This window comes from Labeo rohita, chromosome 12 (assembly GCF_022985175.1).
Source record: "Labeo rohita strain BAU-BD-2019 chromosome 12, IGBB_LRoh.1.0, whole genome shotgun sequence".
Classification (NCBI taxonomy): Eukaryota; Metazoa; Chordata; class Actinopteri; order Cypriniformes; family Cyprinidae; genus Labeo; species Labeo rohita.
In genome coordinates, this window is record NC_066880.1 from 17,385,531 (window position 1) to 17,529,709 (window position 144,179).

At 35.8% G+C, this 144,179-nt stretch overlaps 7 protein-coding genes across 19 annotated transcripts in view; 3 read left to right on the top strand and 4 right to left on the bottom strand.

Moving 5' to 3' along the window:
- Positions 1 to 28,339: 28,339 nt before the first annotated feature.
- On the top strand, positions 28,340 to 32,046 carry nme2a (NME/NM23 nucleoside diphosphate kinase 2a). Of its 2 annotated transcripts, none has more exons than XM_051125051.1 (5): positions 28,340 to 28,439; positions 29,001 to 29,133; positions 30,867 to 30,968; positions 31,116 to 31,228; positions 31,808 to 32,046. In XM_051125051.1, exons 2-5 carry the CDS (start codon positions 29,005 to 29,007, stop codon positions 31,923 to 31,925), a joined length of 462 nt encoding a protein of 153 aa, XP_050981008.1. In that variant the 5' UTR covers positions 28,340 to 28,439; positions 29,001 to 29,004; the 3' UTR covers positions 31,926 to 32,046. The 2 variants fall into 2 exon arrangements, with proteins under 2 accessions (XP_050981008.1, XP_050981007.1); XM_051125050.1 differs by lacking the exon at positions 28,340 to 28,439 and adding an exon at positions 28,507 to 28,921.
- caskin2 (CASK interacting protein 2) lies at positions 31,881 to 102,490 on the bottom strand. Of its 8 annotated transcripts, none has more exons than XM_051125001.1 (22): positions 102,298 to 102,490; positions 101,594 to 101,948; positions 87,972 to 88,023; positions 80,415 to 80,512; positions 78,232 to 78,377; positions 75,828 to 75,923; positions 71,872 to 71,984; positions 65,151 to 65,259; positions 64,756 to 64,864; positions 62,629 to 62,720; positions 58,314 to 58,431; positions 55,855 to 56,025; positions 53,439 to 53,528; positions 51,832 to 51,968; positions 49,813 to 49,891; positions 47,589 to 47,674; positions 45,178 to 45,288; positions 44,897 to 44,998; positions 44,553 to 44,691; positions 40,865 to 42,493; positions 37,235 to 37,475; positions 31,881 to 34,646 (listed from the first exon to the last, which is right to left on the bottom strand). In XM_051125001.1, the coding sequence occupies exons 2-22, from the start codon at positions 101,685 to 101,687 to the stop codon at positions 34,550 to 34,552; spliced, it is 3,909 nt and encodes a 1,302-aa protein (XP_050980958.1). In that variant the 5' UTR covers positions 101,688 to 101,948; positions 102,298 to 102,490; the 3' UTR covers positions 31,881 to 34,549. The 8 variants fall into 8 exon arrangements, with proteins under 8 accessions (XP_050980958.1, XP_050980957.1, XP_050980956.1 ...); XM_051125000.1 differs by having other exon boundaries at positions 51,832 to 51,965; positions 62,629 to 62,723; positions 102,298 to 102,489; XM_051124999.1 differs by having other exon boundaries at positions 62,629 to 62,723; positions 102,298 to 102,489.
- A 2,927-nt stretch (positions 102,491 to 105,417) lies between these two features.
- st6galnac1.2 (ST6 (alpha-N-acetyl-neuraminyl-2,3-beta-galactosyl-1,3)-N-acetylgalactosaminide alpha-2,6-sialyltransferase 1, tandem duplicate 2) lies at positions 105,418 to 111,246 on the bottom strand. 4 transcript variants are annotated; one of them, XM_051125035.1, is made up of 9 exons: positions 111,026 to 111,246; positions 110,707 to 110,895; positions 108,992 to 109,154; positions 108,729 to 108,897; positions 106,910 to 107,048; positions 106,725 to 106,828; positions 106,029 to 106,112; positions 105,822 to 105,921; positions 105,418 to 105,699 (listed from the first exon to the last, which is right to left on the bottom strand). In XM_051125035.1, the coding sequence occupies exons 2-9, from the start codon at positions 110,830 to 110,832 to the stop codon at positions 105,520 to 105,522; spliced, it is 1,065 nt and encodes a 354-aa protein (XP_050980992.1). In that variant the 5' UTR covers positions 110,833 to 110,895; positions 111,026 to 111,246; the 3' UTR covers positions 105,418 to 105,519. The 4 variants fall into 4 exon arrangements, with proteins under 4 accessions (XP_050980992.1, XP_050980991.1, XP_050980994.1 ...); XM_051125034.1 differs by lacking the exon at positions 111,026 to 111,246 and having other exon boundaries at positions 110,707 to 111,000; XM_051125036.1 differs by lacking the exons at positions 105,822 to 105,921; positions 111,026 to 111,246 and having other exon boundaries at positions 105,570 to 105,699; positions 110,707 to 111,000.
- Positions 111,247 to 120,032: 8,786 nt separating this feature from the next.
- On the bottom strand, positions 120,033 to 128,241 carry st6galnac1.1 (ST6 (alpha-N-acetyl-neuraminyl-2,3-beta-galactosyl-1,3)-N-acetylgalactosaminide alpha-2,6-sialyltransferase 1, tandem duplicate 1). 2 transcript variants are annotated; one of them, XR_007828888.1, is made up of 10 exons: positions 128,056 to 128,241; positions 127,695 to 127,893; positions 127,462 to 127,624; positions 123,561 to 123,723; positions 123,304 to 123,442; positions 122,994 to 123,094; positions 122,747 to 122,830; positions 122,558 to 122,657; positions 120,514 to 120,737; positions 120,033 to 120,340 (listed from the first exon to the last, which is right to left on the bottom strand). XR_007828888.1 is itself a non-coding variant. In XM_051125038.1 (9 exons), the coding sequence occupies exons 1-9, from the start codon at positions 128,148 to 128,150 to the stop codon at positions 120,564 to 120,566; spliced, it is 1,218 nt and encodes a 405-aa protein (XP_050980995.1). In that variant the 5' UTR covers positions 128,151 to 128,241; the 3' UTR covers positions 120,033 to 120,563. The 2 variants fall into 2 exon arrangements, 1 of the variants encoding a protein (XP_050980995.1); XM_051125038.1 differs by having other exon boundaries at positions 120,033 to 120,737.
- A 114-nt stretch (positions 128,242 to 128,355) lies between these two features.
- On the bottom strand, positions 128,356 to 136,806 carry LOC127174549 (matrix-remodeling-associated protein 7-like). The gene is made up of 4 exons (XM_051125047.1): positions 136,287 to 136,806; positions 136,050 to 136,179; positions 131,627 to 131,723; positions 128,356 to 129,004 (listed from the first exon to the last, which is right to left on the bottom strand). The coding sequence occupies exons 1-4, from the start codon at positions 136,557 to 136,559 to the stop codon at positions 128,890 to 128,892; spliced, it is 615 nt and encodes a 204-aa protein (XP_050981004.1). The 5' UTR covers positions 136,560 to 136,806; the 3' UTR covers positions 128,356 to 128,889.
- Positions 136,807 to 137,432: 626 nt separating this feature from the next.
- On the top strand, positions 137,433 to 138,344 carry gip (gastric inhibitory polypeptide). Its single transcript, XM_051125053.1, has 5 exons — positions 137,433 to 137,493; positions 137,579 to 137,674; positions 137,762 to 137,899; positions 137,986 to 138,078; positions 138,166 to 138,344. The coding sequence occupies exons 2-5, from the start codon at positions 137,592 to 137,594 to the stop codon at positions 138,173 to 138,175; spliced, it is 324 nt and encodes a 107-aa protein (XP_050981010.1). The 5' UTR covers positions 137,433 to 137,493; positions 137,579 to 137,591; the 3' UTR covers positions 138,176 to 138,344.
- Positions 138,345 to 143,863: 5,519 nt separating this feature from the next.
- Positions 143,864 to 144,179, top strand: part of snf8 (SNF8 subunit of ESCRT-II) — a 4,211-nt gene continuing 3,895 nt past the window's right edge. Inside the window, exon 1 of the mRNA XM_051125043.1 lies at positions 143,864 to 143,985. The gene's annotated coding sequence lies outside the window, so the exon portion shown is untranslated. The remainder of the gene's footprint in view (positions 143,986 to 144,179) is intronic.

Sequence of the window (144,179 nt, forward strand, 5' to 3'; positions counted from 1 at the left end):
AATGAAGTTCTGATATTTTTATTTATAGATTAGGAAATTTACAAAATATCTTCATGAAACATGATCTTTACTTAATATCCTGATTTTCACCCATGCAATGTTGGCTATTGCTACAAATATACCTATGCTACTTAAGACTGGTTTTGTGGTCCAGGGTCATATTTATGCTCTCCAGCTGAAAAATATCCAGCTATCTAGCTATCTATCCATTTATCTATTTATCCATCTATCTATGATTCAATTTAGTTTATTCAAAAATGCATTTGCATCCAGCTCAGAAAGTAGTTTCAGTTAAATGTTGCAGTTTCATTATATCCAAAATGTTTAAAAGAAAATTCTGCACCTGTAATCCATATTCATAATACCTTTGCTAGATTTTGAATAATGCATGTTGACATTTATTGGCCTTCATTTAGAGAGCAGAATATTTAATGCAATAGTAAATTTTGCTTTGCTCACAGCCAATTCATTCTGAAAATGAGGGTCATAGTTTTACAGGCAAAAGACATTTGCAGTTGACGCAACATCACGACGGAGCTGAAAATGGATCCGTATCCCCTGATAATGTTATACAGAGCTTTGAATACACATGAATATGCTATGAATGAATTTCAATCACAGCTCACAACTCCTAAACCATGACTGCGCCTTGTTATCATGCACTGCAAGAACAAAGCATAGTGAGAGAAGGTGATTACAAGAACAAAGCATGCTGGGAGACGTCATAGTGACATCTGAGAGAACGCTCTCAACCCCATGAGGTGCAAAATGGGCAATATCTTCAAACCAACAGATGCAAAACTCAGCGCCATATGAGAGATTGATCATCAATGGAAGAAAAAGTTCCTAACCTACATAAATGTGTGGATTTTTTCCCACTAACTTTACAGAAATTAATTAGCTTGGGAAACTTAAACACAAGTATAGTAAATATCGAGAATCGAGTATCAAGAACTGGGTCCAAATATCCAAGAACTGCAACTTTTTAAACCATAACTGAAAATTATTAAGAATCTAAATTGTTAAGCAGAATCTGAATCTGAAAATTTAAATGATATTTAACCTTCAGTAGTAAAACAAGAAACTCTACAGTTTGGTAAACAGTGTCATTGTTAAAAGTGGTTTCTTGGGACACCCAAATACAACCTAAATAAAAGAGTACTGACTGGTGCTCTGCACACATGCTTGATTCATCTGTCTAATGTGGCTACGACAGTGTTTTTACACCTTAAACTGGTAATGATTCAGTGGCATATTAACACCCCTACCTCTCTCCTTCTTAATTAGCTCACTAAATGATTTCAAGCTTAATTGAATGTCAGATTATTATTGCATGACAGCAGCTGTTTGAGCACAAGAAGACGAACAACCGATGTGATTTGGAGTGATGGTCCTATCTCGGCCCTCTAGGATTAGCCAGGCATGTGCGGAGAGAAGCGTTTCACTGTTGTTTGCTAATGAATAGCTATGAATGCATGGTCATACTGTGAATCTGTGCCGGCAGCTAATTGAAAAGTAATCTCTGTTCTTTATCTTTATACAGCCAGTCATCCAAAAGACGGTGATATTTTTAATATTCACAGCTGGGCTGCAGCCAAAGGCACACTTTAGTCTGAGAAAAAAGAGCTACTGAGATTCAGGCTCACATTCTCAAATTCTTTGGACATAAAATTATATGAATGCTGTCAATTCCAAATTTCTCATCTCAGCAGGTGCTGGCTAATAGATGGCTGCTTTCCAAGGGGTGGGTGGAATGGCAAAATCTTTTATGATGGTATTAAGTATTTTATATCATACAATCTCAGGGGGAAAAAATTCAAATGCTTTGACCACTGTAACTTATTTGCTTCTAAATGGTACATATTTTAAAAGGGACCCCTGTGAAAGATTTTACAGAATTTTTTTCTGAAACTGCACACCAAGTTTTTGATCCTGGATGTATAATTGTTACCTTATCTCATGAGGGAAACATACCTGTGGGAATTTTTTCGCAAGATGCGAAATACGTACCATAGTACATATTACTGCAGTTTCTAACAGAACACTAGATGCATTAAAACAGCGGGCACTTGTAATTGTTTTCGTACACAGTTATGATTACAGCTCCAAATGTTTCGCTTTCCGGCAATGACCCCTGTCAGATTACTACCCTCCTAATATTGGTAGGTTTAGGGTTAGGGATTAGGCAATAATGTAGCAATTTCAACGAGAGTGGGGTAAATAATAGGCGAAAGTGGACACCATATCAGATACAGCAATGGAATTGCTTATGATACCGGCATGGAATTGGACTTATGATCACACATTTATTAATAAACCATATAATTGGCAATAATGAGCCTTTAATTGCCTACATAGCCTAATAAGCGCTCAAGCGTACACATAAAGCTTACCACAGTGCACCAGCAGATATAATAATTATGAATGTGTTACGGAAAAACAGCAAGGAGACTGAGTTAACGTTTTAATAGTTTATTGATAAACTAGCGCTTTCTATGTTTTCAGCTTAAGAGATGAAGTCGGCGACACTGACTCATCTCTGCGGTAGTGATGCGCCTGTATACTGTATATCTGAGAATATTTGTTTTCCCAATTGAAAGTAGACATTTCACTTTGTATGGATATACTTTTCATGTCTGTAAAGCAAGTATACACAGAGTTTCGAAGTTTTACGCTCAAGTTCACAGAGACCAAGATGCAAGAAAGCACATCCTGTTTGCTTTATTTTTAAAAAGTGCAATCAGTATTTCTTTTATCTGTATGACCAAAAACTACAGCATTTTAAGAGCAAGTGACCACACTGGTACCTCCATCTGTCATGGAGGGACAGCGCTGCGGTCAACACTCTGCACAGACATTTCAATAGCGAATAATTTTTCTAGGTTAACTTTGAATTGAGCACCCATGTAAAGTTGCTACTGCATACATCGTTCAGATGAAAAGCCATATTTAAAGGGGTCATTGGGTGCAAAGTTCACTTTTACATAACATCCCCTTTTTCAAATCGAGCCAATCTCAGATGCCTGTCGGTGTGGCGGCAGAGGACGCTCCCATGATAGTTGATTGACATGCGCACCTTACCTCAGACCCGCCCCTCATCAGCTGTAACAGTCCGACCTGCATTGTTTCGATGCCGGAGCAGGGATGTAAGTTACACAAGAATATCTTAGATTGAGTGATTGAGGTGTTGTGTTGGTGGATGTAATAATGAACATAATGGTTGTCATTTACTCCCAACATCTGAGCCGCTGAAGATGCAGTGGATTTCATTTGTTTGTGAATGGAATGCGCCTCCCGATCTACATATATCCATCTATGTTCGCGCAAATCATTCATGATCCAGCTTCACTTACAGCAGAAGTGAGTATAAGGGGTTTTTTTATGAATCTTTGCGATCGCCTTTCCTAAAAATGTGCTAGTTAGCAAGTTTAGTGGCTAAACGCAAAATTTTGGTCGACCAAGCCTCGGTTAGGGTTAGGGTTAGCCGACTACTAGGGGGCAGTCCTAGGTCATACTTTCGGGTAGGCTAAATGCAGTTAAAGTAAACAGTCTCTCAGAGCACAGCTCGTCACCACTCAGAAGAGAGGGGCAGGGTGAGCAGAGCTCATTTGCATTTAAAACAACATGCAACATCCCCTTTTTCAAATCGAGGCAATCTCAGATGCCTGTCGTGTGGCGGCAGAGGCCGCTCCCATGCTAGTTGATTGACATGAGCACCTTACCTCAGACCCGCCCCTCATCAGCTGTAACAGTCCGACCTCCATTGTTTTGATGCTGGAGCAGTTTGATGCTGGACTCCCATGCTAGTTGATCTGCATTTAGCCAGGGTGAGCAGAGCTCATTTGCATTTAAAACAACATGCAACAAAATGGATTAATGTCTGCAGAGCTGATTTTGACAAGGTTAAAAGGGTGTTTTACACTACAATTGAGAAATTTTATGTTACAGACTTTTCATTAAGACCCTAAGGAATCATATCAACTTGTGGAAAATGAGATTAGATAACAGCATTAGATAACAGTAATTAATAAAACTGCTAAATCTTAAAATAAATATAAATTTTTGATACTGTACATTAAAATGTTGTAATGCCTAAATGTACTAAAATTTTAAACCACTGATTTTAGCTTTTAGAGTTTTATTTTTTATTTATTTAGACAAAATATTACAGCATTGTAAAACCTGCTATTCATGGGTTACTGGCCATAACATTAAAAAAAAAAAAAAATCAGCTTATTGATTGGCCAGAATTTTAATATCGGTGCTTCTCTACTGAATATTCAAAGAATATATTATAGATTATGGTTTATACATTAAACAGCCTTTATTCATGCATGGTTTTGGACAATCTGAAAAATGAAAAAACTTAAATGTTCTATTTTGTTTGCTTTACTCAAACTTAATAGACACAAAACAAACAATTTTTATTATTATTGATAAAAAATTAATGATAAGTATGGTATTACTGTAAACACAGCTGCACACTATGTAGCACTTGAATTAGATATACATCCATTGTTAATTGCATATTATTTTAATGCACTTATGCAGCAGGATTTAGTCTTGCTTGGGAACCATAAACAACTAAACTGAACAGTATCAACTGTACACAATCACACTGCCCAGATCTTCTGCTCTCTAACATTTTTCACCGCCTTTTATTGTAAAGCAACTATATCACTGTCCCCAGATGCTAAAAATCCATTTTGGGTCAGTTACTTCTACACTTAGACCTCTATCAACGGGGTGTATCTCTCTGTGGATCCTCATCCTAGTTTTTAGCTTTCCCCTGATTCGGTCCCAATCTCAGCCATGTATACTAGCAGGCATGTTTGCCTGCAACCCCACACCTCGAAAGTGAAAAAAAAAAAAAACCCATAGCAGGCAGTGGGGGCCCGACCTGATTTACTGTTAATGCATTTTAATACAGGCAAGTCCCCGGTCTCCTGCAGAGTAGTCTCTGGGAGAGGAAAAAAAGGATTCTGCTGCTGTGTATTATCATTTCATCATTTATTCATGCTGGTCTATAAACAGAGGGAGAGAGGCAGGCTGAAGCGGTTTGGCAGCTGAAACCTGAAAAAGACACCCATTAATGTGGGAGACATGAGAAGAGTCAGGTGATGTCAGACATTTTACCTTGACATCAAATTGATGATAAGGATTTATTTCAAAGGTGGACTTAAACTGTGTTCAAGACAGTTTCATTTCAGGCAGAACAGAGGGCCGCTCTAGGCCATGCTCTGGCAGAGCTAAAGAGCACTGCGGCCATATTTCTGCCCCAACGTGAATAACTACCGACTATAGCGTGAGCCCTGGGAATCATATAGCACGTTCCCAAAAAGCCTTGCTTTGATTTATAAACGTCAACAAGTGGAAAGCATTTCAATTTTACAATGTCATTTTGAGCAGAGGGCTTCAGATGTCATTCATGAAACTCCAGATGATTTCATTTTAACAACGCTTTTGCCTAGGTGTGCAGATGGATTATGAATATTAATCACTCTTTTGCCTTCACTAGCTGACTTTAAGTGGTCCTGTGACATGACAAAGTACAAATATTACAAATATGGGAGTCTATTAGTTAACTCATAAAAACTGCATGCAAAAACTGCTGTTGAAAATACTTTTTTAAACAGATTTTTCGTTTAGTATGTAACACTACAGGCCATGGCAACTTCCCACAAGCATTTTACATTAACTACCCAACTATTTTTCACTGCGTTCATCTTAATAAAAACAATAAAAATGGAACAGGGCTCGCTTATAGCACAAAAACAAAAGAGAGCAGTGTAAGAGCAGTGTTGGACACGAAAAAATCATACAGAGATCTTGCATGCCACAAAATTATAACAAAGCTAAATGTTAAAAATCTGTCTAAATTAGAAGTTGTTCAATGATTGAAAAGGGGTATAAAAATTTGAGGTTTACAATGTTAATAGCAATGGCCTTTAAAGAAAGCTAAATGTCTAATTACCCATTCTGCCCTTAGAAATCACAAAAGTGTTTTGCTTAATAGAAATGTCGCTATTGGTATCAGAAAATTAGGTCAAAAACATACTGTAGAATGACAATTTGCTGAAAATGTACTCACCCACACTAGTTTGTTTCTTCATGGAAACAGATTTGGAGAAATGTAGCATTTCATCACTTGTTCACCAATGGATCCTCTGCTGTGAATGGGTGCCGTCAGAATTAGAGTTCAGCTGATACACTGTGTAAAAAAAAAAAAATTAAATCAATAAAAAAAAGTCAACTTTAAATCTTAAGTTCAGTTCCTGCCTTAAATTTTTTAAGTGTTATCAACTTGGCTGTACAAGTAATTTGAACTTAAATTACATTAAACTTTTAAAAAGCAAGTTGAAATTTTATATACCTTAAAAAAAAAAACTAGAAACTTATCGAAATTAGTTAAAGTAATGTAAAAACATAAGTTGCCATGACTTATACATCATATATCCCATGTAATTGATATGATTTCATTCCATCAATTAAAGGGATCATTCACCCCAAAATTAAAATTCTCATGTCCATGTCCAAAAATAACAACTTTATTCAACTATTTCTTCTCTTCTACCTTCACGAGAGTACTGTGACGCATGTGGACACTTTGCAAAATACAGTTGTTATTTTTATTTTCTTTGCTCACAAAAAGTATTCTCGTAGCTGAACCACTGATGTCACATGGACTATTTTAATGATGTTCTTACAACCTTTCTGGGCCTTGAGCTCATCAGTTAAATTGCTGTCTATGCAGGGTCAGAAAGCTTTTGGATTTCAAAAATATCTTAATTTGTGTTTCGAAGGTCTTGGTTTGGAACGGCATGAGGGTGAGTAAAGGACAGAATTTGTATTTTTGGTTGGACTGTTCCTATAATATTGTGTGAAGTAAACAGCTGAATGTTTGTAATAAACTGGTGAGCAACTTTACTTCCAATTTAGTACATTTTAATTTATATGTCAACTGTTCCTTAAACCAAAGCATGTGTGCTTTAATTGCTATAACATAATCTTAAAATATAATTAGTCTCCATAACTACATTATGTTATATACCAGAGCAGTCTTTATGTATTAGTGATTTATTGCATACAGCATACACTAAATTCAGTAGTAAATCATGTTTATGGGGTAAGGGAATAGCTTACTTTAAGTCTCTGAGACCCAGCAGCCCAGTACTTTGTTGGGCATGTAGGTATTTGAGAAGACAGGACAAACGACCGTCAAGGTTTAATCAAACAAATGGGATATGACTGAAAAGCCCAGTATGTTGTCTTTATTAGAACTTAGTTTTAGGCCAGAAGCTATTCTTCCCCATGAATTCAGATCTTGAGTGCCTTATAGGGGACAAAAATGAATTACAGGGTCTCGAGAGACAGAGACCACAGGAAGCCTTCTGTCACAGTGAATTAACAAAGTGATCAACAGTACTAGCTAGCGGGGTGAATCCGATAATGGATCAGTCTACAAAATGACAACAACACGAAGCGATTCAGGGTAGAAGCAATTCGGCGGATTCCCAGAAAACACCATTTTCTTGATGGAAAATGATTCATGCGTTGAAAAGCAAAAGCTTTATTCACAATGCATTTTAAAATTCTCCATGAAAAGAAAATATCTGCCATTCACTATGGATGCATTTACAGTATAAGAGACTTTTCAAACCAAATTTACTTGCAACATTTTTCTGACTTTTACTTTAGGAAAAATAAAAGCATATCTCAAAACTCAAAAGTCATAAGACATTTCACAACTATAGATTGATTCATTTAAAGCACAAATGAATGTAGAGCAATCAGCAGTCTGCACAGTATTTATTACATTTAATAATATGCAATACCATTCAAAGGTTTGGAGTATAACCTTTGGAGTTCTTTTTGAAAGAAGTCTTGATCAAAGTAAAAACAGTAATACTGTGAAATATTATACCCTGATAGCACACGCACATCACAGAGACGTCTATCTGACGTCTCCAAGACATATTTTTTTTAGAGTGTTTGCTCATCTGGAAAACGTCTGCTGGACGTTTCCTAACAGACATCAAATAGGCGTATATTAGAGGTCTTTAAGATGTTTATGATTTAGAATGTATGCAAAACTGACATTTGAAAGATGTCTGTCAGATGTACACAGCAGATGCTTTCCAGATCAAGAGATCTTAAACAGACATCTTGCAGACGTATATGTGCCTATCTGGGATAACAATTAAAAACATATTTACTTCAGTGTATCCTAAAATGTAATTTTTTAAATGATGGAAAGCTGAATTTTCAGCAGTAATTACTTCTTCAGTGTCACATGATACTTCAGAAATCATTCAAAAATGCTGATTTGGTGCTTAATAAACATCTCTTATAACAATATCAATGTTGAAAACAGTTGTGTAGTTTAAAGGGGTCCTATTATGCTCTTTTCCAAAGTCTTGATTTTGTTTTGGGGGTGTACTACAACATGCTTTCATGCTTGGTGGTTTAAAAAACGCATTACTTTTTAACATAATTTACATTACAATACATTTCTCCCAGCCTGGCACATATGGCTCGATTAGTTCCGGGTTTAATGAAGGGCGCCTTCCGAAAAACTAAATGTGTTGTGATTGGTTAGCTGTCCCACTGCGTTGTGATTGGCAAACAGCTTAGACGATATTTCAGTACTGCCATGGCCCTTGTCAAAGAAGCAAGTTCCGTGTACAACTGTTAGTGCAAGCTAGATTACAGTGATTCTTACATTTTAAATATGTATGTTTTTATTACAAAAAAACGCATTGATTCACTAGAGGAGGCCTTTATTAACCCCCCGGAGCCGTGTGAGGCACTTTTTATTATGGATGGATGCACATTATTGGACTTGTTATGGACTGATGAGGAGAAACACCCGTCTATGCCATTCTAAAGCTTGGGAGTGCCAGAATCAATTTTAATATAACTCCGACTGCATTTGTCTGAAAGAAGGAAGTCATATACGCCTCCATGCATGGAGGGTGAGTAAATAATTCGCTACAGTAGTGTTGGGTCCTGTCATCAGCCTGCGAGATCGCCAATACATGATATTATCCTGCTAATGTATTTATTTACATACTTAGTTTCAGCCCGAATCCAGCTCCAGCATAAAGCTAAAAGCAGCCTAACATTATCAAAGAACATCATCACTGATTAGCCTAGCCTATTCTAGTGCAAATTTATGCATTTTAAAAAACACTTGCGTTATAAGTGAAGTTATCTACACTGTATGATGAATAAATCTCTTACCACACACTGCACACGTCTGCGGCACGTTACAGCTCTGAAGTGGCCACTCCAGTCAATGCTTGTGTTTATACCCGCCGTGCTGCGGCTTGTTGAAGTGGTTCTCCGCGCTGCATCGCTAAAATTAGGCTAATCCCCCATTTCGTCCCTACCCTACCTCCAACAATTTGAATTTCCGTGGGCGGGATTTCATTTAATGATATTCTAATGGACTGCGTTGTGACATCATTGCATGCGGAAAACAAACATTGTAGTCCAAAGGAGCTGTTCATTGAAGTTCTTAAAAGGGATTTTTTAAAAACGAAATATTTGAGATTTGTAACTTTGTAGATCATTTTTATGCTCAAAGATAAACACCCACACACTGACTAAAGTTCAAAAAGTGAAAAAGCATAATGCCACCCCTTTAATATTTTTGTAGAAACCATGAAACTTTTTTCAGGATTCTTTGACGAATAGGTATGAAGAGTAGATGTCACTTTTGATCAATTTACTGTGTCCTTGCATTTCCTGAACCCAAATTTTCCAAACCACTGCAAAAAAACAGTGACATTTTTGATGTAATGCCATTGAATTTAGCATTGGTTTGAAAAATATCTTTTCAGCTCTTAGACTTGTGCTAAACGGATCATGACTGCTTCTGATAATGCCTGTAACATTTTCACAAACCTGAATCAAACCTACAATCAAACAACCGGCACCTGACTCCACTACACACCGGATGAACAGAGCTCTATGCGAAGCAAAGAGAACACTGCCCTCTGCTGTTTCAAACAAGTATCTGTTGAGTATTCACCAAACAACTTGAATATGTTGTAACCCTGGCGCTTTCATTATTTGATAAGGCATCTGAGGACTCTGGACTCACAGCTTCACTTCAAAGACTACAAAAAGACACTAGGCGAACTTATCTCACACATGTGACGCATATTACCGCTTTTGTTCAAATAAACAAGCGAGAAGTGCATTAATGCCAAGCCCTGAGGTCAAAGCAGCACATCACTTGTGCGATATCTCCACCTGAAGGAGATGCAGACTTCATTGTTCCTTTCTGACAGCTGAGTTTTGCTCAGTCAAATCCCTGCACTGTCAAAAAATGTTTGAGAATATAAGCAGCCGGAGAGAAAAGCATTGAAAGATTGTATTGAAGAATATAAGATCCTCAAATAAGATAAAGCAGAGTCCCAGAACCAGAAGGACGAAGGTGCGGAGAATATTAAGCAACGCCGAGGCTTTACGTAACGTGAGCCCGTGCCAGAGCGTCCGCCTCTGACGTTCTCTGCGCCGTTCCACCTACAGCCTCTCTTGTCGTCGTCACCTTATTTGCTTCAATTGGTATAGGAAGAATTTGTCAATAAGCACGCCACTCTCACCAGCCGGATTGCCTCACGTTGCAGGTTACCAGGGGAACAAAGATTCAGCAGTCTGTTTCTATGGAGAGCAAACACAAACCTCAAGGTTACCGACATTAAGGAGTCTTATTCATGTGGAGAGGCTCAGAATATCTGACAGTTCAACTGAGCCTTCTATCTCGAGCCTGTCTGCTGTCTTTTTCATCCCTGTACAATCCATCGCCAGAATGACATGAGAGGTGAACAACAGTGATGGCTGAGTTCCCATTGCTGCTCTGTGATGACAAGGCACAACAAATCCCACACCTGAAAAAAGTAGATCTTCTCCCATGAAACTATCTGCTCGGATACAAAGCTAAAGTACGGCTTCTGAAAATATCTGTATTCGCTGGATTTCTCCGCTTTTCGCCTTTCCAGTAAAACTGTTCTCCATCTTACCCAGCCAAAAAAACGATTTCACAGACGCAAAGTCTTCACAGGGTATTTGATGCTCGGAGTCAGCTAACAGGCGCTGCGAGCTATTCGGAGAACACGCCACGGCATCTAATGAAGACAAAAGCAGAGGTTTGGGGAAGGAAGATGTGGGTGAGGAAAGGTTAATGTTATATTAATGGAGACCTCCACTGTCCTTGACAAACCATGTGGCCCCTGCGACCCCTTCCCAGACTTTAACTTCATGACAAAAAGGCTTATGCTCGCTTTAAGCGATTTATTTTACTCGCACGTAGTACATTTTTTACAAAGCGCTGGTGTCTGCGTGTCAGTTGCTTTGTGAATCACACTGTATAATTCACATATTTAGTTATTCAACAGGGACTTGGTGTTTGCGTTTGGGCTTCACACCGACACTAACGCTGTGTTTGTAGCGAGATCCCAAAACAGCCCAATTTTCAGGATGTTCTGCTGTCAAACCCAAGTCCCAAGACAGATGGGAGCCCGAGATTTTTATTCCTCCCACAGCAGGTTCAAACAAAGTTGAGAATTAGATTTCTATAATTAGTTGACTCTTCGGAAGTCGTGTTGCCAAACTGTAAAAGAAACTGTAATTTTATAATAGAGGTGACATGAACGACTTTAAAGGGATAGTTCATTCAAAAATAAACATTTTGTCTTTAGACAGACGTTTCAAACCTGTATGACTTTGCCTTATGATCAAAATATCTATTTACGGATCACAGAACAGATCTTTTGTGTACAGTGACAGATCTTTGTGTACATGGCTGTGAAGCTTATGTTCAAACATTTGGGGTCGATACGTTTTTGTGTCTGTAACATCTTTTATGCTCAACAAGGCTGCATTTATTTGATAAAAAAAACTGTGAAAAAGTAACATTGTGAAATATTATGATGATTTAGTATATTACATATTATTGTGTTTTAATATATTATATTTTTTTTCTGTGATAGCAAAGCAGAATTTTCAGTCTTTGGTTTCTCATAATCCTTTAGAAATCATTCTAATATGCTGAAGCTTTTATGTTATTGTCAATGTTGAAAAACATTACACTGGAAGCTGATGCATTTTTTCAGGATTATTTGATGAACAGAAAGTTCAAATGCACAGCATTTATTTGAAAGTTTGTTTAAACGTTTTTTTTCCTGCCACTTTTGATCAATTTAAAAGAGAAGTTTACTTCCAGAACAAAAATTTACAGATAATTTACTCACCCCCTTGTCATCCAAGATGTCCATGTCTTTGTTTCTTCAGTCGTAAAGAAATTCTGTTTTTGAGGAAAACATTTCAGGAATGTTCTCCATATAGTGCAGTGGTCCTGAACCACAGTGGCCCCCCAACACTACATGTTTTGCATGTCTCCTTAATCAAACACACCTGATTCAGATCATCAGCTCATTAGTAGAGACTCCAAGCAAAGCCACTAGAGGGCAAGCCTGCGACCATTAGCCGAAAAAGCGTAACAGCTAAAGCTAACGCTTCCGGTCTGGCAGTACGTGGGTAAGGAGACCAGAGGCTGTTTTCTTTGAATAAATGTCAGTGGAAGAGAGGCTTCACTACACTGAATAAACAGCTTTTTAGAGGAAACGGCTTATAATTTAACGAATCAACAGCCTATCTGCTAATCTTCAACATGTTTTACACAAAACAATACTTTTGGATTGAACTATTTTTAGAGTCTACCACGAAAAAAAAATTACGTTTTATGAGAGAAGTCACTGACTTTCTGCGACAGGTGGGATTCAGCTTACTGCACTTCCCATTCATTCCTATGGATTTCCATAAATGGCCAATGAGTGTCACACAACTCTGCCTGAAATTTAATGACGTCAAGGCTGTAATGTGGTTATTAAGGAACACATGATCCAAGTTAGCCGTTACGCTTTCTCCAATAGTAAGTAATACAGACCCTCTCATCTCCCTATAGTAAGAAAATCTGACTCCAAGACCTGAAATGAAAGGAGAGATGCAAAATGTGCAGTGTTGGGGGGCTTCCAGGAACATGGTTGGGAACCACTGATATAGTGGATTACTATGGTGCCCGTGAGTTTGAACTTCCAAAATACAGTTTAAACACAGCTTCAAAGGGCTCTAAACGATCCCAGCCAAGGAAGAAAGGTCTTATCTAGCGAAACGATCGGTTATTTTCTAAAAAAAAAAAATTTTACAATTTATATACTTTTTGGCTTGTCTAGCTTTGTAATGTGCATGCGTACTCCGTGCATTCTGGCTCAAGACAGTTAGGGTAGGTCAAATATAGTAGGTCATTTTCTCCTCCAACTTCAAAATCGGCCTACATCGCTACAGAAGTACTGATCCAGTGTTTACAAAGTAAACGTCCAAAGAAGGTCCAAAAACTTTTACAAAAAAAGGTAAAACAGCGATGTAGGAATGTAACGAAGTTTGCAATGTCTTGAACTGGAGTTCACAGAGTACGCATGCATGTCGCAGAGCTAGACAAGACAAGCATCCGAGGTTAAAAAGTATATCAATTGTATGTTTTAGAAAATAACCAATTGTTTTGGTAGATAAACCCTTCTTCCTTGGTTGGGATCATTTAGAGCTCTTTGAAGCTGTATTTAAACTGCATTTTAAAAGTTCAAACTCAGGGGCACCATAGAAGTCCACTATATGGAGAGAAATCCTGAAATGTTTTCCTCAAAAAACATAATTTCTTTACGACTGAAGAAAGAAAGACATGAACATCTCGGATGACAAGGGGGTGAGTAAATTACCTGTAAATTTTTGTTCTGGAAGTGAACTTCTCCTTTAATGAATCCTTGCTGAATAAAAGTATTAATTTCTTTCCAAAAAATCCTACTGAGCCCAGACTTCTGAACTACATGAGCACTATATTTGAAGTTTTCTGAAGTCAAACAATACCTTGAGATTCACCGATTAATATTTTAGTTAAAATTCACTGATCATCTGGTAACCTTCAGTGAGCTGTTAACTTGCAAACGGACCACTGAGTCTGACAGTTGAACTTTGATTCATGAACAATTCTCTCAGTTTGATCTATGAAGATCAACTGGTACACTGAACCAGATCAAAAGAATGATTCATTCACTGATTCGCTCTCAAGTTCAACTTTCTGTTTCAGCAAACCAGTAACAGCAGTTCTCAAATTAATATTTAATTATCAGCTCTTTATATAAAAATCTTCTTTAGTCACAAAGTCAAATGGACCACATTTATGGTGCTAAAACTATCTGTGGAAAAGAGCAACATGAAGATTCTTCAAAGATTCTTCTGTTTTCCACAGTGAAAAATAGCATTGGAACAAATTAAGGTCAGTAAACTATTAAAAATCATTATTTTTGAATTAATTTTGGGTTTTGCAGCTAGCCTTTAAGACATTTATATTACAGTCCTTCCAAGATGAATCAAAATATTTAAAAATAAAATAAATCTTTGTGTCAAACATTTAATTTACTATTTGGATAGCCACTTAGCTCTATGTAAATCTGACTCTGTGCCACAAATACACTTGATGATCATTATGCAAAATTATATTTACTCCCAAAAATCCCATCCTTAACATCCACGCTCACTTACAATCTCTCTCCATCTCACACGCACAATCCAATTTCTGCAGGACCTAACCATGTTTGATGAAGAGCCCAGGCCAATAAGCTTCATTGATAACTTGCAACTGAAATGACAACTGTGCCACAACGTGATGAAAATATCAAAGCGTTGCTGCTGTGTTGGAGGTTTCTGACAGTGCCGCATCAGTCACCCTCATCTCAGTTGTGTTACTCAAAAATATAATCTCGTTTCCTCGCATCAGTCCGGGCGTAAAGTAGGCTGCCGTGATCGAAATTAAGCTGTTGACATGACTGCTCACCTTCCTTATCCAACTCTCTGACTATTGGGAATACACCAGCAAATACAGACAGACATAGCACAGACGGACTGTCTAAACACCACAGCAGAACTGTCAGTGCATGCTACAATAATAAGCTTCCTTAATGACCCCCTTTTTATATGAAAACACTGTCCACTATCTTTTTCCTGAAGGCCTCTTTTTACATTTAAAAACAGATGAATTTTTAAATATTTTAATAGGTTCCTTGAGCTTTACTTATAATGTTAATAATGCTTTTTGCAAAAAACAACTAAATGTGTTGAAAGATGATTATTTTCAACCCTCTTTCTGACCCTTTGTAAAACTACCTGTTTTAAGAGGTGTGTCCTTTAAGACTTGTCAGTAATTCATCACTGTTATGATTGGCTAATGTCACTGCATAGGAAACAGTATCAACGCCACCTACTGCATGTGAGTGTTTTGACAACATTAATAAAAATAAAACTGTCATTTCCAAAAAAGCATTATAAGACAATTTACTTACAGTTTGTGATGCAGCTGCAGTCAGATCTAGTACTGTTTTATCTTTCAACAAATGCTTCTTTGTGAACTCTCCATGACACTGTGCCTCGTTCACAAAATAAAATGCTCTGAACAAACCTCGGACATGATCTGGGAAGCCATTAAAAATAAACTATCCACTCGTTCCTTACACTGGGATCCTTCTGATATCTATACAAAGGTGTGTACGAGCTGTTTAAACCAAACGTTCTTTCATAATTTTCTTAATTTGTCCTATTGATGACAGACTCAAGTGCATGGACTTTGTACAAAAGTGAACGTGTGTCTGTATACTGTATTCATTGTAGACAAGATAGCGGGAGTGACTAATTTCTATTAGCTTTTGACTCAACACAACATTCACATTTAGCGTGTCAGCCGGTAAGCAACTGACGTCATCTCGCACCTCAGGTCCAAGCGAACTGGTTTTGGAGCTTGATTAAATAAATGCTTTGTTTATAATGAGGAGGAGGTTTTAAGCTATGAAACTTGCAGGATTTTTTAATGGTACAAAGACCTCTTATATGCCAAAAGATCAAGGCAAATTTGATTGCTGGGCTCATGTCATGACCCCTTTAAAGGAGAAATCCACTTCCAGAACAACAATTTACAAATAATTTACTCATCCCCTTGTCATCCAAGATGTTCATGTCTTTCTTTCTTCAGTTGTAAAGAAATGTTTTTTGAGGAAAACATTTCAGCATTTTACTTCATATAATGGACTGATATGGTGCCCCGATTTTGAACTTCCAAAATGCAGTTTAAATGCAGCTTCAAACAATCCCAAATGTGGTTGTAAATGATCCCAGCCGAGGAAAAAGGGTCTTATCTAGCGAAACGATCGATTATTTCCATTTACAAAAATACAATTTATATACTTTTTAATGCCAAATGCTTGTCTTGTCTTACTCTGCTTGGACTGTTTTTGTTTCCGGTTCATGACAGTTAGGGTATGTCGAAAAACTCCCATCTCATGTTCTCCCTCAACTTTGAAATCGTCCTATATTGTTTTACCTTTTTTGTTAAGGCTGTTTGATCTTCTTTGCATGTTCACGTTCCAAAGACTGGGTCAGAACTTCTGCAGTGATGTAGGATGATTTTGAAATGATTTTTGAAGTTGAGGGAGAAAATATGGGAGGGAGAAAGGCAAGATGAGCGTTTAAGATTAAAAGGCATTTAAATTGTATGTTTTAAATAAAAATAACCAATCGTTCCGCTAGATAAGACCCTTTTTCCTCGGCTGGGATCATTTACAACCGCATTTGGGATTGTTTGAAGCCGCATTTAAACTGCTATTTGGAAGTTCAAAATTGGGGCACCATATCAGTCCATTATATGGAGAACAATGCAGAAATGTTTTCCTCAAAAAACAATTTCCTTACGACTGAAAAAAGAAAGACATGAACATCTTGGATGACAAGGGGCTGAGTACATTATGTGTGAATCTTTGTTTTGGAAGTGGACTTCTCCTTTAAGGCGTTTCAATAATCCGACTCACAAATTAGCCCAGTGCAACTATAAACCACAATAAGACAAAAATCCCAACATGTTCACACATTTACAATAGATATACAAAGTGTGCATCCATGAATACATTACAAACCTTACCAGAAATGTTGTATTGTCTTCTTCAGTCCATCACGTCACCAGAAATGGGTGTGCGTATGCTTCATAATATCACTATACTTTAAAACAGCTACAGTGAAAATTCCTGAAAAACACAAATATGCATACAAATATTTCAGAGGTGTTGACCTAAAAACATAGCTATAGATTCACCATGTGTTGATGTTTAATATAAAGCATTATCAGTATGTTTCATTTTCTCACGATGTAGTAATATTTTTATGATGAATTTTAGTTTAAGACAAGAATCTGGGTCTGGGACAAGTGTAAACAACATCTTAAGTAGCAAAAAAAGTAATGATAAAAGCTTTGAAGACAGTTTTAATAAGAAACTCAAAAAGACTTGACAAAATAAACCCTGATGTTGTAATAAAAAAAAAAAAAATCAACAACTGGGACATAGAAGAAATAATAAGAAACAATAACCTGGAAGAAAACAAGCAAAACAATCAATCAATCCTGAAAAGTACAATATACAATGTACAAATAATGTAGAATTATTACAATATTATGTTCCAATATTAACGTAGGATTGTATTGTTATTAGTGTTGTTGTTAATAATATTGTTCATTTGACCTAATATAACTAATAAGACTGAAAATTTGATGACAGTTCCAGTGTAACATTACCGCGCTTGTTTTATTTCCCGCCATTAATGGTTGACGCACTGCAAGATGAACGTGCCACGTGTCTTACAAGATTGTATTTTTAAAAATCTCAGCTCTGTGCTTGTACCCAACTACCCATCGAGACGAGTGGACTAAAACGAGCTACGAGTACAAGTGGAAAGTTAAGTGTGAACGGATGGGAGTTCTCTTTCTATATCAATTTATATGTAAATTACACTAAATTACCAACCATATGCCGGTCCTCATTTACAGTTCTCCCGAATTCATCCATGCAGGAGGGCAGCTGAATGAGAATCTATCATCAGCTGGATTGCTCTGTCGATAACGTGTGTTTGGCAGGCCGAGAATGAGGCGATGAAGCCATCTGGAATGACTGCATTGCCTATACACCGCCCTCATGTGACTATAAGTAGAATCAACGGGAGGTTTGTGTTCATGATTACCTGTAAAACCATACGGAAAATGCAGCTGAAATTTGAGAAATTCACAGGTGATTATTAATTATTTTGTTGCTCAAAGCAATGTATCTTTACTGTTATCAGAAAACGTTAAAGTTAAAATCATACTCATTCTATGCTAAAGTCAGCTCGCTTAACTGTTCTGAACCAAACAAAAAACCTTTTTGATCTATCTGTGAAAACTAACACAAAACAACAAAACTCAAACCAACACATTCTTACCTGTGAAAGGTTATCCAATATCTTCTGGAATTTAAATCTCGGCTGTTTTTACAACCAGAGGGTTCGCAGTGTTGTGATATGTTGACCGTTCCAAGATGGCGGATGCTTTGACGTGTCTGAAGCAGTCAAATGTGGATTTATACAAATCTATGCTTGTTGCTATATAGTGTGGTTGCAGTGTGAAGTTGAAAGGGTGTTGTCAAGAAAAATCGACTACTCATCATTTAAAACAGCAAACCTCTGGGGAATCATGATTGTATAAACAAAGAACGTGTAATTTGCTTGCCCATCTGCTCTGATAAGATGTCCTGTATTTGTGTACACCAGTGGCTCAAACCATATTCATATTCACAAATACGCAAAAAAGCAAAGCTGAAGCACAACCAAAACAACATCGTTCCTCAAGACGCATGCAGTTTTATTTTTTAACTCTAGAGGGCCTTTTTTTTTTAATGATATTCATTCATGTTTATTTCGTGCTGTAACTGTAGAAAAGAGGAAAAGATGATTGATTCACATGCTGCTTGAACTGAGGCGAATACAGTGATCTCACGCCACATTAAAGAGCGGAATAACACATTTATTGTTTGTATTTTGTGATGAAACTGACAGAATTTAAAGGATACGATTTGTGTTATATTAAAAGTAACAAAACACTTAATTGGGTGGCTGACATGCTACAAATAATGAAAATGTAAAATATTATTTCCAAGCATTTATACTGTCAGTAAAACAGCTTGTGAATAGTCATGTAATGTGATTTACCTCAGAAAAGACAACGAGTTGCATTGGAGCCCGGTTTTATGCGAAAGTTTGGGAACCCCTTGCAGAATCTGTGAAAATGTGAATAATTTTAACAAAGAGATCATAATATGCATGTTATTTTTTATTTAATACTGTCCTGAGTAAGATATTTTATATAAAAGATGATTACATACAGTCTACAAGACCAAAAAAAAAAATAGATGAAATTATTAATTATTAATAATTAATGAAAACTTTTGAACAGGGTTTTTTTGTGCAATAAACATTATCATCACATATTTTACCACATTTGTTATTTTTCGAATGCCATTTATCCACCTTTTTCTGAACACGCAAGTCTCGCCCAACTGGAGCGGTGCTTTACATTTCCGGTCTCTGGTGTTTCTAATCAAATTAACATAATGTCTAATTATATATCGTTAAACCTGTGCACATTTTTATATTTAGTTATAATGAAAAAGTTTCAGTCCGTTTTGACATGGATTTCTATGGAGACCGGAACATGAAAGCACCCAAACAGAAGTTAGAATCCTTTATGGTGCCGCTCATTGGTCACTCAGAAAAAAGAAGTTAGAATCCTTTATGGTGCCGCTCATTGGTCACTCAGAAAAAAGGTGGATACAAACTGTAGTATTTACTCTTTATTCTTCAAACTTTCAGTTAACCGTGGAATGCTTAAAAATAAACTGTTTCTGAATTTATTGTTTAAATGAGCTATGTAAATTTTTCACATCTAGCATCAGTGATACCTGCACCGTTTTAATTCTCTTATCTAAAGACTATCAAAAGTAGCCACTGACTTACTTGCTATGCCACCTTATTTACTTTACCTTTACTAAAGCATAAAAATACCATAAAATGTTTGCAGATATTTAGGAAACAAGATAAGTTTGCATATGTGTTTCTCGAAAAAACAGTTCTACAGCCAGTTATTCTACTTTGAAATGTGTGTTCCATGTTAGAATGTCGGTTTTTGTTTTGTTTTATGTGATTTTGCCCAATTTACCAAATATGTGACTCTGGACCACAAAACCAGTCATAAGGGTCAAATTTTTAAATTGAGATTTGTAAGAAACAAGCTTTCCATTGATGTATGATTTGTAAGAATAGGACAATATTTAGTTGAGATGCAACCATTTGGATATCTGAGGGTGCAAAAAAAATCAAAATATTGAGCAAATTGTTTTTTAAGTTGTCCAAATGAAGTTCTTAACAATGCATATTACTAATCAAAAATGAAGTTTTAATGTATTTATGGTAAGGAATTTACAAAATATCTTTATAAAACATCATCTTTACTTAATATCCTAATGATTTTTGGCATAAAAGAAAAATCGATCATTTTGACCCCGACAATGTATAGTTGACTATTGCTACAAATATACCCATGCTACTTATGACTGGTGTGGTCCAGAGTCACATATTATTTCAACACCCCGGGTTGCCAGTTGGCTGGAAACACAGCATAATGCAGCCATGGAAGCCGGCAAACAAACAGGATCAGACAGATTCTACCTGAAAAAAACAGCCTCAGCATCTATCTGAAAAAAAAAATTTAAACATGGATAAATTAACTCGTTGCACGCTCTTTACAGTTATGTTTCTTCTATCTGGCAACCCGCGTGAGCATGAGAAACAACTTTTTTCCAATCATTTTTGAATTTGGACTGCAGTTACAGCCACTAGTTGTCAATATTACATACTGCACCTTTAATGTACTAGTGGGCTCAGACATTTGTAACTTAAAAGTGCGTGGTTTCTATTGTCTTTGGCCTCCAGATATTTTTAGCTGTACAAAACATGCTTCTTGATACTGTAAACAGTTTTTTCTTATCATATTATTTTATGTATTGTAATTTCAAACACACTGGTTTGTAGTGCAAATAGTTTTACAGATTACTGCACTTTCTTGTTCTTCTAATTATTTCGGCCTACAATGACTGGAAGTCTTGCGCTTAAAAAAAAAAAAAAAAATTAAAAATAGCTTACTTCTGCATTGCAAAATTAGTTGGATACACTTATGTATGTGGGAATCCAGTTTGCAAACCTTGTCATACTGAAGTTTCCAGCCAGCAAGAGTGACAACTTTTCACTTTCTGGTTTGCCTTCTAACTTTGAAGCAGATTTCATCTCAGAACTGTAATAATTTAATGAAGTATCTAATGAAAGGAAATTAAACACTGAAAATACCTGCTTATTATTAGTTCTGTGCACTCTGCTTGCAACAATTCAGACAAATAAATGATGCAGAAAATTAGAGCACAAAAAAAAAAAATCACTGTAATTTACAATTACATGAGGTGACCTGAATAAAGCTGCTGGAGTACAAATGTGATTATAACCAAATGGAACACATAGTAGAGAAAGCTGTGTAATTTACAATAGACCTTTTACTTGCTGATATATTTCCCTGCGTTGCATAATGCTTTTGTCCTGATTGACTGACATTCTGCCACATTAATCAGGTAGAACAAATAACAAGGTTTGATACCAAGTACGCAAGATACTTATTTAGAGAAGCGATGTGTAATAAAACTGAAAAAGGGGCTACGTTTCTATTGAAGGGGAAGAACAAGATTTAGAGTGACTTACAGCAAATCAAAGTTACAGTCACTATGAAGGAGACATTACTTCACACTACCACTTGGCAGCTACCTCGTTTAATCCTTACTTTAAGCCCTGGTAAAAATAGAGCATTGGAATACAAACCATCTAGTACTGTTGGAGAGATTAGTAGAGGATTATTTATCCATTTAGTCAGATAAGTGCATATTCAATTAGAAGGCAGGTTGTGGAAATAAGAGCCCTGAGTGTAATGCCCCTTTAGCTGATAGCTAAGATCTACATGATAAACTAGATCACCGTTTCAAAATAGTGAAATAGTTCACCCAAAATAAACATTTGCTGAACATTTGCTCACCCTCAGGCCATCCTAGATGTAGATGGGTTTGTTTCTCCATTAGAACAAATGTAGAGAAATTTAGCATTATTAGCAATTTACAGCTCTTGCTTACTAATGGATCATCTGCAGTGAATGGGTGCCGTCAGAATGAGAGTTCAAACAGCTGATCACAATAATCCACAGATGATCCAGCCTATCATTTAACAACTTGTAAATTGAAAAATTACATATTTGTAGGAAACATAATTGACTTTTAACTTCACACTGTTGCTTTCAGTCCTCTATCCATTTTATTGCTTTTACCAGTGAAAAAATTTGTCTTGTCTGAATCAGGTGATAAATCTGCACAGATAACCACCATTAACAATTGTGCAACTTTTCACTTCACAAGATGTTCAATGATGGACAGGAGTTGTGTGGATTATTTGTGAATTGTGATGTTTTTATCAGCTGCTTGAACTCCCATTCTGACGGCACCCATTCACTGTAAATGTTCACCAAGCTTGCATTTATTTGAATGTCTAATTCTGAAATATTTTACCATATATGATACATTGATCACAGTTTCAAAAATATTGTTAAAGGAATAGTTCACCCAAAATAAACATTTGGTTATTTACTCACTCTCAGACCATCCAAGATGTAGAGGAGTTTGTTTCTTCATCAGAACAAATGTAAAGAAATTTGGTATTGCACTTGCACATCAATAGATCCTCTGTAGTGAATGGGTGCCATCAGAATGAGAGTTTAAATAACTTCTAAAAACACCACAATCAACAGACAATCCAGTCTATCAGTTAACAACTTGTGAAGTGAAAAATTGTGTGTTTGTAGGAGACAAAATTAGATTGAGTCCTCTATCCATTTTATTGCTTTTTCCAGTAAAAAAATTGTGTCGTCTGAATTAGGTGAAAAATCTGCACAGATAGCCACTATTCTGACGGCACCCATTCACTGTAAAGTCTCTGCTGCTCACCAAGCCTGCATTTATTTGATCCAAAGTACTGCAAAAACAGTACAATTTTGAAATATTTTTACTATTTAAATTAATTGTTTTCTATATGATATCTAAAAAATATAATTTATTCCTGTGATCAAAGCTAAATTTTTAGCATCATTATTCCTGTCTTTAGTGTCACATGATCCTTCAAAAATCATTTTAATATGCTGATTTGCTGTTCAAGAAACATTTATTATAATTATTGTCAATATTTAAAACATAGAGATTAATACTTTTATTTAGGAAGGATACTTTAAATTGATCAAAAGTGATGATAAAGACATTTATAATGTTACAAAAGATCTCTATTTCAGATAAATGCTGTTCTTCCGAACTTCCGAATCAAAGAAACCTGAAGAAATTCTACTCAGCTGTTTTCAGCATAATAATAATAAATGTTTATTGAGCAGCAAATCAGAATATTAGAATGATTTCTGAAGGATCGTGTGACTGGAGTAATGACGCTAAAAATTCAGCTTTGAAATCATAGGAATAAATTACATTTTAAAATATATTCAAATACAAAACAGCTGTATTAAAGAATCAAGTCTTTCAAAGTACTGTTTTTGCTGTATTTTGGATCAAATAAATGCAGGCGTGGTGAGTAGAAGAGACTTATACTCATTACATCTTGCATGGCCTGTAGGTGAAAGAACTGTCAAAAATGTTATAGTTACAGTCTTATTTAAAATTTCAAGGGCAAAAGGTAAATTTTTTACTGTCAAGACTGTATCAATGTATGAAACAACTCACTTTCAATGCAGCAAATTCTCTTAACCAACTTGAAAACAAATGCAGAATCTGTGTAGGGAAATATTTCGCCCTCAAGCGATATTCCCAATTGCGCATTGATTCCTATTGAATGAATTACACTCTTGAAAATACACAGAATGTTAAATGTGACTGCATCTTTAGACCACATTATTGTTCCTGTCAGGTTCTGTTGAATTGACACTCACTTATGAAGGCCCAACTTCTGCTACAAAAATTATAGTGAATAATATGACTACCCCAGCCATGGGATAGTCTGAGTGTTTGGGTATTGAGGTTATTTGGGGCACTTGACTTGTTTTGTTTCTTGTCTTCTTTCTCAGGGTCAGCATCATAAATCCTTCTGTTGCCAAAACTGCACTGACTGCAAATAGGAATGATGGGTTGGGAATACAAACATGAATTATTGCTAAAACTGGACAGAGTTTATCAGCACTCATTCTTGTCATGTCAGGGTCATATTTGAAATGGATAACAGGCTGAAAACATTAAAACTTTGGTAGGGTTATGTGTGTATATATATATATATATATATAGTATGGAAAAGTTGCGCAGACTGCAATATTATTAAAGCTACATACAATCCTTTGTGTTTTTACTTATCAGTTCCAACACTATCTGTATCTCTCTCTCTCTCTCTCTATATATATATATACCACAAACCAGGATTATATAAAATATAGACCAATATAAAAAGGCACTTACATAAATGGTACGTTTGTTTCAGTTGTTTGAGCGTACACTTATGAGCCAGGAAGACTCCTTTCCACACTCCTGCTTTTCATTTTATTGTCAGTGCAGTGCAATACTTTATTTAAGAAGACTGAAACTTACAAGCCACCGATTTGTAACATTTAATTGCCAGGAACTGCTGTCATCCGATTGCCAAGGCTTTTTACACAAGGCTGAAATTTAACTGCCTCGCATGCTTTCACTACAAGTTGTCAAAAGACTCTGCTAATGGTCAAATAATAGTGTTACAAGAACGAGAGCCAAAAGTGTCACTACACTGTGTGTGCATTAGATACTGAACTGACAGTTGCATAAAACATTTAATGGGACTGCGGAAAAGAGTATGTGGAAGAGCATATAAGTAACTGACATAACTGCGGTGAAGTGATTCCCTGAGGATTAATTCAGTATATGATGTTGAGGGATTTGCTGCATATTTCTTAACTGTACAGATGGCCTAATGGGTCCCAAATTTCGCACCATCTTTTTTTCACCAGGGAAATATGTTCTAGAGATAATAGCCATGCATGTACGAAATGTAATGCTTGGCTTAACCATAGTTTTGATCAGTCCCTCACTGCGCCAGTGCTGTTAGATTAGTGCCCTGTGGATAAATTGCTTTGAGTGCACTTAACGAATCAGATGTTTTATGATTCTCTAATGTGCTTTGCAATAATGCTATGATTGCATAATGAATTTTGATATGCAATTATATTTTAGCACTGTAACTCATTAGAGCTCAGTTGAAAAAAATGTTGACAAGATACTAAACTTACACTATCCACCTTATTTTTCCCGTAAGAGTGGGTGCAGGCTTTTGTAAATTTAATGGGTCTGGCTTCCGGTGTCATTCGTTTCCAGCTATTTTTAGCTGTACAAAACAGGTAGTTTTTCAGCTTGATATATATTTATAAATAGAGATATATAAAAATAAAATAAAAAATAAAAAGGAAAATATCAATAAATATTACATTTTTGGTAAAACGTAAATAAAAATATAATTTTTAATTAAAATCTAAATTAAAAAAATAAAATGTGAAGTTTTATTATTGTTGTTGTTACTTTTTTATTATTATTATCAATTCACTAGCAAAAAACAGACCAAAAAGCCATTCATTTTCGAATTTCAACATCGTTCGAAATGATTTTAAAAACCACTTTTTGAATCAGTTAACCATTGCGTCACATAATGATTCATGTTTCATATTTTGAAGCACTCAGAATGGATTGTGTATCATTATAAGACTTCAGAGTGGGTTCGCAAATCATTTCATTGTATTGCAAATCATTTTATTTAGATCGGAACTTCGGAGCCGGTTCGTGAATCATTATTCTGATTGGGATTTCGGAGCAATGAGTTGTGAACCAGTTGATTTAAATCAGAACTTCAGAGAGCGTTCGCAAATCATTTGATTCAGATCGGAACTTAAGAGTGGGTTCGCAAATCATTTCGCAGATTGAGTGATTTGAGATATGCACTCCGTGTCTTGATCTGAAACGATGGTTCATGAATCATTAATCATATCGGGACTTCAGAGATTCGCAGATTGCGAATCATTTGATTTAGATCGGAACTTCAAAATGGGTTCACACTCATTCCGCTTATGCGCTTCGAGTCCTGATCTGAAATGATAAGTTGCAAATCATTATTCTGATCGGGACTTAGGAGTTCTCGAATCATTATTCAGATTGGTACTTCAGAACGCGGAGCACGAATCATTTGATGCAGATCAGAACTTTGGAGAGGGTTTGCGAATCATTTGATTTAAATTGGAACTTTGGAGAGGGTTTGTGAATCATTTCATTTAGATTGGAACTTAAGAGCGGGTTCGCAAATCATTTTCCGTCCTGATCTGAAATCATAGTTCTCAAATCATTATTCAGATCGTTACTTCAGAACGCGGAGCACGAATCATTTGATTTAGATCGGAACTTCAAAACTGGTTCAAAACATTTCGCAAATTGAATGATTCACGATATGCGGTCCCCGACCTGAAATTATAAATCGCAAATCATTATTCTAATTAGGACTTCGGAGCGTGGATTGTGAATCATTTGATTTAGATCAGAACTTCAGAGCAGGTTTGCAAATCATTTCACGAATTGAATGATTTGCAATATGTGCTCTGTGTCCTGATCTGAAATGATAGTTCGCGAATCATTATTCAGAACGGTACTTTGGAGTCTGGATTACAAATCATTTGATTTAGATCGGAACTTCGGAGGGCGTTCGTGAATCTTTTGATTCAGATCAGTACTTCATGCTCGGAGCGCAAATCATTGATTTAGATCAGAACTTCGGAGAGTGTTCGTGAATCATTTGATTTAATTCTGGAATTCAGAGCGGGTTTGTGAATTATTTTGCAAATTGAATGATTTGCTATATGCGTTCGGAGCGGGTCCGCCAAACATTTAATTAAGATTGGAACTTCAGAGGGGGTTTGCGAATCATTTTGAGAATTGAATGATTTGCGATATGTGCTCCGTGTCCTGATCTGATTTGTGAATCAATATTCAGATCGGGTCTTCAGAGTGCAGACTGCAAATCATTTGATTTAGATTAAAACTTCAGAGCGGGTTCATGAATCTTTTGATTCAGATCGGTACTTCAGAGTGCGGATCGCAAATCATTTGATTTAGATCAGAACTTCGGAGAGGGTTTGTGAATCATTTGATTTAAATCGGAGCTTCAGAGAGGGTTTGTGAATCATTTTGCGAATTGAATGATTTGCGATATGCGTTCGGAGCAGGTTCGTTGATCTTTTGATTCAGATCGCTACTTAAGAGCTTGGATCGCAAATCATTTGATTTAGATCAGAACTTCAGACCAGGTTCACAAATAATTTTGCAAATTGAATGATTTGCGATATGAACTTCGGAGAGGGTTCGCAAATCAATCAATAAATGATAGTTCACAAATCATTCAGATTGGGACTTCGGAGCGTGGATTGCAAATCATTTGATTTGGATTGGAACTTTGAAATGGGTTTGCATTCATTTCGCAAATTGAATGATTTGAATGATGAGATGTGCTCCGAGTCCCGAGTCTAGTGATTCATGAATCATTTTTTCTGGGCACAAATTGCAAATCATTTGATTTAGATCGGAACTTCGGAGCCGGTTTTTGAATCTTTTGATGGTACTTCGGAGCATGGAGCTCAAATAATTTAATTCAGTTCAGGACTTAAGTGCGAAATCCCTTAAGAAAATTAACTGTGCTTTTACCATTCTAAAAGTGTAGTAACATTTTGTATAGCCACAGTTTTACAAATACCATGGTTAAACTATGGATAGTGTAACAAAACCATGGTTAATTTGTGGTTACCATGTTTTAACTATAACCATGTTTTGTTTTTTGTTTTTTTAAAATAAGGGATGTGTTGCCAGGTTAACAAAAGAAAATGTCACCACCAGTGCCAAAATCAAAACCTAGGTCCTTGCTTTATTGAAAATAAATATGTAAATAAATAAAAATAATGCCCCTGAATGCCTATAAACTTACGATTTTCAAAACAATTCACTGGAATAAAAAGCGGGGCAACAAGCCCCATCTAATTTAGGCTATATTCAAAAAAATGTAAAGGTACAAATGTATTGTTGGAGGCAATAAAAATGATTGATGCACAGACAGAAAATGTAGTGTGTTTAAAGTTAGAAATAATTTATCCCAGTGGAAAAAAACAACCTAATAATTTAGTAAAATCAAGCAAGACTTTTAAAGGTTTTGCAAAAAGTATATGTTTTGCATATCATACTTTTGGATTCCACCGCAACAGATTAAAAATCACCGAATGCCACAGCACTGAAATCAGTCTCCGCCCACCTGCATAAAACACTTACAGCAGATGATCATGGATTAGTAAAAGAACGCGTGTGAGGAATCAACTTCAGACTCGTGGACTGTCATCAGAAAATGTAAGAAAAAATATTTCCACTTCTTTTTATTATCTTATTCCCGATGATGTGACAAAAGTTTGTTTATACAAATGAAAAAAGTCAATGCTCGGGTAATCTTAAGCAGTTGTTTTTTTAAAAGTGTCTGTTTAAATCTGAAAATCGCATTGGAATGAGAATTACATTTTTAGTATGACTTTAGCCTTCACTGTCTAGCTGATAGATAATACTGACAGAGATATATGGCTAGCCTAAATAAGGATTGGTAAAATAAAAACGTGATTAGATAACGTGCTGGGACAGGATGCGTGAGGACAGCGATCAGATCAGATCATCAGTCACGGTTTAAGCCGTCAGTCAAGAGAAAACCGTCAATACAGGTTAAGACAGAGAAGGAAGCATCTCCCACTGTAACTTGACATGAAATTAGTGATGGGGTCAGGGGTTTCAACACCCAAACCCCCCGCCACTCCAACAACCCAGTGTGCCAAATGTGCGACAGCGTAAGTGTGAATGCACTGTCATTGCGGTTGTTTCTCGTGTTGTGTGTTTTACCGGTAACTTATTTGTTTTCATTTCAAGCCCAATGTCTGTAAATGAAGAGCGCACTTTCATTGCCATCAAGCCTGATGGAGTGCAAAGGGGACTTGTTGGAGAAATCATCAAGCGTTTCGAACAGAAAGGCTTCAAGTTAGTTGCAATGAAGTTAATCCAGGTAAATTGAATTAACAGTTTTAGCCTTAATTTAATTGTTTTTTATGAGACTTGCCTTTAATTTGAATGGTAAAACAGTACGCTGAGAATGGCGTTTATAGTTGTTTACAGTTTGTATATGGCGTGAAAGTGACAAGACTTGTTTATTTCTACTTTTTAACGTTTAGAATATTCAAAAATATTCTCAATATGCTCAGCTCTTATTTTTGTCAACGTTCTGTTCAGCATCTTCCAGCCAAATGACGTTCTAATTATCACGTTAAAACTACAAAAAAATACATTTAGCAAGTCTATAATTTGCTATTATTGTAAAAAGCTATTCTTGGTGTGACAGAACTTAAGCTTTCTCTCAGACACACTTGTCTTCTAAGGGTTAAATCAATTACTGACTCTAATTGTAGCTCCTTGTGGTCTGCAAGGTTATTTATATCCCCTGTTACCATCTAGTTATTTACATATATATGTTTAAAAAAAAAAGCCCTCAGACACCAGTGAAAATAAAATCTAGAGCCAACTATTGTATATATATATATATATATATATATATATATATATATATATATTAAAAAAAACACTTTCTAATGAATGTTATAATTGTATTATAACTGCATTTTAAATTTATTTTAATGGTTAAGTTTCTATTACATTACTTAATATATTTTTGGCTTTCCCCTAGTCTCCAATTGTGGAAAGCTTTATTTAGAACTTGTCTGTGAAGGGTTAAACCAATTACTAGCTCTAATTGTAGTTCCTTGTGGTCTGCAATGTTGCACCTGCTATATACAGTGCCTTCCGAAAGTATTCATACCCCTTCATTTTTTTTCCATGTTTTGTGTTGCTGCCTTGTTAAACTGCTTAATGTTACTTTTTCTACACTCCATACACCATAATGGCAAACCAAAAACAGGTTTTTAACATCTTTGCAAATTTAATAAAAATAAAAAACTTAAATGATTTCATTGCATAAGTGTTCATACCTTTATCTGGGACATTTCAAATTTAGCTCAGGAGCATTCATATAGCTTGTAGATGTTACTACCCTTCAGGTGAAGTTAACTTGTGGCAAATTTAACTTAATAATTAAGGCACACACATCTTAAAATCAGAGCAAAAACCAAGCCCTGAGCTTGAAAAACTGCCTGTAGAGCTCAGAAACAGGAGTGATGACACCAAACACACAGCAAGAGTGGCTTATAGACAACTCTGTGAATGTCCTTGAATGGCCCAGCCAGAGCCTGGCTTGAACCCAATCAAATATTTCTAGAGAAACCTGAAAATGTGCGTCTGCCCCCATCTGACCTGACAGAGCTTGAGAGGTGAAGAGTTGAGGCGAAGAATCTGCAGATAATTGCCAAATGCTGATGTGCAAAGCTTATCACATCACACCCAAAAAGTCTTGAGGCTGTAAAGGTGCTTCAGCTAAGTACTGAGTTAAGGGTATGAATACTTATGCAATGTACTTATTTCAGTTTTTTATTTGTAATAAATTTACAAAGTTGTGGCATTTCTGTTTGTGCTTTGTCATTATGGTGTCTGGAGGGTAGATTGATGTGGGAAAAAAGTAATTTAAAGCAGTTTAACATAAGGCAGCAACATAATACAGTGCCTTTCGCAAGGCACTGTATATCCCCAAGTGACCATCTAGTTACAGTAGATATAGTCACAAAAAAGATTGAAGGACTTTTAATTTGTATGCTTTTTTGCTCATGTTTTGTATGCTTGTCTTCAATGCAGGCTGATGAGGATCTTCTGAGACAGCACTACAGTGACCTGAAGGATCGGCCTTTCTTCCCTGGGCTTGTCAGTTATATGTCCTCTGGCCCTGTTGTTGCCATGGTAAATCTATTTATATTATTTTCCCCAGAGTGCAACTCTAGGACACTTTGAATTTAATAATATTTTTCCCCCTTATTGCTAATACATTTTCCTCAAAAATTTCATAAAGGTGAATGTACTGATGTTATTTCGGTGATATATTTTTAGGTGTGGGAGGGTTTTAACGTTATAAAAACCGGCAGAGTAATGCTCGGCGAGACTAATCCCGTCGACTCCAAGCCTGGGACTATCCGAGGCGACTTTTGCATTCAAGTTGTCCGGTAAGATCTCACACTGTATTCTAAAACAATTTCGATGACTGTGTTTCAAACATGTATGTGTATGTAATGCACACCCACTCAGAAAACCAATCAATTATTTTAGACACTGAGCTAGAAAAAGACATACGTATGCAGTTTAAAATTTTAGGGTTGGTATGTTTTTGGAAAAATGTTGAGATAAATTACTTTTATTATATTTTTTTTTAATAAAGACATTAATAATGTTACAGAAGATTTTTATTTCAAATAAATGCAGGTTTTTAAACATTTTTTAACATCCAAACATGAAAATTCTGTCATTAATTACTCACCCTCATGTCGTTCCAAACCTGTAAGACCTTCGTTCTTCTTCGGAACACAAATGAGATATTTCTGATGAAATCTGAGAGCTTTCTGACCCTGCATAGACAGCAACACATCTACTATGTTCAAGGCCTATAAACGTAGCAAGGACATTGTTAAAATAGTCCATGAGACATCAGTAATTTTATGAAGCTACAAGAATCTGAATCTGTTCGTCTGGCACTTTCACATATTTATCTGCACTATTTTTGCTAATATTACATTGCTTCGCTTCAGGAACATCATTCACGGCAGTGATTCTGTCGAAAGTGCCAACACCGAAATCAACCTGTGGTTCAAACCAGAGGAGATCTGTGACTACACCAAATGTCAGGACCGCTGGCTCAATGGCTGAACACTTTCTTCTGATCACTTTTTCTGCACTTGTCACCTCTCTAGTGTTTCTGATTTCATTTTCAGTTTTCCCCCACTGTTTCTGGTGTTTGTCTTTACAATAAAACCAAAAATGATTTTAATACCACAAGTCCAAAAGACAGTTTCAATGACTTGCTACTATATAATAAAACAAATGTTAGAGCCATTTTGACATGAGCAGTCTGAGGATTGACCTCTTGACAATTTTATTAAACATAATACTTCAAGTAGTTCAAATGAACGATTTAGAGGCCTATTTATACTTACAGTATGATACTGGTGGCCCCACTCAGGCAAAGCAAAAACGACCATGTGTCTTTAGTTTTTGACAGCGCAATGCCACACAAAGCACTGCAGTAAGGAATGAACATGGGAAATAAAGTACACAGTGCTCATTTAAATGATACCGTAGCACCAGCAGTGCTGTTTTCATAAAGTCCATTAAAATACCATTATGCCACATAATACAAAACCTATAATTCCAGATTGTTACTTAGAAAAAGAAGCATGCGGAACAAGATTGCCTGGTCTTCTCGCAGTTATTACATATACAATTTGAACAAAGTAATTGACATCAACCAGTTAGAGAAAGGTCTCTTTTAGTCAAATACAATGTACGGTACATGCAGAAATAAAGATACATAGTGCATACACTACATAAAGATGGTAAAAGTGCACAAGAGTCACAGAAGTGCACAGAAACACTTCTTCTTCTGTATTTTCTACTAGATCATAGTTTAGTGATGTTTTGTGTGTTTTAACCACACGGGCCCTAGTTTATTAAAATACAAGTTCCCTTTTGGTCAGCCAAGCCTAAAAATGTAGTGCTTTGCAACAGTTTCTATATTTGCTTGTCAATTTCAGTCAGCGTTACAGAATTCACAAAGAGGGACTGTCCCTTTTTAACCTGAAAACCCAATAAATTAGCATTCTGGTACAAAAATATATAAAAGATGTAATCCATATAATGTTTCTCTTTCCCAAAACAAAATGGTTGTCAAAATATACTATCGACATGCTAAGAAAGTCATTTTCTTAACATGTTAAGCTCTAGTTGAATTCTTGCATACAATGTGCAGTGAAACTAAAAATATACTGTACAACACTGAATCTGTTGGCAGGACATGGACCTTTTCAACTAATCAAGTTACAGTACAGTCAGCTATACTTGGTCCATTAAGTTTGGGTCATTAAAGAAGAAGCTCACTTCTAGAGCAAAAATGTACAGATAATTTATTCACCCCCTTGTCATCCAGGATGTTCATGTCGTTCTTTCTACAGTCGTGAAGATATTATGTTTTTTGAGGAAAACATTTTAGGATTTCTCTCCATATAGAGGACTTCAATGGTGCTCACGGGTTTGAACATCCAAAATGCAGTTTAAACGCAGCTTCAAAGGCCTTAAACGATCCCAGCCAAGGAAGAAGGGTCTTATCTAGCAAAAAAAATTGGTTATTTTCTAAAAAAAAAAATTGATAATTTATATACTTTTTAACCTTGAATGTTCATCTTGTCTAGCTCTGCGTGAACTTTGTGTATTCCAGCTCAAGACAGTTTATGTTGAAAAACTCTCATCTCATTTTCTCCTCCAACTTCAAAATTGTCCTACATAGCTGCAGAAGTACCGACTCAGTGAATGTGCAAAGAAGTTAAAACACCCATTACAAAAAAGGTAAAACAGCAATGTAGGGCGATTTTGAAGTTAGAGAAGAAAATGAGATGGGAAAATGAGATCGAAGACAAGCATTTGAGGTTAAAAGTATAAAACTTGTAATTTTAAAAAAAAAAATAACCAATCATTTTGCTAGATAAGACCCTTATTCCTTGGCTGGGATCATTTAGAACCCTTTGAACCTGCATTTAAACTGCACTTTGGAAGTTCAAACTCAGGGGCACCACTGAAGTCCACTATATAGAGAGAAATCCTGAAATGTTTCCCTCAAAAAACGACTGAAGAAAGAAGACATGAACATCTTGGATGACAAGGGGGTAAATTATCTGTAAATTTTTGTTCTGGAAGTGAACTTCTTTAACAAGCAGTTTTTCTTGGTTATGTTTTTGATCAGCTGTATTATTGCTTACTTTTGAACAGAAAATAAGGATTGTATAGTCTCAAGAACACAAAATTGAAGAGTGATGAATGTCAGAGCACTTGAAACCAGGTTCACATTGTATCTCACTTAGATTTTACACGTATATCCATTTGCTAGAGGCCAACTGTAAGTCTTTAAGCACAACAGGAAATTAAAGTGTCTCTGTTGAAAGAGCTTTAGTACAGTAGATTTGAACAGTAAGTGCTTACATTCTGCAATCTTCACTGCAGATATGTCTGAAGATGCAGAAAGCGACAGTTTGGTGAGGGATATGTTGAAGCTCTCAAGTGGATCTTTTGGAAATTTGAGGCACAACAGATGTTCTGCAGTCCATTAAATCTGGTATTTTAAATTAGCTCATTTAATTCAACCATAAAACTAATACTTGTGAGCAGGACCATCGAAGTGCGTAAACAAAGTGTGAGACGTTAGACATTGCATGTCTGAAACATCCAGAAGCTCCCGTGTGAAGGCCCTACACAAAGGTTATACCTGTAGGAATTACAGTAGGTCAATCCAACATGGCTTCCAGCTGGTCAGCAAGATCATCAAACATGTTCCCTATATCATCAAGAATGTTCCCAGCTGACTTCACTGTGTTAATGCCCCTGAGAGAAAGAAGAGAAAAAACAAGCTTTAATATGGGAGTATTATGAGTGGATGTCTTGTTCGGTTCGATTAAAATGAACTCTGGTGCGATTGCTCTGTTAGTGCGTTCCATTTGAGCAAGTGAGAACACCGCCATCTGAACCCTGGTGCGCACCAAACAATCGGACAGAGACCGCTGAAACGATGGGTCTTGGTCCGCTTTCAAACGAATTCTGGTGTGGTTTGACTGAAATATGAATGCGACATGAATCAAATACTTATAAACAAACTCAAAAAAACAGAAAGTATTGACAAGATGCAACACTACACGACATAATTTTACGAAGGGAACAAACGGTGTATCTAAAACAAAATGAGCAGAGGGTAAACGTGGAGCAACGAGGAGGTAAAGTGCCTTTTATGAGCTCTTTGTGAGTTCGCAGGTGGTGAAAATAAAATCATATGCACGCAACAATGAGTGCGCTTAGTCCAATAGACGGCATTAGGTGTAGCTGACTTAAAGGAGAAGTCCACTTCCAGAACAACAATTTACAAGTAATTTACTCACTCCCTTGTAATCCAAGATGTTCATGTCTTTCTGTCTTCAGAAATTATGTTTTTTGAGGAAAGCATTTCAGGATTTATCATTGGTGCCCCAATTTTGAATTAAAATACAGTTCAAATGCAGCTTCAAAGGGCTCTAAACAATCCCAGCCAAGGAAGAAGGGTCTTATCTAGTGAAACGATCAGTCATTTTTTTTCAAAAAATAAAAATCTGTATACTTTTTAAGCACAAAAGCTCGTGTGGCACAGGCTCTGGGATGCGCATCCATGATGCTACGAATTAGTAATGGGTAGTTCTTTCATTTTGAAAGAATCTTTAATGTGACTCGGGAAGAACGAGTCGTCTCAGGAGTGATTCGTTAAGTCGCGCATGCGTAACATCCTATTAGGTTCTGTATTGGAATTAGTTCACCTGTTTCAAGTCGTTCGTTCATCTTATGGGGCTGTCATGTGATGAACGAACGACTCAAACCCGAAAACTCAGATAAGAGGTGAGCTGAGCTAATCATAGACTAAAGACCCAGGTAAACAATAAATTAATCTTTTCTGTTTCTTATAGCATTATAGTTTTGTCTTGTTTGTAGTGTGATCAATGCGTGTAAGCAGTAGATGTGTTAGGGAAGTAACACATAACATTTTTATTATATTTTGCTAAAATGAACGAAATGACTTGAAAAAAGGTTTGTTCATTTTGCTGAACGAGACTCAAAGGTCCGAGTCGGTAAAATGATCCGAACTTCCCATCAGTACTACGAATCACGTATTAGTTCATCGTCTATGTACTGATCTCCCTCCCTCCATCTTATTTTCTCCTACAACTTAAGAGGAGGACATCATTGTACCTTTTTGTTTGTAAACAGCGTTTACAAACTTACTTGCACTTTTTTAGTCTTTGCACGTTCGCTTTGTAAACACTGGGTCTGTAGTTCCGCGTGACCTTTCGACGTGATTCAATAGTACGTAGCGTCGTGGACGTGCATCCCAGAGCCTGTGCTACATGAGCTTTTGTGCTTAAAAAGTCTAAAAAAATTTATTTTCCGAAAAAATGACAGATCGTTTCGCTAGATAAGACACTTCTTCCTCGGCTGGGATCGTTTAGAGCCCTTTGAAGCTGCATTTAAACTACATTTTGGAAGTTCAAAATCGGGGCACCAATGAAGTCCATTATATGGAGAAAAATCCTGAAATGCTTTCCTCAAAAACCATAATTTCTTCACGACTGAAGACAGAAAGACATGAACATCTTGGATGACAAGGGGGTTAGTAAAGCATTTATTCATAATTAATCAGTTGCTACAGTGGCAAGCGGCAAGTTCAAACTTGATACTTTAAGGATACAGTGCAGTCATACCACTTTTATTACACAGCATTTCACCACATAAGTAATTATGTACAGTACTAGTTTGTTAGTTATATTTGTATACTTATCTGTAATCCATTACAGTGTACAAAACAAAATGGCAGCAACTGCGTTTTTATGACACAATTTCGAAACAGTTTCGAAACATAGTCACCGTCAGGATTAGATTTATAGCATCCATATATTTAGAACTCTATGACAGGGGGGTTTATCTTGGATTAGCATATGCTACGCTATGAGCTAAATCTGTTCAAAATGCAAAATGTGGTTTGACGCAGACAGATTGACCAGCTAGACTGCTGAGAGTGGATTTGTTGTGACAAAATAGGAGGGGAGTCAAATGAAAGTCCAAATTGTAGAGACACCATCTGTCTCCGTCCGTGAAATAAGGACATCAACAATCTGTCTTCATCGCAGCCAAAACGATCAAAGAGTCAAAGCTAAAACAGACACTAGTTTTAGGGAGATCACTTATTGCTAGATTTCCCAGCGGGCTTGTTGTGACAAGCGGTCATTCAGTCATTATAGGACCATCTGCAAGCCTGCCTCGTCGAAATACTGAATACAAAATTTCCTCCACCATGTGAAAAAGTGAATTCAAGCTGTTTAATACTTTTCTGACTTACTATATGAGACAAATGACAGTTAGATGAATACAAACATACAGTAAGTGATTGGTGTTACCTGTCCGCTGGATCTTCCTGAGCCAACTTCTTCTCTACAACTTTAAGTGCTGCCTCGAGAGACGTGCTGGTTTGCTCCAGTCGTTTGTGGACCAGCACGTTTTGGCCTTCCGTCACAGCCTGTGGATTTCCTGGTAGTACAGACTGAGCTTGAGGTGCTTTGTTTGGTGGACAGTGAGCCAGAGGAGTACATGGAGGTGAGACGGCAAAGGTCACGCTCTGTGCGACACTGACTGTCACTCCTGAAGAAAATTGATGACAGCCAAAAGGTGGAGATAGAAGAATAATTTAGTAAGAGAATGTGTTAATAAATAGAACCATGGGTAAATGTTTGTGAGGATCCCAGGGCTAGTTTTTTTATTCAATAGAATCAATCAGTTTCAATCATCTTATTATTAACTGAAACTAAAACTATTATTCATCATTTTTGGCCAATGAAATAAACATGAAATAAAATATAAGTATTAAATAAAAAGATTAGGAAAACTGAAATGTGTTTAAAGGAGAAGTTCACTTCCATAAAATTTTCTTACAGATAGTGTACTCACCCCCTTGTCATCCAAGATGTTCATGTCTTTCTTTCTTCATTCGTAAAGAAATAGTTTTTTTGAGGGAAACATTTTGGGATTTAATGATCCCAGCCAAAGAAGGGTCTTATCTAGTGAAACGATCTGTCATATTCTAAAAAAATGTACGATTTATATACTTTTTAACGTCAAATGCTTGTCTTTTCTAGCTCTACGTGAACTCTGTGTATTCTGGTTCAATACAGTTAGAGTAGATGAAGTTCTATCTCATTTTCTCCTCCAACTTCAAAATCGTCCTACATCACTGTTTTGACTTTTTTGTAAACACTGGGGCAATACTTCAGCGATGTAGGATGATATTGAAGTTGGAATACGGAGAGTTCATGCAGAGCCAGATAAGAGGAGCATTTGAGGTTAAAAAGTATATAAATTGTCAATTTGTTTAGAAAATGACAGATTGTTTTGCTAGATAAGACCTTTTTTCCTCGGCTGGGATCGTTTAGAGCCCTTTGAAGCTGCATTTAAACTACATTTTGGAAGTTCAAACTCACGGGCACTACAGAAGTCTACTATATGGAGAGAAATCCTGAAATGTTTTCCCCAAAGATCATAATTTCTTTATGACTGAAGAAAGAAAGCCATGAACATCTTGAATGACAAGGGATGAGTAAATTATCTGTAAATTTTTGTTCTGGAAGTGAACTTCTCCTTTAAGTTGAAGTACTAAAATGACTAAAACTGAAAGTGAGCTAATAATAAAGCTTAACAGAAATATTTAAAAAACAAAAGCACTTAAAGGGTTAGTTCACCCAAAAATCACCCCATGATGTACTTGCCCTCAAGCCAACTTAGATGTATATAACTTTCCTCTTTCAGACAAAAGTGGAGTTATATTAAAAAATATCCTGGCTCTTTCAAGCTTTATAATGGCAGTGAATGGGTGTTAATATTTTGAAGTACAATAAAGTGCATCCATCCATCATAAAAGTACTACACATGACTCCTGGGGGTTAATAAAGGCATCCTGAAGCAAATCAATGTGTTTGTGTAAGAAAAATATTTAAAACTTCATAAAGATCTCTAGATTTCACCATGAGACGTATGACGTTGCTGTACCGCCAGCTTCAGTGAGAACACACTTGCGAGAAACAAATTTTGTTTACAGCAAACAAAACTTTCAGTACATTCCGCTTCAAACAGATACAGTGTTTCCCCTATCATTATATTAGGGGGGCACCCTGCCCCCCCCCCTTTTAAAGGTCAAGTTAATTTAATTTAATTTTATTTTATTTTCTATATAACGCCATATCACAACAGAAGTTGTCACCTTTCCTATAGAACAGGTCCATACCTTGTTCTTTTAATTTAAAAAAACAACAAAAAAACTATGTAGCATATAATATTAAGAGACTTGCATTGTAGACAGCATATTTCCTGTTTTTGCTCAATTTCGCTCAAAAAATTGCTCAAAAATGGCTGGAAAAGATTAATTTCTATCACTGATATCACTGCAAATTCAGGAGTCAGCTATCCACAGTAGTCCTTAAGATACCAGCACAATAACATTTATCAACATTTATTATTAACAATTATCGTTATAGATAAAATCCCAGAAAATACTGAGATATGATCGATTACCATGTGTGGAGTACTTTTTATGATGGATGGAAGCACTTTTCGCTTCGAAATCTCAACAACCATTCACTGCCATTATAAAGCTTGGAAGAAACAGGAGATTTTTTTAATATAACTCCGATTGTATTCGTCTGAAAGAAGAAAGTCATATAAACCTAGAGTTGCTTGGAGGTGAGCAATAATGGGTATTTTTTATTTTTGGTTGAACTATCCCTTTAAACTAAAATTAAAATCTATACTGAATCAAACTACTGAAAAATACAGTAATATTATATAAAAACACAAAAACCCTAATGGCTATTATTTTTTACATGGTGTTTTGACTCATAAATGCATCATATTACAAAAGTAAAATTTGCTCACACATTGATTTTAACATAAATACAAATAAAGCATCAAGCAGATTCATCCTAAAACACTTTCAAATCTCTGTGTATAAATGTGTTTTATATGATTACAACAGGGGAAGTTATAATATTTACAGCTGTAAATAAAGACAGATTAAGCTGAACATGAACCTCTAATGTGCGATTGGGCCACCTGTGCATTATTTAAATCATATCATGCATATAAAGACCAATTTCAGATCCATGGGTGCTGATGTGATTTATTGGTAATTGGAGGAAATAAATTCTGATGTTTCAAGCCGAGAATGACAAATATGAAGATATCATCCCTAACATGCACTCAAAACATCTTGTTTTCAGGCATTAACACAATTACGCTGTAAATAAACCTATAAGACTTACACATTTATATCTAGACTACTGTTCAAAAGTTTGGGGATGGTAAGAAATTTTAAACGTTTTTTAAAGCTGACCAAGTCTGCACTTATTGATCAATAAATAAATAAATAAACAAATAAAATAAATAAATTATTAAAAATGTTAAATATAGTTTTTAATTATTTTAAATAAATGTTTTATTTTAATGTATTTTAAAATGATTTATTAATGTGCTGGCAAAGATGATTTTCAGCAACCATTACTCTTCAGTGTCACATGATCCTTCAGATTTGGTGATCAAGAAACATTTATTATTATTATTATTATTATTATTATTAAATGTTAAAAACAGTTGTGCTGCTTAATGTTTTTGTGTGAACTGTGATACATTTTTAAGGGTTCTTTAACTGATAAAAAGTTCAAAAGAACAGCATTTATTTAAAATGAAATATTTTGTAACATTACTGTCACTTTTAATCAATTTAATGCATCCTTGCTGAAAGTACTTAATTTAAATAAATAAATAAATAAATAAATATAATATCATACTGACCCCAACCTTTTGAACGTAGTGTATGTTTGTACGTAGTTAAATAAATATAATAAATTAAATAAATTTAAGTAAATAATTTTTAAACAAAAATCCTTTTGTAATACAATCTTCAAACTCACATTTTAAATAAAAAATTATACAAAGTGCATTATTTTCTCACTTTAAATAATAGCCTGAACACATTGCAGTACCTGAGTTTGCTGCGGAAGAATGGCGTGTGGGCTTAGAAGGGGTGGGAGGTTTATGTGGAGATCCTGGATTCAGAGAGAGGCCAGATTTATAAGGATTTTTTGTCAATCCACCATTCTGCATGCACTGCGAGACCATCCCGGTCTCAGCGGCCCTCTCATTTCCTATTTGCGTGCTGGCGCCCTGACCTTTCGTCTGCAGTTCTTTTGGCTTATGCCTCCTTTTGACTGTGTCCGATTCCTTTAAGTTAAACTCAGGCACCTCTAGGGATGATTTGATAGATTGAGCCGACTTCAGAATTTCAACGCCGGCCTCAGACTCTATCTTAGCGGCCGCTATTTTGGTCCTTTGTTTGATGGTAACCTTGCCCTCTTCGGCAAAAGGTATGCTCTCCTGTGAGGACGTTGAACCTTGTTGGTTTCTCAGAGGGCTGATGTTTTCACCAGTCGTATGCTTTGTTTGATACGTTGACGATTCACTAGCGGTCCTCCTACGGTTTTCCATGTTTTTCGGTGATATGACTGGAGACATGGCTTTAAAAACAGGGCTGTTACATGTCTTGTCTGGGCTTCTTGTATTGTTCTCCAGCCTGGCTGCAATGCTTCTGACGCTTCCTGCGCTCTCCGTTTCGACCCCACTTGTGGTTACCCCACTTGGTGCAGAGCTCAGTCGCTTTGGAGGGGGAGGAGGAGGACCTTTCCTCTTGGCACGTATGGCGAAGGAATGACTACGTCCCACTTGGCGCTCACTGGAAGTGTAAGACGGTTGGCTGCGGCCGGGTTTGCGGGTGAGCGTGGCATAAGAAGCCACACTGACGGTTGTCGTCGTAGGGGCTGAGATGTCATCTTCATTCTCTCCATCTGACATAGCGTAGCGTGAAAGACTCTGAGTGCGCTTTTTGGACCGGGAGGTGTCCCCGTTTGGCTGCGGGGCTCTGACTGGACTTGGGCTTCCCATGTTTTGATGCTGCAGGTAGTTGAAGCCCCTCTGAGTAGGTGATCCATGATGGGGCTGAGAGGAAGAAACCACTGGTCTAGTTTTGGTAAGCACGGGTGGATATGCGAAACGTGCTATTTTACTAGTAGTTATGGGTGGCGTCCTTGCTGGACTCCCAGATGAAGGGTGATGATGTTGTAGCGGCAACACTGGCGCCATTTTGACAGGTGATATTTGGCTTCTATCCTGAGATTCCATAATGGCGTATTGTTCCTTGTTGGGACTGTTGTCCATACTGCCCAGGCTCTCTTGTGAGCGGCTGTTGGGGGATACCGACGCCATTGGACGTTCTTGCGACCGTCCTGACCCTCCTGACCGTGTTCCGATGCTTTCTTGACTAAGACGCATGGTTGTTCCACTCATGCTGCCGAGGCCATCTTGGCCTCCTCCGTATCCGCTGCGTGCCATGGCGTTTTGTAGCTCAATGCTCAACTCGCTGTCTTGGAACGTAAGCATCTTTGGTGATAAAGGTGATGAGGGGCATTCAGAATTGTCATGATGCTCTATAGCCACCAATTCGAGGGCGGGAGGAGCTCTCCTGTGCTGGAGCAACGCCTGCCCCTCGGCTTGGCTCTTACGAGCCTTCTGGACGTCACTGAGCTTCTTAACAGCAAGCATCAGCTTCTTCTGATGCCCTGTAAAAAAACAACATCAATCCACAGATGTACACTGCCGTTCAAGAGTAAGATTTTTCTCAGTAAAATTCTTAATGTTTTTAAAGAAGTCTCTTATGCTCATCAAAGTTCCATTTATTTGATAAAAAAGTAACATCAAGAAATATTACTGCAATTTAAAATAACAGTTGTTTATTTTAATATACGTAATCTAAAATATTATTTATTCTTGCGAAGCAAAGCTGAATTTTCAGCATTGTTACCCCAGTCTTCAGTGTCACATGATCCTTCAGAAATCATTTTAATATACTGATTTATAATCAATGTTGAAAACAGTTGTGCTGCTTAATATGCTGTGGAACCTGTGATACTTTTTTCAGGATTCTTTGATGAATAAAAAGTGAAAAAAAAAAAAAAAAAAAACAGCAAATAAAAATATTTTCTCACAATACACAGGGTGAGTAATTAATAACAGAATTTTCATTTTTGGGAGAACTATCCCTTAAACATTTTTGGTCAATTTTCCAGAAAGAGAAACACTGTATTTATTTATTTATTTTTTTTTAACATTTATTTTCTCATGTTTTGGGAGTACATTAGCTTGTAGGTGGCCTCTAAACCATGGCATTGCCGAAGGAAATCTTTTTTTCTTTCTTTTCAAAGATTTTTTAGAATTAATTTTGAAATAATTTCTTTTAGACTCAGTTTTTAAAATTAAGTTTAAAAGAACAGCTTTTATTTGAAATATACATCATTTGTAACATTATAAAGGTCTTTCCTGTCACTTTTGATCAATGTAATGCATCCTTCCTGAAATAAAGTAGTAATGTTTTTGTTTATTTTTTAATTCTCAGTAATAATATAATACATTTGTTGGTCACAAAACTTGTGAATTGTATTGTATGTTGGAACACTTATCAATATTAACATAATATAATATAATATTAACAATAACATATTAACATTAACAATAAACATTATTTATTATTAAGTTTCTGCACCTTTTAGCTATAATGTATCTTTTTTTACACTGTCATTCAAAGATTTGGAATTAGAACGATTTTTAATGTTTTTTAAAGAAGTCTCCTATGCTCATCAAAGTTCCATTTCTCAAAAATACAGAAAAAAATGTAATATTATAAAATATTATCACAATTTAATATAACAGTTTTCTGTTTTAATATACTTTAAAATATAATTTATTTCTGTGATGCAAAGCTGAATTTTCATCAGCCATTACTCCAGTCTTTAGTGTCACATGATCCTTCAGAAATCATTCTAATATGCTGATTTATTATCAATGTTGGAAACAGTTGTGCAGCTTAAATTTTGGGGGGATTTCAGGATTCAAAAAGAACAGCTTTTTCTAACAATATAAGCCTTTACTATCACTTTTTTTTATTTAACACATCCTTGCTGAATACAAGTATTAATTTCTTTCAAAGAAAAATTCACTGACCCCAAACTTTGAACGACAGTGTATATTGTTACATTTTTATTTTAAATAAATGCTGTTCTTTTTAACATTTTATTCATTAAAGAATCCTGAAAAAAGTATAACAGGTTAAAAAAAAAATTAAGCAGCACAACTTTTTTCTGTATTTTTAATCCAATAAAAGCAGCCTTGATGAGCAGAAAAGAATAACAAAATACTTTGGAAACAGAAATGTGGTTTTGGAATCGTGTGTACATAGGCATTATTGAAATTTTATTATCTAGGCCTGAATCCACATCACCATTAAAATGTATTTTTGCAATCTATCTATTTACACTACCATTCAAATGTTTGGTCGGTAAGAAAAAGAGTATTTTATTTATTTATTTATTTATTGAAGATGAAACTAAAGACCAAAGTAATGGAGTAAAAATTCAGCTTTCCAATTATGGGAATAAATTCTATTTTAAAATATATTAAAATTAAAAAAAAAAGTTGTTTTAAACTGTAATAATATTTCACAATATTACTGTATTTTTGATGCAGCCTTGGTAAACAAGAGAGACTTCTTTCCAAACCATTTTTTAAAACAAAATTACTAGAAGAAAAAAACCAGCAGTGTATCTTATCTATCCATCCACTTACCCAGCTTAGTGATGCCAATTTCCTGTAGATCCTCCCATGTGATATCCTGCACAATGCTGATAGAGTCATATCCATTCTCTGCTAGCTTCTTCTGGTATTGCGGCAGCCCAATAGCACTGAGCCACTTCCCAATATCAGACTGAAACAAACAGACAAATACAGTTGTGCTCCTTTTATTTCTTTTGATTAATCTTCAATGCCTCTGTGTGTTAAGCATATAAAGTCAATGTCTGTGATACGAATCTAGCAATTATCTCTTTATTAACTCCTGAAGCTCTCATTGAACTTGTACATCACATGTATATTTGTGTAATTCTTCATATGAAAATATAGCTGTGAATTACTGGAATGTAATCTGGCAACCACTCTGGGATATTCATGTTGCCGATCTCCATAGAGATCTTCTTGCGGTGTCCAGGTTTTGTAACGCCAATAGCAGTGAGATCCTAAAACATAAAAAACACATTGATACACTTTAAAAATGAATGATGACTGTATCTTCAGCTTTTATTCAAATAGAAATCTATTGAATGCAGTAATGAATACCAATGTGTTGTACCAGAAATGCAGCAGAATACAAAGATAAGCCTGTGTGCTTAAATGCTTATACACAAAAAGACCTCACCTCAGGGGTCATTCTGCTGATTGTGGGCACATCATAGCCAGCTGTGAGGAAATTAGATGTGTACTGCTCAAGCTGAAACTCACAGAGCCACTGGTAAATAGCCTCAGCATCCTAACACAAAGAGAAGACTGAACATTATACACAAAACCCCACTGGGTCAGTCACGATAACATCTACAGTTCATTTAGATCTACTTCTCTATTTTGAAAATAGTTCAACATTTCACTTAAAATGAAAAAAGCATACTAGTGCAAACTGAAAAAAGGAAATAAAAGAGGATTTGAAAGCTACTATTCTAAGGGAATAGTAGTTTACTACTTAATAAATAGTAGGGATGTCACAATTCTCAATATAATATCGAACCGTTTGGTACGACATCCACGGTTCAATACACTCTTGTGAATTGCGTTTTTTCGGTTTTGCATTTAAATAACTTCCTTGTTTTATTTCTCTCGGAATTTGCTGTATGTGTGCCCACAATTTCACGTGCTGAAATGAGGAAACACCTCCCCCGTTTATATTTGAAAAAGCAACACATGCAGAGCATCTTCTATTCTAATGACATGCAGTGATAAGCCTTTCTAAACTTGTTGTCCAACAAGAGTTATAAAAACAAAAGTTATAAAAAATATTCACAACAACAGTCGAGTGTTTGAAATAATTTCCTTATGTGATCTGATGTGGATTCTCATCACAGAATGAGGCAGAAAATAAATTCTATACTCATATTCAATGTACGTCGATTATCAACAGCTTAAGAAAATACACAAGATGGCTTGAAGAACACCGATAAACCATATATTATTGCAAACGAGTGTTTATTGTCCTTACATTTCGTCATTCAAAACGTTTAACGTTATATCTTGTTTTTATTCAGTTACAGCAATAGTGATGCTTTTATCCATATTAGAGAAGCTAGAACGGAAGGTCATCAGTGTTATCTCTTTGACGCATATGTGGATTTTCTGCACGAGGGCGCCCTCTGGCGTCCAGTATGAAAGAAACCCATTCTATTTTGCGTAAAAATCGAAAAATAATACCTCTCTCAAAAGAAAAATTAAGCAGACATATACTAAACCACGCTTTTTCTGGTGTACAGAGGTTTTACGGGAGTATTTTGCTAATTTGTTGCAAAAAAAAACTAGCTATCAGAACCGAAAACCAAGATTAAAAACCAAGGTACGTATTGAACCGTGGACTAACAGTATTGTTGCATCCCTAATAAATGGTATGTAGTATATACTCTTTAAACTAGTAAGCGGTGTCAAATTGATTACTTGTGATTATTCGCATCCAAAATAAATGTTTGTTTACACATAATATGTGTGTATATATATACAGTTGAGGTCAAAAGTTTACATACACCTTGCAGAATCTGCAAAATGTGACTTATTTGACCAAAATAAGAGGGATCATACAAAATGTGTTGTTTTTTTTATCTAGTACTGACCTGAATAAGATATTTCACATAAAAGATGTTAACATCCAATCCACAAGAGAAAATAATAGTTTAATTTATAAAAATGACTCAGTTCAAAAGTTTACATACGCTTGATTCTTAATACTGTTTGTTACCTGAATGATTCACTGCTCTTTTTTTATTTTTTTTATTTTTTAGTGACAGTTGTTCATGAGGCCATTGTTTGTCCTGAACAGTTAAACTGCCTGCTGTTCTTCAGAAAAAATCCTTCAGGTTAATTTTAGGCATTTTTGTGCATTTGAACCCTTTTCAACAATGATTGTATGATTTTGAAATTCATCTTTTCACACTGAGAACAACTGAGGGACTCATATTCAGCTATTACAGAAGGTTCAAATGCTCAATGATGCTCCAGAAGGAAAAACGATGCATTAAAAGCCAGGGGTGTAAGTATCAGTAAGATTTTTAATGTTTTTTTGTTTTTTGTTTTTTGTTTTTTAAATACAGAAAAAACAGTAATATTTTGAAATAGGATTGCAATTTAAAATAGTGGTTTTCTATTTTAATATACTTTAAAACAGAATTTATTCCTGTGATGCAAAGCTGAATTTTCTGCATCATTACGCCAGTCTTCAGTGTCACATGATCCTTCAAAAATCATTCTAACATGCTGATTTATTATCAGCATTGGAAACAGTTGTGCTTGCTTTATATATATTTTTTAGAACCTATGATACTTTCAAGATTCTTTGATAAATAAAACATTAAAAAACAGCATTTATTTAAAATAGAAATCTTTTGTAACAATTTCCACTACCATTCAAAAACCATTTTAAAAAGTGATAAAAAGTGAAAATTAAAGACTCGTTAGAAAAAGCTGTTCTTTTTAACTTTTTATTCATCAAAGAATCCTAAAAGAAAAAGAATAACAGGTTCCAGAATATATTAAGCAGCACAACTGTTTTTAACATTAATATTAAATTTGTCTCACCTTGCCATCTAGTATCTGCTGTGAGTGTATGACATGATGTTCTCCAAGTCTGGAGCTGCTCAGTGGAATCCTCCGTCCAAGCGCACCTGAAGCACACACACACATTTCTGTTGGTCAAGGACTCTGCTATTGCCTAAGGCTGTGGGCTGTGAATCAGTGCAGTCTTTCATACATGTTATTGTACCTGCATGTTTATACTTAAGTGTGCTGATGGAGTACATGTTTCAGCAGAAAAAAATGTTCTCTTGTTACCTGAGGCACTGTTTTTTCATCTTCATTAACAATGGATCATACCAGACTAGCACAATCACTGACATTTAGAGAAGAGGATTTAAGACCTAAGGCTGTTTTGATGAGTGGTTATGTAAGTATGTCCTCATGTGAGAGACAAGACATGGATATACATTACTTATTTAATAACAAACGGTACTCCAAGGATGTGTCTGGCAAGAAACGAAAAGTTATTAAACAATAAAAATCCTTATAATGATAACCCATTAACTTTTAACACAGAATAAAGATGAAAAAGCCTCCATTTAACTCACCTCCATAAAATAAGCTGGTTTTAGGAGAGTTTGTTGATCTCATGCTTATTTTTAGATCCTCTTTGAGTCAAAGACACTACAAAAACACTCTCTTGTGTCCGTGTCACTGATAATCTTCTCTCCTTCTCAAATTCTCTGCTTTTCCTTGGTATTTCTGACTTACGCACAACTTTGCTTCCGTCACTGCGTCCTTCCCTTCTAGTGAAATCTGACACTGCACAGTATGTCTTTAAGTAAAAATGAGCAGGTATTTTTAAGCTGCCTTGCTCATGTTTTTATAGCAGTCTTTTTCTCCATTTTAAACTATAGTTGATATATGAAATACATTGTTAATTTTAAGAAAAAAAAATGAATACAGAGGTCTGAGGTGATATTTATATTACTGTACATGTCTGAATGTCTTGTTCAAGGACAAGACACAACAAATGGACATGCTCAAGTATATTGAAAAATTATTAGACTTATCCAGAGGAGTCTTTGAGGGCATTAAACTTTTAAACTTTAATATACAGAGAATTCTGAACGTATTTGGATACTTAAGGCACACTTCAAAATGTATAAATGTTGCTGCATTAGGTAATTAATATATAATATTAAAGGAGAAGTCCACTTTCAAAAAAAAAAAATTCACAGATAATGTACTCACCTCCTTGTCATCCAAGATGTTTGTGTCTTTCTTTCTTCAGTCGTAAAGAAATTATGTTTTTTGAGGAAAACATTTCAGTATTTTTTTTTCATATAATGGACTGATATGGTGCCCCGAGTTTTAAATGAGGCTTCAAACGATCCCAAATGTGGTTGTAAACGATCCCAGGCGAGGAAGAAGGGTCTTATCTAGCAAAACGATCGGTTATTTTCATGAAAAAAATACAATTTAAATACTTTTTAATGTCAAACGCTCATCTTGTCTTGCTCTCCCTGAACTCTGTGTATTCTGGCTCAAGACAGTTAGGGTATGTCGAAAAACTCTTCGTATTTTCTTCTTCAAAACTTTTTCAGAACTTCAAAAATCATTTCAAAATCATCCTACATCGCTGCAGAAGTACCGACCCAGTCTTTGCAAAGTGAACATGCAAAAAAGATCAAACACTCTCAACAAAAAAGGTAAAACAGCGATATAGGTCGATTTTGAAGTTGAGGAAGAACATGAGATGGGAGTTTTTCTACATACCCTAACTGTCATGAACCGGAAAAAAACTGAGTTCAGGCAGAGCAAGACAAGATGAGCGTTTGACCTTAAAAAGTATATAAATTTTATATTTTTATGAAAATAATCAATTGTTTCGCTAGATAAGACCCTTCTTCCTTGGCTCGGATCGTTTACAACCGCATTTGATTGTTTCAAGCCACATTTAAACTGCATTTTGAAAGTTCAAACTCGGAGCACCACTGAAGTCCATTATATGGAGAAAAAGGCTGAAATGTTTTCCTCAAAAAACAATTTCTTTACGACTGAAGAAAGAAAGGCATGAACATCTTGGATGACAAGGGGGTGAGTACATTATCTGTAAAACTTTTGCTCTGGAAATGGACTTCTTCTTTAAGCCAAGTGGCATCTACCGATGTCAGAGCTTTTTTGGATATTATATTAAATCTTTAAAGTGTTAAAATAACTTAAATAAACAGTTCTTTTTCAGAAATTAAAATAAGTGAAATTAATATATAACAGAAGTTCTGACCTGAATAAGGATCCGTCTGTTTTGTGGTGTCAGGAGCCTGACTGCAGTGTTCCACCAGTTCTCCAGCAGAGGGAGGCAGCTGCATGTAAGAAAACCATAGCACTGTGTCACATTTAACTCAACAGCTGTCTGGCAGAAATAGCTTACAGAGACGACTTCACACAGAGAGTCTAATTACTACACACGAATATTAATTATTATTATCGGCAAGAACATAATATCTGTTTAATTTCCAATGTAAGAGTCTCTGTCACAGGCGTCTGCAGACTCAGTCATTGCGAATATTAGGGGTAACTCACAGCAGGAGAGCAACATTAGCTTCTCTATGGTAGTTTGAATAAGTACTGCAGTATGAGTAACCGTACGCTCAGCTGCATATAAAATGCAGAGTCTATTGTGTTGTGTAATTAGGCAATACCAATGAAATGGCGATATGTGCTGTAATTACTGTTCTTGCTGAGCAAAATCCTTATTAAGTTGCCGAGCTCTTTGGCCAAAAAGTTTAGAGTTAGAAAGTCTTTTTTTCCCTTTAAAAAGTGAATACTTTCATTTAGCAAGGATGCATTAAAGTGATAAAAAGTGACATTTTGAAAGAGTTTTATTTAAATGCTGTTCTTTTTAACTTTCTGTTCATCAAAGAATCCTTAAAAAATATATATGTATGTCATGGTTTCCACAGAAATGTTAAGCAGCACAGCTATTTTCAAACTTGATAACAAGAAATCTTTCTTAAGCATCAAATCAGCATATTAGAATGATGCTGTGACACTGAAGACTGCAGCAACGCTGCTGAAAATTGAGCTTTGCCATCACATGAATAAATTGCATTATAAAATATATTTAATTAGAAGACAGTTCTTTTAAATTGTAAAAATATTACTGTTTTTACTGTATTTTTGATCAAATAATTGCACCCCTGGTGAGCATAAGAGAATACTGTTATAGTGTAAACAAAAATATCTAATATACCAATGACCTAATTTATTTATAAACACTACCAGTCAAAAGTTTTTAAACAGCAAGATTTTTAATGTCTCTTCTGCTCACCAAGCCTGCATTTATTTGATCCAAAATACAGCAAAAGTAGTAATATTGTGAAATAGTTTTACTATTTAATATAACTGTTTTCTATTTGAATATATTTTAAAATGTAATTTATTCCTGTGATTTCAAAGCACTTTTCAGCATCAGCAAATTATAGAATTTGATACTTTTATTTAGCAAGGATGCTTTAAATTGATCAAAAGTGATGATAAAGACATTTATAATGTAACAAAATATTTCTATTTCAGATAAATGCTGTTCAAAGAAACCTGAAAAAAATCTGCTCAGTTTTCAACAACAGTTTTTTTTGAGCAGCAAATCAGAATATTAGAACGATTTCTGAAGGATCATGTGACTGGAGTAATGATGCTAAAGATTCAGCTTTAAAACAGAAATAAATTACATTTAAAAAAATTTTAATAGTAAAAAATATTTCAAAATTTTACTGTTTTGCTGTACTTTGGATCAAATAAATGCAGGCTTGGTGAGCAGAAGAGACTCCTTCAAAAACATTAAAAAAAAAAAAAAATTGTTACTCGTTAAAACTTTTGACTGGTAGTGTGTCATATACATAAAATATTTAGGCTAATAATACCAGGATAATAGTTATTTAACATTGGTAAGTTCATTATCATTATTTTCCTGACTCGCTCAAAATAACTTGCTTTGTCAAGATTACAAGAAAAATAAGATTTGGAGAAAACAAGGCAAAAATAATCATACATTGCTTCTGTGGAATTCTATATATAACAGTAATTATTTTTTCCCTTTAGTGCCTCTATGAACCATGAAATCTCTGTACTGTTCAAGGATTGGTTTGCTATCTTGTGAATTAATCAGTGCTCTGCATATTTCTCCGCACAGTTTTCTCACAGCTTCAGTTCCCTAATGAAAATCAATAGACATGCATACAGAATCATGAAATTTCCAGGGGTTTTTTCTGGTTCAGCTTGGATGTGTGAGACAGAAGCCCACCTTGGTGGTGTCCTGGACAGCAGAAGGTGACTGATTGGGTCCATTGTGTGGAAAGTTTCCCTCAGTGCTCTGTCCACTGCCAGCACTGCGACTGCTGCCCATGCTGCCTGCACTGCCCACACTGTTCCTGTCACCTGCTGAAGGAAAGAGGAATAAACAAAGACAGGAGAAAGAAAACCAACAGTTGGTGAGATACTGCCTCTTAAAAATTGCTGCTTTACTACACACTGGTCAACAAACGGGTAAAGATATTAGCAACTACAGTTGGAGTCAAAAGTTTACATTTACCTTGCAGAATCTGCAAAATGTTAATTGTTTTACCAAAATAAGACGGATCATACAAAATTCACGTTATTTTTTATTTAGTACTAACCTGAATGAGATATTTCACCTAAAAGATTGTTACATGTAATCCACAAGAGAAAAATAATAGTTGAATATATAAAAATGACCCTGTTCAAAAGTTTATATACGCTTGGTTCTTAATGCTGTGTTGTTACCTGAATGATCCACAGCTGTTTTTTTTTTTTTTTTTTTTTTTGCTTAAGTGATAGTTGTTCATGAGTTCCCTGTTTGTCCTGAACAGTTAAACTGCCTGCTGTTCTTCAGAAAAATCCTTTAGGTCCCACAAATTGGTTTTTCAGCATTTTTGTGTATTTGAACCCTTTCCAACAATGACTATATAATTTTAAGATCCATCTTTTCAATCTGAGGACAACTGAGGGACTCATATGCAACTATTACAAAATACTACATTCTTTTCAAAAGTTTTCATACCCCAGCTATTAATGCATTGTTTTTCCTTCTGGAGCATCAGTGAGCGTTTGAACCTTCTGTAATAGTTGCATATGAGTCCCTCGGTTGTCCTCAGTGTGAAAAGATGGATCTCAAAATCATACGGTCATTGTTGGAAAGGGTTCAAATACACAAAAATGCTGAAAACCCAAAGAATTTGTGGGACCTGAAAGATTTTTCTGAAGAACAGCAGGCAGTTTAACTGTTCAGGACAAACAAGGGACTATGAACAACTGTCACTAGACAAAAAAAAAAACACACACAACTGTGGATCATTCAGGTAACAACACAGTATTAAGAATCAAGTGTATGTAAACTTTTGAACAGGGTCATTTTTATAATTTACAAATTCAACTATTATTTTCTCTTGTGGACTAAACATCTTTTAATTGAAATATCTTATTCAGGGCAGTACTAAATAAAAAATAACATGCATTTTATATGATCCCTCTTATTTTGGTAAAGTGATTAACATTTTTGCAGGTTCTACAAGGTATGTGTAAACTTTTGACTTAAACTGTATGATCTCTGAACTCTAGCAAGGTCTCTGTAGACAAGCGTGAAGGAGCACAAGGGAACATTGAGGAGGGCTAGTGCGAATTAAGCAATGTGAATGGCAAGCTGATGGTAGGCTGACAAACAAAGGACAAATATAACCTAAGGGAACAGGAACCCTGTGAAACAGCTGGGAAAAACCTCAACTTGAGACGAAAGTCACTGGTTTGCAGGACCAGCAGACGGCCGTAGGGATGAGAAAAGGGCTGGGGAGATGCTAATGACAAACGGGGCCTGGGGAAATGGACAACTCTTACCATTAAGAGAGGTCCTGAGGACCCAAATATCCTCTGGCTCTTTGGGACTAGCTGGCTTACACAGGGCACTGGGACTGTCGGGAAGTGCACCTAGCAAACACAAACACTTTAAAGGGCCATGGGGGGAAACTCTGGGAGTCTTAACGTCCCGGTATACTGCACCTTAAGTGAAATCAAGGAACAAACTGGTGTGACGTAACTTCGAACAGAATCAGATTGAAACAAGTTTGTTTGGAGTTTGATACAACTTGCCAAACCAAACTTTCCGGAAAAGTTTGCTCCGGCTGGCAAAAACATTTTAACTACCAGTGGTCCGTGGAGATTATGTAATAGGTTCATGTCTTCTGTTTAGTCTGTCATAGTCAGACACGTGTAAAAACATAAACATACTGGAGAGTTGCTTAATAGTAAAATGTGAAATTGTAATTCCAATTGAAAAAGAAAGAGGCACTGTCTTATATGTTTAATATGAAGCTGCTTGCTTTAAAGGATCAGTTCCCTCCCAAACTAAAATTTCCTTATAATTTACTCAACCCCATTCCTTATAATTTACTCACCCTCCAGATGTTCATGTCTGTCTTTTTTCAGTTGAAAAGAAATTAAGGTTTTTGAGGGAAACATTCTAAGATTTTTCTCCATATAGTGGACTTCACTGGAGATCAGCAGGTTGAAGTTCCAAATTGCAGTTTCAGTGCAGCTTCAAAGGGCTGTACACAATCCCAACCAAGGAAAAATGGTCATATCTAGCAAAATGATTGGTCATTTTCTGAAAAAAAAATGAACATACTTTTAACCACAAATGCTCATCTTGCACTAGCTCTGCGATGCGTCTACGACTTCATGCATTACGTAATCACGTTGGAAAGGATGCGTGCGGTTAGTTCTTTGTCTGTGTACTTCGGTTCAAAAATGTAAAATAGGGTAAAAAACTCCAAAGTGAACACAAGATTTCATTTTAGTGATTACATAATGCATGAAATCATGGACGCAGCGCTAGTGCAAGATGAGCATTTGTGGTTAAAAAGTATATAGATTTGTATTTTTCTAGAAAATGACATCGTTTTATTAGATAAAACCCTTATGTCTTAGCTGGGGTCACGTAGAGCCCTTTGAAGCTGCATTGAAACTGCATTTTGGACCTTAAACCCATCGGCTTCCTTTAAAGTCCACTATATGTTTGTTACTGAGAGGAAAGCAGGCAGCGCATATTTATATACTCATCTAAATGGTGCTTTTAGTAGTGTAGGTGTCGTTGAGATGTTTGCTAACATTATAGTGCTGCAAAGGTTTTAACTCCAACTTTTAATGCGAAAAAATAAAAAGAAATTCGCTGTGATTATATTGGTGCCATTATGGCCAGTGCTGATCAAAATAAGCTTTCAACCAAGAATTACATGACTTTGGGTTTTGGGGAAACTTGTCTGAATGTGTCTAAGATTAATAAAGTACAGTTTATGTTGCTCACGTGGTCAGGGATATATGTAGGGCTGCCCTCGACTAAATATTTTTCTGGTCGACTAGTAGTCGTTCACATTAAACATTAGTCGACTATTAGTCGCATGTTTATTAATTAACCATAAATCATAATAACGAGCCTTTAATTGCCTACATAGACTAATAAGCGTTCAAGTGCACGCAATAAAAGCTTGCCAAAAAGCACCAGCAGATCTAATAATTATGAATGTGTCTGGGAAAAACAGCAAGGAGACTGTATTAACGTTTTCATAATTTATAGATAAACTACTGCTTTCTTTGTTTTCGGCTTAAGAGATAAAGTCGGCAACACTGACTCGTCATCTCCACGGTAGTGATGCGCCTGTATGCATGTTTCATACAGATATGTAATCTGAGAATATTTGTTTTCTATTTGAACTGGTTTATTTGAAAGTAGACATTTCACTCTCTATAGATATATTTTTAATGTCAGAGTTTCAAAGTTTTGCACTCAAGTTTAAAGAAAGCGCATCCTGTTTGCTTCAATTATTTTACAAAAGCATAACATTTCGTTGTTATTGTGAGTGCACACAAATAAACTTTACAGTCTTTACAGATTCGAAAGAGACAGACACTTGAATAGCGCACATTTTTCTAGGTTAACATTAGATTGAGCGGCCATGTAACGTTGCTACTACATACATCTTTCAGATGAAAAGTCATATTTGAGGTTGATGAATGATGCCCAATGTACTGTATTACCACATAGACCAGCCGTTAGCAATGTGTCCATCACGGACTGTGTGACTTCGCCACTTCCTGTAGTTTTTTTATTTCTGCGATTAATAAGATCTTGGTTGACCAAGCCACTTCTCGTCGACTATTAGGGGGCAGCCCTAGATATATACTTGGATGGGCTCTTGAGGTGAGATTGTAAGTTTGAAGGTGTACATACATAATTCATCCCTAATTCTCACGCTACCTGGGTGCTGATCCAGCCCGTTGTGGTGGGTCAGTACAGGACGGGTGGATGAGTATAAGGTGTAGGAGTCGTCAGTGTGAGAGGTGTGTTGAGAACTGTGTAAGGACAGGGCTCTGGATAGAATGTGATGTCTCTGGATGGGCAGTGAGGCTTGCCGAGAGAGAACGCCCCCTATGGACACAACATGGAAACACAAATGAGGCACCATGGACACAAATGAAACATCATCGTTGAGAAAGATGTTTCAATTAGGGACATGCTGTAAATACTATAAACTAACGAAAGTTGATTTTTTTTTTTTATTCTTGTATGTTGCAAGGAAGTATTAAAAACTGATCAAAAGGGACAGTAAAAGGCATTTATAATGTTACAAAAGAGTTCTATTTCAAATAAATGCTGTTCCTTGGAGCTTTCTATTTATTGAAGAATCTAGAAAAAAATGAATTTCCACAAAAGTATTAAGCAGCACAACTACTTTCAACACTGATCTTAATTAGAAATGTTTCTTGAGCACCAAATCAACATATTAGAATGATTTCTGAAGGATCATGTGACACTGAATATTGGAGTAATGGCTGCTGAAAATTCACCTTTGCCATCACAGGAATAAATTTACATTATAAAATGCATGAAAACAAAACAGTTATTTTAAATTGTAATAATATCTGTAGTACTGTCAAATCGATTAATTGCGATTAATCGCATCTTGAATAAAAGTTTGTGTTTACATAATTTATGCGTGTGTACTGCATATATTTATATTTGACCCTGGACCACAAAACCAGTCATAAGTAGCACAGCTATATTTGCAGCAATAGCCAACAATACATTGTATGAGTCAAAATTATAAATTATCGATGCCAACAATCATTAGGATATTAAGTAAAGATCATGTTCCATGAAGATATTTTGTAAATTTCCTACCGTAAACATATCAAAACCTCATTTTTGATTAGTAATATTCATTGCTAAGAACTTAGATTGATTTTCTCAATTTTTGGACATTTTTGCAACCTCAGATTCCAGACTTTCAAATAGCTGTGTCTCGGCCAAATATTGTCCGATCCTAACAAACCATACTTCAATGGAAAGCTTATTTATTCAGCTTTCAGATGATGTATAAATCTCAATTTAAAAAAACCGAGCCTTACGACTGGTTTTGTGGTCCATGGTCACATATGTATATATAAATACACACATATACATGTATATATCTGAGAAATGTTCACATGTATATATACAATATTCATTGCATATATTTCTTAAATATATACATGTATGTTTGTATATTTATATATACATAGAAATACACACACATATATTGTATAAGCACAAACTTTTATTTCGGATGCAATTAATCACGATTAATCGATTTGGCAGCACTAAATATTTGATACTTTTTCTGTTTTAATGTATTTTTAATAAAATAAAACCAGTTTTTGAACAGCACTGTAAATATGAATTAATTTTATTATTTATTAAATAAATAATAAAATAGTGAAACAAGAACATGACATCTCACAAAGTATCGTTCACCCAGAAATGAAAATTCTGTCATCATTTACTCATTCTCATATTGTTCCTTGTTATTTTATTTCAACTGTTTTTGTCTATACAACAAATGCCAGTGGACCCCTTTGACTTTCATTGTATAAAAAAGTCAACAGACTTTTTTAAAAAATATTTTCAAAGAAAGTAGGTCATACAGGTTTTAGAACAACATGAGGGTAAGTAAATAACGACATTTACATTTTTTTTCATCTTTAACATGACACAGAAAAGCTTTTTTTCCCTTTCCTTACATTCTTTTTAAAAACTAAAATGAACCTGGGGAGGTTTTAATATCCTGATAAGATAATGCGGGTGGGAGAAACACCCCAGCATAATGAGGTAAATGGTTGGGTTTTAATCTGGCTGTTTTGCCTCCATCATGTCTCTTCAGCAGTATTGAGGCAGGAGCTTAGAGAGGAGGCTAATTTCGTGTGAGCAGCAGGATGTTGACGCTGTGACACGACAGAGTGCTGAGTCTGCCGCTGCGCTCGCTCTCACACAGAAAAAAAAAAGACCAGGCTCATTTCAAGCAAAGATTTTCTGCTCAGGACCCAGCAATCTAAGACCGGCTCCCCCTTTCATGGAGGCACAGGGCTCTAAAGCTGATCCGTCTGCCCCCAATATGTTCCTGTTAATCCCATTAGTGTGTGTCTGTGTGTGCCTTTATCAATAGGCGACATATCCACATGTCTACAAGAATTTATGAGAACTACTTTAGTATGCAATATTTTGATATGCATTCCATGGGATACAAACGTCATCTAGCATTCAAATCCTATTTTAAACCTAAAAAGTTTCAGGACATAGGATGAACAAATGTTATTAAAAGTTTTCATCATGAACCATATGTATGCAGTAACTGCTTGTGTAAGTTCAAAAAATAAAACACAGAATTAAATTCAATATACCTGATCTGCGACTAATGACCTCCACAATGGAAGGAGGGAAGAATCCCACACGGTCGGTGCCTCTCTGACTGTCATGGATGTGTCCTTTCCAACGTCCATCCATGTGCTGCTCTAAAACCTAATACAAACCAATAAGAGAACAGGATATTCAGGGCGAACAGCTCTTTGAATGCTTTGACATTTTCTTAAACCCTCAATGAGACTATTACGTGGAATAATTTCAATAATCTATGATTCAATTATAGCCATCTGTGTGCCCTACACTATTCAAAGCTGAATGACCTTTGTGTCATCTAGTTTTAAATAACACCTTCAAACCTTTTTTTCCTAACCTCATGGCCTAGCCTGTGATTGTGTCCTCATTTGGCTGAACACTGTGGTAAATTAAGTCAGCTGACATTCCACACATGGCAGAGAGGACCGGTGTAGCAATGAAATGAATTTGACTGACATGAAATTGTATTACAAGCACGTCTGGGAAAAGACACCAAGAACAAATTTGCCGTTCATGCACAGCGGCTGCCTGAGTTGTTTTAAGAGTCTATTCACTAAAGAAAACATGCAAATTAGAGAATGGTGCAAACACGCACCTTGCGTGATTGCATGCCCAATGTGAAACAGAGTAAATAAATGGACATGAAATATTGATTTGGGTTGAAATGCATCATTCAAGGTTTAGTTTTGTTCATTATATGAATTATATAAACATATAAATTGACTGATCAATCCCACTGGCCAGTGTTATTTTAGTATTATTTATCAGAATCAGAAAACAGTATTCAAACAGATAATAGAATTATTCCATGGTCTGACTGAATACTGTTTTCCGATTGGCTGGCAGGTATGCAGTAAAACCGTTTAATGCACAGGTAGTTCTTTGTCAGTTTAATCACTGTTCTATATTAATGCACTGCTTTAATTAATGCACACTAACCAACACACATCACTCGCACACAAACACACAGAGAGAGAGAGGTCGGAGATCACAGATTGCGATGCAGACACATATAAACTTGTCAACGCTTCCTCATGATTTTTGTTAATAAAACAGCCTAGATACTAGATCGCTACATTATATTCCTTAGCAACGAGGTGGTAAATTGCTGGTTTTAATTGTTTTAGAAAGAATAATCAATTGTTTGTAGAAAGAGACGCACAGACGCAGCATGCAGGTTCACGTCGGGTGGTTCTTTGCCTCCGCATCGTGCATTTAAAATCCTTTAATACATGGTATTTATTAATATTTCAGCTTTTAATTTTTATATTTCAGTTTTTATTTTAATTTCAGGTTGTTTGTTTCCATAATTTTATTAGGTGTTTTGTTTTTTGGTCCTTTTTTATATATATTTTTATTTAGCTCTAATTTATTATTATGTCAGTTCTAGTTTATGAATTAAGTATTTCAGTTAGTTGCCAAGGCAACATTTAATATTTTTGTTTATGTTTAAGGATTTTGTTTAACATTTATATTTTATTTTAGCTTTACTTCAATTTAGGAATATCATTTTTAATAGTTTTAGATTTAGTTAATAATGACAGCACCACAATTGACCAGTCAAAAGTTGATGAATAACTACTGTCACAAACAAAACTTCACATAAACATTTTTTTTTTAAAAAAAACCAAATTTACCACATTTTTGTGGGCAGCAATAGCACAACGCTAGTTACACCAAGCAAATAATGAAGAGTTAAGCTCCTTGCACACTGAGTCCGAAATTCTCGTTCGAAATTTTTGGATGTTAAAAAATAAATACGACCTCACAAGGTGTAATTTACGTTTACACACTGCCGCCAAAACATTTGTCCATCATAACAAAATTCGGATCGGGTTCAATTTTCTGCATTTTTCACATCTATAGCTAGCATTTTGAGAGTTTATTTGATGAATTTTTGAGAAATACGAAAAACGCATAAAATTAAAAAAATAAATAAATGAAAAAAAAAAATCAGATCAGTTTTTCTTTTCTGCATTTTTCGCACCTAAAAAAATACATACAAACATTTCAGATGCAGTGTGCAAGGTCCTTTAAGGACCTCACAGAGTCCAAAATTCTCATCCGAAATTTTCACGTTACAGAAAAACACAACCTCACGTTGTGCCAGTAACTTTTACATACTGCCTCTGAAACGTTTGTCTGTCATTAAAAAAAAAAAAAAAAAAAAAAATCGGATCAGGTTCCATTTTCTGTGGTTTTCGCATCTGGAAAATTTCGGACTCAGTGTGCAAGGTCCTTTAAAGACCTCATACACTGAGTCCAAAATTCTTGTCCAAAATTGTCATGTTAAAGAAAAAAAATATATGAATTACATAGTGTCAATCACTTTTACACACTGCCTCCGAAACTTTCGTCCATTATTAAAAAATTCGGATCGGGTTAAATTTTCTGCATTTTTCACATCCGTAGCTAGCATTTTGAGAGGTGTTTTGACAATTCAGAGCCACTGTGACGTTTTGTGCGTAACGAATTTTGAGAAATAAGGAAAAAATGCATACAAAAATTAAAAAAGTGTAAAATACAACCTCAAAAATTTCTGACTCAGTGTAAAATACAACCTAACGTTGTGTCAATCACTTTTACAAACTGCCTCCGAAACGTTCATTCGTCAAAAGAAACAAAAAACGGATCAGGTTCCATTTTCTGCATTTTTTGCATCCAAAAAAACACATACGAAAATTTCAGACTTAATGTGCAAGGTGCAAAATTCTCATCCAAAATGTTCACATTAAAAAATAAATACGACCTCACGTTGTGTCAATCACTTTTACATACTGTTTCCAAAACTTTCATCCATCATAAAAATTTCAGACTCAGTGTGCAAGGAACTTTACTGTATTTGAACTGAAGGTGCAATTAACCCTTTGCAGGGACTACGATTGGCAGGCGACCTGAACCAATCATAACGCAAAATCTGACATTTTTGTCTGACAAATACCCCAGACAGTAGAGCAGACTAACATTGGTAGACTTGAACTTGAAAACGTCTGTAACAACATCTTTCCGCAGTTGAAACAAAATACCTTCTGATGATCACTCAAGTTTATTTCATGCTATATCTAGCAAAAGAAGAAATCACGTGCTGCTGGAACTGAGGTGCTACAGCGATCTGTCATGACGCATTAAAGAGCCACAAAACTGTATTCATTGTTTGAATTTCTCAAAAAATGACTACATTTGAAAGCTGAGACTTTGTTTCATACCAAAAGTAACCCGCTCTGTCTTGTCTGTCGGTGCAGTTTCAGTTTCCTCTTTGCTCCACGATGTATTTTACACTGTGTGAGAACATGATGTGTGCTGTGAAAGCCGACGGCTTGTCAAACATAGCAGCAGTAACGAAGGGAGGTGGGTCTTTGCGAAGGATCGATTTACTATCATTTAACAATAAATCATTTAGATAGAAAGGAGACATGTTTGCAAGTGTGATTTCAGCATTTTAAGTAACTGGTTAAACTACACTGCTGCTATTAGAGAATAAAACCAAGTTTTTTTGCACTAAAATAAGGCACAATGTTAAGTGCATTCACACCACAGTGCTTAATTTTAATGTTAATTTATCCCTAATTCAACCCCCTAATTTCCCAATATAGCTGGGGAACTGTGAATTTTAAAGGTTGGTGATGTGTGAGTGGAAATATCTTTCACTGCTAGTTTTAAAAACCCTAAAAACTGTGTTATGTCTCACTGTTACAAAAGCACGGCAGTCTTTTATACTAGCAGAAATGGCCGCCTAAAGCTATCTAGACAGACAAGGTGTGAACAATGACATAGCATACGTGCGGCACTGAGCCTCAGGCTGCACTCTACAGTACACACACCGAACACAGGTCTTTTGGTGGGGGTGAAGCATGAAGCTAAACTAGGCAGAACACACGCTACTATAGCACAAACAACAAGCTACAGATGATTTATTTGAGTCAGACATCAAAGCTGATTGGTGGGAACCTGTTGCAGCATGCTAAAGTATTCTCTGTAGGGAACAGCAAATTACGGTCCTCACTTGTTCACGTTACTGCTATGTCTTATGTGCAGGACATAATTATATCAGTTAGAAACACGATATGCAATGTTGTGTTGTCTTCCATATTTAAAGCTGCTTTGAGCTCTACTTTTTTTCCACAAGCCTAAACAACTTTGTTGTTTTGATGCTTCTGTGATTCATCAGAATACGGTTTAGTAATTTGGTAAGAACGCAGATCAAGGCAATGCTCAAGCACACTGCCAATTATATAGGCCTATTATATAATGCACATTATACAGTATTAAATTAGGACACCTCTTGTGAGAAATAGTGGGGTGTTTGCTTGAAAAGCCTACCATGATTATATCTCCTGCACGGATGTTGAGTGCAGTGGGGTCATGGAGATTCCAGTAGTCCTTCAAAGCTCTCACCTGCAATGCTCCACTGGCTTCTGGTGTCACAACCCAGGGCAATGAATGCATGAAAGAATGAGAATGAGAGAGAAAGACAAACAGTTTGCCTTCAATAAGTAACCTCTGAGGTCTGCATATTGACCAAGGTCCATGAAACTGCTACCTGATAACTTAAGAATTCAATACTCAGGTGGGATTTGTTGCAATAAAGAAGTGTAACAAGCAGAATTTAAAGAGGAGTAATGTAGTGTTTAAATACTCTGAAGCACTTAGCACATCTCTTGAAAATTTAATGAGGAGCTGAGTTCAGAACAGGGATGCTAAACACCCCTCATCTTCAAACACAGCTCCTTCAGCCGTTTTAGTCCTCGTATCAAAGCGCACACTTCAAAGACAACAAGCTGCTGGATTACAGGAGGGACAGTAGAAGGGTGCAGCTACTTAACACATCCAGACGTATGCCTAGATGCGTGCACACAAACACGTAAACAAAACTTTTAGCTAAATCGCTAGGCATGGCTGCCATTGCTATGCCCCGGGATAGTAATGTTATGCAACTCGATAGCTTCATAACAAAAGCTATGAAAGCAGGTTCCCAGAAACGAACACACAACAACAAACACACTCTAGACAACTATTGTCTACTTCCAGTCTAAGCTAACAATGAACAAAGACTCATGCTCTGACTTCAAATGGTATATGGTACATCAACAGAAGAAAGAAAGAAAAAAAGAACGAAAGAACGAAAGAAAAAGAAAGAAAGAAAGAAAGAAAGAAAGAAAGAAAGAAAGAAAGAAAGAAAGAAAGAAAGAAAGAAAGAAAAAGATCAGAGAAGGAAAAAGAGGGTGAGGAAAAGGAAGAGGGTAAGAAATGGAAAGGAGGAAAGGAGAAAGGAATGGGAAAAGTAAGCAAGGAAGAAAAAGTAAGAAAGTAGTAAATCAAAAGGTAAATGAAAAAGAGAAAAAGGAAAGGAAAGGAAAAAGGAAAGGAAAGGAAAGGAAAGGAAAGGAAAGGAAAGGAAAGGAAAGGAAAGGAAAAAGAGAAAAGGGAAAAGGGAAAAATCAAAATGGTTAAGGAAAAGGGAAAGGGAAGAGGAAAATCGTAAGGAAAAAGGAAATCAAAAAGGAAAAGGAAAATGGGAAAAAGGAAAGGAAAAGTAAGGAATAGAAAGAGGGAAAGGGAAAAGGAAAATGGTAAGGAAACAGAAAGGAAAGGAAAGCAAACATACGGCAAAGTAAAAAGGGAGGGAAAAGGAAAAATGGTAAGGAAAAGGGAAAGCAAAAAGAAAAATGGTTAAGGGAAAGTGAAATGGGAAAATGGTTAAGGAAAAACAAGCAAAAAGGAAAAGCAGAAAGGAAAGGAAAGGAAAGGAAAGGAAAGGAAAGGAAAGGAAAGGAAAGGAAAGGAAAGGAAAGGAAAGGAAAGGAAAGGAAAGGAAAGGAAAGGAAAGGAAAGGAAAGGAAAGGAAAAAGGAAAAGGAAAAGGAAAAGGAAAAGGAAAAGGAAAAGGGAAAAAGGAAAGGAAATGAAAAAGGGAAAAATCTAAATGGTTAAGAAAAAGGGAAAGGGAAAAGGAAAATGGTAAGGAAAAAGGAAAGCAAAAAGGAAAGGAAAAGAAAAGGGGAAAAGGAAAGGAAAAGTAAGGAATGGGACAGTAAAATGGGAAAAGGACAAATGGAAAAGAAAGGAAAGGAAAGGAAAGGAAAGGAAAGGAAAGGAAAGGAAAGGAAAGAAAAGGAAAGGAAAGGAAAGGAAAGGAAAGGAAAGGAAAGGAAAGGAAAGGAAACATACAGCAAAGTAAAAAGGGAAGGAAAAAAGAAAAAAAAGATTAAGGAAAGGGGAAAGGGAAAATGGTAAGGAAAAGGGCAAGCAAAAGGAAAGGAAAGGAAAGGAAAGGAAAGGAAAGGAAAGGAAAGGAAAGGAAAGGAAAGGAAAGGAAAGGAAAGGAAAGGAAAGGAAAGGAAAAATAAAAATGTAAGGAAAGGTAAAAAAGAAAAAAAGGAAGAAAGCAAAACACATGAAAAGGGAAAAGGAAAAGGAAGACAACAGGATTTTTGGATTTCTGAGTCACCTCTAAGGAGTTGTTTGATTTCTTTGCTGGCATGTGAAGTGGTGAACTGGTTGACAATGTCCAGGGCTGTTTGATTGTAGGTGTTGCGGATGTTCACATCAATCCCAGCCTAAGTGTCAGATGGTGAAGGGTTGGATTGATATGTGAGGGTTAGTTCAGGTAAGAAAAAAAAAAACTCCAGCAGAAATACAAAAAAAATGAAATCTCACTGTGCTCTGATATGACAGACAGACTTGAGCACTTTACTCTGGGGAAGACCCCAAAACTAATACTTTAATTCACAGTATTTTTTTCTTGCTAATAAATCTGACATAAGTACATTAGAAATAAATCATATACCCCTACAGAAAATACAAACATGGTGAATCAACAGTATTTTGTATCTATCTACTTACATCAAGCAATAATTTTACCACTTCCATTTTCCCATAGAGGGCAGCCTCGTGCAGAGCCGTTCCAGATTTAGTGGTCCTGTTGATGTCAATCCCAGCTTTTAGCAGCAGTCTAAAAATGAGCAATAGATGACAGTGACACATGAGCCATGCTGTCCACAAGACACGAACCAAATCACTCATGTCATTAATAAACGGTACAGTCAGCTGCTCATTACCACAACATTAAACCTGACATGCTGATCAGATATCATACAGCGCAAAGACCCTTTATAAAGAGCTACTTACTTAAATTAATTAATTCATAGATTTCAGTTTAAATTATGTGAGAAAAAAAATCAGGCTGTAGAAAGATACAATATGAGAAACAAGAAACTAGCACATTTAGGAATTTTTTCTATAATGCCTTCAGCAATACAACTACAAAACCAAAATCAACATGAGAAATTGCACAGTGAGTGGGCAGCACTGAAATGAAACTATCACATGATGATAGTAAGTTCGAGACCACCAGCAAGGGGTCAAATGTCATGGCCATTCAAAGCCTTTGAGTACCAAAACAGCTCTGCATCAATCTATTTTACATTGTGAGCATCTCTTCAGGATTCAGTATCCTAAGCAGCAGTGCAGGCTCCATTTTCCATTAGCTGTAATTGATTAATTCAGTCAACTGAACGGATTAAAAGCCTGCCTTCCCTCTTTAAACAAGGTCACCCATAGTGTTCACCCAAAAATGAAACTTCTGTCATTATTTACTGGCCTTCATGCTGTTTCAGAGATTTGTTACTAATGTCTACCCTGCTGTTTTCCATATAATTAAAGTGATGAGGGACTGAGGGTCGCACCATAGATGCACCATAAAAATAGTCAACTTGCTGCACTGCATTCAAAAAGTCTTCTGAAGCTATATGAAAGCTTGTTATTTGGCAGAAAATCTCCCCTGCTGAAGCTCTTAAATATAATATGGTGGCTCAGTGATACATGTACTTATTGGTATGTATTTTGCATCTCTTGAAAACGTCCCCACAGGTATGTTTTAATCACGAGATCAGGTTGATTTTTGTAGTCCATATTACTTTTGTAGTCCATTTCAGAACTTTTCAGTGAATAATGACTTTGCAAATTGCGCATATAGTGTATGGACCAATTTTATGATGCCTTTTTTGTACATTTTGGAGGTTTTCAACACACTTTAATTTCTATTATAAAGGTTAAGAGTGATCAATATATTTTTAGAATTTCTCTTTCTCCTGTCCCACTGAAGAAACTAAGTTTGAAACATGAGGGTGAGTAAATGGTGAATCATTAGTCATTAGCGAAGTTGACAATAATAATAATAACTATTCACCTGAGTTTGAACTAAACAATCCCAGCCGAGGAATAAGGGTTTTATCTAGCGAAACAATTGGTTATTTTCTAAAAAAAATTCACAATTTATATACTTTTTAACCTTAAATGCTTATCAGGTTAGTCTGAACTCAAAATAGTCCTAAATCACTGCAGAAGTACTGAACCAGTGTTTACAAAGTGAATATGCAAAGGTCAAATGCCCTTTACAAAAAAAGACAAAACAGCAATGTAGGACGATTTTGAAGTTGGAGGATAAAAATGAGATGGGAGCTTTTCGACATATGCTAACTGTAATGAACCAGAAAAAAACAGAGTTCATGCAGACCTAGAAAAGACGAGCATTTGAGGGTAAAAAGTAAAAAGTAAGGCACCATTTTTAGAAAATAAATGATAATGGAGAAAAACTCTTCTTCCTCGCCTGTTTTCCTCAAAAACCTTTTGAATTTAAACTGCATTTTGAAGTTCAAACTCATTTACATCTTGGATGACACTAGGGGGAGAAAATTTTTGTAAATTTTTGTTCTGGAAAAACATAAACTTACGACTGAAGACAAATCTTACATGAACATCTTGGATAACAAGGGGGTTAATTGATTTCTTGTTAAATTCTACATGAACTCATTGTGTTAACAATGGGGATATTAAAGGGGACATCGGATGCCCATTTTCCACAAGTTGGTATGATTCTTTAGGGTCTTCATGAAATGTCTGCAACATACTTTGGTTAAAATTCCTCAATGGTGGTGTAAAACAAGCGTTTTACCTAATCAAAAACAGCTCTGTTCACAGCGACCCGTTTGGTGCATGTCTCTTTAAATGATAATGAGCTATTGCTAACCCCGCCTCTCTCTTCCATTTCTTGTGTATTCAAGACAAAACTAATTAGCATCAAAAACAAAACTAATCCACTGCGTCCCCAGTGTTTCTGAGGAGAAAATGACTCTTATGTTCACTTTTACATCTAACCACAAAACGCCTGCATTGTTTACGAGACGTTGTTGCTACGGCTGCTTGAGTGCAGAGAAAATGGCAGACAGCGTACATCTGGCTGAGAAATATGCAAATACGGGACAATCTATCAGCGGCCATAAGCGGGGCTTGTGCAGTATGATGTCACTTGCTATTTAAGACAGTTTAGGTTTTTGAAGATTAAAAAAATTGAGTGAATGGATTTTTATCATTGTAAGGTGGTTGTGTTCACACAATGCTATGCAAACACCACTTAAAAGTGAATTTTGCATCCAGTGTCCCCTTTAAGAATTCAAAGCTTTATACTAAGCAGCGTAGAGTAGTCTCCTGTTACTACTGTCCATCTTTCCCATGTTTACAAGTTCCAGCATTCCAGAAAGGCAGTGGAGGGGAGAGCAGCAGCGTGAACTTTCATATATGGTTACTCCTAGAGGAGCATGTTGAGCAGCTGACTGGCTGGTGTAACCCTATTCGGCCTCATTCCTATGCATGTTACCATCACAGCGCAGTCACAGCCCTCTCATTACACTCAGAGGGGAGGGCAGCCCAGGTCAACACATGCGCACAAACCACCAAACACACTACTCACACTACACTCATTCCACAAGTTCTTTTGTTCACCTCACTTGCTCGACAAACATGTCAACAAAGCGCCCAGCCAAAGTCTGTCTGACCGACAGCTTGACACCACGCTACTTTGCAAAAAATACAGACAACGTCCCCTCTGGCATGCTTGCACGGATGTAAACACATATTCTCTCACTCTCATTGCTGCCTATAGAGGTTGCCTGTTAAGGTATAATAGGTTCACTCCTAATACAGATCAAAATGTAGATAACTTATTTACATGCATGTAGCCTTTGGCCAAATATTAAGACGGCACTGTATGTATTTGTCGTGGATAAAGCAATCCTGGTATGCATTGCAAAAAGGTCAGTTATGGCTCACAGTCATTCTGTTTTATTGGCACAGTTTTATTTTAGGAAATCAAATGTGATAATACTACCAAAAATTATATATATATATATATATATATATATATACATATATATATGTGTGTGTGTGTGTGTGTGTGTGTGTGTGTGTGTGTGTGTGCTATATATATATATAAACACATATACGCACACACACACGCATACTCTCTCTCTTATGTATTATTAATATATATTACTAGGAAGTGAAATTTATTATTATAAAAAAACATCTGTATTATTATTGATTATTATTATTACTGCTAGAAAAAATACACACATATTATTCTAACTATATATAACTATATACATATATATATATATATATATATATATACACAGGTTATTATTTTATTATACTAGAAGGTGATATTTATTATATATATATATATATACACCTTTATTTTTATTAAAAACATTGTTATTGTTATTTTTATAATTTTTTATTTTTTTTTTCTATTTATTTCTTATACAATAAACAAAAAACAAAAAAGGCCTCTAACACCATCTTGCTTTTTCTTTTATATATATATGTGTGTGTGTGTGTGTGTGTGTGTGTATATATATATATATATACACACACACACACACAATAAACAAAAACAAAAAAAGCCTTTAACACCATCTTGCTTTTTCTTTTATATATATGTGTGTGTGTGTGTGTGTGTGTGTGTGTGTGTGTGTGTGTGTGTGTATATATATATATATATATATATATGTATATACACACACATATGCACACACACACGCACACTCTCTCTCTTATGTATTATTAATATATATTACTAGGAAGTGAAATTTATTATTATAAAAAAACATCTGTATTATTAATGATTATTATTATTACTGTTAGAAAAAATACACACTTATATTATTCTAATATATATATACACACACACACACACACACACACACACACATTATTATTTTATTATACTAGAAGGTGATATTTATTATCATTATATATATGCATCTTTATTTTTATTAAAAACATTGTTATTGTTATTTTTATAATTAATTTTTGTTTATTTTTTTCTATTTATTTATTATACAATAAACAAAAAAAAAAAAAAGCCTCTAACATCATCTTGCTTTTTCTTTTATATTCTGTATGTTTTCTTTTTATTTATATATATATATATATATATATATATATATATATACACACATGCATACATACACACATACACATTATTATTATTTTATTATACTAGAAAGGCGATATTTATTGTCATTTTATATATACATATTTAAATTAAAATTATTTATTATTATTTATTATTTGTATTACTAGAAAGTGATATTTATTATCATTCTTATTAAAAAAAATTGGTATTATTAATATTATTCTTATAAATACACACACACACACACACACACATAATTATTATATTACATTACATTACTAGAAAGTGATATTTATTAAATTGTTTAACTTATAGTTAGTATTAATAAAAACATTGTTATTCTTCTAATTCATTTTTTAAATGTATAGATACACAGACACTTATTAATGTATGGTACTAGAATTATATTATATATATATATTTCAATTCTTTATAAAAAATCCCTTTTAGACTTATACTCTATTCATTTACTTACTGCTTGTTTTCTTAACAAACACTAGCTTCTCTGTTCTTTTTATATTCTACCTATTTTTTCTATTTATTTATTGTACAATTAACACAAAAAAGCTGGTAACACTAGCTTGCTTTTTCTTTTATATTCCATCTGTTTTCTATTTATTTATTATATATAATTATAAAATTTAAAAAAAAACTTGCTATGTGTACTGCGTTAGGCTAACTGAGACTTGTAATATCACTTGTGAGCATGTTATTGCTCTTTTGTTGATTTTGATTGCTTCCATTGTTCTGTTTTGTAAGTCGCTTTGGATAAAAGCGTCTGCTAAATGTCTAAATGTAAATGTAATGTATGTGTGTGTGTATATATATATATATATATATATATATATATATATGTGTGTGTGTGTGTGTGTGTGTGTGTGTGTGTACTTGTTTTTTGTTTTGGACCAAATGTCCCCACAAGGATAGTAAAACCTGACATTTTTGACATTGAGAATGTTAAAAAATGATTAAAAACAGTAAATGGTGTTTATCTGAAAGTGTAACGATGCAAACATGTTTTCTGTGAGGGCTAGGTTTAGGGTTAGGGTTGGGTTAGGGGATAGACAATATCGTTTAGTCAGTATAAAATCTATAGAAGTCTATGGAAAGTCCCCACAATTCACAAAAACAAACATGTGTGTGTGTGTGTGTGTGTTTTTATTACATTTTTTAAATATATTTTATTAAATATATATTTATTATTTTTTATTAAATAATATTTGATTCATATTTTATTTATTAAAATATTTTATTTTATAATATTACAAATATTTTCTTAAAAATGTGTATATTACATAATATAATTAATTCTTAATTAAAACATATTATTATTATATATTATTAGAAAGTGAAATTGATTTATTTATTTTATTTATTATTAAATAACACTGTTATTGTTATAAATATACAATAATTTTTAAAATCTATATATAGCATAGATACACACACTTATATTATTAACATTACTAGAAAGTGAAATTTATTATTACTAAAACACATTGTTATTATTGTTACAAATGTACACACATTGTTATAACTATACATATATATAGACATATTCATATACTTAATAATATAATATAATATAATATAATATAATATAATATAATATAATAATAATATAATATAATAAAATATATAATATAATATAATATAATATAATATAAATAATATAAAACACCTATCAAAATTAACTACATTAAATTACATTTCACGAGTTCGCCTGCCCATCCAGTCCTAATGGGCAATGGTAAACAAACTTGGCTTGCTGTCCCTAATGGAGGCCCGAAACCCGAGGCTCGAACCCCCCCAATGCGATATTACCTAGAGGGAGAATAACAGAAACAGAGGAGGAGAAGGGGAGGTGGAGGGATGCCGGAAGAACGGAGGCTGGGACGGTGCAATAAGAGCTGCTTATATAGGCTTGTAATGATGATTGACAGGACTGAATGATTAGGCTCCTCCCGAACCTACGTTTGGAACTTCATTTTATAATTTACAATATATTAAATTAAAATGGAATAAAACTGGTGCAATCAACAACTGGGTATTTTACCCAATGTTTATGTGCACAATGTATTTTTATATCTAACATCAAGCGCTACTGTTGTGGCTGGTGCGGACCAGGGACTTGCTGCCTACGTAACCGCTCCAAACTATTCATTTATGAGGTTACATGATGGTTTCTAAAAACTCCTACCTCTGAAATGATTTCTACATCAGTTTGAAAATCAAATATTTAGACTAAAAGGAAGATGTAGGAAACCACAACAGGACATAAAAGTAAGGGGTTAGTGAAAAGCAGACCTGATGATGTCCTTATGGCCGTTGCGGGCAGCGAGATGCAGGGGAGTGTTATCCCTGCCGTTCCCCTCTAAGAGAGCTACCACCATATTGCTGCTCAACAACAGCTGGGTCACCTGGAGGAAAGAATTAAGATACAATAAGAAAGCGATCCAAAACGGGAACACTTTCAGCCAGAAAGTGCTCCAGTTTTGCCTTCTAATGTCTAAACAAGATGTCACTGCCAATTTAAAACACAGCAACGCAACCAGCCTGAGTTGTCATCCCAAGCATATGACTTTGTACTCCCTGGCATTGAGAATCTGTCAAATGGAATTCGGTTTCCAGCTGGGGCAGAATCCTCCTGCAGCCCAGCAACTGACTCGCTGGTGTGCTGCTAAATTAGACTCATTCCATCAGCCTGAATCTCTGCAGCATTTGCATTCTATAATTCCAAACGACTTGCGAAAGATTAAATAGAAATATTTCACCCTGGCAAATCTAGTTTAAGGTGAATTAACAAAACTGTCATCAGGAAAAGCCATCTCTTAAAGCCTTTCATCTCCATCCGCCCAGTTTGTGGCTTGTGCAGGCAGTTTGTATGAGCTTACTGATATCCTTTTCCGCTGTATGCTGTGTCATACAGTCTTCGCCAAAATAAACAAGACTTCGCTCAAGCTCTGTTATGTCATGAACTCCTGCTTATAATTATAATAGAGATCGCAGTGTGGAAACAGATTCAGCACCATAAGCTCGCATTGAGACTGGGATAACTCAGAAAGATGTTACAAAGGACACAGCTATTTTAAATCAGATGAGCCCTAACTAAATTGAGGCAGAAATACCAATAGCTGAACAATACCACTGCAAAATACAGTTTTACCCTCTGGGTGTATTTTACTTTTGTACCCACATATTGTTAAATTAAATATCAATATTAAACAAATATTGAAAAACTAGCTGATAATTAATATTAATTAATGTACTGTGAATTAACATGAACAAACAAATGAACAACTGTATTTTTATTAACTAACACCAACAAAGATAAATAAATATTTTAATAAATGTACTGTTCATTCTTCGTTCATGTAAGTTAATGCATTAATGTTAAAGTGTTACCAGAAATTCTATACTGTTTTGTCAAATATTAAAAATAAAACAATAAAAACGTTTTAAAAGAATTTAGGCATCACTAAATTTTAATGTACAGTATGTAAAATGGACATTCATTTTCAGATTTGCCAAAGATTACATTTAAAAATATCATAATTTTTTAAAATTATTATCTTTAAATGAATCTTTTTGATGATGGCAAAAGATTTATTCAAAAAATATATTTTTTCTGAAGTTACAACAGATGAATAAAACTTAAATTATAGATTATTTTAAAGATTATTGGAGTTTAAGAAAATACTGCCTCAGTATTTCCATTTCAAATTTTCATATTTAATTCAACGTGTTACTCACCATTTATTTGCAATTATTTGTGAAATGTTACCATTTCTGAGTGAAATATACATAAATACAAATAAATCAAAATAAAATAATTTTTACTAGAGACAATTTCAGGGTTCAGGTTCCAGGGGTTCAAGCGCTTTAAGGCATTTAAGCACATATGAAAAAAGCAAGGTTATTTAAGAAGACTGTATTCACCTAAATCAATTATTTAAAAAAAAAAAAAAAAAAGCTTTTTGGGCAAAACCAGGTAATTTACCACAGAAATATTATGTTTTTTTAACATTTGTGACTGTTATAGTGCAGACTGTGGTCTGATCTCCTTATAATTTTACATGCTTGTTTATAATCACCTGTTTCATGTGCTCAGCTGGTTTTGCGAAGTTTTGAGTTTTCCTTTAGGCTTTATAGGATTTTGGGTAAATTAGGACAGGCCCCTTTTCTAAACAGCCCCGTTATAGCTTCCCAAACGGTAAATTTCAACATTTTTTATTATTATTGACCTAGAGAGCCCAGAGAATTGTACCGCAGTTTTTTTCTCCAGATTAAGAGAAAAACCTAAGATTAGTTGACAATAATAGACAAAAGTAGGGTTTTTACACCTCGATCATTTAACAAACAATTTGATTGACAGCATTGGTTCTAGAGGCAAAGTTGTCCAGAATAAGGATTTCTATCATTTGATATTTCCATGTATGTGTGAAAAACCGTGCAAAGTACAATTGTTTACAGCCTTGAAAATGCGATATCGTCCCCCAGCGGCGGATTTCTTTCAAATTTCTCACAGACCTTTGGGCCTGCGAGTCAAACAGGCCCACCGAGTTTCATTCTGATGGGCTTCCAATAACCTTGTCCAACAGGTGCTCAAACTCAAACTTCATTGGCCAGTGGCAGCCATGTTTTTTTGAAATACATAAATGTCCCTGCAGACACTTGTGGCACTTTGAAACAAAACCATGCACACAGATTTTCATGTAGATAGGACAAATGGTTGCGTAGTTATAGCTATTTTTAGTTTTTTTCCCTCTTATAGCACCACCAAATGGCTAAGCTCTGCTATTTTCTTTCCTCAGATTGAGCTTTTACATAAGTGTTATGAGTTTGGTGAGGATATCTCATCCCATTCAAGAGTTATAGGCATTTAACTAAAAGTGGCCCTGCCCCTTTCCAACATTTTAGCAGCCCTTTGAGACGGTGAGTCGAAAGTTCAACTCTTTTATTGACAATTATTGATATTCACTCTCCAGAGAATCGTTCTGCTCTGGTTTTGTTTCGATCAGGCAAAAAACCTTGGACTAGTTCGCAAAAGTGAGTTTTTCAAAAAATGCGCAATACCCACAGTCAAATCTAAGACATTTGGTCCACCGTGAGCCAAGGATTCCAGCGACATAAGACACCTGAGCCTGCGATTGACGGTTTAAAAGTTAGAAGCGATTTTGTACTTTTGATCGCTGTAGCGCCCCCATCAGGCTGATTCAGGCAAGCCTTTGTCACGTTGTAGGCTGTGTAAGTACTACCATCCCTCCAAGTTTCAAGTCCCTACGACTTACGGTTTGGTCTGCACAATCAGTTTTATGTCAAGATTGCTGATCCATCGCCATTCTAACAATTACAAAAGGGTTTGAGCATTACATGCTTGAACCTCTAAAAAACTATGTTGGTTGCAAATGGTGAGCAAACTGAATATTCTGCCTCTTAATTGTGATTAAATTCGCCATTTAGCGTGAGATTAAGCTTTTAACTTATTAACGAAAGTTCATTCCGTTTGATATAGTCAGGATCTTTCTCTTTTTTGTTAAGCCATATTAGCATCTCTAATAGGGCTGGGTTTTGACACAAATTTCATGATTCGATTTGATTCTGATTCACAAGCTTACATTTTAATTCAATATTGATTATTTTGGATATGTATCCAGTACAGACCCTTATTCCTCGGCTGGGGTCGTTTAGAGCCCTTTGAAGCTGCATTTTAAAAGTTGGGGGCACCACTGAAGTCCACTATATGGAGAGAAGTTACTGAAATGTTTTCCTCAAGAAACATAATTTCTTATCAACTGAAGAAAGAAAGACATGAACATCTTGGATGACAAGGGGGTGAGTAAATTATCTGTAAATTTTTGTTCTGCAAGTGAACTACTCCTTTAAACAGCGCCAAAATGGCATTTATTGTTTGAATACTGTAATAAAATGAACAGAATTTAAATTTGAGACTTTGTTACATACAGAAAGTAACAAAGCACAAAGCTTATTCCGATTTATTCGACAGGAGGTGTGCTACAATGTTTCGTTCATGAACTAAAAACTGGCTAGACTAATCAGTTCTTGGGATTTAAGAACCAATATCATTTTGTAAAAATGAGAATTGCTTAAAATCAAGAAATTGATATTTTTTGCCCAGCCCTAATCTCTATATGCTTTTTTGAGACTAACACAATTCAGGCACATATTAATCCCAGTGAGGTGGTATAGCGACAGGCCAAGACAACGCCCTGTAACGTACTGTAACAACACTCTCGGCTCACCTTAAGTCTGCCGAACTCACAAGCCAGGTCCAGAGGGGTCTTCTTCGCCTTGTTGACAGTACAGGGGTTGGACTGGTGTTGTAGTAGCATTTCAGACTGAGGGGAGACACAGAAACACAAAGATACTTTGAAAGGGCAAAAGCGCTATGTCTGGCTACATAAGGTTTCTGGGATTACACAACAGAAGACAACGTCAAAAAAAATATCAGCTTAAGTCAACCCATTTACAAAATGCTAAAATAGCATCCTGAAAGGTCAAGGACTAAGAGGGAAAGAACAAAGAAATACAGCTGATTCTTTGTAAATGATTGCATTATATGGCACACATTATATCCTGTGACATGTTTTGTGAGAAAGGCTAGGACATTTGGAAAGGAAATACTCTACAACTGGTCAATTTGAGAAGTATCATATACACAGCGAGGTTAACTAAAAAATGCATTGTTTTGAAACAAAGCCCTGGACCTGCAAAGTAATGCTATCTTTGCTGGGGACCTCTTTTCTGCCTCGAGCGTGCAACGACACGTCTTGCGTTTTCCTTCTTTTTCCTTCAGAAAACATAAAACACTACGTATCCTTTTTATCTGGCTGCCAGAGATCTGTAAACAGCCTCAAAAGCTAGAATTTGGTTTGAGTCACAGCACATTCCTGAGTCGCTATCAAAGTGCTGCATTCAACCTTTTTGCTCATTTATTTTGAACATACTAATAAGTGACAGAACTAGTGATGCACTGAAACTTCGACAACCAAAAATAACCTGCTGAAAAAGAATTTTCAGTTTCAGGCCAATGGCCCTCACTAAACATTTACCTCAGGAAAGCCATTCAATGCCCATAGTTGGTTAGTCAGCTAGAAAAAATAACTCAGGACAGGAGCATTTTTCTAAATATAAGGACAACATTATATATTTTTATGTAATGCAAGTATGAATGAATCTGTCATGAAAACAAGCCACTGTTTAAATGTTTATACACTGACCAAAATTATAAACGCAACACTTTTGTTTTTAGCCCCATTTTTCATGAGCTGACTTTAAATATCTAAGACTTTTCTATGTACACAACAGGCCTATTTCTCTCAAATATTGTTCACAAATCTATCTTTTAAATCTGTGTTAGTGAGCATTTCTCCTTTGCTGAGATAATCCATCCACCTCATAGGTGTGGCATATCAAGATGCTGATTAGACAGCATGATTATTGTGTGCCTTAGGCTGGCCACAATAAAAGGCCACTCTAAAATTTGGCAACTGGCCTCACAACCGCAGACCACATGTAACCACACCAGCCAAGGACCTCCACATCCAGCATCTTCACCTCCAAGATCGTCTGAGACCAGCCACCCGGACAGCTGCTGCAACAATCAGTTTACATAACCAAAGAATTTCTGCACAAACTGTCAGAAACCGTCTTAGGGAAGCTCATCTGCATGCTCGTTGTCCTCATCGGGAGCTCGGCCTGACTGTAGTTTGTCGTCGTAACCGACTTGAATGGGCAAATGCTCACATTCGATGGTGTCTGGCACTTTGGAGAGGTGTTCTCTTCACGAACGAATCCCAGTTTTCACTGTACAGGGCAGATGGCAGACAGCGTGTATGGAGTCACGTGGGTGAGCGGTTTGCTGATGTCAACGTTGTGGATCGAGTGGCCCATGGTGGCGGTGGGGTTATGGTATGGGCAGGCATATGGGCAGGACAACGAACACAGGTGCATTTTATTGATGCCATTTTGAATGCACAGAGATACTGTGACGAGATCCTAAGGCCCATTGTTGTGCCATCCACGACCACCTCATTCTGCAGCATGACAATGCACGGCCCCATGTTGCAAGGATCTGTACACAATTCCTGGAAGCTGAAAACATCCCAGTTCTTGCATGGCCAGCATACTCACTGACCTGACAGATACTGACTGTTTTTTGGACGCCCCCAATACAGTAAAACTGCAAATTTTAGAGTGGCCTTTTATTGTGGCCAGCCTAAGGCACACCTGTGCAATAATCATGCTGTCTAATCAGCATCTTGATATGCACACCTGTGAGGTGGATGGATCATCTCGGCAAAGGAGAAGTGCTCACTAACAGAGATTTAGACAGATATTTGAGAGAAATAGGCCTTTTGTGGGCATAGAAAAAGTCTTAGATCTTTGAGTTCAGCTCATGAAAAATGGGGGCAAAAACGAAAGTGTTGCGTTTATAATTTTGGTCAGTGTATTTCAAGAGCAAATTGGGAATTGGGTATCAGTACATCAAGTGCCCACCATACCTGTCAACCGACCTACTTTGGTACAATGGACCGTGACGTATGTGAAAGTCTGAAACTTATTTGAATTTTGACATCGTTCTGCCTTTTGTCAGGGTAGACTGGCACAAATTGGTCAATGGTGGAAAAGCATTGTGCTACATACCACTTCATAGTGTCCATACTGTGCAGCCAGGTGGAGAGGGATCTGTCCATCTTGTGAAGCCCCATTCACAGAAGCTCCGGCTCTCAGCAGCATAAGTACAGAGTCGGCCTTCCCCTGCCAGGCAGCATAGTGCAGTGGACGCATACCTACAACGGTGAGCAGAAAATCATTATTTTCACAGCTACTTGTTATTTTACGCTGGAAAAAACAGTGATTTCTTTCTCTGGTGGTGCAGTCATTTTTCTGCTGAAATGGGAAAAATCATGACTACCCAACTTGTCTATGCTCAGCCCATGCACAGCACACTGCATGTCTTTAATTGTCTAGGAGTATTTGAAAAAAAATTCTATTTGTATAAATATGTTTATAGACTTTATCCAATTTGTTTTCATGGTACATTGAAGAGATCTTGACCCAAAGACTCTCATGTTGTTCCAAACCTGTATGGCTTTATTTCTTCCACAGAATATAAACTAAGATGCTTAGCAAATGCTCTTTCAATGAAAGTGGTCGGGGGCAGGAACATTTGTGGTCACCATCCATAGAATGAGTTTGGAATGACATAAGGGTGAGTCATTTGTGACATTTGTTACAAAGCCATTTATTGTCGGCACCGATAGCTTAGTGGTTAGTGTGCCGACATATAAAGTAGTGTGTCCAGTCAAATAAAGGCAAAAAGCCCCATAAATATAACTTTTAAAAAAAAGCTATTTGTTTATTTATTATATTATTAATATTTTTGGCTAAAAGAGTTCATGTGAGGGAAAATGCATTATTATTATCATCAATATTTAAAACAGCTGAGTACATTTTTTTTTCAGGATTCTTCTTTTTTAATATATATATTTATATATATATATATATTTTTTTTTTTTTTTTCTGACATCTTTACATTATTTTTGTTACCACTTATTAATATATCCTATATATTTAAATGTACTTTACTGTTGTTGTTAAAAATCTTACTGTTCAAAAACGTTTGACTGGTAGTGTATATATAAATATAAACAGTCCACACATATATTTTATGTTAACACAAACATTTATTTTGGATGTGATTACTCTGAATGATAATTTTTTTCTTTTCTTTATATCTACATGCAGGAACCACTGTGATCAGGTATCAGGAATATACATATATATATATATATATATATATTTCCCATTATTTTGTGTCCACTTATTAATATATTCTATATATTTAAATGCTGTTGCTGTTAGGGATGCACCAAATTCTGGGCCGAAACCAAAAATTCTGGATCCATTTGGCTGAAAACGGTAAATGTTTTGTGATAATTATTAATTATTTTATTATATAATATAAAGTAATCCTGTAAGACTTTTTAATTGAACTCAACAATTACTATTTAATTTAAAAAACACAAGCCAATAAAATAACCATTGAAAGTAACGCAATAAAACTGGTCAGAAAATATATTAATATTAAATATCAATGTATTATTTTTATTAATTTCTATGCAACAGAATCAGATACAACTTTTTTTGGCTAATTATCCAAATAATATATAGTCCTACAAAGCTATTATCAGAGCATGCATGTGAGCAGAGCACAGAGTCACAAGAGGGTAGCGTAATTTTAGCAGCGTTGCCATGTTACACCACTGTAATGCTATTGCAAACAGGAGTAAGTACACTACATTTCATACTATAATTTCCTGTCAGCGCATTATTTGAGCGGGCTTTGCTTTTCAGCACCTGAAAAGAAAAAAAAGAAAAAGAAAAAAAAAAAAGGGTTAGGGATCCCTAATGGTTAGGGAGTCAGGCTTGTAACCAAAAGGTTGCTGGTTCGAGTCCCAGGTCCGGCAGGGATTGAAGGTGGGGGGAGTGAATGACCAGTGCTCTCTCCACCCTCAATACTACGACTGAGGTGAGTCCCTTGAGCAAGGCACCGATCCCCCAACTGCTCCCCGGGCGCCACAGCGATAGCAATATGGCTGCCCACTGCTCCGGGGGTGTGTGTGCGTGTTTGTTCACTACTCTTCACTACGCACTTGGATGGGTTAAATGCAGAGCACAAATTCCGAGTATAGGTCATGTCACGTCCAAAAAAAAAAAATCTGTGCATCCCTGTGTTTGAGACCTCAAATTTGTTGAATTGTATACCTAAGGAAAATACACTCTAAATGATTTAGCTAGAGGATAAAAATGGTAAAGCGTCTCACCATTACTGTCTTTGATGTCCACGGTGGCCTGTGCCTCCAACAGTAGAGACAAGAGGTCAGTAGTGCCAGTGAGAGCCGCATGATGAAGAGCTGAAAAACTGCAAAGAACAGAGCAAAATGTTAAAAGCTGCCTAAACCTGATGATATGCGTACTGGTTAAATTCACAAAGCATTTGGCAAAACAGTAACTCTTCCCAAATAAGATAAGTAAAAAAACTGCTAACATGAACAATATGGTGTAGTTCTATGCCAGACTGAAATAATATATCAGAAAAGGCCTTGATTGATTTTACAAACAGAACATGATAAATATGCATCTCATTTAGCAGAACAATAATCCATCTGGCGTGAAATAGGGAAATGTTTAGCTGGTCTGGCACTGTTTGTGTTACAGAGTTCAATTGAGTACAACACTGCGATCGGTCCTGACGGCACAGCCAGAGCGCACTGCCCAATTAGCAGATAGATCTCTGCTTTCACAGTCACTTTGTGACTGGGGATGGTCCAGCTCCTAAAATATGCATGTGTTTGAGGGAACAGACGACTGAAAAATGAATAAAAGCACATTTCTTAACAAAATATAAAAGGACAAACTCAACCAATGTGGATTAGACCTTATAAAAATAAATCTTCTCCATGTGTATATAAGTAATGATCCAAATGTAATAAATTCAAGACAGACATAGAGATTTACGATATATTGAAGAGATTGCTGTAAGTGAAAGAGCTGAATTACAAGATTATCATTTCTCAAATCTGTGATGACAAGTATACTTACCAGTTACTAATACGTGGTGGTGTAGTTGGCAAACTTTCGAACATCCACACGCTCAGTTCTACGAACGGCTATTAAAATGTGTCAGTGCGGCTAATAAGTATATAATTAGCTCCCTAGATTAAGCTGACTTTTTCTCGCAGTCTTAGATCGTTTCCGGGGTCTGAAACCGAATCTGGTGAAGCTGTGCAAATCCCAACAAAGCACTTCTGTCTGAGACATATAAATATATAATCTGTATTAAAAATGTATCACAGGAAGAGAATACCAAGATTTCTTTAGACGTACTTGTCTCTGAGAGGAAGTGTCCCTGTTTTCGCTAGCTTTTGCTTTGTAGTGTGCTGTCATTTGGTGACAATGTGGACAGATTAAATGATTCTCCAGTTGAAGTTGCTCAGTATTTATTTAACAGTTTGAAGGATCAGTTTAGATAAATTCCTCTTCAGTCCAAAAGTGTAACGTTACTATAAAATTCCTTTGACTTAAGGTAAATGATGGATGAGACATTCATGCATTTTACAGGGAACTTGTCACAGCCCCACTTTACCAAAAACACCCAAAGTACAGGAGAATCAAAGTCTAAACAGAGCGCACACAGTACAGTGAATGGTGCTTTAAGAACATTTCATATTATCACGTTAAAAACTGAATTTATTTTTAGATTAATTTAAAGTTCAAATGTTTCTTAAAACCTAAAATAAAGAAGAACTTACCCACTGTGTGCTGTCAACATGTGATGAATATTATGTTCTCCATAACTTTACATTAAACATCAACTTTCTGCAGTCAGTCTGGGCAGACAAACTACTTTTAAAGGTTTTTCCAGGTTAGGACAGGTAAGGTTTCTTGAACCCATTTTATGCCTCCTCCAGTCGTCTCCTTCATTGCATTGCTGCGGTGCTCCTACAAGCCCTTTCATGCAGAAAAGACAAACCGACCCCTTTTATCTCATATATAAGCACAACTTCACACATATCATCTCCCAAAGAGACCTTACACCAAAATAACCATTAATACTGTAGCTGCAGCAGGGACGTGGTTAAAATCATATGAGGGTTTAAAACCATATGAGAGTTTCGTGAAACTAACAAATACGAGATGGAAAAAAGCACCCTGCAGATATTGTTCAGCAGCCACAGATGTTGAGTTGAGTGAGTAACGCTGATGATTAATATGATACATATCTGAAGAATGCTGTGTTCAGTCTGTGGTTCAGCACACACTATCTGATCCGCACTTCTTAAACACATCGGTATGTCACCCTATGAAAACTACCGCGCATGCTAAAAATATCCCATCGGGATTTGACAAATGATTATATACTATTCTTATAATACAGATGGTTGTATGATTGAGTGCCTAATCTTATGATGGAAGGAAGGAAGGACGGAAAGAACGAAAGAAAACGAATCACGAAACAATGAACAAATTCAATTTGTTCAATTTTCAAAATTGATCCCACCCCCTTCTCTCTCTCCCACTTCGCTTCCTGTCCAACTACACTTTCCTATCTAAATACAGGCATAAAACGCCAAAAAATAAATATTTAATAAAAAAAAATGAAAAGAATAATTAAACGAATAATGAACAAATAAATGAGTGAATGGAAGAAAGAAGAAAAGAAAAGAATGAGTGAACAAAAGAGAATGAACAAATGTGTGAAAGAAAGAAAGAGCAAAAGAGCGAAAGAAAGAAAAAAGAAAGCGAGCGAATGAACGGAACATAAAAGAAAAGAAAAGAAAAAAGAAAAGAAAAGAACGAGTGAACGAAACAGAATTAAATGAGCGGAAATAACTGAATGAAAAACAAATAAGTGAAAGAAAGAAAAAGAAAGAAAGAAAATAATGAGCAAACGAAACACAATGAACAAATGAAAAGAAAAGAAAAAGTAAAGATAAACACAATGAACAAATAAATGAGCCAAAGAAAGAAAAAAAAGAAAAAAATTAGCAAACAAAACAGAATGAACAAATGAATGAAAGGAAGAAAGAATAATTAAAACAATGAACAAATGAAAGAAAGAAAGAAAGAAAGAAAGAAAGAAAGAAAGAAAGAAAAAAGAATGAGCGAACAAAACAATGAACAAATGAATGAGCAAAAGAAAGAAAAAAGAATGAGTGAATGAATAAATTAATGAGGGAAAGGAAAAAGAAAATCACTAAACAAAACCATGAACAAATGAATGAGCGAAAGAAAGAAAATAATGAGCAAGAGAATAAACAAATGAGTGAAAGAGAAAGATAAAAAAGAATGAGCAAATAAAAAAAGGAAATGAAAGAAAGAAGGAAAGAAAGAAAGAAAGAAAGAAAGAAAGAAAGAAAGAAAGAAAGAAAGAAAGATGAGCGAACGAAACAGAAAGAAAGAAAGAAAGAGAGAGAGAAAAAGGAAGAAAGAAAAGAATGAGTGAGTGAAAGAGTGAACAAAACAGAATTTACAAATAAATTAGTAAAGGAAAAAAACGAATGAGTGGACGAAAGAAAGAAAGAAAGAAAGAAAGAAAGAAAGAAAGAAAGAAAGAAAGAAAGAAGGAAGGAAGGAAGAAAAAAGAATGAGTGAGTGAAAGAAAGAAAAAGAAAGGAAGAAATGAGCAAACAAAACAGAATTTACAAATAAATGAGTGAAAGAAAAAAGGAAAAGAATGAGTGAACGAAACAGAAAGAAAGAAAGAAAGAAAGAAAGAAAGAAAGAAAGAAAGAAAGAAAGAAAAAGAAAAAAGGAAGAAAGGAAAATAATGAGTGAAAGAAAGAAAGAAAGAAAGAAAGAAAGAAAGAAAGAAAGAAAGAAAGAAGAAAGCGAACAGCGCCAGTAGCAGTGATGAATAATGAAATGTTTTTCCTCCACCTCAGCTGCAAGTCCCTCAGGAGCCGGTTTCTCAGTTCTTCCCCTGCTGCTCATGAAAGCACAAATTAGCGCTCATGCTAATGTGAGGCCCTCAACTTCATCGAGATGTGCTTTCAACTTTCTGCCACTAATGGGACACCCAGATTCAACAACAGCAGCCTGTGCACACACTACAAAAGCAATTCGATTTCACCCAGCACTAAAGGCTTACGAGTCAGAAACAAGACCTACAAATTACATAAAAACACGTTAACCAATAATATTCCCACAAATGCTGTCCCAAATAGCCTAAGAGAGTTGTCTTAATAAACAGTTTCATATTAGGCAGAATGTAAGCTCCCAGCATGCACTGTAGAATAAAAAAGTACTGATAGTTTTTTAGCTGACTTTAGTTTTATGTTCTTGTTTTTTCATCACTGCTGGGTATTTGTTAATTGGTTATATGAAAACTTTTTTTACTTACAAAAATTAATCCACAAACAAATTGAAATCCAAACAAAACAATGTTACAATTATTAGGAGAAAAATCATGCTGCCTTGAATTTTTTTTTTGTTTTTGTTTTTTTGTGATGCTTTAATGTCACATCATCTGTGAGCTAATTACAACAACATTTTACCCAGCTGTTCAGAAATTATTCATTCAATTCAATCAAAATCATCAAATACATAATCTTTTATCATGTCAACTTGCTTTACTGCTTGTGAGCTCAATTGCACATAAAATATACACTTTACAGATTCAACCCCAGAGCGTCTGTCCAGTATTTTTAAGCTTTGGGTCTGTGGCTTTCTCTTAACAGTCAGAGCTTTGATTTCAAACAGTGCTGGTAGCTCAAAGCAGAACGGAATCATGGGAAGAGTCATGGGAAAACCAGTCAAACCATGTCACATTGCTTTTGACTAACACTGAGCTCTAGTCCACAGAAAACCTATCATGCTGATAATCTGTGTCATATATTAAGAAAAAATTGCCGGAAGAATTACATCTTTGTCTCTAAGCATCTAAGCACCTTGTTTTTCCTCTTTGCACAACGTGTTACAGCACAATGTTTGAACAGAATCTAAGCAAACAATATAAAAGCAGAAAAAAAACACAGCTAGGCTCAGCAAACAAACACAAGGCATAACAAGGAGTCTATGTGTCTTTGCGGTATACAGAAAAACAGGCAAGTTACTCCATTCACTGGGATGCACTATATGTTAAATTCTTACAATACAAACTCATGTACAAAAATCATGACTTATATGAATATCATATTTATAATTCCCACTTTTACTTATACAGTGTCAGGGTTGGAAACATCTTGGGAAAAAAAGTCTTTTTCACAAATTTTGGATGTATGCAAAATGTATAATAATTGAGAAATTTCTAGAAATTGTGCAGTTATTTCTCATATTGTATTTTCAGAAAGTTTTGGAGTATTTGTCCTTAAATTTCACTACCGAAACAGTAACATGTAGTTTAATTAGAAGGGTTATATTTACCTATTAAAGGAGAAGTACTCACCCCTTGTCATCCAAGATGTTCATGTCTTTCTTCAGCCATAAAGAAATTATGTTTTTTGAGGGAAACATTTCAGGATTTTTCTCTATATGATGGACTGATATAGTGCCCCGATTTTGAACTTCCAAAACGCAGTTTAAATGCGGCTTCAAACGATCCAAAATGCGGTTGTAAACGATCCCAGCCAAGGAAGAAGAGACTTATCTATCGAAACGATCAGTTATTTTTATAAAAAATAATACAATTTATATACTTTTTAATGTCAAATACTCGTCTTGTCTCACTCTGCCTGAACAGTTAGACAGTTAGGGTATGTCGAAAAATTCCCATCTCATGTTCTCCCTCAACTTCAAAATCGTTTTTTGTTAAGGGTGTTTGATATTCTTTGCATGTTCACTTTGCAAAGACTGGGTCGGTACTTCTGCAGTGATGTAGGATGATTTTTAAATGATTTTTGAAGTTGAGGGAGAAAATACGATTGGAGTTTTTCAACATACCCTAACTGTTTTGAACCAGAATACACAGAGTTCAGGCAGAGCAAGACAAGACGAGCGTTTGAGATGAAAAAGTATTTAAATGTTCAATCGTTTCACTAGATAAGACCCTTCTTCCTCGGCTGGGATCATTTACAACTGCATTTGGGATCGTTTCAAGCCGCATTTAAACTGCATTTTGGAAGTTCAAAATCGGGGCACCATTTCAGTCCACTATATGGAGAAAAATTGTAAAATGTTTACCAAAAAACATAATTTCTTTACGGCTGACGAAAAAAAAAGACATGAACATCCTGGATGACAAGGGGGTGAGCACATTATCTGTAAATTTTTGTTCTGGAAGTGGACTTCTCTAAGATTTTGCTTACTTCTTCGTAAACACATTTTTTTCTATTTTATTAAAAAGTTTTCAGAGGTAAATCAATAACGGTTACAATTTTAACAATATTTCAAGTGTGATTTATGAGATTTGTTGTATTTTGAATTAAATTCTTAAAACAACAATGGAATAAAATGCAAAAATTATTTCAATTTCATTTTCATAAGTTGAAAGTTGAAGGGATTAGGGTTCGGGACAGCCACCTCCCAAATGAAAGTACCCACTAAATAATGATTTTTTACATATTAGGCTTATTGATATTTTAAATATTATAGTGGGTTTCAACAGAGTAGATAATAAAAGGATCTTAGTAAACATCTAAGATTTGAACACTTAAATGCTTTTTAAATGTATTTTTTGGTTGTGGGACAACCCCAATTCTGTAGAATTGCCCATATAGTTTACTTAATTTAATGCACTCTGCATACTACAATGGCAATAACCTAATGCAGTGACGAGGGGTTAAAAAAACACTTTAATTAATCAAAAACATATATTTAAATAGAGCAAGGCAAAATTATACACATCATTTTGTAATGAGTGATTAAACCTACCTTAACTCAAAGTGTTTTATCCTTCGTCAATAATTAATTTACAAGGGGAACATTATTGTTACTGGAGAAGATTCTACACAGACAAAACGATAATTTATGGCTGAGTTAAATATTCAGTTATGCCCTACAGTTCTAGGTTTAATTAGTTCATGTTATTGATATCTTCATTACTGCTTTAGGGATGGGTAAGGGTGCTTCTCCTCTTAGAGTACACAAACAAAGCATAGATTTTTGTAGAGTTTCAAGAAACTTAAAAAACAACCAAATATATTTTTTTAAAAAGTATGTTTGTTCAGATACTGTATGTTGATTGTATTTTGACAGATGATTAATATAAAAGATCAATATAAAGTTAGCATAATTACTAATAAAAATATAAATAAGCGTTTCCCCCCCATTTACATTTTTGTTAGACTTCATTTTCAACAACATTGTTAAGGGTTTTGAAATTGAATTCAATGGAAAGCATTGACCAACTTCTGGTAAAAAAGAAGGATGTCAACATGATGCAACAACACATTTGCAGTGTTTAAACAGGTGGGACACACACGTGATGTTCTGATGAGTCAAAGGTGTACATAAATGTGACCGAAGCTTTTGTGTAGCTGTGTCTTATGTACTCCGTTTGCTTCTCAACAGTTCATAAACATTTTTCATAAACATGAAAAATTAATAAATTAGAGAATCTGAATCAAGTTTTCTGAGTTTACTGCATAAATATTTAATTATAAAGGGGACAGGTTTGGAACTGGATGACTCACAAAAACGACACACCAAAATATTATAATTCCTTTATATATATCCCTGGTGCTGTGCTGAAAATCCTTTACCTATTTTGGCTTTTCTTTTTTGATCAGAAATGACCAGCCTTTTAAAAGCTGCTTGTAAATCTTGAATACTGTCAACAAATTCAGTCTTTTCAGTCAGCTTGTTTTCTTTCAGTAAGTACAGTTTTTGTTACCTTGTTCTCAGCAATTTGGACCGACTGTGTGGAAAATATGAGAACTTACCCATCTTGGTCTTGGTAGTTCACATTCAGCCTCTTAGTGGAGCCCAGCAACTCTAGGAAAACAGATGGAAATAAAAGTCAGGACATGATGTGATGTTTTCAACAAATCAGTCAGCTGCTGATCCCTCCATTAGAGAGGTATGAGGCATGATGATGTTCTGGCATGAAAGCACTTGTTTCAAACTTTCAACAGGCAATTGTTTTGTAATCAAACACAACATATATTGACAGTTAGGTCATCTTTTTTCTTTCTGCGAATAAAACATTCATTACGTGTCTGCTTTGTCATCTGAACAATATTTATATGAAAATGTATGTTTCTGATTAGAACATTTTTTGAATATGAACTGAAACATCAACTTAGTCCAAAACGGTCTTAAAGGAGAAGTCCACTTCCAAAACAAAGATTCACATATAATTTAGTCACCCCCCTTGTCATCCAAGACATTCATGTCTTTCTTTCTTCAATCGTAAAGAAATTATGTTTTTTGAGGAAAACATTTCAGCATTTTTCTCCATATAATGGACTGATATGGTGCCCCGATTTTGAACTTCCAAAATGCAGTTTAAATGCGGCCCAAATGCAGTTGTAAACAATCCCAGCCAAGGAAGAAGAGTCTTATCTAGCGTAACCCATCCCATGTTCTCCCTCAACTTCAAAATCGTCCTATATCGTTTTACCTTTTTTGTTAAGAATGTTTGATCTTCTTTGCATGTTCACTTTGCAAAGACTGGGACAGTACTTCTGCAGCGATATAGGATGATTTTGAAATGATTTTTGAAGTTGAGGGAGAAAATACGATTTCTTCAACATACCCTAACTGTCTTGAGTCAGAAAGGCAAGACGAGCGTTTGAGATTAAAAAGGTTTTTTTTTATTGTATTTTTTTTTTATTGAAAATAACCAATCTTTTCACTAGATAACACCCTTCTTCAGCTGGGATTGTTTACAACCGCATTTGGGATCGTTTGAAGCCACATTTAAACTGCCTTTTGGAAGTTCAAAATCAGGGCACCATAGCAGTCCATTATATGGAGAAAAATGCTGAAATGTTTTCCTCAAAAAAAAACAATTTCTTTACGACTGAAGAAAGAAAGACATGAACATTGTGGATGACAAGGGGGTGAGCATATTATCTGTAAACTGTTTTTCTGGAAGTGGACTTCTCCTTTAGCTTTTCCATGTATACAATACAGAATTAGACAGTTAGAATGTTCTAATGATGTAAAGATGAGGAAGAAAACAAAAACAGAATATTTAAAGAACAAACAGCAGTTTTTTAAGCATTGTAAACATTAAAAACACTGAAAAACTGTTCGCTCCACCTGTCGCTGAAGGGAAAATGGGATCTAGGTCACTAAGTGAAACGCGACAAATGCAGAGCAAGACTGTCCCAACTGTCAGTGACGGCAGACAAGTCTGTCGTCTAAACAGCACAGAGCTGTGTCATCATTTAAAATGAGCTTTGAGCTACACAGCATCCTGACCGCTTTTTATCTCAAACAAACATGGAAATGAAGAGTCTTCACTGCAAATGTAAACTGGGTTCACTTACCTGTCAGTACACACACAGCTGCCTGTCCCATTTTGACTTTAAAGAAATGTCATAAACCTAAACTTTTCTTTGTGTTCTTACATCCCCTACACGTCAGTCATTCACCTGCTCAGAAACCGTTCCATCCAATTCATATATCTGAATCCATCACTCTAACAAAAGATCCTCTCTCCTGCTCCAAATCAGAGAAAACCACAAGTAATCAGATCTATAGCTATTTGTTCCCTCCAGCAAAGTGGGAGCCATAACGATGCAATGAATTCCTCCCCCCACATCTTCTGGACTAAAACCAATCAGAAAAATCTTTTATTTATTGTGAAAACTGCATCCATTATTGCTCAATTACAGGCATCTAAAGTGAGGCAGCTATCAGCTCATTAAACTATAACATTTCATTCCTGTATTTAAGAGAGCGAAGCCATCTGTCATGGTTAACTGCTGAAGACATGAAAAAAGGAAACATGTAAGGATGTGTACAGTTTGTGAAAACATACTGCTTGTCTTTAAATGGGCCATCGGATGCAAAGTTCACTTTTACATGTTGTTTGAACGTAAATGTGTGTTGGCAGTGTATGTACACATCCACCCTATAATGATAAATATCTAATATTCTTAAATCCCAATAAATCATAACCCTTTTCTCAAATCAAGCCATTCTCTGATTCGTAGCTGTGTGACGTCACACAGACCAAGTCCGCTCTCACGATCTTTGACTGACACGGACATCTTACTTTAGACCCGCCCTGAGTGAGCTGTAAACAGTCCGCCATTGTTTCGACGCCGGCGCAGGAGTAGGCAAGAATGTCGCCTAAGTGATTGAGGTGTTCTGTTGTTGAATGTAATAATGAACATAGCAGTCGTCATTTACTCCCAACATCTGAGCCACTGAAGACGCAGAGGATTACTTTTGTTTTTGAAGGGAATGTGCCCCCCGATCTACTTAAATGTTTCTATGTTCGCACAAATCATTCGTGATCAAGCTTCACCAACAGCAGAAGTGAGTATAAGGGTTTTTTATGAATCTTTGCAAATCACCTTTCCTAATAATGTGCTAGTTAGCAAGTTTCGCGGCTAAATGCGGCTGAAGTTTATAGTCTCTCAGAGAACTGCTCGCCACCCCACGGAAGAGAGGGGCGGGGTGAGCAGAGCTCATTAGCATTTAAAGAGACATGCACAAAAACGGCTTGCTCTGAACAGAGCTGTTTTTGACATGGTAAAATGGGTGTTGTTTAACGCTACCACAAAAGCTGCGATTGTCATGCATATCTTTCAGCGAAGCACGATTCTGTGATCAGCAGTAAATCTCAATCCGAAGACCAGAGCGAAACTCCAAATATGGCCGAAGAAGACACCCAAGGAATAACGATCACTTTAGCTGAATAAACAGAAGATTTAACTCCTTTCATTGATTCAACGTGACTAATAAACACATGACTACGACAATATATGGTGCAGGGCTGGACATTAACGCTTGTCCGCTTGTCCACTTGTCTGGGACAAGTGGATTTTGTGAAGTGGGAAGTGAAAGACAATTTTACTTGCCGACCAGACAAGTAACCTGATTAAAACATCAATAACAAACAATAACTAGGGAACCGAAAACATAAGATGTTTCGTCAAAAATAAAGTATACTGAATTATCAGCCAAAATGTTATTATAGTGTTTGGTTAAATGTATATTCAAACTAACAAATTCTTCAGTCTGAAATCAGTATGATCACTCTTTTGCCTTTTACAAAGAACAATTGGATTCAAAATACAACAAATCTTATAAATTACACTTGAAATATTGTTAAAATTGTGATTCACCTGAGAAAAATGTATAATAAAACAGCAAAAATATATATTTGCTAGATATTTTTGGTAGATGTAAACAAAGTCTTAATAGGTCAATATAACCCTTCTTATTAAAATATACTGTGTTTTAGTAGTGACAAATTTAGGGAGAGGAAAAATATTCCAAAACTTACTGAAAATACAATATGAGAATTACCTGCACAATTACTAGAAATGCGTACCTTAGATATTATACATGCATACATACAAAATTTGTGGAAAAATACACATTGACCAATTTGACCAATTCGAATTGCATAACATCGCCTCACATTGCCGCCACTGATTTTCTTATGGACCTGTGGGATCTGTAAGCCATGCTTCTGGCGCATGTTGGAATAATCGCAGGCTCTGTTGTAACAGAATAGAACCAATAGAACCACCCTACTGAGGGCTATATGCCATGGCCAGCGGGCAGAGGGAACGATGCCAATGGAGCTATGAACTTTACATATCGCTGCAGGGGGAGAAAAAAAAATTGATGTAGTGGGCCTTTCGAGAGGAGTTCGAGTTTCAACATGAGACCACATTCCAGACATGGCTAACCCACCCAATCTCTCGATTTCCATCTATGTCCCCCTCTCTCTCCCTCGCTCACAGTATCCACACAAAAGTGTGTGTGCAAACACAAACACCCTTTGTGTCTGTCAACAGTGGTCTTTTCTCACTGAATGGAAAAGCTGCTTCTAATGTGGGCATCTCTCAAATGAAATGAGCCACAGTAACCACACAGGACTCAACCACTCCCTAAACCCACACAATGAACATAATGAGCCAACTTAAAAGACACCTTGTATCAAGTCATTCATTGTCACTGGGCCCGCTGTTTTTTTTATGCTTGAAGGCATCATTCCATCTTTCCTTATGAATAGAATCACCCCTCAAAAAGCTTTAAAATCACAACAACGTACAGGTACAGAATGAAACTGAAGTTTGGACGTAAACATGTGAGAAGACACATTGTCTAAGCCATAATCAACAATAGCCTTAAATATACACTGATTTTAGGAATTTGTCATGTTTACACTAACAATAATGTCACTGAAAATGCATCGGTGAAAATGTCAAACTAGCGCAAGTTCTTAGATTGTCTTTAATTAATGGCAAGCCATTACTAAACACAACTTCTAAGATAAAACTGCAAAATAAAAATTTGAATAATGATCAGATTTTGCAGCATAGTTAAGCAAACCCTTCCAATGTACACAATAAAAATACATAAGATTTAATTACATTTTCAAATAAACATAACATTTAAATGTTTGGTGTCAAAAATGTATTTTTTTAAAGAAATGAATACTTTTATCCACTAAGTCTGCAATGTAAAATTGTGTGTAGGTATAAAAATCAATTTTAAATAAATAAAAAAAAATCATAAAGCATTAATAACCTTTTAATAATTATTCGTTTTTTCCCTCAACCCTGTAACGGACAAAAAACGCACAGAACTTGTTATAAAACAAACATCTACCCACTGCGTCCCTGATAACAATTTAATAATAACAAATGTAACATTTATTATATTTTTCACATTTTTACAAAACTGAAGCTAAAAATACACAAATTGTGTGCCTGTGGTCTCTTTAATTTTGTTTTAAAAAATTTAATTTAGAAAAAACACAATTTTATTGTTTTAGTCCTTAACATGTCAGATAGTAATCAGCAAGAAATGCTTTCATTCTTAATTTTTAATTTCAATTTTTGGTTTTGTTTCTCTCTCATATTGTCCCCTTAGTTCCCCTCATTTCTGCATGCCCAACATTTTGTTCATAATCTGCTAAGTACAAACTCAGCAAAGTGCCTCAGGGACACGGACATATTTCATGCTAAAAAATATAAAAATGCAAAAATTGTTTGTATTCACTATAACAGGCGTAACCAAAGTACTCTGAAAAAGCTTTGAACAATTAACTTTGATGATTACCACTTTAGAAACTCTGGGGGACTGAAATATTTCCAAACCCCAGGAATATATACACACAAAACACACACACATAATGGTTTCCACAACAACATTAAGTCAAATTTTTTAAACTCTGAAAATAAATATTATAAATACAATAGAAATACAAATAAAAAATAAATAAAATTAATTACTTGTGAACCAAATTACAATGATTTCAGAATGATCATGTGACACTCAAGAAAAAAAATAAAGTAATGGCTGAAATTCAGATCTGCCATCACAGAAATACATTTTATAATATATAAAAAAAAAAAAAAAAAAAAACATTTCAAATTGTAATATTATTTCACAATTTTGCTGTTTTACTATAATTTTGATTAAATAAACACTAGGAGAGCATAACATACTTTACCAAATATTAAAAAAAAACATTAACTATTAAGACACGAGGATATGATGTAGCACTTATAGAGAACTTATGGGTCAATAAAAGGTGTCATAAAATGTGTAATTTAAAAATTAATAAGTTTCTACAATGAAAATGTTTAAGTGATTTGCTTAAAAACAATACATTCTCAAGCTGAAAAGCTGGAATGTTTAGCATAATATTTTACTATACTTTCAAGGTGAAAAATTAACCAACAAATAGTAAATCTATTTTAAAACATCAGTAATACTTGAAAATCTCTTGACAATTAAATCAAAGTCAGCGTTGTGCCACTAACTTGCCATTTTGTTGTCATGAGACAAAAAGTGTGACATGGTCATTAGGCTTTTAAAAATATCACATTTTGCGAAATAAAAGACATGTTTTGTTCATGTCAAATCAACTAGAATAACCCTAAGAAAAATGGCTTTGCATTTATGATTCAAAAACACCGTGTTCTAAAAAAAAGTGTGAACACTACTAAAGAATAAATACTTTTAACTAGAAATTTACAGGAAGCAAAGCAGGTGTTGGAGATAAATCTTTCAACAGATTAGATAATGAATTTAATTAGATGGATCACTAGTGATTTAGTTTGGCTTGCCAGAAGCAATTTGGCGTAATGGAGTTAAATGACCTACCTACAATTTGTTCCAGTAAACAGTACAGTGTGAAATACAAGCTAAACTTATCGTATTAGTAATACTACTAGCAACCTGTTATTAGCAACCTCTCTATAAGCTATCATCAGAAATGAGTACTTTAAAGAGAGGACATGAACTAATAAAAAACAAACTTTTCATCTTTTGATAACGTAACTACACCCCTTTACCCACAAGGATTGTGTGGTGCACCAACCCCAGCAGTCACATTACTGTTATCCCATGAGCCTTTGTGACAGTGTGTTCAAAGGGAATTACCACCACAAAATAGGAAAAAGGTTTTACTGTAATACCTTTCCAAAACAGTGGATCTCGGCTCATTTCTTAAACAACGTTCTGCCACATGATGAAAGCTTCCCTGAACAAAACAACTGGAAAATTGTCAAGATGTCTGAGCTCACTGTCAGTGGATGAGCGGAGATAAACGAAAGACCTGGTTATGTAACGTGAGCCATGTGACTGAGCACAATGGTGACTTACTGGCTGAATGTACATTTAAAATAATGTAAATCATCTTGCAAAATACTCAAACCTACATCTGAAAGGCAAAGTTTCACTAATAAATTTTAATTTTGCAAAATACAATTTATCCTACCCACAATGGGCTATGAATATGTCCATATTAAATGACTGCATAAAAATTATTATGAAAAAATAAATCAGGCTACCAAATCATAGGATACACATGCTGTAAATTTCTTTCCCACACTAAAACTAAAAATGTTCTGCAACACAAAAAAGCTTTCAGCCTTTTTTGACTACAAAGACTACATGAACATACATGATGATTATCTTTCTATTCCTTGTTAAAATGAAAATCTTCACCCAATCATGAAGGAGGACGTTACAAAGAAGGTATTTAAGATAAGCTTTACAGACTGATCCTAGTCACTCACTTGGAGGAAGATAAAATCATTACAATGAAAGCAGACATGGTGTTCTGATTCCATATCTCTTGAATAGTCTGTTTTTTTCGCCTGCCTCTGTAAGGCCGTTTTGGTGCTGGTGACTGTAAACAAAGCTGCCGAGAACCAGTCAGCTCGAATTAAGCTTAGTCTGTGCATAAGGACATTTCTCCAAACAGGACATTTTCATTGTGGAAGCTTCAATTTATCATTTTTATAAAGTTAATACTGTTGGAAATTATGGAAGCCAGTTTCTATCACTGATTAAAAAACTGAATATAGTAATTGCGATATTTTACTCCACAGTTCTGACTTTTTCTCAGTATTGCATGATATAAACTCGCAATTCTGAGAAATGAAGCAAGAATTGTAAGATATAAACTCACAATTGTGAGTTATAAAGTCAGAATTGCAAGATATAAACTCACAACTGTGTTGTTTTTCTCGAAATTCTGAGTTCATATCTAGACGTTACAACGCAATTGCGAGTTAATGTCAGAATTGTGAGATATAAACTCACAATTCTAGAAACATATCAGTTTTTTTCCTTCAGAATTGAACTTCATAACTCGCAATTGTGAGTCTATAGATAAAAACTTGCAATTCTGACTTTTTTTCCTCAGAAACATGCATTTGTAAGAAAAAAAGTCAGAATTGCAAGTTATCTCATGTCACAGCTCTGACTTTATTTCCCACAATTGTGAGATTGTCATGCAATTCTTGAAAAAATGTCAGAATTGTGAGTTTACATCTTGCAACTTTGACTATATATCTTAGTAAGTTTATACCACGCAATTCTTACTCACAATTGCAAGTTTATAGCACACAATTCTGAGGGGAAAAAGTCAGAATTATGACTTTCTCACAATTCAGAGAAATAAACTTGCAATTTTAAGAAATTAAGTACAAATTGTATGATGTAAACTCACAATTGCACGTTATAAAGTCAGAACTGTGAGATACAAACTCACAACTCTGAGAAACAAACTTGCAATTCTGAGAAATGAAGTCAGAATAGTATGATATAAACTCGCAATTGCGAGTTCTAAACTCGTAATTCTGCGAAATAAAGTCGCAATTCTGAGAAATAAAGTTGCAATTCTGAGAAATAAAGTCAGAATTGCAAGATATAAACTCACAATTGTGATGTTTTTCTCAGAATTGCAAATTTATATCTAAACGTTATAACACGCAATTGCGAGTTAAGTCATAATTGTGAAATATAAACTCAATTCTGAAAACATGTCAGTCTTTCTTCCCCTCAAAATTGAATTTCATAACTCACAATGACGAGTCTACAGATAAAAACTCGCAATACGGACTTTTTCCCTCAGAATTGTGATATAAACTTGCATTTCCAAGAAAAAAGGTAAGAATTGCATGTTTTTATCTACCAACACTTTATTTCTCACAACTGTGAGACTGTCAAGTTGTCTCACAGTCTGAAAAAAATAAGATTTGTTGATTTTATATCTCACAATTCTGACTTTCATTTTGTAATTGCGAGTTTATCTCACAATTCTGAGAAAAAAAGTCAGAATTGTGAGATTCTGAAAAGTTGCAATCATCTTCCATAGAAAATAACCAGACCAGAAATGTTCTGTTAAAAAAAAAAAAAAAAAAAATTCTGTTCTGAATGAGCTAAAGCTCAGTGGATCATATGACCAATGGCCATAGTGATACCAAAGATTATGTTAAGTTTCAATGCAAGTCATTATTCAGCTATACAATACAGAACATTTGGGTCACAGATGTCAAATATGATCCTGGCTACTGTATCACTATAATAAAGTAAAACTAAAATGGGCATGTCTGTATATGAGCAATATTATTGATTAAAATACTTTTATTCTGAAATTACAGATTATTCCCTCTGATTATTATTCAAAGATGAGATTTCTTGCACTGTACCTATTACATAAGCCAATGAGGATGAGAATATGTTAATGATTTTTGAAGCCCATAGAGATTCGCTATCATTTGCATAAACAGTGAAACCAGAAATCAAACAGGGCAGGTGAGACAAATCAAATCTGAAAAGTTAAGTAACTACACAACTAAATCACGTGGCCCATATTTATTACAACTACAAACAATCACTTTCCCCTCTGACACCATGTACTAACCAGAAGCGACACTGTGTTTCCAAAAACAAGTGGTCTGTCTTTCTTCACTGAAAGTGAAACCTCTTCATTGCACAATAAGAAACAAAACATATTTGATATTTAAACGCACATCTATGTGACGTAATGAGATTTCACGGTGCATGTCGACAAAAACAACAAAACGACAAAAAATGATTGCCAAAACACCATCACACTCCAGTTAGATTTACATTAAATACAGATTTACATGAGATATCCTTTCACTGGTCACTCGTTTCGCCTGGTTTGGGCACAGTGTGGAAATAATGCAAAACAGTGATTACACAAAACTTAACCCTGGCGCTGTGCAGAAAATCCTTTACCTAATTTGGTGTTCCTGGCATAAAATGACCAGCCTTTAAAGGGACAGTTCACCCAAAAATAAAATTCTGTCATTAATTACTCATACTGTCATTCCAAACCTGTAAGACCTTCGTTCACCTTCAGAACACAAATTACGATATTTTTGATGAAATCCGAGAGCTTTCTGACCCTCCATAGACAGCCATGCAACTGACATGTTCAAGGCCCAGAACGATAGTAAAGACATCACTAAAATAGTCCATGTGACATCAGTGGTTCTATTTTTCAGTGGTAATACTGCTGCGAGAATACTTTTTGTGTGCAAAGAAAACTAAAATAATGACTTTATTCAACAATTTTTTTCTCTTCTATGTCAGTCTTCATTGTACGTTCAAGGACCTAGATGTGAGATGTTGTATATGTCTTCTGATCTGCGCTGTTTGTGTTTTCTACAGTAGCCTTGTGTTCTGTAGCTAATTAAGCTAAAAATAGAAAATGCATGCAGGCTCTCACATAGTGCTTATAATACTGTCCATCCTTTAATGAATCTCTAGTTTCGATGAATATTTAACAGCTGACTGTAAGATGCAAGACCTGTTTGCTTAGCTGAAGGAACGGCTGGCTTACACAGTTTATACTAGATCTAGCGATGACTGACAACATCGCTCATGGATTAACTCATTGAGCAGATTCCAAAACAGTCCTGAGTAGCCTGACCCATCTGTCATGAACAAGAGGAGAGAGCATTAAAACGTGTACGTGCTTGTGTAAAACATGCTTTGCGTGGAAAAACTCACTGGCTTTCAGTCAACTCATGTGTCACTGGTATTTTTACCCTAGTAATGTACAGGGCTACTACAGATTTAGGGAGCAACAGCAAATGTAAGCAAAGCAACCCAGTTGACCGTGTGCTGAAATCTAACTCTCTTTAAAGTTAATCTGTCAGTTTGCCATATGGGTTATCCCTGATTTGTAACAAGACAGGTGGGGGTGGAGATGAACACCAGATTTTAGATTTTGGCAAAATGGAAGGAGATTGTTAAATTCTCAGAATTGTAATTTTATATCTCACATTTGCTTGTTATGAAATTAGAATTGCTAGATATAAACTCGCAAATTTATACACACTCGAGTTTAGTTCTCAGAATTGTGAGTTTATTAGATTTCACATTTTGGCAAATTGGAAGGAGGTTGTTAAAGGAGAACTCCACTTCCAGAACAATAATTCACAAATAATTTACTCACCCCCTTATCATCGAAGATGTTCATGTCTTTCTGTCTTCAGTCATGAAGAAATTATGGTTTTTGAGGAAATTATATGGATTTTTCTCCATATAATGGACTTAATTGGCGCCCCGATTTTGAACTTCCAAAATGTGGTTTAAATGCAGATTCAAAGGGCTCTAAAACGTTGATCACACTACAAACAAGACAAAACTATAATGCTATAAGAAACAGAAAAGATAAACTCATTGTTTACTTGGGTCTTTAGTCTATGATTAGCTCACCTCACCTCTAAGTTTTCGGGTTCGAGTCGTTCATTCATTACGTGACAGCCCCATAAGATGAACTAACGACTCGAAAAACCCAAAGACTTGAAACAGGTGAACTAATTCCAGTACAGAACCTAATAGGATGTTGCGCATGCGTGACTGAACGAATCACTCCTGAGACAACTCGTTCTTCCCGAGTCACATTAAAGATTCTTTCAAAATGAAAGAGTCGTTCAAGAACGACCCATCACTAATTCATAGCATTGTAGGCGCGCATCCCTGAGCCTATGCTACAAATCTTTCGTGCTTAAAAAGTATACAAATTTGTATTTTTCGAAAAAAATGATAAGACCCTTCTTCCTCAGCTGGGATCTTTTACAGCGCTTTGAAGCTGCATTTAAACTACATTTTGGAAGTTCAAAATTGGGGCACCAATGAAGTCCATTATATGGAGAAAATTCCTGAAATGCTTTCCTCAAAAACCATAATTTCTTTATGACTGAAGACAGAAAGACATGAACATCTTGGATGACAAGGGGGTGAGTAAATTATTTGTGAATTGTTGTTCTGGAAGTGGAGTTCACCTTTAAGAATTTCAGGTTAGGGTTCAAGTTAAGTTAATACAAAATATAGTAAGCTCAATCAACAGAATTTGATTTATATTAATTTATCTCTGTATGCTAAACTTTTCCAATCATTTAGTCTACTTAAACATCAAAAATACATTTTGAGAAAAAAAAAAAAGGCAAATTCCAAGATGTAAACTCACACTTGCATGGAAAAAGTCAGAATTGTGAGTTTTTATCTATAAATCTATATCTATAAAAATCCAATATCATGCATCCCTAATTTGAGAACTGCAGTGGGTTTGAGAGTTGATAAAAAAGTTAAGAATTATTTAAATCATTAAAATATATAATACATTTTTTAAACACTTGATCACTAAAAATATAAATTACTTTGTTTACCTGCAAGTCAGTGTGACCATTAAGTGACCTATAACTGTAAGCATGCAAATGCATTGTTAAATTATTTGAATATCAACTTTCTCTGAGATAGTATAAGTAAATATTTTATGTTAAAGGGATTTGGCTGACAAAAATGTTTGGGAATCCCTGCACTATATGAACAAACATTAATAGACATGAAAACTGCAAGCTCCCAAAGTCTTTTTAAGGTTTGAACATTTTTCGTCCAGACTTTCAGAATTAACAGTTACTGAAGATCACTGGATATGATGAAGACGAAGTGTTTCACGGTTATACATAACCTGTGTTTAGTAACTTGCATAATTCTTTGTTTTATACATAGTCTAATTGCTTGTGGTATGCTTTTTCACTCAAATTCAGAATTAATTTAAGTGACATTTACATGATCATTGTACTTTGTTAATATAGTCTAACCTTAATGACACGCAATAGGATTTTTAGAAACATTTAAAAGAGAAAAAGAGGAGAAAATAAATAAATTATGAATAATTTACTGCCATTGTGTGAATACGTGATCATTTAATCCATACAAAATTAACTGTAATCTAATGATGAGGATTATAAAATTATAAAAGTATATGATTTTTAGAATCTGATTACATAATCCAGATTACATGTAATCACTTACTATCCACCTCTGCCTGTAGCAGAGTAGCCACAATTGAACTGACTGTCACCTTTGAAATATGCAGGGGAGTACATTGACTGTCTGACCCGCCATGAACTGACCCTGTTTGGCCTCCAGTCGAAGCAGTCTCCATCTGCTTGAGTAAGACTTACAGACCGTCTTGAAAACATCCTCTGTAGGTGCGCTACACCAACCTGGCCAATAACCAGCTCTTGACCCCGAGTGAGCAGACAGACTGGATTTAATCCCCAAAAAAGGCTTTAACATGGCATTGTAAATGCAGTTGATGTGTGAAGGTACCTATTTACATCTAGTGTTTACAAAATGTGCACACATTACTGGAATGGTCAAGAGATGCTAATGGTCTCTTCATGTTTAGTTTGGACGCAGCTGTTGTTTGGTGTCATCCAGGGCTGATTCAGCAATTAGTCTAGTGTTATTGCCACTGCTGTTGCAGCTCAGATGTTAAATAAATGAGCCCCTGATGCTTAATCTTAATAATAGACACAGCAACATCTAGTCAAGTCAAATCAACATCTTAGGACACAATAACAGCATTTTCAAGCGTACAGCGTAAAGGGTATCAGGTTGCAGATTAGCTTATTTAAAATATTTTAAATGTGAAACAAAAACTTTAAAAAGAGATTCTGAGATCTGTGGCTAACGTATTGACTCAGAAGGCGATGAGCTTGTTGAATACGTTTTCATTACTGCAAACTATCAACGCACAACAGCTGCCAAAAGAAGAAATATTTTTAAAAAGCACCCTACTTACTATTACGGTTGGTCTTGATCTTGGCTAGAAGTTTATGAGCTAAAGGAAGGTCTCCATTCTTCACGGCCAGAAGAAGGTCCTGCTCCTTGCCCATGGCTCTCGTCCAGCTTGCAGAAAAGTGTTACTATCTAGATTCACAATGTCATGATCCTCTGCTCATGAAACTTTGGACTTGGCTTCTGGTTTATCTTAGTGCTATTCGCACATATGGTCTAAGCATCTAGTGCTTGAGCTTTTAATTTGTTTTTGGCTTGCTTTTAAGGTCCTATACTACATAAAGTGTATGACTGTTCCTGAGCAGTGAGAATATACTGAAAGTAAGCCATCCTCAAAGCCAGAAACATCAAAAGGAAACCTATGGGAAACACAGACATGATGTATTATCACTCCTAATACACTTTAACATAATACTTGCACATAAAACACTACATTCTCGAATAAAACAGTGTATGAGATATTGAATCTGTATTGAATTGCGTTTTATTTACAACAAACAGGCAACCAATTATTTCCAAGACCCTAAGTGCGCTTCTTTGGTCGTTTGGATTTAATGGAAAGTACAATAGCACAGAAAATAAGACGTTGAAATGAACCATACTCATTAATGACAACTTTCCTAAACGTACACTTGTCTGGGTGTTATTTAATCAAATGCTAAATAGGTAAGGCACTTGCCGTAGAAAGCTGTAGGATCACATACTCACCGATACAGGTCGATTAAGCACTTAAAGCCACTTATTCCACGAAACCGACGAAGTTCAATAAGTATAATGCTGTTTATGTTTTCCGTTTCTGTTCGGGAAAGCGCAAAGCCATACTTGAACGTGTTTGACACAACACAAGTGACCGGTGCGTGAGCGCGCGCGCGCGCGACTGTCACGCGCCTCCCTGGTGTAACTCTCTTCCTGAAAGGTGCGCTATTAAATATTCCATAGAATACAAACTCCATAAATGGCGAATATATCCTATAAAATCCTCTATGTGTTAAATTGCTGTCTATATCATTCCATGTAATTAATTTTTTACCGTAGGCGTTAATGAACACTAGCCTAACAGTTATGTCACAAATGCCGCCTTATGCGTTTATGGTAATTTCGTCGATACAGTCAAGGCAAATATCTGGGAGCTCAATGACAAGTCACTGTAGTTTCTAAAGCTGGTGCGACATCTGGTGAACGAACGTTGTAATGTCTTAAGTTTTCCTGCCGTTTGCTTTCAGCCATTAACTAATTTGTAATTTACTGACTGTATCCCCAAACAGGGGCGTTTCTAGGATTTTAAAACATCCGGAGCTGGTGCCAAAACATCAGGGGCTAGTGGTAGTTGGTGGGAGCTCACATCATGCTCACATAAGATTTTGTTAGACACAAGTGGTTGAACCTGGATACTTCTAGGAGGTTCCGGGGGCATTAAACCGGGTGTTAAAGACCTTGTCACACTACTAACAATAGTAAATAGTAATCACTGCAAATAGCAAACATATCAAAGTATTATAACAAAATTATAGCATTACAAAAATATGTTAGACAAATAAAATAATACATTTGAAAATGTATTTATAACTGTAACAAATATATAGTTGCATGCAAAAATAGGGCCCTGTTTTTTTCCCCAAATTCTGTTTTATTTTATTTGGTCCCACTTTATATTAGGTGGCCTTAACGACTATGTACTTACATTTACATTAATCTTTTGATAAAATGCACTTATTGTGTACATAAATGTTGTTACATTGTACTTATATTTTTAAAATACCTGCATGTAATTAAATCTGTAATTAATTTCTGTAATTACATTTATAATTACACTGTTGACCCATCCCTTACACCTTAACCCACCCTTAAACCTACCCATACCACCAAACCTGTCCCTAACCTCTTACCCGAACCCCACCTCAGTAGCAGCAAAAATGTTTAGCAATACAACATGAAAACAATAAGTACATGGTAGTTATATTTTTATGTAAATACATAATAGTTAACGCCACCTAATATAAGGTGTGACCTTTTATTTTTTTCAAATTCTGTTTTCATTTTTCTGATCTTCTTTTTAATGGTCAAATTTAACTTTATTAATCAAAATGTATTTAATCATGTGTAATTAATTAAAACCATGAATCTTATACAATTTACCGTCAATTTATTAAAAGTTAAGGAATATTACGGGGGTTTTTTTCACTTTACGTTTTATTGTTACCAGATGTTTTAGCATGTCTGTTTATTTGAATGCATAAAAACAACTTTTATTTATTTTATTTTATTTTATTTTTAGCCTTATGGAATTCTGTGTTGTGTATTTTTCTGGTTATCAGGTATAAAATATTGATTTGATTGATGTTTTAATGAAAATTATATTTTATTTTTGGCAAATAAAGGGGATTTAATATTAAAATGTTAAACATGGAACATGCAGGATTCATATATAAATAGTCTTTTGCGGCGTAACATTCACAGATACCAGTCCATATTGCGACTTGATTTAAGTTTAATGACCAACTTTTGATTAAATAATTCAGACTTTGTCAAATTCCGTGGAAATCATAGGCCATACAAAAAATAATTTGGGGCTGGAGTAAAAACTGGAGCCCCGAATGATTAGCCCTAGCGACGCCCCTGTCCCCAAATCTTACAATATGCAGAAATGACTTGCAAAGAGAATTGCAGATAATATCACTGCGCAATATACACTACCAGTCAAAAGGTTTTGAACAGTACCATTTTTAATGTTTTTAAAAAAGTCTCTTCTGCTCAGCAAGCCTGCATTTGATCCCAAGTACAGCAAAAATAGTCATTTTTTAAAGTATTTTTACTATTTAAAATACATGTTTGAACTTTTGGATATATCTTAAAATATAATTTATTCCTGTGATTTCAAAGCTGAATTTTTAGCATCATTACTCCAGTCACATGATCTTTCCGAAATCATTCTAATATTCTAATTTCCTGCTCAAAATGCTTTTATTATTATTATTATTTTGTTGAAAGCAAATATTTTTGAATTTTTTCAGGTCAAATATTTATGACTTTTGTTTTTCAGGTTTCTTTGATGAATAGAAAGTTCAGAAGAACCGCATTTATCTCAAATAGAAATCTTTTGTAACATTATAAATGTCTGTATCATCATTTTTGATCAATTTAAAGCATCGTTGCTAAATAAAAGTATTAATTTCTATAATTTCTTTCACAAAAAATGCTTTTTATTTCAGATAAATACTGATTTTTGTATCTTTCTATACATCAGAGAATCCTGAAAAAACTGTTTTAAATATTTGTAATGATTATAATAATAATAAAATGTTTCTTGAACTGCAAATCACCATATTAGAATGATTTCTGAAGGATCATGTGACACTGAAGACTGGAGTAATGATGCTGAAAATGTTGCCTTGATCACAAGAATAAATTACATCGTAAAATATATTCAAACAGAAAACAGTTATTTTAAATCGTAAAAGCATTTCAAAATGTTACCGTTTTTGTTGTACGTTGGATCAAATAAATGCAGGGTTGGTGAGCAGAAGAGAATTCTTTTATTAAAAAAAATATAAAATATTAAAAAAATCTTACTGTTCAAAAACTTTTGACTGCCAGTGTAATCCTTATCCTTGTCTTCCAAAAACATCTTATATAAACAGCAAAATGACTTGAATATGCTTCTCTAGAGTTGAATGTAATGTCATAAAAAAACAGACTTGACTGGCTTTGGTATTTACAGTTAATTCATTGTTTATTTCATAATACAAAAATACAAAGTAGAAACTAACAATACAAAAAAAAAAAAAAAAACAACAACAACAACAACAACTTTAAAATGTCCAACAAGTTACTTTTTTTTTCATTGTGAAACAACACAACGACACTGTTTAACTTACTTCTCTCTAGTAATTATTCAGGTCATTTTAATTAATATTAATTAGATCAATTCACTTACATATCAGATTTTCCCAAATACATCCAGATAACTTTTTCATCATGAAATTTCTTCCAGGTTTTCATCTCCAAACGATAATCATGATTGGCATAAAACACTAGTTTAGTGTGTTTGCTGTCGTAGTAGTAGTTAGAATATTTCTGGTAGTCAGTCGTGCTAAAACCATATACTCTCACCTATATGAGAGCAGAAAAAAGGCATTACTATAAAATGATAAGCTTCAGCTGATAAAACAAGTCTGAATAAGTAAACAAGTGTGCTTTATTCTAATCTGTACAAGAAGAGAATGATCACTCACAATGTCACATGTGTGCATAGCCAACAGAAGAGTAAATGCACCATTAGTGGGTCTGACCAGCCACCATCTTTTAGTATTTAATTGTTTTGACCTAAGAAAACTAAGATGAAAGACATTGCCTTAGCAAATAAAGAAATGGTGACTGTATATACTAAATATATGGGTTACTTAACTAATGTGCACATGAATGGCAGTTTTAGCCCCTACTTGTTTCGCACGTATCTGAGAAAGTCTGGGTGGAGGATGTAGTACGAACTTTCATTAAAATGTCCACTATAATATTTCCTTGGCCTTCCAAATAATAAAAAAAACAAAAAAAAACATTAATCTTTAATCTTCAAACCGCAACAGCCAAACATAAGGCAGATTATGAAGATTAATCACTCAAACAATCAAATATGTGACCCTGGACTACAAAACTAGTCATAACCCACTAAACATTGGACGTCGTAGTGACGTGACCCTGACCGACGGACCCAATATAGACATGATCTGCACGTCTATCCGACGTCCAATGTTTAGTGGGAAGGATTATTTTGTTGAAATTAAGATTCATCTGAAAGCTGAATAAATAAGCTGTAAGTTAAGACAATATTTGGAACCTGAGGGTGCAAAAAAGAAATCTAAATATTGAGAAAACCACCTTTAAGGTTGTCCAAATTAAGCTCTTAGCAATGCATATTACTAATCAAACATTTTTTATATATTTACGGTAGAAAATTTACAAAATATCTTAATGCAACATGATCTTTACTTAATATCCTAATGATTTTTGGCCTAAAAGAAAAATCGATTTTGACCCATACAATGTATTGTTGGCTATTGCTACAAATATATCCGTGTGACTTGTGATCCAGGGTCACATACTTGATTAATAATTACTATTCTGTTAGAATGACTTACGTATGTCCACGATATGCTCCTGATGGTATTCTTCTGTTCTTCATAAGGGACTCGAGAAAGTTATAATCTCTTGGACCCTCAGGGATTAGAACATATTTAATGTCCTTTCACCAAAAAAATAAAAAATGATCAGAGGTTCAGTCAAAGCAGCCCACACACAGGAACAAGTGATAGTTTAGACACACCTTGTCAGTAGGAATCTGTTTAAAACCTCTCTTTTTGTGTAACGTGAGGGACTGGATTAAAGAATGTGATGTGTGCACGTAAACGGATGTCCTTTTCCCAACATCCTCCTCATGGCCTTCAATAATGGCTGCATTCACCCTAGCAGAAACAAACAATTGATTAAATGATTATGCGCATGTATAGTCATGGCCAAAAATATCAGCACCCTTGCAATTCTGTCAGAAAATGCAACACTTCTCTGAAAATTGTTTCAGTTGCAAATGTTTTGGTATTCACATGCTTATTGTTTTTGTTTGCATTGCAACAACACAAAAAAAAACTGAAAAGAAAAGTCAAACTTGATAAAATTTCACACAGAACTCAAAAATGGACTGGACAAAATTATTGGCACCTTGTTAAAATTGTAAGAAATAAGTGCCTTTCAAGCATGTGATGCTCCTGTAATTTGTATTTAGACACACCTGTGGGAAGTAACAGGTGTGGGCAATATAGTAATCACACTTGCAACCAGTTAAAACAGAAAAGTTGACTCAACCTTTGTGTTGTGTGTCACACTGAGCATGGAGAAAAGAAAGAAGTGTAAAGAGTTGTCTGTGGATTTGAGAGAAAAAATTGTGAAAAAACATAGACAATCTCAAGGCTACAAGTCCATCTCCAGAGATCTTAATGTTTCTGTGTCCACTGTGTGCAATAACATCAAGAGGTTTACAGCCCATGGCACTGTAGCTAACCTCCCTGGACGTGGACGGAAAAGCAAAATTAATGAAAAATTACGAATGGTGGATAAAGAACCCTGATTAACTTACAAACAAATTCAAGCTGATCTGCAGACACAGGGTACAACAATGTCAGCTCGCACTATCCGTCACCATCTGAATGAAAAGAGATGCTATGGTAGGAGACCCAGGAGGACACCACTGCTGACACAAAGGCATAAAAAAGCAAGACTGGAGTTTGCCAAAACTTATGTGACAAATCTACAATCCTTCTGGGAGAACATACTGTGGACAGATGAGATAAAAGTAGAGCTTTTTGGTAAAGGACATCATGGCACTGTTTACAGGAAAAGAAATGAGGCCTTCAAACAAAAAAACACAGTTCCTACAGTCAAACATGGTGGAGGTTCAAAGATGTTTTGGGATTACTTTGCTGCTTCTGGCACTGGATGCCTTGACTGTGTGAACGATATCATGGAATCTGATTATTACCAAAGAATTTTGGGACGCAACATAGTCAGTGTCAGAAAACTGCGTCTCCACCAGAGGTCATGGGTCTTCCAGCAGGATAATGATCTGAAATACACTTCAAAAAGCACTCAGAAATGCTTACAAAGCGCTGGAGAGTTCTGAATTGGCCAGCAATGAGTCCAGATCTGAATCCCATAGAACACCTGTGGAGAGATCTCAAAACAGCAGTTGGGAGAAGGCATCCTTCAAATCTGAATGACCTGGAGCAGTTAGCAAATGAAGAGTGGTCCAAAATTCCAGTAGCGAGGTGTAAGAAACTCATTCATGGTTACAGGTAGCGATTGATTTCAGTTATTTTTTCCAAAGGGGGTGCTACCAAATATTAAGGGTGCCAATTTTGTCCAGTGCTTTTTCTGCGTTCTGTGTGGAATTGTATCAGATTTGACTTTTCTTATTGTTCCAATGCTAAAAAATAAACATAATAATAAACATGTAAGTACCAAAACATTTGCAACTGCAACAATTTTCTGAGAGAAGGGTTGCATTTTCTGACAGAATTGCAAAGGTGCCAGTATTTTTGGCCATGACTGTATATACAAACATGTATGTTGCAAAAAACTTCTACTTTTACCTGAACACATAATCAGTAGAGTCAATTTCCTTTCCTAGTCTGGACCCATTGAGAATCCCGCTAGTCCCAACAACAGCACAGCGAATGCAGCCATCCTTCACTCTTGTGGATGCTTGTAGTAACTGGGTAGATGCAAGTTTAGGGATGGTGTCAACAGCTGCTTTTATGGCTATAAAAAGGGGTGGGGGGGAAGTGTATTATTATAGCACCATGGTTTAATAAACCATATATATTATCAAATTCTAGCTTTCTAATAAACAAACCTGTGTAATTGAGTCCCATATAGCCAAAGGGGTTGTTGAAGTGATAAAGCCAGTTCCATTCACTGATGTTGAGATGATCGCTTTGTAAAAACAGCTGAATGTTTGGAATAAACTTCTCCTTGAACACTGGATTCGTGGAATTTCGTAAAGACGCTGTGCATTCCTGAAAAACATTCAGAGAAAAAACAGTCAGAGAAATTTAGGGGAGGAAAAAAGCATCAAGGGGAAAAAAACACCTCAATTTTCTTCAGAGGCTCAAACTGATCAAAAATCAGCAATTCAGTATGGCTGTTATATACACTGGCGTTCAAAAGTGTGGGATCAATATGATTTTTAATGTTTTTTTTTAATCATGTTTCTTATGATATCAAGACTGCATTAATTTGAACAAAAATACTGAAAAAAATGTGAAATATTATTTTGATGTAAAATATCTGTTTTCTATGTGAATATATTTTAAAATGTAATTTATTCCTGTGATAAAATGCTGAATTTTTAGTACCATTACTCCAGTCTTCAGTGTCACATAATCCTTCAGAAATCATTCTAATATGCTGATTTGTTACCAGTGTTGATTTTTTTTTTTTTTTTTTTTTTTTTTCAGGATTCCTTAATAAATCAAAAGTTAAAAAGAACAGCATTTATTTCAAATATAAATATTTTGTAACAATATAAACTACCATTTAAAAGTTTGTGGTCAGTAAATGTTATTCTTTCTTTTTTTAAAAGAAATTTATATTTTTATTCACCAAGGATACATTAAATTGATAAAAAGTGACAGCAAAGACTTTTTAGAAAAAGTTTTTTTTTTTTTTTTTGAATGCTGTTCTTTTAAATTTTTGATTCAAAGAATCCTAAAAAAAAACAATCACAGGTTCCAAAAACAACAATAAACAGCACAACTCTTTCCAACATTGATAATAACTCAGCATATTAAAATGATTTCTAAAGGATCATGTGACTGGAGTAATGATGCTTAAAATTCAGCTTTGCATCACAGGAATAAATTATATTTTAACATGTATTAAAACAAACAAACAAATAAAAAAAACATTATTTTAAACTGTGATTATATTTCACAATATTACTGTTTTTTGTACTGTTTTCTTCTGTAAATGCAGCATTGATGAACATCGTATATGGCCAAAAAAAAAAAAAGTTGCAAATCAAGTAAGCGTTTTTTTATTTATTTTATTTTTTAGTCTAATAAATGTTATATGTAATAAATATTATAATAGAAAAGGTATTTACAGGTTTTCTTTATAAAAATCGTTAAGGATTTCACAGCAAAAACACAAGTATACCACAACCTGAATAGGGACATTTTTAAAATTACACTAGAAGGCATTTTATTTGCAAAAAATTATAATTCAGAGGCCTTAGAAATTCGCATATCAAATACGATGAAGTGGGCTTTTGAGTTAACGTGTTCGTCTTAAAAAATAAGTAAATAAAAAGTTTTTTTTTTATTTATTTATTACAATTGCAGCCACACTTCTACAACGAAAACAAATTATGTATGTTATGATCATCATCCAGCGTTAATCCAAAATTAATAAATGAAGAAATGGCTGAAAGAGTTTTTTTTTTTTTTTAATCACTCTGGCAGACCAGCAAACTATTATTAGTCTGGTTTAAGATGTTTTCTTTTCAATGGGTTGTATCTGTCATCCTCTGTTAGCAAGATGATAAACTTTCTGGTTACTGTTACTTACACTCTGTTTAAACTGTGGATCCAATCGATACATATCATCAAATTTCCACTGGGGCAGAGCAGTAAAGTTGTGCTTGTCCATAACTGGTAAAGGGGTTGATTGAGTCCCAAGAGGATCAGGACTCATTGTAGTGTTTGCCCCCTCGTCAGTCACAGCAGAACTGTTGTTTGGGTCAGGCTCCTCGACTCTCTGCAAAGAATCATTGCCGACATTGCCGAATTCATAAAATGTTACAAAAACAACCAGAAGTAAAGTTATAAGAGTTATGGCCAAGAATATCCTCAAGAGAAACATCCTCGGTGAAAACTCGCATGCGCACCTGTGAGTTTACAGCCTGATTAGATGTATTAACCGACGACTCTAGTGAGCTGCCTACCTAGGGAACATTTGGACATAATAACGCACATTACGCTGTCCACCCTGATATGGACGCACACGCAACAACTTACACAGTTTAATTATAAAAAACTGCCTAATTCTCACAAATCTCGTTTATATTTGCATATTTATACAAAAAGGTCTCAGGAAAATAATGTGAGACACTAGATCGGTGGGCGAGGCCAAAACATCTGATTTGCTTACATCATAATGACGATTATGTTTAGGGGTTGGGGTTAAGTAAGGGGGATCATTTTCATTGCATGATGTAGAAACACCAAAAAAGTCAGAAACGCCCACTTTTGCTCCGCAGAGACCTCGTTCTCTATTTACAGTTTTTATCAGTCGCTTTGGTGCATTTCTCACAACACTATTTACATTTGCACAACATTTACTTCAACCTCCCCAACATTTAGTCATTTGTGCACATCATAGTAGCAGTTTCTCATACATTCCAACAAATTGCAAATGCTTTTGGACATGCATCAATTGCTTTCATGCAACTCTCTGCTGTTTTATAACATTATCATTTGCTTATGTCATGTCAGTCAAAATTAACTAAACTTGTGAATGCTGAATAGTCATTCCATATAAAACTAATAGTCCTCATTTCATTGCTTGAGTCATTACATACAAAAATGTTGAACTAGTTGTCAAAATCTGTCAAGCAAATTTTATAAAATTTTTTAAATCTTTTTTTTTTCCTGAAAATGTCTTCTAAATTGAACAATTTCTGCAAATGTGCATGAATGATTTACAGACCTATGTATGTTGTAGGTTCAGTTCCAATATGTACTGCAATATTGTTTACATTGCACAGCTCTACCCAAAGGGAGTTTATGTTTGTTGTAAATAAGGGTGTATTTATTCGTTTGCACAATGCTTTGAATAAATTAGAATTGCAAAGAGCATATGCAGTAAAAATGTGAAACATACATATTCAGTGTCTTGTACTCAGATACCTCACTAAATACAGTAATGTTTAACTTTACTGTAGTTTTCAAATGGCTGTTCAAATAGTATATAGTGCTGTCTTGAGCATTTTCAGGAAGTGTCACCAAAATCTGACTTTTTTGCATTGGAAAAAATGTACAGAGTAAACTGTCATAATGAAAACATGACAAAGCCATTTGAGTATTTTGTTCATAAACAATGGTGTCAGGACTTTTCATCTTGATGACACTGACACTTTCACTGACATGAATACTTGCTTTTGAGGAATGAGCTATCCATTTTGGGCAAGTGACACGCTTTTGCAGGTTATCAACTAGGTTTTGCAGTTTGTACTAATTGTTTTGAGAAATGCATTAACTGTTGTGCAAATGTAAATAGTGTTGTGAGAAATGCACCAAAGTGACTGAGAAAAACTGTAAATAGACGGTAGACGCGAGAACCAAAGAGGTTTGTGTACCGTTTGTGCTCCGCCTTTTTTTCCTTACATGGAATGAAGATCGCATGTCTTGCGCCAGATTCCAACAGCGGAGTGAGGCGGAGGTTGTCGTGTATTTTCTATGATAAGGATGCAAAGGTTTTCCAAGGCCCACGCCTTGTCAGAGGACAAGTGGTACTAATATATAAGTTATTATGTGTAAGTTTATTAGATACATAGATAGATAGATAGATAGATAGATAGAAATAGTGAGATGATAGATAGAAATAGTGAGATGATATTTAGGTAGATAGATAGATAGATAGATAGATAGATAGATAGATAGATAGATAGAAATAGTGAGATGATAGATAGAAATAGTGAGATGATAGATAGATAGATAGATAGATAGATAGATAGATAGATAGAAAAATAGTGAGATATTTAGGTAGATAGACAAATTAATGCTTTTCAATCTTTTTCAATATTTCTGATGTGGCTTTCTCAAGCCAACTTCAAAGTTTGTCTTGATTAACTTTTATCTAGTTATAAAATTGACATTTTCTTTGAACTTTAAACTGGTCATAAAGAAATTCGTTTCCATGAAAACACATGACTATTGACATGGTTGTCTAAAAGAGCTGGCTTTGGGGGAAAAAAATCTTATTATGTGTAAGTTTACTCCCCTATTTATTTGCAACCAACATAGGTAGTCACTGTCTATATAAAGAAATCGTGCAGAAAGATAATGAGATTTAGTTTAGATTAGATCTATCTATAATCTATTTCTTTCGTCCTTTCCTTCTATCATCTGAGTATTTTTGTAAGATAGATACATAGATAGATAGATAGATAGATAGATAGATAGAAATAGTGAGATGATAGATAGAAATAGTGAGATGATAGATAGAAATAGTGAGATGATATTTAGGTAGATAGATAGATAGATAGAAATAGTGAGATGATAGATAGAGATGATAGATAGATAGATAGATAGATAGATAGAAATAGTGAGATATTTAGGTAGATAGACAAATTAATGCTTTTCAATCTTTTTCAATATTTCTGATGTGGCTTTCTCAAGTCAACTTCAAAGTTTGTCTTGATTAACTTTTATCTAGTTATAAAATTGACATTTTCTTTGAACTTTAAACTGGTCATAAAGAAATTTGTTTCCATGAAAACACATGACTATTGACATGGTTGTCTAAAAGAGCTGGCTTTGGGGGAAAAAAATCTTGTAAAAGAGTACACATAAAAGATTAATGATCAAGCACAGTTTGTTCTTCACAAAGACTGTAACAGAATACAGAGTCTCAGTCTGTCTTTGAAGTTCTTGTGTCTCTGGTAGAGTCTAAAAATTCAAGAGTCGCACAGTTTCTTCAAAGTCTTTAGTCTTCCAGACCAGCGGCAAGAATCCGTTTCTGAACCCTTTAAAAATATCTGAGTTTCTGCAGTAATTACTTATAAAATTGGGTCATTAAAACAATTATAGATAAACACAATTTGAACTAATAACAGAAAACATTGTATTTTTGCATTTTTCTTTCCTTCTTTCTTTTTTTTTTTTTTGAATACGTTGAGTAATGGTTCACATGCAGGGTGAAGAAAGTAGGTGAAACCTTGAAAACAGTAGATTCTCCTTTATCACAAAAACCTGCATCAAACAGGTGGCTGCTTATAGGACTTAACCTTTATCAAGGCATTAATCAGAGAAAATGAATTAAAAAAAAGAACATTTTCAAGTGATACTATAAAAAGTATACAGATATTTAGAGGCATCAGTGTACATGGATGACAACAGAGATCCATTACAGATTAAAAGTCTATCATTATAATATGATTGAGCATAATGCTAACATGCCAACCTGATAAACAAACATTTCAGTACTTTTCTTCTGAGCAATAATGCTACAAAATGTTACATTTTATGTGATGTGGTAGCTGTCTTTTGGAGCCTAAGACAAATTTCCCTAAAAAGGGACAATAAAGTATACCTTGAACCTTGAAATAGGTTTTGTTACAGTAGAAAAAAAAATGTAAATTGTATAAACAGAAACCGACTTCGAAAGTGTAATGAGGACTCGTAGGAAGCGTATAAGATCCAAGTGCGAGCTTTTAATAAACAGATCGTAGTCAAGACAGGCAGGGTCGATAACCAAACAAACAGTAATATCCAGGGCAAGGCGAGTACATAAATCCATTAAACAGTCCAAAACCAAAGAGAGCAGTCCAAAAAGTAACAAATAAACAAGCCAAGGAACGATGGCAAAACTAGACAGAACTATGGCATGAAACAAAAGCAAAACTATGACAATAAACAAAACCGTGGCAATGACAAAAACAGGGAAAAGGAAACAGGGAAAACCGCTTGGTAGAGTCCGCATGAGCAAAACAATACTTCGCAACTTCCTGTTGAAAATGGCCTCCTTATATTGCCACCAAACAGGAAGTTACCAGTAAAGCAGCAGAGGGAGCAGCAACAGTCAGTCAGTGGGTGAGGGCTCCCTCTGCTGGCGTGGCGTTACAGAATCCCCCCCCCCTAGGAGCGACCCCTGGCGCTCAAACAACAACAGTCCAGGAGGGTGGGGGAACAGAGGCAAAACAGGGGGTGGGACGGAGGGCCAGGTCCATGTAGAGGAGGTGGGCCTGGATCATGGAGCAGGGACAGACAGTGAAGCACTGGAGGACCTGGACCATGGAGCAGTGGCAGACAGTGAAGCACTGAAGGACCTGGGCCGTGGAGCTGTGGCAGGCAGTGGAACCTTGGAGGACCAGGGCCGTGGAGCTGTGGCAGACAGTGGAACACTGGAGGTCCTGGGCCGTGGAGCAATGGCAGACCGTGAAACACTGGAGGGCCAGGGCCGTGGAGCAATGGCAGACAGAGGAACCTGGGAGGACCTGGGCCGTGGAGCAATGGCAGAGTAGGAAGCCATGGTGGGGCAGGCAGAGCAGGTAGAGCAGGGAGCCATGGCGAGGCAGGCAGAGCAGGCAGAACAGGAAGCCATGGCGAGGCAGGAAGAGCAGGCATAACAGGGAGCCACAGCGAGGCAGGAAGAGCAGGCATAACAGGGAGCCACAGCGAGGCAGGCAGAGCAGACAGGAGCAGAGGTATCCACAGTGGCACTAGTGACATCCATAACAGAGCGGTGTGTTTATGAATGATTTCTTTGGCCGTGGCATGACAGGGAGAGAGTTCATAGGAGGACGCCGCCCCCATAGGAGGATCTACAGTGGGTGCTGACACCTCTGGGGGCATGGGCGCAGATTCTTGGGCAGACGTGGCAGTGAGTTCATAAATAGACGCCACCTCCTTTGGAGGATCTACAGTGTGCGCTGACGCCTCTGGAGGTATAGGCGCAAACTCATGGACAGTTGGAGCAGACTCGTGGACTGACGTGGCAGAGAGTTCATGAAAGGACGCCGCCTCCTTTGGAGGATCTACAGCGGAAGCTGACACCTCTGGAGGCATTGGCGCAAACTCCTGGACGGGAGAGGCCTCTGGCACAGACTCGTGGACAGACGAGGCCTCTGGCGCAGATTTGTAGACAGACAAGGCCTCTGGCGCAGACTCGTGGACAGACGAGGCCTCTGGAGCAGACTCGTGGACAGACGAGGCCTCTGGAGCACAGCGTGGAGCCCACACGCTCAAAATGGCGATAGCCATTACAGGCAGCACAGTAGTTAGTGGGATGCCTGCTGGTCTTGAGGGTGTGGATGCTGTTGACATCTGGCTTGGGAGCGTGGGCTCTGCGTGGCTTGGGGGGTCAGCTGATACACTCTCTGGGGGTCAGCTGAGACACGGGAGGCTCTGGAGGGTCAGCTGAGACACGACGAGGCTCTGGAGGATCAGCTGAGACACGACGAGGCTCTGGGGGATCAGCTGAGACACGACGAGGCTCTGGAGGATCAGCTGAGACACGACGAGGCTCTGGAGGATCAGCTGAGACACGACGAGGCTCTGGAGGATCAGCTGAGACTGAGAGGCTCTGAGGATGAGACACGCTTTGGACGGTCAGAGGGACCTGACTTTGGACGGTCAGAGGTTTCTTGTTCTGGTTGGACAGCTGTTTCTTGACTTGATTCATGGAGGTCTGCCATGACTTGACTTGACTCAGGGAGGACAGCCGTGGCTTGACTTGACTCAGGGAGGCCTGCCGTGGCTTGACTTGACTCGTGAAGAACAGTAGTGACTTGACCTGGCTCGTGAAGGTCAGCTGTGATTTGACTTGGCTCAGGGAGATTAGCTGTGGCTTGACTTGGCTCATGAAGGTCAGCTGTGGCTTGACTTGGCTCATGAAGGTCAGCTGTAGCTTGACTTGGCTCGGGAATAACAGCAGCAACTTGACTTGGCTCATGAAGATCTGCTGTAGCTTGGCTTGGCTCAGGGAGATCAACTGTGGTTTGGCTTGGCTTGTGAAGATCAGTAGTGACTTTGCTTGACTTGAGGGCTACAGCTATACTTGACACAGGAGCAATAGCTGTAACTTGACTGGACTTCGGAAGAGCAGCTCTGACCTGACTTGACACAGGAAACACAGCTTTAACTTGACTTGATGCTGGAACAACAGCTGCAGCCTGACTTGACACTGGAACAGCAGCTGTAGCCTGACTTGACTTGGAAACTTGACTTGACTCAGGAAACGCAGCTGCAACTTGACTTGACTCAGGAACAACATGGCTTGACTCAGGAACAACATGGCTTGACTCAGGAACAACAGCTGTAACGTGACTTGACTCGTGGGGAACAGCTGTGACTTGGCTTGACTCGTGGGGAACAGCTGTGACTTGGCTTGACTCGTGGGGAACAGCTGTGACTTGGCTTGTGACTTGGCTTGTGGGGGGAACAGCTGTGACTAGGCTTGACTCGTGGGGAACAGCTGTGACTTGGCTTGACAACAGCGGGGAACAGCTGTGACTTGGCTTGACTCGTGGGGAACAGCTGTGACTTGGCTTGACTCGTGGGGCACAGCTGTGACTTGGAGAACAACAGCGGTATCTTGGCTTGACTCATGAAGAACAACCGCTGTATCTTGGCTTGATTCATGGAGAACAGCTGTATCTTGGCTTGACTCATGGAGAACAGCAGCTGTGTCTTGGCTTGACTCATAGTGAACAGCAGCTGTGTCTTGACTTGATTCATGGAGAACAACAGCTGTGTCTTGGCTTGACTCATGGAGAACAGCTGTATCTTGACTTGGCACATAAAGTGTAGCCCTGACTTGACACTGGAGGATCAGGCATCACTTGATTTGTTTTGGGTGCAGCAGACATGGCGAGATGAGATTTGGGTGAGATGACTTTGATTTGATGAGGCTCAGGCGTGGCAGCCTTCTTGGCCGGGGACTCAGACGGGGCGGCCATCTTGTGAACAGGCTTGGGGATGGCGGCCATCTTGTGGCTCGGGGATGGCGGCCATCTTGTGGACAGGCTCGGGGATGGCGGCCATCTTGTGGACAGGCTCGGGGATGGCGGCCATCTGGACAGGCTCGGGGATGGCGGCCATCTTGTGGACAGGCTCGGGGATGGCGGCCATCTTGTGGACAGGCTCGGGGATGGCGGCCATCTTGTGGACAGGCTCGGGGATGGCGGCCATCTTGTGGACAGGCTCGGGGATGGCGGCCATCTTGTGGACTGGCTCGGGGATGGCGGCCATCTTGTGGACTGGCTCGGGGATGGCGGCCATCTTGTGGACTGGCTCGGGGATGGCGGCCATCTTGTGGACTGGCTCGGGGATGGCGGCCATCTTGGGTGCAGACTCTGGACGGGCGGCCATCATGTGTGCAGACTCTGGACGGGCGGCCATGACAGGTGCAGACTCTGGAGCGGCAGGCATGGCGTGAGCAGGCCCTGGAGCGGCAGGCATGGCGTGAGCAGGCCCTGGAGCGGCAGGCATGGCCCCCTGGAGCGGCAGGCATGGCGTGAGCAGGCCCTGGAGCGGCAGGCATGGCGTGAGCAGGCCCTGGAGCGGCAGGCATGGCGTGAGCAGGCCCTGGAGCGTGAGCAGGCCCTGGAGCGGCAGGCATGGCGTGAGCAGGCCCTGGAGCGGCAGGCATGGCGTGAGCAGGCCCTGGAGCGGCAGGCATGGCGTGAGCAGGCCCTGGAGCGGCAGGCATGGCGTGAGCAGGCCCTGGAGCGGCAGGCATGGCGTGAGCAGGCCCTGGAGCGGCAGACGTGGCGTGAGCAGGCTGTGGCTTGGCAGACGTGACGTGAGCAGACCTTGACTTGGTGGATGTGACTTGAACAGGCTTTGACTTGGCAGGCATGACGTGAACTGGTCTTGGCGTGGTGGACATGGCATGATAGGGCTCTGACGTTACCTGAATAATTCCAGACATGAAGGTTGGGGTGTGAAGATGTTCTGATGTGCTGGGTGCTGTAGGTTTGCAGGGCTCCTTATCTGCAATCCCCACAGTAAATGATGATCCAGCCAGCAACAGAGCATAGTCAATATATCGGATTAATGACCAGTTGCGGTGATGACGTGGCATATTTACTGAAATGTCCTTGTTTAAACCATAGAAGAAAATGTCCTTAAGAAAACTGTCCTGAAAGTCCACCAAGTGACAAAGCTCACAAAAATCCATGACATACTGCTCAATGTGCCGGTTACCTTGACGAAGTTGAACGAGGCGTGATGCTGGGTCCATGGTGATCTGTGTATGAAAGCCGCTGGATCTTTGAGAGGCGAAGTATTCTGTAATGAGGACTCGTAGGAAGCGTATAAGATCCAAGTGCGAGCTTTTAATAAACAGATCGTAGTCAAGACAGGCAGGGTCGATAACCAAACAAACAGTAATATCCAGGGCAAGGCGAGTACGTAAATCCAGTAAACAGGCAGAGTCCAAAACCAAAGAGAGCAGTCCAAAAAGTAACAAATAAACAAGGCAAGGAACGATGGCAAAACTAGACAGAACTATGGCATGAAACAAAAGCAAAACTATGACAATAAACAAAACCGTGGCAATGACAAAAACAGGGAAAAGGAAACAGGGAAAACCGCTTGGTAGAGTCCGCATGAGCAAAACAATACTTGGCAACTTCCTGTTGAAAATGGCCTCCTTATATTGCCACCAAACAGGAAGTTACCAGTGAAGCAGCAGAGGGAGCAGCAACAGTCAGTCAGTGGGTGAGGGCTCCCTCTGCTGGCGTGGCGTTACAGAAAGATGATCCCACCCTAACGTTCTCTAGTCTCTAAATCCTAAAATAAACACATGGTTCAGTGATGCATCAAATTTGTATAAACAGTTTATGTTTTAAGCAAACTGTAGCTTAAGCAAAGAAAGCTTTCACAGGTGTGTGCTGCTCTATACTACTTTACATAAATCAACAAGAAAACAACTTGTTTTTTTTTATTCTTTACATCTTCATTTTGCATTTCTGAGAAAAACAAATGTATTAATAAAATCAAGAATGTAAATATTATATTTATATATATATATATATATATATATATATATATATATAAAAAAGCTGAATAAATAAAAAATACATTTATGTTGGGAATTTGATTGATCCAATGTAATGAGGAATAATTTAAGATCGAACACACACAAACCAGACTATTTAAATATCACTTTCCTTTATTAAAAAAGATACTAGTGAAGAAACTAGTATAACCTTTCATTTGCAACACATTACAGATGTTTCATTTAGTTTTAGTTCATAGCTTTCCAAGACGGGTCTTGTCAGTCTTCTCTATGAGTAACCAAGGCAGAGCTTGTTAGAGGATCATAACTTATAAATACAAATATCTTTTAAAATACCGCCTGTCTCCTTCTGTCTTTGATGTCTTAAGTCCTGTTTCCACCGCAGGAACTTCATCCTGGAAACAGGTACTTGGAAACAGGGCGGTGTTCGGTGTGTTTCCAATGCAGGAACCAGGATCTAAATAAATGTAGTATTTCAGGCGAGAATGTAGTTGTTTAAAACTCAAATTTGTGGTTTATTTATGAAGACAGCGCCTCTTTGAGGACATGAGTCGACCTTGCGAAGTCCGAACTAAGGACGCAAGCCAGAAAGTTAATTTTTTTTTTTAAAAAGTCACGCTGACTATTTACCTAATCTTCATGGTACTTAAGACTGCGATGGAAATGGTGGAAAAGCAGCTTTAGTTTCTTTGGAAGAGTCTAATGATTCCAGCATCATGCAGTTCCTTCCAAGTCTTTATCTCCAGGCCATAGTCGTGGTTAATATAGAAAATGACATGGGTTTTTTTAAACATTTCATAATAATAGTTGGAGTACATATGGTGGTCTTCTGTAATAAATCCATAGGCGTCCACCTGATGTTGAGCATAAAGCATTGTCAAATAATATTCATAAAATATCACTACTATATGTACAATACACTTAAAAATTATATATGATAACAGAAAAGAGTATTTTAGAGTACTTTCAGCGTAGTTCACCCAAAAAATGAAAATTCTGTCATAAATTACTTACCCTCATGTTGTTCCAAAAGGATAAGTTCACTTCCAGAAGAAAAAGTTACAGATAATTTACTCACCCCCTTGTCATCCAAGATGTTCATGTCTTTCTTTTTTCAGCCGTGAAGATTTTTATTTTTTATTTTTTTTGAGGACATTTCAGGATTTTTCTTCATATAGTGGACTTTAATGGTGCCCCGAGTTTGAACTTCCAAAATGTAGTTTAAATGCAGCTTCAAAGGGCTCTAAATGATCCCAGCCGAGGAAAAAGGTTATTTTCATAAAAAATATACCGTTTCTATGCTTTTTAATGTCAAAAGCTCATCTTGTCTTGCTCTGCCTGAACTCAGTTTTTTTCCGGTTCATGACAGTTAGGGTATGTCAAAAAACTCCCATCTCATGTTCTCCCTCAACTTCAAAATCGTCCCAAATTGCTGTTTTACCTTTTTCGTAAAGGGTGTTTAATTTTTTTTTGCATGTTCACTTTGCAAAGACTGGGTCGGTACTTCTGTAGCGATATAGGATGATATTGAAATGATTTTTGAAGTTAAGGAAGAAAATACGATGGGAGTTTTTCGACATACCCTAACTGTCTTGAACCAGAATACACAGAGTTCAGGCAGAGTAAGACAAAATGAGCGTTTGAGGTTAAAAAATATTTGAATTGTATTTTTTTTATGAAAATAACCGATCGTTTGGCTAGATAAGACCCTTCTTCCTCGGCTGGGATCATTTACAACTGCATTTGGGATCGTCGTTTGAAGCCGCATTTAAACTGCATTTTGGAAGTTCAAACTCGCAATTCATTGACTGGCCGCTAGAGACTGGCTCCAACTTTACAGCAGAAAAAAAATATGTTTACAGCCTGGTACAAAAAGTGGTTTTGGTCTATATAGCTAATTGTGCCCTTCATGTCAACTGTGGAGGGCTGGATTTTTTATAACTCATCCGTTTAAATTATATTAAGCCTTAAAGTTCTACATAATTTAGGGTGTGGCCACTTAAGTGACTTGCCGCTGCTGTCACCACCGTCGCGCTAGGAGGGCATGGTTTCAGCAACCAGCTCCACCCACGTCCCACGTCATTGCCCATTTTCAATTATCTGGGAGTGACGTGCAGTGACGCGATTCCAAGATGGCAAAGGCCGACTCCCGCCCACTAACAGCTTCAAAAATGCTCCTACAGGTGACGTCCATATTTTTTACAGTCTATGTTTTCCTCAAAAAACAATTTCTTTACGACTGAAGAAAGACATGAACATCTTGGATGACAAGGGACACTATCTGTAAATTTTTGTTCTGGAAGTGAACTTCTCTTTTAAGACCTTCGTTCATCTCGAACACAAATTAAAATATTTTTGATGAAATCCTAGAGCTATCCGAGAGACACGTTCAAGGCCCGGAAAGATAGTAAGAACATCAATCGATACTCACATGTACTCGCGTCAAAGACTGACATGAAAGAGAAGAAATTGTTCAGTCGCTATTTTTGTTTCCTTTGCAGTTTTTTATCAAAAATATCTTAATTTGTGTTCCGAAGATGAACAAAGGTCTTACAGGTTTGGAACGACATGAGGATGAATAAATAATGACAGAATTTTCATTTTTGAGTGAACTATCCCTTTAAATAGCTACAAAAAACCTGATGAATAAGCTGAATGAATAGATAATACTTACAATATCACATGTGTGAATAGCCAAGAACAAAGCAAATGCTCCATTGGTCGGTCTATATATTGCCCAGTATCTGCCCTGCAGTTGTTTTGATGGCATGAATCTGTTTTTTAAAAAATGAGGGTCATTCAAAAGAGACGGATCACGCCTAGGTTGTTATATGACTACTGGTCACTGTAACATGAATGTTACCTGTTGCGAATGTATCGAAGAAAATCAGGGTGAAGAACATAGAACCTACTCTCGTTAAAATTCCCTTTGAAATATTTCAGTGGGCTACGGAAGAATAAATGCATTTTTTTAACAAATCAATAACATAATACATTTTCACATCTTATCAAATTGAGGTGGAGCCAAGCACTGTAAACACTGTAGTACTGTTGCAATGTTATTCTTGTTTACTGGCATGTTTTGAAAGAACTAGAGTTAGATACTGTACCTCACACCCTTGAATGACCCGTTGGATGCTTTTCCCTGCAAAAGGCCTTGGAGCCAATCAAAGTCCCTCATGCCTTCAGGGATCATTACATATTTGATGCCCTATTGAAAATATTTGAGCAAATAAATGCAACCTTGATGAGCATAAGAGACTTCTTAAAAACATTAAAACCTCAAACTGTTGCACGGTAGTGTAATGTATTTATATAAATGAAGAAAACAGCAGGACTGCCTTGAAAGTGAGTAATCAACATGCAAATTACTTTGAAAATTTACTTTTGAAGATAGAGTTCACTGTATAATATACTGACCTTATCTAGTGGAATACTGTTAAAGCCATACTTCTTTAATGTTATAATGTTGGAATACATGGAAAAAGATGTATGTACATAGACTGATGTTTTATTTCCAACATCCTCCTCGTAACCTTGAATAACAGCTCCATTTACTCTGTTTCAGAAGACACAAAGTCATGACCTCAGTTTACCAAACTGTTATGGTCATGCATTATCATTCACATTACTATTTCATTCCGTTGTCAACTCTTCTTACTTGTTTTGACTCTTACCGGAAAACATAATCATGGGAGTCTATCTCTTTGCCCATCTTTGAGTTATTGAGAATGCCACCAGTGCCCACAACAGCACAGCGGATACAGCCATCCTTTGAATTTTCAGGCACAGGCAGAAATATTGAAGGCTTTGGTATCAAATCCACTGCTCGTTTTACCTCTTTGGTGAAAGAAAAAAATGTAAAGCATGCATGTAAAGAAATGAGTTTGTTTTGTCATTTACTGTAGCTTTACATCACTTGTTCCCCAGTGGATCCTCACAACATGTTAATTGATGGACTGGAGTGGTGTGGATTACTTGTGGATTATTGTGATGTTTTTATTAGTTGTTTGGACTCTCATTCTGACGGCACCCATTCACTGCATAGGATCCACTGGTGAGCAACTGATAAAACTTCTTCAAATTCGTCTTAGTGAAGATGCAAACTCACCTACATCTTCGATGGCCTGCAGGTTAGTAAATTTGTATTTTGTAATTTTGGGGTAAACTGTTCCTTTAAAGCGGTCATTGGATGCTAAGTTCACTTTTACATGTTGTTTGAACATTAATGTGTGTTGTCAGTGTATGTACAAATCTACTATAATGATAAAAATCCATGCAGTGGTTTTTAATTAATCTGTAAAAATAATATCCCCTTTTTCAAATCGAGCCATTCTCAGATGCCTGTCAGTGTGATAGTTGATAGAGAGTACGATAGTTGATTGACATGAGCGTTTTACCTCAGATCAGCTGTAACAGTCCGCCCTCTTTTGTTTCGATGCAGAAGCAGGGATGTAAGTTAGCAAGAATATCTCCAATTGAGCGATTGAGGTGTTGTGTTGCTGGATGTAATAATGAACGTAGTGGCCGTCATTTACTCCCGACATCTGAGCTGCTGAAGATGCAGTGGATTACATTTGTTTGAAGGGAATGCACCTCCCGATCTACATATATCCGTCTATGTTCACGTGAATCATTCATGATCCAGCTTCACTTACAGCAGAAGTGAGTATAAGGGTTTTTTAATGAATCTTTAGTTATCTTTAGTTAGCAAGTTTAACGGCTAAATACGGCTAAAGTAAACAGGGGTGGGGCGAGCAGAGCTCATTTGCATTTAAAGCAGCCTCGACCAGAATGAGATGATTTTTGCAGAGCTGATTTTGACAAGGTAAAAAGGGTGTTGTTTTACACAACCACTGAGAATTTTTAACTTTTTAACTTTTCATTAAGACCCTAAAGAATAATATCAACTTGTGGAAAATGGGCATCCGATGACCCCTTTAAGGGAATACTTTCAATGTTGCAAGTTTAGCTTAAACAACAGTGTTCCTGGCATAATGTTTATTTATCACAATAAATAATTCTATTTAAAAAACTGTTCTCATAATTTTTACAGTTGTTTTAGGGTTTTCTATAGAAGCCTGTTAAAAAAAAAAAAGGTTATATAAACCTTTATATAAAAATTTTTATCAACTCACAATTCTGTCTTTTTTCCTCAGAACTGTGTCATATTTAAACTAGCAATTGTGAGTTATAAAGTTGGAATTGCGAGATAGAAACTCACAATTCTGACTTCAAAATTGCATGTTCTGACAGCAATTGCGAGTTTATATCCCAGATTTCTGACTTTTTTTCTCTCGCGTGGATTCTGACTTCTCTTCTGATTTCTCCCGATTGTGTTATAAAGTCAGAATTGTGAGATTTAAACTCGCAATTCAGATTTTTTTTTCTTGCAAATGCAAGTTTGTATTTCACAATTCTGACTTTTTTCTCACAAATGCATGTTTGTATCTCGCAATTCTTAAATTTTTTGTTTTGCAGTTGTGAGTTTATAACTCGGAATTCTGACATTTTTCTCTTACGGTACTTCTGACTTCTCTTCCTCTAATTGATTTTGCAATTGTTTGATAAAGTCAGAATTGTGAGATATAAACTTGTAATTCTGACTTTTTTCTCACAAATGATAGTTTGTATCTTGCAGTTCTGACTTTTTCTCTAAAATTCAAGTTTGTATCTTGCAATTCTGACTTTTTTTCTCTCAATTGCAAGTTTATTTCTCAGAATTCTTACTTTTTTATTTACTTCTGACTTCTGATTTCTCGCAATTGTGTTATAAAGTCAGAATTGTGAGATTTAAACTTGCAATTCTGACTTTTTTTTTGCAAATGGAAGTTTATATCTCGGAATTCTGACTTTTTTCTTTTGCGTGCCTTCTGACGTCTCTTCTGATTTCTTGCAATTGTGCGATATAAAGTCAGAATTGTGAGATATAAGCTCATAATACTGACTTTCTTCTCGCAAATGCAAGTTTGTATCTTGCAATTCTTTTTTTCTCACAATTGCAAGTTTGTATCTTGCGATTCTTACTTTTTTTCTGAGATATAAACTCGAACTCTGACTATTTTCTTGCAAATGCAAGTTTGTATTCTGCAATTCTGACTTTTTTTCTCTCGCAAATGCGTGTTTGTATCTCGCAATTCGTACTTTTTTGTCTCAAAATTGCGAGTTTATATCTCGGAATTCTTTTTTTTTTATGAGGGAGCATTTTTTGGTTTATTGTGACAGGACTGATAAGAAATTGACAGGAAGTGAAGTGGGAAAGAGAGAGGGGGTGGGGTCAGGAAAGGTCTTCGAATTTGACTTTTTTCTTCTGGGTGACTTCTGGCTTTTCCTCTGATTTCTTGCAATTGCATGATATAAAGTCAGAATTGTGTTTTTTCTCGCAATTGCAAGTTTATTTCTCAGAATTCTGACTCTTTTCTCTTGCGTGACTTCTGACTTGTCTTCTGATTTCTCGCAATTGCGTGTTATAAAGTCAGAATTGTGAGATATAAAATCACTTTTTTCTCAAAATCTGCGAGTTCATATCTTGCAATTCTGAGGAAAAACAAAGTCAAAATTGCAAGTTTGTATCACGCAACTGCAAAAAATAAATAAATAAATAAATAAAAGAAAATCTTGTGAAGACAAGAAAGAAAAAAACGAATGTCAGACAAGAAGTTGCCTTCCACACTCTTAAAAATAAAGGTGTTACAGGATGGTTTTTGTCAAGATGTTTTTTTAGAGAACATTTGACTGAATGGTTCTCTGTGGAACCAAAAATGGTTCTTCTATGGCATTGCTGTGAAGAACCTTTTAAAGCACCTTTATTTTTAAAAAGAGTGCATGAATTAAAAAAATGTGAATTAATAAATAATTTATAATAAACACTTCAATAATCCATAAAAATAGATGGTGGTGACTTTAAAAGAAAGGGTGGGACAGGAATAATCGACATTATGCCACAAATGCTGTCAATTTAAACTTAACCTGTACTGTAGCCGTAATATGTGACCCTGGACCACAAAACCAGTCAAACCAGGGTAAATTTTTTTTTGAAATTGAGATTTATACATAATCTGAAAGCTGAATAAATAAGCTTTCCAGTATTTTATTGTTAGGATATGACAATATTTAGAGATACAACTATTAGAAAATTTGGAATCCGGTGATGCAAAAAAATCAAAATACTGAGAAAATCGCCTTTACAGTTGTTAGCAATGCATATTACTAATCAAAAATTAAGTTTTGATATATTTACAGTAGGAAATTTATAAAATATCTTCATGGAACATAATCTTTAATTAATATCCTAATAATTTAAAAACAAAAAAAAACATTCATAAAAAAAAACACTCATACATTGTATCGTTAGCTTTTGCTACAAATACACCCGTGCTACTTATGACTGGTTTTGTGGACCAGGATCACATATGTCCTAAAGCAAAGAAAAAGACATCAGATTCCACTGTTTACAGTGCCAAAGTCTAATGACATTAAGCTAATAATGACCCGCTCCACCCTCTCCTCAACATATTCAGGATTCTACACACCCATATTATGACAGTAATAATTTTTCATTTGCTTTAAGGTTATCACCATTGTACTTGTATTCCATGAAGCCGAAAGGATTGTTGAAGTGGGCTAATCGATTCCATTCTGTTATGTTGAGTAGATTTTTGTACAGCCACAGCTGAATGTCTGGAAGAACAGCCTCCTTGAACTTGGGATCCTCTGTGTTTTGAAGGGACTTTGGACAGGTCTACAGAAAAGGCGATTAAATCGACTGCACAACTTTACAGTGAGAATGGTATTGGAAAAGAACAACTTACAGGTCTTCTAGCTTCACTGTTGCGCAAATAAACATCTTCGAAATCCCACTCTGGAAGTTTTGTAAAATTATTCTTATAGAGTATCGGAATAGGTGTTGTGCTGACTTCTTTCTCAGTGGGAAAAATGGGTCTTTCAGCTATGTGCAAACTAGTATTTCTAAGTCGTGATAAAATCAATGCAGAAATGGTGACAGTTTTGCTAAACAGGAGGAAAGTGTAGAGCAAAAACAGGAATAAACTTTTTGTGGTAATCCAGGCAGACAAATATTTAACAAATGAGTCATTAGAATATCATAATTACACCTTATAATACAAATTTAGAATGTTAATTGTATATTAACTTATATTTTTAGTTTCTTACCTGTGAAACTGTTCAGAGAGATTCTCCCAAAGTAGTAGATAGAGCAGCATGCAACAAGTCAGAATGAGACTCAAAACGGCCCAAGCTTTCTGCATATTTCATGACTGACTTTTACTCATCTTATCAGTCTGACCCCATTCATCTGAACCATGTGAAACACTTCACTGTTTTATAATCCACCTATTCAAATTCATTACATCATCACACCAGGTGTTTATTTCTGGATTACAGTCCACCCACTGCCTGCACAGACCAATGAGCAGTGTTCAAACATAACACAGTAGATGAATAATACAAAAATAAAGCAAAGAGTGTTTTTTATTTATAAAAATAAAAATAATATGCATCATTTGTCCATTTTCACACTAGTAACTTAAAGAAGCACAGCGTCACTGTAAGATAGCTACGATAGCTAGAGTGAGTAATACTGAGTTTGAATTTTTTTTTTAGTTTTTTTTTTCTTTTTTTTTTAGTTCATACTGTATTCAGTTCATACATGTATACGGATTGAACTGACATGAACCGTAACCATTAGGTAAAGCTAAAGCACAAATAAAAAGAAGACAAAATGACTACTACTGAATTTTCTACTTAACTTTCTAGACTTTTTTTCAATTCCTTGCTACTCATTATTAATAAAATTGGTTAAAAAATACATATATAAACATGTAAGTCATAATAAATTACAATCTCTTTTGCACAATCAAATATTTCAGTTAACAGCTTCAATTAAGTCACTGATTTCAACTTGAGTACACACCTGTAAAATGGTATTTGAATCAACGGTTCCACATTAACTACAGATAGTGTTTTTCAATACATTCTACTGATCTGTTAAACAGAATAGAGTTTAAACTGTTCTTGTAAATCATTCTCTGTCACCTCACCAAACGTGTCTTGTTTGTCTTTGAGCAGCTGGAAGATAGCAGCCAACTGCTCTCGCTGAGCCCTGAAAGAAAACAAAAACTTTATACAACACATATGTCAGATGTTTAGTTATGGATGTAAGTTTACCATGAAAAGACACTCAGTCACTGCTGGAAAGGGTTCAAGTATTCTGGAAAACCAAAGAAATGCACAAAACCTGACATATGTATAAATGATAAATTCAGCTATTATTTTGTCTTTTTGTGATCCTCTTATTTAGATATTATTACTATTAACATTTTTTTAATTCATTCTGCAAGTTCTATTTAAACCGTACCTGTATATGAATGCCGCTGAACTGGTTTTGCAATATTTTTGTTTATTACTAGTCTATTTATACAGTCATGGCCAAAAATATCGGCACCCTTTCTGAAAACTGTTGCAGTTACAGAACCCAAAAATGCACTGGACAAAATTATTGGCACCCTTAACGTAATATTTGGTAGCACCCCCTTTGGAAAAAATAACTGAAATCAGTTGCTTCCTGTAACCATGAATGACTTTCTTACACCTCTCTACTGGAATTTTGGACCACTCTTCTTTTGCAAACTGCTCCAGGTCATTCAGATTTGAAGGATGCCTTCTCCCAACTGCTGTTTTGAGATCTCTCCACAGGCTGGACTCATTGCTGGCCAATTTTTTAAGAACTCTCCAGCGCTTTGTAAGCATTTCTGAGTGCTTTTTGAAGTGTGTTTTGGGTCATTGTCCTGCTGGAGGACCCGTGACCTCTGGTGGAGACGCAGCTTTCTGACACTGGCCACTATGTTGCGACCCAAAATTCTTTGGTAATCATCAGATTTCATGATACTGTTCACACCCAAAACATCTTTGAACCTCCACCATGTTTGACTGTAGGAACCTCATTTCTTTTTCTGTAAACAGTGCCACGAAGTCCTTTACCAAAAAGCTCCACTTTTATCTCATCTGTCCACAGTACATTCTCCCAGAAGGATTGTGGTTTTGTCACGTAAGTTTTGACAAACTCCAGTCTTGCTTTTTTATGCCTTTGTGTCAGCAGTGGTCTCCTACTGTAGCGTCCCTTTTCATTCAGATGGTGACGGATAGTGCGAGCTGTCACTGTTGTACCCTGTGTCTGCAGATCAGCTTGAATTTGTTTGTAAGTTAATCGGGGTTCTTTATCCACCATTCGAACAATCCTTCGTTGTAATTTTTTATTAATTCTGCTGTTTCATTCCACGTCCAGGGAGGTTAGCTACAGTGCCATGGGCTGTAAACCTCTTGATGATATTGCACACAGTGGACACAGAAACATTAAGATCTCTGGAGATGGACTTGTAGCCTTGAGATTGTCCATGTTTTTCCACAATTTTTTCTCTCAAATCCACAGACAACTCTTTACACTTCTTTTTTTCCCTCCATGCTCAGTGTGACACACAACACAAAGGTTGAGTCAACTTTTCTCCATTTTAACTAGCTGCAAGTGTGATTACTATATTGCCCACACCTGTTACTTGCCACAGGTGTCTAAATACAAATTACAGGAGCATCACATGCTTGAAAAGCAATTATTTCTTACAATTTTGACAAGGTGCCAATAATTTTGTCCAGTCCATTTTTGAGTTCTGTGTGAAATTTGATCAAGTTTGACTTTTCTTCTCTGTTTTTTGTGTTGTTGCAGTGCAACCAAAAACAATAAGCACGTGAATACTAAAAGATTTGCAATTGGAACAATTTTCTGAGAAATATGTTGCATTTTCTGACAGAATTGCAAGGGTGTCGATATTTTTAGCCATGACTGTTTATATATCAATGCAAAGTGGTGTAGAAATGAAAAAAGAAGGAACAGCTTAATTTAGTTCAGTTAAAATAATACAATATATCCTATCTAAGTAAAAACATGTGAATTCGCATTCGTGCAGGTACGACGTGCCTATCCGGGTGTAAAGGAACAACAGGCAAACAGAAAATGTGAATAGCCTTAAACCTTTTTTGGTGAGTTTATCTAACATGACCAATCAGGTGTGCTGAAGCATAAACTGTTCAAACAGAACATTTTTTTGTTTACCTAGCTAGATAATCAACAATGCCATGTGTGACTGCAAACTATGAAAGTACAATATTAAAGTGACCATGTTTGACAGAAGTGTTTGCGAACTGTTAATAAAAAACATTTTATAACATGTTGGTTATGGGTGGAGGGTGTGAATACAGACCAATTGTTTGCATGAGTCATATATCAACAAGATGGCAAAGCACATCCTGTGGGTCTCGGAGAACAAACAAGACAGGCATAATTTTAGAATATTAAGTAAACAAGGGTAAGATTTGACGAATGACTCAGAGTAAACCTTCGGCTTTACACATGATATTTTAAACTGATCAAACATGACAGTAATGGTACAATTTATTTGAACTGAATATGTTTTAATTTACTTTTAAATATATTAAAACTGAAAACTATTATTTTAAATTGTAATAATACTTCTACTGCTACAGTTTTTATTTTATTTTCTTTTGGATCAAATAAATGCAGCCTGAAATGCAGTCTGATTACACTGTGGACAAAAGCCAACTTTTAAACCATCCTCTTGATTCTGGTTAATCTTCTCACTGTCCAACAGCACTTTATAAGACATTTAAATTATAAAGACATTTATAAGACATTTAGTTCAAAAGAAATCACCTCTGCTCTTCCTCCAGTTCTTCTTTGGTCATCATCTTTTCAAGCTGACAGGTCCTCAGCATGCCAGCCATGTACCTCAAGGGTTTCTTCTCAGCATCTATTGACAAGTGGAAGATAAACCGTGTCAAATTTCTGCAGTATTCATACATTTAGTATCCTTCAAAATGTGAGTAAATTAACTATATGTAAAAAAGATGAGCGTTTGGCATTAAAAAGTATATAAATTGTCTTCTTTTTATTAAAATATCCCATTGTTACGCTAGATAAGACCCTTCTTTCTCTGCTGGGATCTTTGAAGCCGCATTTAAACTACATTTTGGAAGTTAAAAATTATATGGAGAAAAATGTTTTCCTTAAAAAACATAATTTCTTTACAACTGAAGAAAGAAAGACATGAACATCTTGGATGACAAGGGGGTGAGTAAATTACTTGTAAATTGTTGTTCTGGAAGTGGACTTCTCCTTTAAGTAGTATATTTCATATGCAATTTCATAATTACATTTATTGTCTTTGAAATACAGTTAAAATGTACTGACAAGCATTTATGCTAAATATTTATGCAAAAAAATCACTGTCCATGTTACAGTGTAATTACACATTTAAGTACTGAGTCATATTTAATATAATAAACTACTTACAATATGTACTTACTATGTGGTTAGGGTTACGATTAGGGTTTGGCTTTGGCTTTGTGCATGATAGGGTTGGAGCCGAACCCGAATACGGTATTCGGAAAGGCACAAATAGCGTGCTTTTTACAAATACTTATTTCGAACAAAAACTTAAAAAAAATATTTGTATTCGGGAACAAGAAAAACTTTATATCAAAAAGCTGCGTTTCCTCATGAGACCGCAGTGCATGCCCGCATGAGTGAGTGAGTGACAATCAGGAGTCGGAGGGGTTGGGGGCAGGGCTCGAAATTGCGACCGTATTGGTCGCATATGCTCCCAAAATTTAATCTGCGCGACCTCAAAATATATTCGGAAGCATTTGTGCGAGTGCAAGAAAGTATTGTGGTGCGACTTGTTTTTATTTCTTTACAAAACTTTCGCTAGCCTAATACTGCCCAGAATGCTGTGAGCTGATACAGTGACAGTTTCGCCGTTCTCTCCAACATTACATAACTAACTAAACTTGATCTTTACATTCTTAACTTTAATGCAGAATTTAGATATTAGTCGTCAATCACTCCCTGTCACTGACACTGCGCTCCGCTGAAACTCGGAACCGGAGCCGTTTTTTCTCTCTTAACCAACCTCTGTTCCAGATTTGCACAAACTACATTGCAATTAGGGGTGTGTGATATGACGATTTTTGATTGTGGAGAATTAAAATGTCTCCACAATCTGCTTTTGAAGAAATATACTATATTTTGTGCTACAGCGCACGTTCTGGCATACATTCACATCAAATGATAACTCCACTCACGCAGGGGCGTAATTTCCACTGGGGACACACTTTTCAAAATCCCGTTTCTGTCCCACCACTTTTAAATAGTTTTGTTAAATTAATGTCTTGTATTGTGGAATGGACGCTCAGCACCGCAGAGAGTTTCGCGCCATCGTTAAAACGAAACCGAAAGTAAAACGCGCGCGCGCATTCAAAAGCAATTTTAATACCCCACGTTTAGAGAGCGACTCCCCAGTTAACCTTAGCATAGCTTCCCGTCACTCATTAACTTAGTTGAAACTCCTCACATGGATTTGGGCAACCAAATAGAAAAGAGTGTGGCTGCTGCTGAGCCATCTCTTGGTCCTCCACCAGCCAAAAAAAGTGTGTAGAAGTGTAACGCAAAAAAAATGGATTTTTACGCCTATATATTTTGAATTTTACTCGAATACAAATACAAATACAAATACTTTTCCCCCTCAACAAATACAAATACAGATACAAATACCGGCTGCTTTGCACACCCCTAGTGCATGACTTGCATGTAATTATGCATAATAAATTGTTATAATAGTTTTAATATATATGGTTATAATAGTAAGTACATGTAACATGTTTAACAAGGACAACTACAATAAAGTGTTAGCAGTACTTCAGTGTAATTTCATTGAAACTTGTATGTCATGTGTTTAAATGTGTAATTACACATTTGTAATGACAAAGTGGCAATTACATTTAAATACATGAAAGTACAGTTAAAATATATGAACTTTAAATGTAATATCAGATAACACACTACTGTTGCAATCATGTACTTTGCATGTGCTTTAGTATGTTAGTCACAACATCAAAATAAGAGTACAGTTTTTCTTTAAAGTATGACAAAAGATCATTAAACCACTTATTTAAAATGTATTTTAAAGTAAAAGTTTTCTTTGCAATAATTACAGTGTAAAAAACGTAGTCATGAAAGTGTAAGTGTCACCCAAAAATGAAATTTCTGTCATTAATTACTCTCCCTCATGTCATTCCAAACCTGTAAGACATTCACTCATCTTCAATACACAAATTAAGATATTTTTGATGAAATCCAAAAGCTTTCTGACCCTGCTTAGACAGCAACACAACTACCACGTTCAAAGCCTAGGAAGGTAGTAAAGACATTGTTAAAATAGTCCATGTGACATCAGTGGTTCAATATTAATTTTATGAAACTACGAGAATATTTTTTGTGTGCAAGTAAGTATTTTCTTCCACGTTTGTCCTCGATGCATGTTCACAAGAATATCATGACTACTCTCTGATTTAATCAAAAATATCTTAATTTGTGTTCTGAAGATGAACAAAATTCCTACAGGTTTGGAACGACATGAGGGTGAATGATTATTGACAGAATTTTCATTTTTGGGTGAACTAACCCTTTAAGTACTGTGACGAGTGAGGCGGGGCCGAGAGCCGTGGGAACAGAATGAGGCCGGTGGAGTATAATGATAATGAGCGACACCTGCGCCACTCACCGGTCTCAAGTCCCACGTAGGAGCTCCGGAAGGATAAAAGGAGGAGCGACGACAGTGTAAGACGAGAGAGGACCAGGCCTGGACATTATTTTGTGTTTTGTGTGTGGCAGTCGTCCGTGAAGGGCTGCCGCTTTACTTATGTGTTTGTTTATTTTATTATTGAAGTGTTTAAATGTTTGCCGGTTCCCGCCTCATTCTTTCCGTTCTACGAACTGTGTTACGAGTACATTTAAGTGGCTTTTTATATATTAGCGAGTACAGTTTTTTAAATAAAAAAAACTTTTAATATTTGAAGTACACAACAAGTGCACATTTAATACAATTCAGTTCACTTCTTTTTCACAATATCATATTAAAATCATTATTAAACAATAATAAAATCAATAGCAATACATTTTTTTAGTGCAACGTAGCTCTTGTTATTATAATAATTATTTGCTTATATGTAAAATACATTTTTATTGAAGTAGCTTCAGTGAATACATTTACAGTGGCATGTGAAAGTTTGGGAACGTCAATCGTGCTGTATAAAAGCCCAGTGCAGTTTGCTGTAGATTTGTGCACCAGTTTCAGCCATCCCTTTCCAGCAGTGACTATATGATTTTGAGATCTTTTCACAGTGAGGAAAATTAAAGGACTCAAAAACACAACTATTAAAGAGGGTTCAAACATTCACTGATGCTCCAGAAGGAAACATGATGCATTAAGAGTCAGGGGGTGAAAACTTTTTGAATTTGAAGATCAAGGTAAATTGTACCTAATTTGTCTTCCGGGAAACATGCAAGCATCTTCTGTTGCTTCCAAAGGGCAGTACTAAATGGAAAAAAATGATATTTCAATAAAATAAGAAACATTTGGACATCTTCATCCTATTTAAAAGTTTTCACCCCCGACTTTTAATGGATCGTGTTTCTTTTTGGAGCATCAGTGAATGTTTGAACATTTTTTAATAGTTGTGTTTGAGTCCCTCAGTTGTCCTTAGGGTGAAAAGACGGCTCTCAAAATCACAGTCACTGCTGGAAAGGGTTCAAATATGCAAAAGATGCTGGAAAACTGAAGAATCTGCAGGACCTGGATGATTTTTCTGAAGAACAGCGCTCAGTTTAACTTCAGAACAAACAAGGGACTCATGAACAACCATTACAAAACCCCAAAGGGAACCAAAAGGTTCCCAAACTTTTGAAGGGGGTTATTTTAATAATTTCAGCATTTTTTTGTCTCATAGACTACATGTAAACATCTTTTATGTAAAATATCTTACTCAGGACAGTACTAAATAAAAAATAACATGCATTTTGTATGATCTCTTATTTGGTTAAAATTATTCACATTTTTACTTTCACATGCAACTGTATATTCACAGATCTGAGGTTCAAAAAATACTTTAAAACCAGTCTATCTATTCTCATGAAACAGTAACCCAAAAAGTATTTTCTACCATTTGTAATAATAAACAATATTATAACTGATAAACAATAAGTTATTATTACTATTAGCCTATTATTATTATTATACCAGGTGATTGAGCATAATTCCTCAGGGCATTCCTTATCCCAGATTCCAAGGAATCCTCCCCCCATCCAGTGAAGGAGTGAACTGTCGAATCTGACTCGCAAACTTTTTCCAAATGATCTGAGTTTGAATCCTAAGGAGAAGACAGAATTAATAAAGGGTTTCTTAGAAAAACATTTTCTTTATGTTTTCATTGGTTTGTCATTCAATTGCAAAGCATTAAGCAGAGCAAACTCTTACCTTTACATGTTCTACAGTTTCATCTTTGGTTTTGAGTCTCTTTGCATTGGATTGCGACTGAACGTCCTGTTTGGTTTCACTACTATGTTTTTCATGATACTGTGAGGAAGCTCCAGGATCTGGACCAGCTCTCTCCTCCGCAACAGCGCTAGTTTGATGGGAGCACTTTGAAGGCGCAGGAGCTTTGTTTCTTCCCAAGAAAACAGCTGCTACTAGAATTGCAAGAAGCGTAAAAAGCATCGCCGGCCAAAATAAATCAGTGGTTCCATCCATCGTGCCTATGATATAACTTTCTTAGTTTGCAATATCCGATTAACTGGGCGTTTATTATTAACTAACGCTGACGTAGGCGTTTTCTTGTCTTCTGACGCGCGTATTTTGATAGATGCATACTTTAACAACATGCAACTGCGACGAATTTATCTGTTTTTGAAAACATTACACTTGACTGTTGATAACTCCATGCAAAAATATACTCTGATTTTCTTGGAGCTATTCACAACGGAAGTTCTGATTTCAAAATAAAAGCGTCGGAAACAAGCAGTCAAAAAAAAAAACATTAGACACAAATTAAACACCATTAACAATCTGAGTCAAGAACAAGCTTGCATTTTTAATAAAGTGTATGTATATGAACGAATATGAAATGATCTTGTTTAAAATATTAATGAAGATGTAGAAAAGTCTAAAAATACATATTCACCAGCCATTCCTTCAATAGCTGCAAATCCATCACCACTATTATTATTGCCACAGGGACATAGGAACCTTTGGAATATATAATCTGTTGACTTTTCCCAAACTGCCTGACACCTGGAGTCATTAGCTTGGAATATTTCCCTCCATCAGCTAATATTTGCCTGATTTGCATAATGAAAATATGCTTGCCTTTAAAAACGAATGGTTTAATGGGGTGATTTATCTATTTTCAGTTCCACTAACACATTATTTGTCTAGTACAAACCACAAAGAGTGTAAATAGATTTGACACCAAAGACTGTAAGAAAAAGTAGCCTTATCAGCTTTTACATCTATGTATCACCCTCATTATTAATTGTTTTAATGATGTGGAAATAAGCTGTTGTTCTGGTGTTAATGTCAATCGCACTGTATAAAAGCCCAGTGCAGTTTGCTGTAGATTTATGCACCAGTTTTAGCCAAAAAAGGGCAAGAAGCAGAATCACGACAGGACCAGAAACAGAAAAAGGTAGGTCTAAATCTATTTAGGTTCAGCTGTTTTGTTGTCAGTGGTGTTGGGTGCTTGATATCCATTTTTCCCATTTCATTTTAAGTATTACAGGAAAAATGAAGGTTGCAGTATTTGCGCTGGTTTTGATATGCCTGGGCAGTGCATGGTCATGCGTGGGATCCCAGCCTCTTGATAGCAGGTAAAATAATAATTGAGCATCATCAAATCACATAAGTGTGTGTTTATATGAAAACAAGTAAAAGAAAAGTTTGTGTTTTGTTTTTAGCTCACTGAATGACATCCAGAAGTTTAGCCGTCGTTATGCCGAATCAACCATTGCGAGTGACATCAGCAAAATCGTGGACTCGATGGTTCAGAAAAACTTTGTAAACTTTCTGCTCAATCAGAGGGAGAAGAAAAGCGAGTAAGTTTGGGAAAATGGGCAGCATGTATGTTATAACATTCAAGTTATAGAAAATAACAGGCAGAATGTGATACTCAATTGTACAGACCAGCTACAGATGATCCAGATCGCCGCATCTTCAATGACCTGCTGAAAAAAGAGTTTGTGATGTGGATTCAGAGAAAAGGTGAAGCATTCAAGTAAGTTGCCTTCTCCAAGTGACACTGTAGTTGTGATTTACCATCATGTAAACTGCATTTACCATGTTTTTCTTTCTCGATCAATAGGAATCAATAAAGCTAAACAGTTAACGTGCCTCTAAAGAACCCTGGACAACAGATCGAATCCAACTCTGATTTGAAGAGCAAGAATGTACCGGAAATGCTTAGATAATCAATGTACTGAATATCCTGTCATCTATGTCTAAATGAACGTCTCCTAATTATAATTAAATTGTTTTCAGAATCATAAATTGTGGTTTGTACCTTATTCTTCAGCGCCAAAGTAAGCTTATGAACGACACTTCCGATCCTGTGCGGAAACAACAAGAAGAATAAAAATGTGCAGTAAACATTAAAACTGTTCGTTCAAGCAGCAAAATGACATTGTACAGCTAAAAATAGCCAGACGCGAATGAGACCGGAAGCCAAACCCATCAACTTTACAAATAGTCACGCCCAACATAAGGCGGCAGAGCTCATAATGTTTTTGGGTGAATTATCCCTTTACAATATACTTACCTAAATGTCATTTGTGGCTTACATGTTCCCGTTCTTTTTCCAAAGCTTCTCACCACTGATATCTGGACCATCCAGAGCATCAGGGGTTTGGTGTGTAAACCTTGCCATGCACATATCTGGATTTTAAAAATATAAAACATAAACGGTGTTAATATGTGGGCACTGTTTGGATCGTGCGTATCTTTCATTCATGTGGTCGTACTTGTGAAGTAAACAATGATTTTTATTTACACTTATTTAAGCACATCAAATCATTATCCAGAAAGGCAGGAGGACATCTAGCGGTGAATGTTTTTTCTGTTGCTACAAATATTTTATACACTGTATAGGCCTATATTGCCGTCACATCAACGAAAAACAAACGAACTCGCAGCTGCCAACGTTAAGTATTGGGTAGCTATTACAAATGAAACAACAAATTTTTTTTAAGTCGCTAACTCTCAACAGCCACACTGTAAAAAAAACAATTTGTTGAGTCAACTTAAAATAATTTGTAACCTGGCTGTCTTAAAATTTTAAGTTCAGTCAACTCAAAAAAAGTTTATTCAACTTGAAATGTTAAATTATACTAAGTGACAACTTAGATATTTGAGTTGAATCAACTTAAAATTTTAAGGCAGCTGGGTTACTTACCCATCTGTTAAGTTTAGCAAACACAAATATCTAAGTTGTTACTTAGTACAACTTAACATTTCAAGTTAACTAAACTTATTTTAGTTGACTGAACTTAAAATTTTAAGGCAGCTGGGTAACAAATTATTTTAAGCTGACTCAACAAATTGCGTTTTTTATTTTTTACAGTGCAATCAGCTTCGCGAGAGCGATAGTGTCGGCGTATCACAAACGTTCCAAATTCCTTTTTTGTGACGAACAAGAACAAAATGCACTCTGTATGCCTGTGAAACTCTCTCATGCACTGATAGCTCTGATGAATAGTCTTTTCCTAACTTCACACCTGGATCTGAAGAAGAATTATTTCAGCTATAGATGATCCAGACAGCCGCATCTTCAATGACCTGCTGAAAAAAGAGTTCAGAGAAAAGGCGATGCATTCAAGTTTCTGCTAGTGAGACTAGTTGTGATTTACCATTGTGTGAACTGCATTTACTATTTTTTTTCTTCCTTGACCAAAGCTAAAGCGTTAATGTGCGTCTAAAGCACCTTGGAGAACAGAGTTCCCCAACTGTGTCTTGTGAACACCTCCACTTACCACAGTGCCCGACGAAACAATCATTCTGAAACGAGATGTTGTGAAGTGAAGGCCTTCAAACAGCAGGGAAGACCATCAAACAACCGTGAAAACCAACATTATCAGGCTTCCTCAAAGCTTGCTCTGGAGTTTGGCTCCAACAGAGATCAAACACAACTGAGCAAGCTGATTAAGGTCTTCAGGATCATAAGAAAAATCACAGGTAAGTGAGTTTGATGAGGGTTTGAGCTAAACTCTGCGGGGCACCAGCTCCTTAGGACCTTATTTGAGGAACCCTGGTGTAGACCATCAAAACGACAGTGAAGCTCAACATATAGACCAGGGGTCCTCAATTCTTGCCCTGGAGTTTAGCTCCAGCACAGATCAAACACAACCGAGCAAGCTAATCAAGGTCTTCTGGATCACTAGAAAAATCACAGGTAAGTGAGTTTGATCCGGTTTTGAGCTAAACTCTGCAGGGCTCCAGTTCATCAGAACTGTATTTGAAGAAGTCTGGTGTAGACCATCAAACAACAGTGAGGACCATCAAACGACAGCGAGGACCATCAACAACAATAGCAATAGCAAATATAACAAATGACAACATAATAATAACTACAAAAATAATAACAAAAATAACAACAACAATAAAATAAAAACAATAATATTAAAAATTACAAACAACAAAAATAACAAAAAAAAAACAAACAAAAATAATAATAACAAAAACAAGAACAAAAGTACAGCAACAAAAGAGAATAAAAAGCAATAATAGCAAAAATAGGAAGCAATAATATTAAACAATAATAACAAAAATAACTACAAAAATAAGATCAACAACAAAAATAATAATAATAAATAAGTGACAAAAATAATAACAAAAATAACAACAACAATAAAATAAAAAACAATAATAGCAAAAATAACAAAAAAGAAAATAACTAAAATATAATAACAATAACAATAATACAACTAAAATAAAAAACAACAACAAAATAATAATAATAGTAACAAATAAACAACAAGAAAAATAATAATAGCAACAAAATATTTGTATTATTTTATTTTACATCAAAAATAATAACATTAATAACAAAAACAAAAGTAACTACAAAAATAAGATCAACAACAATAATAATAATAAATATAACAAATGACAAAATAATAATAACAACAAAAATAATAACAAAAATAACAACAACAATAAAATAAAAAACAATAATAGCAAAAATAACAAAAAAGAAAATAACTAAAATAATAATAACAAAATAACAAGAACAATAATACAACAACTAAAATAAAAACAACAAAATAATAGTAATAGTTATCATTACTATTATATTATTACTATTAGTTATTATTACAACAAGAACAGTAATAATAGCAACAAAATATTTGTATTATTTCATTTTACATAAAACAAATAACATTAATAACAAAACCAACAAAATAGCAACAAAATAGCAGTTATAATAACAACAACAAAATATAAGCCTATAAACTAATCATAATAAAATATAAAAATATATATTTTTATTATAATATACAAATAATGATAAAAGAATGTAGTTGAATTTAATAAAAGTCATATTTCTATTTCATTGCTTATTTTTATGCAATTTGACTATTGGTAAATTGATAATAGATACTCAAAAATTTGGTATTGAATGAATTTAATTATAAGGCTCTGCACTTTCTACTAATAAAGTTATTAAATAAAGTATGACTGGCATCTTGTGGTGATTACTATTACTATGCATGACATTTGTGTGATGTATGCATGTGTGTGTGTGTGTGTAAACATATACATATATAATAGAATTCCTTTAAGATGATAAATAACTTTTTTATTTGTACAAATTTGAATGAATGTGTATTATTATTATTATTATTATTATTATTATTATGTACAATATATATTTCCCTTTTTTTCCATTTGTAGTCATGTTTTGGCTTTATTCAGTTTAAAAAAAATGTAAATTAAAATTAATCGTTATCTTCGATTAAACTCCTCTGACAGGGACGATTCTTGACTCATTGAACCAAAATCATCTTTTGAGCTTGTGAGCTGATACTGACAGCTTTTAACGGCTGTAGAGTCACCAATACTATTAAGATCTTTGTAATTAACTCCACAATAATGACTGATTGCAGAACAGCAGAACCATACATCACAGCAGTCACACGGCAGCAACGCTGCGGCAGCAGGCTCAGACGGTAGTGGGCGGAGTCTCCGTCGCAGATCGGAAAAGGGTGAAAATAGCAATAAGTGATCAACTTATATTTTTTCTTGTCCTTTTCTTATTTTTAATGTTGTTATTGTTATTTGAAGAAAAAATAAAAATAATTATGAACACCAGAATTTGCTCTACTTATCTTTGTGGAGCGTTTCAAAGTTAAAGCTGTTAATGTTAAGTCCGTATTATGTATATGAGTGCTCGCGCCTGTTTATATATGCACATATATACATACACCAAATTACTATTAACCGTAAGATACAGTTACACTATTAACTGTAATATACTGTTTGTATGTATGTACATGCATACATACACACACACACACACACACCAGTGGCGATTTCTTTAAGACTGCAAGGGAAGCTCAGCTTCCCCTATAATGTCACAAAATTAATGGTCAAATTACGTACTATTGTATTAACATTTTATTGACTAAAAATGCGTTAGAAAACGTTCATCTCAAAGACGAGTTCGTTCAGAATCAGTTAGATATAGCAGGTCGGCTGACTTGATTTTCTTCTCATACATTCCCGTAGCGTCACAGTGCATTTCCCCGTTGAAGCCCAGCGTCCATTGACTTCAATGCGGCTGCTTTGAACGTTTTTTTTCAGTGCTTTGAAACTAGACGGTCATTGGATAAACGCTGCGATTATGTCCCGCCCACGGACGCTCAGCGTCTCTGGGGGTGAATGAGGAGCAAATGAGGAGTGGGCTGGCCTGGACTCCGAGCTTCTGCGTCATGATTGGAGGGTCTGTCGAAAGATTGCATCTCCTTTTGACTGACAGCGATTTTGTACTATAAGGAATCGCTGAAGCTATTCGCGCTCAGTCCCATCGCGGATTTCTCAAGTTGAGTCGAAATAAAAACTGCTGCAACCTATTTCTTTATATTTGCTTGGCGAAATTGCTTGATTTTCATCATACATATCACACAATTATACACCACATTCCTTGTTTCACTTTTACAGAGTTTAATATTTTTTTTAGATCGTTCATTCATTCATTCATGTTAATATTTAATGTAGTAATCAGTATATATATATAGATTACTACATTAAATATTAACATGGAGGATGACTATAAATTAATATATATATATATATATATATATAGTAATCTTGAAAAATTTTAACATAACATAATGAAACCTTATATTTCTATTAAAATACTTTATAAATAAATAAATCTCCATAATAACCTTATTTAAATTGCAAAATATTTATACTATATAGTAGCATCTGACTAAAAGAAAAAATACATCCTATTTTGCATAATAAAACTAAAGCTTTTTTTTTTTTTACGATTGTTTGCATTGTGACTTACTTATGACAATAAGGCACATTCTTGTGAATAAATAAATAGACAATTTTATGATGTAGGCCGAAAATGAGCTTCCCCTATTTGACAGACCAGTAGCCGCCACTGACACACACATATCGTATCTTACAGTTAATAGTGTAACTGTATCTTACGGTTAATAGTAATTTGGTGTATGTATATATGTGTATATATAAACAGGCGCGAGCACTCATATACATAATACGGACTTAACATTAACAGCTTTAACTTTGAAACGCTCCACAAAGATAAGTAGAGCAAATTCTGGTGTTCATAATTATTTTTATTTTTTCTTCAAATAACAATAACAACATTAAAAATAAGAAAAGGACAAGAAAAAATATAAGTTGATCACTTATTGCTATTTTCACCCTTTTCCGATCTGCGACGGAGACTCCGCCCACTACCGTCTGAGCCTGCTGCCGCAGCGTTGCTGCCCTGTGACTGCTGTGACGTATGGTTCTGCTGTTCTGCAATCGGCCCTATCTCAATTAACTTGACGATATAACATTGTTTTGTCAGTTGCTCTCCAGTCCAACGGGTGGCGTTATCGGACACATTCACCAAAACATTACTGTCAAGACCTTCGTCGAGTAATACGTAAGAAATAATACACTTCTGTGGATGTTTTCTTCCTGGACTGTTTGTAACGTTATAGATAAATAGCTTAATTCAAAGGCAACAACCCTATTCGTTTGGTTTATTGTAACAAAGCTAATTTAGTTTGCCTGCTTTGACACATTTTGTCTCGATATGCGACTATGTAGCTCGTGAGCTGTTCACCTGACTAGGAA

Excerpts from the sequence above, each read along its gene's own strand:
- caskin2 (XM_051124999.1), bottom strand. The coding sequence starts at position 101,687 with ATGGGCAAGGAGCAGGACCTTCTTCTGGCCGTGAAGAATGGAGACCTT. Across the intron at positions 65,260-71,871 it reads GGCCATAAGGACATCATCAG|ACTGCTGCTAAAAGCTGGGA; the intron begins GTCTGCTTTTCA and ends GCTCATTTTTAG. Across the intron at positions 64,865-65,150 it reads TGGTAAAATTATTGCTTGAT|GCTGGGATTGATGTGAACAT; the intron begins GTAAGTAGATAG and ends TCTGACACTTAG.
- st6galnac1.2 (XM_051125034.1), bottom strand. The coding sequence starts at position 111,000 with ATGTTTCTCTTGAGGATATTCTTGGCCATAACTCTTATAACTTTACTT. Across the intron at positions 106,829-106,909 it reads AACAGATTCCTACTGACAAG|GACATTAAATATGTTCTAAT; the intron begins GTGTGTCTAAAC and ends TTTTGGTGAAAG. Across the intron at positions 105,922-106,028 it reads CTCAGATACGTGCGAAACAA|TTTTCTTAGGTCAAAACAAT; the intron begins GTAGGGGCTAAA and ends CTTTCATCTTAG.
- st6galnac1.1 (XM_051125038.1), bottom strand. The coding sequence starts at position 128,150 with ATGCAGAAAGCTTGGGCCGTTTTGAGTCTCATTCTGACTTGTTGCATG. Across the intron at positions 122,831-122,993 it reads GGGTCATTCAAGGGTGTGAG|CCCACTGAAATATTTCAAAG; the intron begins GTACAGTATCTA and ends ATTCTTCCGTAG. Across the intron at positions 120,738-122,557 it reads CTATTCACACATGTGATATT|GTGGACGCCTATGGATTTAT; the intron begins GTAAGTATTATC and ends GCTCAACATCAG.
- LOC127174549 (XM_051125047.1), bottom strand. The coding sequence starts at position 136,559 with ATGGATGGAACCACTGATTTATTTTGGCCGGCGATGCTTTTTACGCTT. Across the intron at positions 136,180-136,286 it reads AAACTGTAGAACATGTAAAG|GATTCAAACTCAGATCATTT; the intron begins GTAAGAGTTTGC and ends TCTTCTCCTTAG. Across the intron at positions 129,005-131,626 it reads GAACTGGAGGAAGAGCAGAG|GGCTCAGCGAGAGCAGTTGG; the intron begins GTGATTTCTTTT and ends GTTTTCTTTCAG.
- gip (XM_051125053.1), top strand. The coding sequence starts at position 137,592 with ATGAAGGTTGCAGTATTTGCGCTGGTTTTGATATGCCTGGGCAGTGCA. Across the intron at positions 137,675-137,761 it reads TCCCAGCCTCTTGATAGCAG|CTCACTGAATGACATCCAGA; the intron begins GTAAAATAATAA and ends TTTTGTTTTTAG. Across the intron at positions 137,900-137,985 it reads CAGAGGGAGAAGAAAAGCGA|ACCAGCTACAGATGATCCAG; the intron begins GTAAGTTTGGGA and ends TCAATTGTACAG.
- nme2a (XM_051125050.1), top strand. The coding sequence starts at position 28,839 with ATGAAATTAGTGATGGGGTCAGGGGTTTCAACACCCAAACCCCCCGCC. Across the intron at positions 28,922-29,000 it reads TGTGCCAAATGTGCGACAGC|CCCAATGTCTGTAAATGAAG; the intron begins GTAAGTGTGAAT and ends TTTCATTTCAAG. Across the intron at positions 30,969-31,115 it reads CTGGCCCTGTTGTTGCCATG|GTGTGGGAGGGTTTTAACGT; the intron begins GTAAATCTATTT and ends ATATATTTTTAG.